The sequence below is a fragment of the Colias croceus genome, chromosome 10 (assembly GCF_905220415.1).
Source record: "Colias croceus chromosome 10, ilColCroc2.1".
In the NCBI taxonomy this organism is placed as follows: domain Eukaryota; kingdom Metazoa; phylum Arthropoda; class Insecta; order Lepidoptera; family Pieridae; genus Colias; species Colias croceus.
The window spans coordinates 3,494,855-3,627,483 of record NC_059546.1 but is presented as its reverse complement, the minus strand read 5'-3'; the positions used below and the strand labels follow the sequence as shown (position 1 = coordinate 3,627,483).

At 32.5% G+C, this 132,629-nt stretch overlaps 13 protein-coding genes across 19 annotated transcripts; 8 read left to right on the top strand and 5 right to left on the bottom strand.

Moving 5' to 3' along the window:
* Positions 1-23,288: 23,288 nt before the first annotated feature.
* On the bottom strand, positions 23,289-31,704 carry LOC123694897 (mannose-6-phosphate isomerase). The gene is made up of 7 exons (XM_045640509.1): positions 31,686-31,704; positions 27,945-28,269; positions 27,682-27,823; positions 26,934-27,107; positions 25,182-25,349; positions 24,665-24,867; positions 23,289-23,772 (listed from the first exon to the last, which is right to left on the bottom strand). The coding sequence occupies exons 2-7, from the start codon at positions 28,260-28,262 to the stop codon at positions 23,566-23,568; spliced, it is 1,212 nt and encodes a 403-aa protein (XP_045496465.1). The 5' UTR covers positions 28,263-28,269; positions 31,686-31,704; the 3' UTR covers positions 23,289-23,565.
* On the bottom strand, positions 31,246-32,216 carry LOC123695191. The gene is made up of 2 exons (XM_045640954.1): positions 32,089-32,216; positions 31,246-31,802 (listed from the first exon to the last, which is right to left on the bottom strand). The coding sequence occupies exons 1-2, from the start codon at positions 32,192-32,194 to the stop codon at positions 31,246-31,248; spliced, it is 663 nt and encodes a 220-aa protein (XP_045496910.1). The 5' UTR covers positions 32,195-32,216.
* A 13,584-nt stretch (positions 32,217-45,800) lies between these two features.
* On the top strand, positions 45,801-47,567 carry LOC123695190 (homeobox protein rough-like). The gene is made up of 4 exons (XM_045640953.1): positions 45,801-45,825; positions 46,235-46,355; positions 46,752-46,865; positions 47,294-47,567. Exons 1-4 carry the CDS (start codon positions 45,801-45,803, stop codon positions 47,394-47,396), a joined length of 363 nt encoding a protein of 120 aa, XP_045496909.1. The 3' UTR covers positions 47,397-47,567.
* Positions 47,568-48,251: 684 nt separating this feature from the next.
* LOC123695081 (heterogeneous nuclear ribonucleoprotein A1-like) lies at positions 48,252-52,911 on the bottom strand. Of its 2 annotated transcripts, none has more exons than XM_045640784.1 (8): positions 52,842-52,911; positions 52,599-52,685; positions 51,985-52,208; positions 51,013-51,257; positions 50,457-50,627; positions 49,751-49,948; positions 49,304-49,387; positions 48,252-48,904 (listed from the first exon to the last, which is right to left on the bottom strand). In XM_045640784.1, the coding sequence occupies exons 2-7, from the start codon at positions 52,626-52,628 to the stop codon at positions 49,317-49,319; spliced, it is 939 nt and encodes a 312-aa protein (XP_045496740.1). In that variant the 5' UTR covers positions 52,629-52,685; positions 52,842-52,911; the 3' UTR covers positions 48,252-48,904; positions 49,304-49,316. The 2 variants fall into 2 exon arrangements, with proteins under 2 accessions (XP_045496740.1, XP_045496741.1); XM_045640785.1 differs by having other exon boundaries at positions 52,855-52,880.
* Positions 52,912-55,073: 2,162 nt separating this feature from the next.
* Positions 55,074-58,064, top strand: LOC123695121. The gene is made up of 2 exons (XM_045640853.1): positions 55,074-55,680; positions 57,001-58,064. Exons 1-2 carry the CDS (start codon positions 55,243-55,245, stop codon positions 57,814-57,816), a joined length of 1,254 nt encoding a protein of 417 aa, XP_045496809.1. The 5' UTR covers positions 55,074-55,242; the 3' UTR covers positions 57,817-58,064.
* Positions 57,803-59,450, bottom strand: LOC123695122. Its single transcript, XM_045640854.1, has 2 exons — positions 58,950-59,450; positions 57,803-57,982 (listed from the first exon to the last, which is right to left on the bottom strand). The coding sequence occupies exons 1-2, from the start codon at positions 59,190-59,192 to the stop codon at positions 57,803-57,805; spliced, it is 423 nt and encodes a 140-aa protein (XP_045496810.1). The 5' UTR covers positions 59,193-59,450.
* Positions 59,451-59,516: 66 nt separating this feature from the next.
* On the top strand, positions 59,517-64,692 carry LOC123694896 (heterogeneous nuclear ribonucleoprotein 87F-like). 2 transcript variants are annotated; one of them, XM_045640508.1, is made up of 6 exons: positions 59,517-59,690; positions 59,918-60,141; positions 61,232-61,476; positions 61,724-61,858; positions 61,966-62,281; positions 62,535-64,692. In XM_045640508.1, exons 1-5 carry the CDS (start codon positions 59,661-59,663, stop codon positions 62,277-62,279), a joined length of 948 nt encoding a protein of 315 aa, XP_045496464.1. In that variant the 5' UTR covers positions 59,517-59,660; the 3' UTR covers positions 62,280-62,281; positions 62,535-64,692. The 2 variants fall into 2 exon arrangements, with proteins under 2 accessions (XP_045496464.1, XP_045496463.1); XM_045640507.1 differs by having other exon boundaries at positions 61,957-62,281.
* Positions 64,693-70,976: 6,284 nt separating this feature from the next.
* Positions 70,977-93,401, top strand: LOC123695189 (serine protease hepsin-like). The gene is made up of 15 exons (XM_045640952.1): positions 70,977-71,241; positions 77,106-77,235; positions 77,635-77,670; positions 77,978-78,140; positions 78,388-78,596; positions 78,895-79,055; positions 80,268-80,358; positions 81,244-81,364; positions 85,477-85,555; positions 86,566-86,683; positions 87,032-87,194; positions 90,625-90,830; positions 91,677-91,882; positions 92,265-92,325; positions 92,899-93,401. The coding sequence occupies exons 1-15, from the start codon at positions 71,143-71,145 to the stop codon at positions 93,018-93,020; spliced, it is 1,965 nt and encodes a 654-aa protein (XP_045496908.1). The 5' UTR covers positions 70,977-71,142; the 3' UTR covers positions 93,021-93,401.
* Positions 93,402-96,424: 3,023 nt separating this feature from the next.
* LOC123695188 (transmembrane protease serine 9-like) lies at positions 96,425-114,191 on the top strand. Its single transcript, XM_045640951.1, has 15 exons — positions 96,425-96,861; positions 96,999-97,077; positions 97,341-97,503; positions 98,061-98,266; positions 98,937-99,148; positions 99,594-99,651; positions 99,883-100,001; positions 100,750-100,800; positions 101,235-101,337; positions 102,175-102,337; positions 102,636-102,841; positions 103,608-103,813; positions 113,801-113,867; positions 113,949-113,993; positions 114,096-114,191. The coding sequence occupies exons 1-15, from the start codon at positions 96,796-96,798 to the stop codon at positions 114,167-114,169; spliced, it is 1,818 nt and encodes a 605-aa protein (XP_045496907.1). The 5' UTR covers positions 96,425-96,795; the 3' UTR covers positions 114,170-114,191.
* LOC123694800 (proclotting enzyme-like) lies at positions 104,660-107,518 on the top strand. Of its 2 annotated transcripts, XM_045640367.1 has the most exons (5): positions 104,660-105,272; positions 105,712-105,886; positions 106,430-106,626; positions 106,966-107,153; positions 107,286-107,518. In XM_045640367.1, exons 2-5 carry the CDS (start codon positions 105,789-105,791, stop codon positions 107,463-107,465), a joined length of 663 nt encoding a protein of 220 aa, XP_045496323.1. In that variant the 5' UTR covers positions 104,660-105,272; positions 105,712-105,788; the 3' UTR covers positions 107,466-107,518. The 2 variants fall into 2 exon arrangements, with proteins under 2 accessions (XP_045496323.1, XP_045496324.1); XM_045640368.1 differs by lacking the exon at positions 104,660-105,272 and having other exon boundaries at positions 105,696-105,886.
* Positions 107,515-111,149, bottom strand: LOC123694798 ((11Z)-hexadec-11-enoyl-CoA conjugase-like). The gene is made up of 6 exons (XM_045640362.1): positions 110,888-111,149; positions 110,550-110,680; positions 109,945-110,150; positions 108,697-108,882; positions 108,260-108,455; positions 107,515-108,085 (listed from the first exon to the last, which is right to left on the bottom strand). Exons 1-6 carry the CDS (start codon positions 111,102-111,104, stop codon positions 107,861-107,863), a joined length of 1,161 nt encoding a protein of 386 aa, XP_045496318.1. The 5' UTR covers positions 111,105-111,149; the 3' UTR covers positions 107,515-107,860.
* Positions 114,192-114,844: 653 nt separating the features above from the next.
* LOC123694799 (serine protease 44-like) lies at positions 114,845-118,071 on the top strand. 3 transcript variants are annotated; one of them, XM_045640363.1, is made up of 8 exons: positions 114,845-115,021; positions 115,093-115,120; positions 115,662-115,833; positions 116,719-116,927; positions 117,233-117,426; positions 117,660-117,717; positions 117,820-117,864; positions 117,967-118,071. In XM_045640363.1, the coding sequence occupies exons 1-8, from the start codon at positions 114,986-114,988 to the stop codon at positions 118,041-118,043; spliced, it is 819 nt and encodes a 272-aa protein (XP_045496319.1). In that variant the 5' UTR covers positions 114,845-114,985; the 3' UTR covers positions 118,044-118,071. The 3 variants fall into 3 exon arrangements, with proteins under 3 accessions (XP_045496319.1, XP_045496320.1, XP_045496322.1); XM_045640366.1 differs by having other exon boundaries at positions 114,938-115,021; positions 115,654-115,833; XM_045640364.1 differs by lacking the exon at positions 115,093-115,120 and having other exon boundaries at positions 114,910-115,021.
* A 3,479-nt stretch (positions 118,072-121,550) lies between these two features.
* LOC123695031 (tetraspanin-5) lies at positions 121,551-130,063 on the top strand. Of its 2 annotated transcripts, XM_045640718.1 has the most exons (9): positions 121,551-121,824; positions 122,182-122,302; positions 123,657-123,730; positions 124,039-124,113; positions 124,520-124,618; positions 125,224-125,403; positions 128,658-128,771; positions 129,184-129,300; positions 129,781-130,063. In XM_045640718.1, the coding sequence occupies exons 1-9, from the start codon at positions 121,735-121,737 to the stop codon at positions 129,847-129,849; spliced, it is 939 nt and encodes a 312-aa protein (XP_045496674.1). In that variant the 5' UTR covers positions 121,551-121,734; the 3' UTR covers positions 129,850-130,063. The 2 variants fall into 2 exon arrangements, with proteins under 2 accessions (XP_045496674.1, XP_045496672.1); XM_045640716.1 differs by lacking the exon at positions 128,658-128,771 and having other exon boundaries at positions 121,554-121,824.
* Positions 130,064-132,629: the final 2,566 nt, after the last annotated feature.

Sequence of the window (132,629 nt, the reverse complement as noted above, 5' to 3'; positions counted from 1 at the left end):
CTAATTTCGAACGCTTTCATTGTAGACTCTCTTTCAATTCTGCAATAATTCGAGCTTTGTGTAATTTTGTCTTCAGTGAAATATTTATTGTAGATCTTCGATTAGCATAGATTCTTACCGCCAAATTATTTCATAAGATCTTATCAATAGATCAATTGAAGTAGCTTCAAGCATGACGCATTGACATCACAATCGATTATGTGAGCGAATCGAATAATTTTTCGCTCGATTAACAAATGAATTTTGTAAACAGTCGATATTGTATTTGACCACAATTGAATGCAACACTCGTACTTTTCGTAACAAATGCAATTCAAGGTATACTCTCTACGTGACTTATATTTTAAAACCCCGAAAAAGATCAGACGACTAGAAAAGATCTCGTCAGTTATCAACATTGAACCCAAGCATAATACTTTTCGTTAGATACCTATAATTCTTTCAGTTTTAAAATATCCATCATAATTTATATAGCGTTGTCTCAAACTTAAATTTCATAATGTTTCAATTTCATAAGCTTATTTTGCAAAGTTTTGTGAAAGACATTTACTTACACAAATTCTCCATAATAAAAACCTCATATAAAATTCCTTTCCTTAGTAAAGCGAGTAAGTTTACATCCATAAAAACATTGTTTAAATTAAATTACATTTTCAATACATGTTCATATCTTCTCGGTAATAAGTAAAAGTTATTAATTGCGCCATATAAAATAATTTAATCAAGCAGTCCAATTTTATTATGTTTTTATTATGATAAAAACAAATGGAATTCAATGATGTAATGTTTGTTTGCTAAATCGCGATTATTCTTATCTTAGATTTCTCTGTTATGCATACAGTTTCCTTTCGCGGACTCATCACGTGCTCTTACCTTCTCCAATTTGAACATTAACGTTGAGAACTTGTTCTGTTACAGAGTAAATTTGAATAATAGTAGGAAGAATAAAATGCCTAACATTAAATTGACGTAGAAAATTGACTTGGCCGAGATACAAATATGTTATGTTTTTTACAGTTTTACACACATTTATAAACCTTGTAATAAAAAATAAAATTAAAATAGTATACTTATTTTTATACAAATAATAAAATTTCGTTGTAAAAGCACATCTGAACTAATTATTATTATTAGTTATTGATGTGTGCAGTGTGTATACAAGACTGGAATGAAAAACATCTGAAGAAACATCTCAACACTGAAGGATTTAATTGTCCTCAGTTAAAAATGCCCTTTAGGAATTAAAGCGCTATATGGATTAAAAAGTTAATAAGAAGTGATTATGAGATTATTAAATAAAATTCATATTAAAATTTAAAATATTACATTTATATAAATAACAACTAATTAACCCGCATGCAAACGAGATAGAGAGTGATTACTTTTTATTACACGTCCAAATCAATAAAATACAGTATTATGTAAAGTGTATGTTAGTATGTAAAACATAAAAGTGAACTGGATTATCAGAAAGCTGTCAATTAAAGTCTATTAACATTAAAAAGTGTAATGAAAACGAGAGCACCAATTCTCTAGTGATCATTAAGAAATACCGGTGCAATTAATCATGTCAAATATTTGTAATTTCATTGCAAATTAAATTGGGACTTAAAAGTTCAACTCGTGACATATATAGAAAAAATAATTGATCATTCTTTAAATATAGGCTGCGTGAAATTGCGAAATCATTTGAAACGTACCTAAATAATGTTTTAATTAATATTCTATTGCGCTTAGAACTAAATTATAATTAAACTTCGTTTGAAAGGCATATCTGAACTTATTATTTATTGATTTATACGAGACTGGAATAACATATTATATTTACTGAAGGACAAAAAGTGAGAAATGTCCTTAAGGAATTAAAGTGGATTGTACTTGTAGTGGATTTTAAGAAATTAAATTCATATACGAGATATAATTTAGAAATTTTTCTTTATTTTTGAAGGTTCATATTCATAAATCATAAATTACTGAAACATAAAACCGTGTCAATCGTCTGAACTCTAAACATGCCTCTATTTGTTGATTTTGTGCACGCCTTTTAGCTTCTTTCTTTGCATGTAAAAATACATTAGCGAACGAGTGTTACATGAATAAACATAATAAGCAATGAGTGTACGAAGATCTTCCATTCTCCAGTAACATCTGACCTTTTTAGTGCGTACTTGTTAAGTTGCTAACAATTATGCTTTAAAAAACCATTACTTTTACGCGCCAAGCCTTTATTTAAGCGGCCATTTATGTTTGTAGGTACGCGTAAACATGTGCATATTGTTTTTTTTATGTTTTAGAACATACGTTTGTAAATGTAGGTCGTATATTATATTAAACTTTACAGTATATTTATAAATATTTTACAGTACGTAACACTTTCAAAAATGTAAGCTTATATCTTATAATTAAGACAAACATTTTCATTTGATCAATAGTCCCATAGCACAGAATACTACCTAATACCTATAGTAGTTAACGCTACATAGTCAAATTTTATTATTTATTATTTCCCTGGCGAGCAAGTAAGAGATGATGAGAGTGTAACTGGAACCTACAATGAGGATTCATAAAAAATATCATATAGCAACCCATTTCCTTCATATTTGTATTTGAATAAAATTATTTAAAAATGATCTAAAAATCATAATCGTTTCGTAATTACGCTCGAATATTTTAGGATTATAGCACAAAGTCATAAAATAGATAGTTCAATGATATTGCAATTTCAAATTACGCAAATAAATTATCTGCTAAGTTATGGATATTTACCGAGGAGGATCTGTTACGAGAGATTATGCTCTAGATCACGACTATCATCGCAATGATTTGATTACATCGCTCAAATATAATTGGTTGTGAAACACTAGATTTAATTAATTTAGTGTTAATGTAACACGTGTAACACACACTGTTCTAAAATATAATATTAAACGTGCCCAAGTTTTAGATTGTGTATACCTACGTAGGTATTATTTCGGTATTAAAACTTGATTTGATCTGTAAGTTCAAATTCTAACATGCGTTCATTTGACTAGATTTCTTTTAGATACGCTATTGAATTGTCCAAATATAAAATTTATTATTAACCACCGGAAAGCAGTTCCTATAAAGACGAGACGGCAAGAATCTCTGTAGTTGCTTTGAAATAGTAATGCCATTAGTAATTTGGAAAAGTACCGATAAAATAAATAATTACTACTAATTTGGTATATAATTTCGTAACACTATTTAAAATATATACAGATTAAAATTATTGCAATTTAATTAAAAAAAAGATCGAATGCGTCCACTACATAAATCTGAACAAATCGCCACCAAAAACCTTGATACACATAATGAGCCAATTAAACGGAGACCAATGATCAGTTTTGCAGGCGTAAATCATTGTTCGCAATCTAACTCTTCCGAGCAGCCTTGGTTTGAATAAGTAATTTTAATTCAAATGGGTAACACACGATCAGTGCGGGAATGTGGACCGAGGTCGATCTCTTATAAGCCAGTTAAGCGTCGATTTGTCTTATCGATATGTCGAAATTTTCGGGATCGGACTTTACACTGCCATTAATCAATTCAATTAGTCTTGCAAATATGTTGTGCGTTTAATTATGAATATGTACTTTACACAATAATTGGTTAACATTTTAGGTCGTAAAACCATAAATTCGTAGGATAATGTTAGATATTTAAAATCTAATGTTTTCCGCTATTTACTTGGTAATTATTTTAGGCACGTACTATGAATTAACGTGATATAGAATTATAGTATTTTCGGCACCAACAGAACATTGTCTCAATCGTTGACTTATATTTTAAATATTTTTTATGGCTACTTAATAATTAATTCCTGGGTTATATGAGATTGATTCCAAATATTCTGTCTTTCGTATTTTAAAGATTCGTGAATACTGTTGTTAGTTTTTCGTAAAATTTGCAAGCAGCGGACAGAAACTCTTCAGAGAATATTTTGAATTTTTTTGAAATTTTACCAAATAATACCTATACATTTGTATTTCTAATATGTATAATTTTACTTATATTTCCAAATTATCGAGATTTACTAACGTTATAATTATCACCGGCATTGGCCTTGTTTCATAAGTAAAAGAATATTAAAAGCTGTTACAACTTACGCGTAAGCTTGGTCAGCTGAAATGTCAAGTGTGCTATAGTATCATGTGACTAAATAATTCAGTCTAAAGGTCCTCATAAATAATTGTGTTAATGGACTTTACCTAGTTTTTGAGGTTGATAAATCATATTTTTTTGAATAATAAAAGGGTTAGTATGTCTAAGCTGGTTCTAGATATGTAGCTGAATATGTAGCTCTATTAATATCTCTTTCAAGTCAAGAAAGAAATATAAATAAGTGCCATTTTTTAAAAGAATGAAGTTAACTCACACAATTGTATTTTTTTATATACATAGTAATTAGTTATCTAGTATCTACCAATATAATAGTGTAATATGAGTGCAAAAAATTGTGAAATATTCGTAAACATAAATAAGAAACACTGCCAATTCAAGACAAGGAATTACACGTTCTTGGGCAATGTATTGACAACTTCTATTAAATCTGATCCTATTATATTTTTATAGTAATAAATCTGAACGCAATGAGGATTTCCGTTGCAAGTTGCCCGCTCCAAAAATTGCTTCACACCAATGTTTCATACGTGTAATGAAATCATTAAGCTTAAACGTAAGCTAATTAAAGCTGACAGATATAATATGTCATGTTGTTTTGAACTTAGCGTCGTATGTTGTTTGAAATATTGTGTAAAATAATATGTTCATGGTATGGTATTAATAAAGTACCTACAACGAACAAGTTGTCTAACGCGTTGCTTGAAGATTACTGTCAGTGTAAATGATATGATGGAATTAATTAAGGTTAATAATCGCCGTTATTAATATGTTACTATCACTTTCAAAATCATTGCCAACTTCTTTTATACTACACATTGTTAGAACTGCATTTTAATGGTCGTACTATCTTTTTATGTGTGAAATAAATTTTCTTTATTCGTCTTTCCTCCTTCGAAGGCGCGAATTCGATCGTTTCATGAAATGAGCAAATCTACGATATGGCCACGACATATATACTCTCCAGGCCCAGACGTATGCCTTGAGTCTGCGAGTATATTTATGTGTGTTTGTGTAACTTGTAAGCCATCGTAGCTTTTTTTATCTTTGAATACTAAAATATATCAGTTTTTTTAGATGCATTTGCTCTACCACGAATTTGCCAGTGTTATTTTGTAACTAGCTATACCCCGCGGTTTCTATCATCAAGAGCTCATAATGGTTTATACCGCTTGACGAAAGCCTAAAGCCTCGGGCAATAAAAGCAAACAGTGAAAAATATTGAAATCGGACAAATTGTTCCTGAGATAAGCGCGTTCAAGCAAACAAACAAACAAACATTCCTTCATCTTTATAATATAGAAAATGTTTATTTGTAGATACATTTTATAATTGTATTAATTATATCGCCCACTTAGTTCTACCTATGTTAAAACAATGTTATTACCTAATAAATACACTAGTTAATTGAAAATGTGTTAACAAAGTGTAAAATTACTTAGTGATTATAATTAATATCACTGCAACAACGATTAAAATGTCACAATAAATAAAGTAACACGTTGTAAATAATGACAGAATGTTTTAGTCTTTTCTATTGTAAAAGTTTTTTTTTTAATTATAATAAAACAAATTTAATATTTATGAACAGGTTATGTAAAGGTTAATAAGTTTAGAGTTTAGACCATTTTATAACCCATTGTTAGTTGATTATACCTAGTTTAGTATTATATTATCTGTGATAATAGGTACTAAGATAGGTACGTACTAAAAAAAACTCCATAAGAAATTGACATCCAATAATTGTGTCTATTATTCCAATTGTGTTTCGCAACAAGAGCAATCTTGCTTTTAATTCTACAGTTCAGTAGCTACTAACGAGCGCCGAATTTGTGGTATGTCATCATTGTAGATTTTTCGTCTTATTGGATGATTTTGCTATAATCAGTTTGGGTAAGAGCATGTCCGAGTTTTGTAATTTTGTAATACAGATGTACAAATTCTTATTACGTAAGACTGTGTGTTTTACTTGAAATAATTTTCCTCACAAAATAAATATCTAGTATTGTGTGATGGAATGATATAATTATATAGGTCTTTATTCCAAGCTTTATAAAGTTCACAGCTTAGATGCTTAGATCCTTTGTTCGCACCATGTGCAATAAACTGTCCAAATAAATAAACATTTTGTAAACAGATGTAAAGAGTCTGTACGAGCATGGGTAAAGATTAAAAAATAGAGACGGTACTTAAGATATTATACATGTTTGGTTTTGTTTTAGCTCAAGTAGTTCATTGAAATGTTACATTTTTTTGGCTTAACCTTGCATTTTTTAGAGGACGCAATTTTATTTTTTGGATGTGTAGGGGGGTTCAATGTGAAGCTAAAACCAAGTTTGTGGAGTCGCCACCCTTGTCCCACGGCCGCCATCTTGAAAATAGTGGTTGAAATGGTTTTTACGATATATCTCTTAAACTATTTATCTGATAAAAAAAGTTTGTTGACATTATTTGTTGCAAATTAAATTTTCTACAATTTTGATCCAGTAACTTTTTGTCGTAGAACTATAAATAAAAAATTTATAAGCGAAAATGTTCAGAAATTAGAGCTATTTAAATGTTTCGATAAAATTGTTTTTTATCATTTTACGAAGAAATGATATCAGACCATTTTTGTAGATTGTTTTTCGAGGAACAACTTTTACATACATTTTTTCATTACGTCAATAGCTAAGGTTTTACAGCGCTCTGAAGTGAGTACTATTTTTCAGTACTCTTAACTATACATATATTGGCTATTGGCTCTTTTCCCATGCAGCACTGCAAGAACAGGAACATTTCAGCCCTGCTTTTCAACGTAAAAAAAAAATGCTTCCAGACTCTAACCTCCTGGATGGTGGGGAAAAGAGTCAATAATTAATTATTAATAATATTGCAAAATTAATTATTAAAAATATTATAATGACAAAAAAAAAACAATTACTGATGACAAATAATTATTAGTACACACATAATATATGTATAACGTATAGCTAAGAGTACTGAAAAATAGTACTAATTTCGGAGCGCTTTAAAACCTTAGCTATTGACTTTATGAAAAAATGTTGTATGTAAAAGTTGTTCCTCGAAAAAAAATCTACAAAAATGGTCTGATATCATTTCTTCGTAAAATGATAAAAAAAAAGTTTTATTGAAAAATATAAATATCTCTATTATCTGAACATTTTCACTTATAACTTTTTATTTATAGTTCTACGACAAAAAGTTGCTGGACCAAAATTGTAGAAAATTTAATTTGCAACAAATAATGTCAACAATTTTTTTTTTATCAGATAAAAAGTTTAAGAGATATATCGTATAAACCATATCTTCCGCTATTTTCAAGATGGCGGCCGTGGGACAAGGGTGGCGACCCCACAAACTTGGTGATAGCTTCACACTAACCCCCTCTACACATCAAAAAAATAAAATTGCGTCCTCTAAGAAATGCAACCCCAAATGTAACTTTTCAATGGACTAAAGTAATTATGGCAGACATTTGCATACGCGTGTAACATTTGACAATATTTGGGCATAGCCTGAATTCCCACCGAGAACACCGGAACCACGCGTATTGAACAAAATATATTTTAATGATTTATGAACGAAAACGGTAGTGTCGCAATCGATTATAAGATTGAATGCTTTAAATTTAAAATGTGCAACAAAATTGCATTTCGATACCTACTTAACTAAAACAATTAATTTTAAATGTTATATAACAAATTCAATGCCTGCGCAATTAAACTAGAAATAAATTGAATATTACAAAGTTTAAACATCAGTTACGTTAATGATTTTATGAACGCTTTAAAATATTATCGTAATGATTGTAATTATGAAGGCTTTACGAGGACTTAATAACAGAATGTGCCTTACTTTGACAGCGGTATTAGTAATTTTCAGGCTATTATAATGAATGTATGGTGTAACTGGTTACATTCCAAATGTATAGTACAAGAACAATTACATACGAGGCCTGAGGGTGTGGTGCACAGGACTTGAGAAAAACTAGAGTCGTGCCAATTCATTTTAAAACATATACGGATAAGGATAAGAACTATATTAGGTTATAGTTTTAATAATCAAGCTTGCCTTTATTTGTCACGTTGGCTACCAGTATATTGGTTGTTTATTTCGTAAGCGGATTTGCCTTTAATCTGGCCGTGTAATATACAGTATTATAATATTTCAGCTGATTGTAAATTAAGTACTTGGTATGCTGCAAAGAAACTGGTTTTGAACATCTATTTGATAACGTCAAAATATACTTACCTTTTTGTTTTATAAAATAGTTTTCCATGATTGTATTATTATTTATTTTATTCCTCAAATGAGTTAATAAAGTTTTTTAATATCAAATAAGTATTCATTTTTATTTTTAATAGGTTACCTCTAAGTTATCACAAACATAGAAAAATGTGATTTTGTTATGAATACTAATCTATCAATCTGCCTTTCCAACTCAACTCTAATGGACACTGAATTATATATATAGATTAAAATATTTTTTAGATAACACATAAAAATACTATCATGTAATGTCTTCGCAAATTAAATTATCATGCATAATTGCAGACTGTACACGGTAGATTAGTACGGTAGTAGAGTAGTTTATCGTCTACATCTAATGTAATCCTTTTTCATAAGAAAAACTGAAAAGCTCCATATTTTTTGGCAATTTACTATCATAAATTTATAAATAACGTTTCCATATTATTTATTACAAGTAATAAATATAGTAGATGGTAACATATTTTTTTAGATCCAATAACTTATACCTACATGACGTTTTCAAGGAAATAAACATGTCGTTAAAATCATAATATGCTTATTACTAAAATAAATAATGGTCCACTATCAATCTGAATGTATATTTCGATGCATAAATAATAATAAAATCAACAAATTTCCAATTCTTACATAACACGAAATCTCTGTTTCGCTTCCTTATAAGCATTTTGTGTCAAGTATATTTCATCTAATTGCTAATACCGTGACCCACAGCGAAAATCGTTCGCGCACTCGATAAAACTGTTTCGCAATTTGCACAAAAAGTTGTACCGTCGCTTTACGAATGCAATACAAAATAAACATCGACTGCCGCTTTGTAATTCAACACTCGAAAGAAATAACGGATGCAATCTTTCTATTCATCACTTTTTCTGATATACTTACGTTTGATTTCAAATAGATCATTTTGAAATTACTTAGCTTCACTTTGATTCTGGATTGCAACATGATGTTATAAATCATAAAACCTTTTTCCTGATATTCATATAATCCTGTGATATAATCAATCACGCATAAAGCAAAACTTTGACAATTAAAACAATGCAAGCTTCCACACATAAAATACTGTTACAGTAGTTTATGTTCAAATTAATTGTAGCTAAACTTAGCTAAATCATTAAATAAATTGGTTATTTCCAAGGCATTATTTGACGCTCGAAAGAGCTTTTCAATAATTACTTAAATACTCGTAGGAATAACTAATGCTGAATAATAATTTTCCGGGTATTTCGTCATTTTATTGAAACTCCATCTCACACCTACCTGATTACAATATCGTAGTCTTGCAAATTTAATATATTTAGCTACGCTAGGTATGTAATTATAGTGTTTCGTAAAGAAAATAGTAAGTTACAAGATGAGATTAACAAATGAGATGCCACCAAAAAGATAAGCGATGTGATGTAGGGCATTAACAAGTGCAGGTGGGTGTGTGTATAATGGTAATAACAGACTAATTTTAGAATGTAGGTAGGTACTATCATAATCGGATTAAAATAAATTCCAAGAAATGTTACTAAATTCACATGTAGATATTTTCAGAAAACAAATACGAGTATAATGTCCATAAAACATATTATGGATATTCAGATTTCAGTTACAACTTCCAAAACAGTAGGTATAGGTAGGCTGGTAGGGATAAGGGTGCAATTGAAATTTTGTCGGTAAATTAAGCAAATAAACTGTCGTGTGGACTTTTTTGTATGCGGTTAATTTATTTTTTTAAATCTTGACAAAGCAACTTCTTCGACATGTAGTAGACAGACAGAGTAGATGGATCATGTATCATGTAATCTGTTTTAAATCGTGAAACAATTTATATTGAAATTTCGTCCGGAAGTCTCCTTTAGATACATAGCGAACCATATTAACGGAGCGAATAAAATTCTATCGTCTGTTAATGCCTTAATATGAAATGTGGATCAATATGAATCTCGCAGTCATGTGACTCCGAAGGCCGCCGCTCGAACGGGGATGGATTCGCAATCCGCTCGCCGAATTCAATCGCCAGCTATTTTACGTGTTATGAGTTTACGTGCTACAATTAAATGCAATTATTTCAATTTATTACCCATCTAATGTCAATCTAGTTGTGCATACATTGCCTAATAATTACACAATACCATTTATCTAATCTTAATTTATGTATCCTGTTATCGTATAGAGACAGGACTATGAGTTACTAAATTCAGGTATTCAGGTAGTCAGAAAAAATCGCTGTGATTACGCTAAAATGTTTCAATTTTTTTTGCATCTCTGTCCTTGTATGCCATCTTATATTTTATGCACTTAAAGTAATATTTGCAAGTTATCGTAACTATATTTAATAGCAATCCATTAATCCTTAAAATCTGTAATATCATTTTTAAGTTCCTTATTCATTTATTGCAATCATTTAAGAAACTCGGCGAGAGGTACATCCGTTGTATAGAGGTCGCGCAAAAATCTTGTACGCAGCATTTTTAGTTAATTGCTTTGATAATGTAGGTATATTGCTATAACTCGACGATATACGATCGATAACGTATATCGTCGAGTTATACTCCTATAAAGGAGTGGCCAGATTTGTCTTTAATAATCTTAGGTCACGACGTGTGCGATATGTACATGCTTGATGAAAAACTTGGGTTTGCTTTGGCCCAAATGTAATTGATTATTGCAGCAATTATAGGATAAACTAGAACGAAAAGATTTTATTTTCTTAGCAAACAATTGTTGCTTTTTATTGCTTCTATTGAAGGGAGATAAATATTTTAAATCATAATAACCAAGTATAGAGTCAAATCCGATTCGATGGATGTTCCGACCTTAACCGATTTGCTTTAATTACTCTTTAGTCTTTACAATTTAAATCCATCATCATAAAATAATTCGGTTAAGAACAAAATATTTCATAAATATTCGGATGTTAAGTAATTAAAAATTATGCTCTATATTAAATGCTCTTGATTAAGTCATTTGTGTTGCATTCATTATCCTTATTGCAATAAAGAATTTATACAATAATTATCAATCGATCTACATACATAGAAACCACAAAAATAGGAATAAGTATGCGACGTATTATAGAATGTGTTAATTGGTAAGCTTAAAAGCACACATGGGATTTAAATGGTTTAAAGACGAATAATATTTATCTTTTAATTAGTAAGGAATATACTATGTATGTGAAAATATCGTAGCACAATATTTGACAGCATCAAACTGCCAATTTTAATGCTATTAGGTATTTTAGTATTTTACCGTTTTCAATGGTATTACCTATATTCTCTTGAATTTAAGGGGACGGGAAACGTTTCACTCAGCAATAGGTACCAAGTTAATCTGTTCAATTAGTCTCAATTTCAAACTATGTAAATTATGTTTCCTTTCTTATTGCAAATAATCAATAACGTTTGTAACGTTATATTGATTTAAAAAATATTTTATTACATATATATAGTAATAAAGAGCTTTGGCATATATGCACTATTCTTCCCTAAAACACACAGAAAAGGAAATTCATTAATGCTGATTTACACAGGGTCAGTAGACAAGTCAGTCGCGGCGCCAGAATTCGGCGACTGACTAACTGTTTACATAGACTTCAAGCCTCTGTACTGACTTCAAATCTGTTTACACAGGGTTTTTTTTCGGGTCAGCACTGATTTGCCTCGAATTTGTAGTCAGTTACTGACCCTGTGTAAATCAGCACTTATGTCAATAATAGATTACCTTGCCCCCTACTATTGGCAAAATACATGTCATAGGTATTACCAGTATTGTTAGCCAAACGTGAGTCAAACCGTGGCCACTTTATAATTGTAAAGCTGTCAAATATTAAGCCAACGTTAGCCACGGTCAGTACGCGTTGATTGTTTCGATAAGATATTCGCTTACATCGCCTCTGGGCTTGATTCATCGATGAAGTGATTGCAAAACTGAGTTGCACCTAATAACTCGTAATATTATACATAGGTACATTGTTCGTCCAGTCGAATTATGAACGTATAGAGATCCGTGAATTTTAATTATGTTCCTAGAAAAAGCCCATAGATTGTAGAGCTTTAAAAGCTCCCTTCATAATTTATAAACAAACCAAATGAAGAATATAAAAACATGAAATTTGTCTCTAAAATTATGACAATTTCACATGTTATTCTTAAATAACCAAATAAGTAGGATTGGGTGGTGTTACAGAATACAGATGGAAGGATCCGTTTAGAGCCGAAGGCCGATCCGCGTCTTGCTCTATCTAACTGAACGTGCTTGTACTAAAAATTATGATCTGCTCTTGATAAAATCAGTCTGTACAGAATGGAGGGAAGATTTGCAGTTCTTAAGTTTCATAATAACACATTTACAGTGGTAACATGTACAGAAGTTGCACAGTGAACACCAAATTGGTAATTTTACGATCAAAAGCTTTACATAATAATTAATAAGTACCTACCTTAAAGTCATCTTTACCGCATAGAGCCGAACATTCTCTTTATCCAATGTTAGTACTTATTTCATAAGCGACGCTCTGCTTTACATCGTGATGTACGTGAGCGGATGCTGTAATATATTTGAGCTTTGGATGTGGTAATGGTACTTCAGTGCCTTATACAATTCATTACATGCGATATACTTATTGTTGGTTTCGCCATCCTTAGATAAATGATAACAGACATTGCTCACTTTCGAAAATACATTCGTACGCATGTGATGTTATCAATTGATTTTTTGTTACTTACATTTTTTTTTGTCGAGCACTTTCCAAAAAGAAAAATGGTACTCTCATAATTTTGTAAGGATAAAAATATTTTTTTTAAAATTTTTCGCTCTGTATAATTAAACTGTATAAAAAATAAGTACCTAATAGTATCTTATAGTAAACGCGTAGCTTTTTAAATAAAATTGTATGTAATAAACTTTTAGTTAACTAGTAATGACATATTATTTTCATCCAATTATCTGATAAGTGATCGAAGCTGATGCTGTTGTTTATAAATAAAAATGTACGCGTAGGTAATTAGGAGCCGTTAAAATAAGCAAACATTAATTGCATAATATTCATTAACGGATATGACCTATTCCTTATACAGTAAGTACTTTATTACCTTGTCCACGGAGTATTTAAAGTGATTGAATTTTTGTCAATGTGTTTAATTAACTCTGATGATATAATGGTTAACTAAAATGTATTTTTTTGTATTTGAATACTTTTTATATCGCCACTAAACTTCGAAAATACTGTTTACATAGTCCTAATCAATCCTGGATAAATTCTAAAATATCTACCGAGATACCTACCTTCTTTTACATTAATTAAAATATATTAAAGCCATTTCACGTGGTGGTCATAAGCAAGCAACTAGAATGATATTGCAAAAGCTGTAGAGTGTAGATAAAGCTGTCATTATAATAACTGTGAATGAAAGCATTTCAAACAGTGGAGTGAACGCAAATTGCATAAGGCACTTGGAATGAATGGTGTGCAGTCCTCTCTTAACTTCTATGACAGTAAAATAACATGCTAGTGTATCTACGTAAAACAAATATAATATTACACGAACATATGATTAAGTTAAATGATTTAAGGCTCGAGCAAGTGTTTACTTTACTTGATAGTGACCATTCAATAGCTTTTGAACGAAACAAATTTTGCAACATCGGATTCAAAACATTAAACGAGTTGTTGCACATTTTTGTAAATGGCTCATAATTTATTTAAAAGCAAATATTGCAAAAGGACAATTTATCACCTAGATAAATTGCATGTCCTACGGCAACTTCAAGAACATTGATATGATAATTTACGACAATACAAATACGTGTAATCAAGAATAGAGTCGAAGAATAACGAAATATGCAGTTATGAAACAACATTTCAAACAAAATTATAAGCTAAACGGTAAATACTTATAAGGTAGTAAAATGCAGGAATTTCTATCTTATAATATTGTTTTTCGAATCGACAAAATTATTCAGTGGCTGTTTTCAAACGACTTTGAACTTAGGGCGGGAAGCTTTTCGTTGCCAACACACGTTGTTTGATTTTTTTGAATGAGAAGTCTTCTAGTCTTTCGAATGAAGCATTTCCATTTACCTATATACATAGATGTGAAAAATTAATCCAACAATTACATTCCCGATTAGAGTCGTTCATGAATCACCCCACATACCTATTTTATAACTAAACCTTACCTAGGTACCTACTATAGATTACAGGGTGCCTTTAGTTTCTGTGATCTGTGGTGCCTTTAATCTATAAGTTAGTTACCTGGTACTTACTTTACAATTTAGATGAATATTAGGCACTATGCAACGTTCTTACACAACCTTGCCACAAATTCCGTATTATCTAAATCTATAGTAATCTATTAGAAGTTCAACACTAAATCTGATTTACTTTAGAAATTCTGTGGTCCACACCAAGATATTGCTTATTTTCTGGTACTTGTGCTTCGAATATTAGTTTCAACCGCAATTCCTATTCTAAGTGATGAAATTGCAATAGTTTTAGCACTAGTGCCACTAGTATCGGCGAGGTGTCAATTGTTTTACTTAAGGTTGCATAATTTTAATGTAATATCGTACACCTGCACACTGAATAGAATGTTGATTGGATAAATATTTTCTTTACAAACAATAGTCGAGGAGTAGGTAGTTGGATAGAATACACTGCACTGAAGTACCTTATGGAGTACCTAGGCAGAGATCTGGGGTAGTAGATGAATGTAGGTAAGTAACATAAAACTAAAAATTAAAGTTCCCTTGTCATTGTCCGATGTTTGATTTAAAATACTTACGTTACGGTATTTTTATTAAAATTAAGATCAATAATAAAATAAATAACGAAATATTTTCGCTACTCCGCCTGCAAATCAATTAGGTTCTTAAACACATACATTCAAAATACATTCGTCAGTGAAGTTACCGAGTATCTACTGAGTAATTACTACGGTAATTATATTCATAATTTCCACCCATTCATTTTTTATTCATTATACAAATACTCATATGGTGGTAAAACTGGCTTATAATGATACCGTTTTCCGAATAAAGCAGGCAGTTGACCTTTCTTAACCAATTTTACGTAGGTACTAAATAAATACGTTACACTTGTATACGTAGTATATTATTATTAGTCTGTGGTTACACCAAGTTTAACCATACTTACGATGTTTATAAAGTACTTTATTTTGTATAAGTAGGTAGCCATTATTTTTTTTTTATACTTAGAGGTTGCATTAATATTAGATACATTAATTTGTCACCACCTTACACTTACAACCAGCCTTCGCTCTTTTCAGGACCTTTCCATAACACATAATGGACGAATTTTGTAACTGTTCCCTAAAATAGCAGTATCAATATCAGAAATAATCCGTCATCATTAGTTCAGATACCTACCTATAGTACGGGAGCTAGCAACGTTAAAAAAAAAGTCATTTTAGTATAGTTGGGTTTTTGATATACTGTTTCTCTTGCTATTTCGGTTAGAGTCCGGGCTGTCTGGCTGGCCGCAGTGGTTGCGTTTATTAGTGCGCATCTTATCTGCACAGGAAAATATCCCTAATTTAAAGTCATTTTTTAACGCGTAATTTTTAATCTTTTGCCTTTAGATAGATCCATCAGACATAATTTTTTTATTGCAAGACGTTTTTTTCGGTGTAAAATAGGTGCCATACGCAATTTTTATTTCAAAATAACTAAAATGTCATCGAAATAAGTGAAATTACATCAACATGAGTCCGCTTAAAAGGTAAGTAATAACTTTATTATTTATATTATATTATCCTTTTTTAATACTTATATTGAATAATTAGTAAAATAATATTTTTAATGGATGGTTTCTTATTTATTACACTTTTGGGTATAAATATGAATTTGATGATATTTGTATTTTCTAGTGTTTGATTTTACGCGAGTATTATACATTTTGAAATTAAAGACTTGGGAAAATAATACAATGAATAAATCGCGTTTAAAATCCGTTAAAAAGTCTTTAATTTCTTGATGATAGTTGGTTTTTATCAAGTTTACATTAACGTCCTATTTGAGGTTCGTTGGGAAAAAGGAGGCGATATGGTTGATTGTTGCAAAAAAACTGTAAATAGTAAAATTAATATTATATATAGTATAAGTAACACAGTGATTACTTATCCTTCACTGGGACTCATGTTGATGGAATTTCACTTATTTCGATGATATTTTAATTATTTTGAAATAAAAATTGCGTCTGGCACCTATTTAACAACGAAAAACACGTCTTGCAATAAAAAATGTATGTCTAATGGATCTATCTAAAGGCAAACGATTAAAAATTACGCGTTAAAAAATGACTTTAAATTAAGGATATTTTCCTGTGAAGATAAGATGCGCACTAATAAACGCAACCATTGCGGCCAGCCAGACAGCCCGGACTGTAACCGAAATAGCAAGAGGAACAGCATATCAAAGAACTAACTATACTAAAATGCTCACTTGTCAACGTTGCTACCTCCTAGAATACTACGTTCCCATTACTGAGACACAGGCCAAGTGCCGGTTGTTATACTATATTTGAAAAAAAAAAAAAAACAATTTGCTAAAGGGATTAAACGAATAAATTGCAAAACAAAGTCGCGGAAATATTTTTTCATCATTTAGAGTCATTTAATCTTCTTCCTCTCAAAGTTTTTTTAGATACTTCGGAATCTAACAGTCAGCTGCAGCATTATGTATTATTTAAGTCACGAAGCTCATTATTAAAACAAAGACAAAACAGATAAACGTAATACACGTGATATTGTAACTATTATTGCTTTTAACATAATAACAACTGTATAATATTCCGTAACAATATATTATTACAAAGTAAATTGTTCTAAACGTGTACGGCACGATTAAAACAAATTTGCTCCGGTTTCCTGAACATAAGCATTATTGAAGGTTTTGTTAACATTTTTTATATTTAAGGTAAGTAAATCCGAAATAGCAGAATGTTCAATTTTTAAAGAAAAGAGAGAGAACCAGTAATGAAACATCCATATTATAATATGCTGGCATAAATATATTAAAATAAAAAACATAATTGCCTGTGTTTTTATTCGCGGGTGAAACAGGGCACAACTAACTAGTTTATCTACAATCTTCATAATACATTTAAATCACCATATTAAGTCTTGAGGCAACTTTTTCTTTTTTATACTCTATGTACATATTATGTTTATACTTATTTGTTGAGCTTTCATTCATGGTATAAGGTAAAATAAGAGAAATAACGGAATTATATTCAATATATTTATTACGAAAAAAAAAACAAATAGATTCAATCACTTTAAATCTAAGATTTAATTTAAAGTTCATAAAGCCATAATAAAAGGATAAATTTGAATAAAATTGTGATTCGAAAAACATATTAATAAAAGAAGGCACAGTTGTCACAGCCACCTTTAAGATCTTAATACAGCATATTATTTACATCATTACTTGTTCTAAATACTCTGTTAATACTACAAACAAAACCTTAAAATTACTATATTCAAACAAATAACCCAAACCGTAAATTTGTAGATACTAATCGGGATTAGTATACATATTAATGGTATTGTCATGTAAGAATGGATATTCTTTCCTCCTTTTCTTCAGTTTCAATTTTATGTAAAACATATATTATTACATATATTTTTATAAAATATATGTAAGAAAATACTGAATTCAATTTCATAATCTCTTTTAAATAATAAGCCTCAATTTTCCTTTGGTTGAATAGTCCTGGGACATAATCACAGTTGACAGATATGTACTACGTACATACAGTTAGGAAACTAAGCCCCACCCCATGAAATTATGACGTATAGCTATAGGGCTGTTACTTTTTGATATTTAACCGATTTGAAAAATAAAAGAGAAGGTTATCAATTCGGCCTGTATATTTCTGTTTGCTTTTTTTCACAGTTGATTTTGTGGTAATTTGGAGATTAAAACCCGTTAAAATACAAAAATGGTGTAGCCTAAATATGAATTTACAAGAAGAAACAATCCGAATTAATACAGCTTGTAAAAGTAAATACGTTTTTATCAGTGCTATATTTCGAAATCTAGTTTTGTTATGGACGCCGAAGGCTATTTAATGTACCTAAATTATTTATAATGCTTGATATTTGTATTATACATATATTCAATAATTATTTTAAACCAGAATTTACAATACTAGTATATAGGTATACCTACTAAATTATTTTTAAAACGATAAATTAAATTAAATTAAAAAACACAAAATATGCAAAAAATAAATTAAAATTATTATTATAAACTCAAACTCAAACTCAAACATTCATTTATTCAATTAGACTACTATTTAGTAGCACTTTCGAATCGTCATTACATAATTATTTTAACATTTACCACCGATTCGGAAAGCAGTGATCTATGGAGAAGAATCGGCAAGAAACTCCATAGTTGCTCTTTTAAAATCATGTAAATATTACAATATATGAAACTTATATCTAACTACATAATATATCATAATATGCCAATGAACTGTCTTGTGGTTTTACGCGACAACCCTCCATGGGTTTTTATCGTCCATATATTCCTGAATATTGTAGTACGCTCTCTGAACTAATACATTTTTTATATAAGTTTTAAATTTAGAACTACTAAACTCTTTAATATTGTGAGGAATTCTATTGTAAAAGCGTATACCTTGACCCATAAATGAATTTTTAACTTTAGCTAATCGGAAAAATGGCATTTCAATTCTATTCCTGTTCCTTGTGCCATAATCGTGTCTATCTCCTACTCTTGTGTGTAAGTCGGAGCTTTTGTGTACATGCAAAATATTATTAAATATATACTGTGATGGTACAGTAAGGATACCAGTATTCTTAAAATGATCTCTTAGTGAATCCCGAGCACGTAAATTATATATACTTAGAGCGAATGGCTCTTTTCTGTAAGATAAATATAGTTTCTATATCTGCAGCCCTGCCCCACAGTAGAATTCCATAGGACATAATGCTATGAAAGTAGCTGAAATAAACCAGTCTAGCCGTATCTTCATCGGTGAGTTGCCTTATTTTTCGGACTGCATATGCAGCTGAACTGAGCTTACCTGCAGCGGTGTTGACATGGGCTCCCCACTGTAGTTTCTCGTCCAATGTTAACCCTAGAAATACAGTAGACTCAGTAGGATGCAATACCTCCCCGTTCAAGGTAATATCTCTGTTCAACTTTTTTACGTTAGGAAGTAAAAATTCAACACAAGTGGTTTTTTTGGCATTTAATAATAAATTATTGGCATTAAACCATTCAGATATGTGTAAAAGAGCACTGTTCACTTCGTCAACATTTGGGTCATGCCTATCCACATTAAAAATTAATGAGGTATCATCTGCAAACAGAACTATTTCACACCTATCCTGCAAATAATAGGGAAGATCATTGATATATACCAAGAACAAGAAGGGACCTAAAATTGACCCCTGTGGAACACCAATGTTAATTGACGCACCGCTAGAACGTTCTCCATTAACAACTACAGTCTGTATCCTATCATGCAGGTATGACGCTATGAGGTTCTGTGCTTTTCCTTTAATTCCATAGTGATTAAGTTTACGTAACAAAGTACAATGTTCAACGCAGTCAAATGCCTTGGAGAGGTCACAAAATATCCCCAGAGCATTTTTTGAGTTTTCCCATGCTTTATATATATGTGTTAGAAGTGCAACCCCAGCATCTGTGGTTGAGCGCCCCTTTGTGAAACCAAACTGTTTGTTGTGCAGTAAATCATTAGATGCAAAATGACTACTCAGTTGGTTTAATATTAACTTCTCGAATACCTTACTTAATGTTGGTAAAATAGAGATAGGTCTATAATTGTTACAGTCTTCTTGATCGCCCTTCTTAAATAGAGGTATAACTTTACTAAGCTTTAGTAAATTAGGAAATGTACCATAGTCACAACACTTATTAAATATAAAAGCTAAATTTTTCGCAATATTTTCTATGATATTATTAACTAAATTTACGGACATTCCCCAAAGATCACAAGTATTTTTTAGATTAAGCGTCTTAAAGGCAGTAACAATATCACTAGAAGTTACGTGTCGTAATTCAAATAATGTACTGCACCCCGCAACATGGTCCCTCAAAAAGGTTTCTGCAAGTGCTGAAGACGAATTTAAACTATTAGTAATAGTAACAGGGACACTACTGAAGAATTCTTCAAAAGCAAGCGCAACATCAGCACTTTTGTCAATAACCCTGTCATTATTTACAAGTTTTATAGTATTACTTGATTTGCTTTTACCCATTTCACCATTAATAATAGACCAAACTGTTTTAACTTTATTATCCGATTCGCGTATTTTATCTCTGATATACAATCGCTTCGCAGTAAAACAAACAATTTTAAAAGTTTTTGAGTAATTTCTAACATAACTAAGAAAAGATGGGTCTTTATTATATTGCTTCATACCATATAACTCATAAAGAACGATCCTACACCTATGTATGCTAGGTGTCGCCCATTTACTAAATGGTAAATCCTTGGTAATATTTAAAGATTTAACTTTAAATATTTTTTCAAATTCATTATGAACTAAATTGAAAAGATTTTTAAACATTTCACAAGGATTATTATTACAGGATTGATCATTCAGTACGGGCAGGTTTTTATTAATATTATCTCTAAATTTATTAATGCCTTTTTTACTTATAGGCCTAACATTAATTCTTTTAAATTCAGGTAAGCAATCCCATTCAAAAACTACTTTCTGGCCACAGTGATCCGAAGTGAGTGTATTGAGAATATTTTTCTCTAAACAGAAGCAGTCGCAGTATATATTATCAATACAGGTTGCAGAAGTAGGTGTAATTCGTGTGGGTTCATTAAAAAGTTTATACAGATTAAATGACTGAAACAAATTAACAATTCGTGTAGCCGTTTGTGTTTGTAAAAGTATATCAATATTAAAATCACCACATACTATAACTTTTTTTTTACTCCTACTTAAACGCTTTAATATTTCTTCCATGACTGTCTCAAACATATTATAGTCACTGGAAGGGGGTCTATAAACGCAAACAATAATGTAACGCTCCAGTTCAACACAGGACAGTTCAATGGTCCGTTCTACAGAAAGACTAACAATGTCAGTTCGTTCTTTACATTTTACACTATTGTGTACAAAAATAAGAGAACCTCCATGAATAGCATATGTCCTGAAGTATATACTTTTTAATGTATAATTATCAATATTTATTACCAACTGACATTGTTTAAGCCAATGTTCTGTTACACAAAAAACCTTAATTCTATTATGATTTAAAAATAATTCTATTTCTAATAATTTGCTAGCCAAGCCTTGAATGTTTTGATGTACAATAGAAAAAGTCTGCTTAGCTGTTGTCTTATATACTAGTTTAAATCTAGCTTAGGGCTAGATTTTCTGTCAACACAAGGTTGGTGTATATAATTATTATTACTACTACATAAAATTATAGTAGATCCAGGGTCTGATAACAAACATGTACCAGACTGGTTAAAATTATATGCTATTAACATAGCAAGTTCTCGCTTATATCTAGATGGCAGATACACTGTATTCTTTGTCAAAGTAAAAGATTTAATACACAAATTAATGTCAAAGTAAAGAAATGCATCACGATGATGATTTGTTACATTATACAATTTTAAATTCATATTATGAATTAATCTATTTTGTTCTTGTGTCAAACCAGGTAGGTACGGCAATGTACACAACATAAATTTACATTTAGTCTGACTACTAATTTCCAACATTTTTTGAAATCCTACATCAATATCCTTATTTTTTATATTTAAACTATCTCCATATAGTATAATTACAATATTATTCTTATTAAAGCTAAAATGATCAAGTGATTTGATTATATAATTAAATGAACTGTTAGGAGTGCAAATATTAGTGACTTTAAGCCCTAAATTGTTGAGCATAGCGCCAAAACCCTGACCAATACTATCTGACAACACAATAATTTCCTGCTCGGAAAGGTGTTTAGTTTTACTAGTTGAAATTGTTGTCACGGGTTTAACACTATGTATGTCTGTGCAGTCAAGCTTATGGGGGGACGTTTGCTCATTGTCACTTTTTGAACACTGACATACATATTTATTGGTCAGCGACTCAAAGCGATCCATATTTTCATTACTCAACTTAATTAAGTCATCTGCCTGTTGTATATGCTCGTTTATTTGCATTTGGGCAGCAGAATACTTCTGGTTGACATCATTTAACATTTGACTTAAAGAGTCTATCTTCTCCTTTACGAGCATAGAACCTCTACCTTTTTGTTTTAGGAAGAAAAAGAAAATAGTGTGACAGGCTTAGTGCTTGACAAAGTGGAGACGCCACGTATCGATAAAAATACAATAATTAGAATATCTATCTTTTTCTTCCCTAATATTTACGTAATTATGCACATAAATTTAAACAAGATTTTTTTAAGGTTTCCTTTTTTTATATTTTCGTGCTCTTCTAGATTGCGTAAAAATAAATGCGGCCTTTAAACAGACTGGACTCCTAATAGTGACTATTTGTAGCTATCATTTTGGTAGAAAATATGTCAACTTAATTTAAAACTCATGCTGCCATATCTATAGAAATTAAAAAATAGTCTCTTTTTAACTTGTAGTCAGATACGGTATTTACAAATATATTTATTGAAAGGGCTACAAACTGAAACAATCGATATTTATTTAATGTGAATTGACATCACTTTAAACTTTTTTCCATACTATATTCAAAATCTATGGATGTGTCACCCGCTACTATCGATCCCCCTCAATACCCTCGAAAACACGCTTGATGGGGGGGGGGGGAGCCATTTCGAACATTTTGTATGAAGTTTCCTTACTGTATGTATCTGTATATTGTGACATAATACTGAAATGGAAATAGTTTTTCCTATTTTACACTCAATTTATGGAAAAACTGTTTTTCAATTTGTTTGTCAAATGAATACTGAACGAATAACGGAAATAAAAATTAAAACAAAAGACATTACAAATTAATTGAAAGAGAAATAGGTTAGTGTGATCATCTCTTCCATCTTTAAAACCTCTATATTACAATTCGGGTTAAAAGTTCACAAAGCGATTTAACTAACAACAAAAACACTGCACAATAATACAAAAAAAAGTATAAATTTCATCTATTAAACATTACAAATAGCTTGATAAGCTTCAATATGGTCTCCGTCAGAGGGCGTGAGCGTCAGTTGACGGCTTGCCTTCAAGAAGATAACAACTCCTGCGCGAGCTTGTATGGGCTCAGTGTCACAAGCTTCGCCTTTACCTGATATAATAATTATAATACTTGGACTGGGACGCACAATTGTGTTGTATGAATCACCGCTTTCCACCTGTGAATATAAATAATAATGTCAGTGATCACTGCTTAGTGATAAGGCCGCCAATTGTACTACATCTTTCTAGTACCATAATATTTTATTTTTATTGTTTCCTATTATTTAATGATTGTATTTCAAAAAATTGTAATAAATAAAAAAATAATAATAGCATTATAATAAAACATAAATATGTACGACTAGCTTCTGCCCGCGACTCCGTCCGCGCGGATGTCGGTCTTCGCGTGGATGGTTATTTCTCCATTTTGAGTACCTCTGTCAATAACATCTTATAAATATCTATTGGACCCAATTCCCAAATACGGCTAGGCCTATAATAATACGCAACGTGTGTTCGCGGTTCTACGGAACAACGTCTATGGATAAAACTGAAAAAATTAAGATTAATTTTTTTCTACGTATTTTTCCAGGATAAAAAGTATCCTATTTTACGCCCAGGATAATAAGATATAATTATACCAAGTTTCATCGAAATCGAACCGCTAGTTTTCACGTGATGCCTTCACATACAGACAGACAGACAGACAGACAGACAGACAAAAATTTTTTTAATCACATATTTGGGTTTGGTATCGATCCAGTAATACCCCTGCTATATATTTTTCAAAATGTTCAATGTACAGAATGTATAGATGTGTCATGCAATTTAATAAACAGAAATGTCTTATCGTCTTGCAATCTTCATTATTCGCTACTTCTGATTTACAACATAGTTAAACGTAAAAAATTAAACAATGTTTACAATATTACGTATAGTAATTTTTATAGCTCATGAATATTCAGAACACTTGAAGTTAAATTTAAATTTTTTCTTATACAAGATTTTACACATCAATTTTATTAACCGGTCATAATTTACGCATAACAAAAAAAAGAGAAATCATACCCTTATTTTAACTACAGCAAAATCTTGTACCGGTGGTCGCCAAATACAACTATTTGGATCTTCAATTTGCGGTACAAATAGTAGTTCACTTGGTTGATAACTAGTGTAGTCAAGCATGTTGATGAGGGTCGGTACATCAATGTGTTTTGGTGTTAACCCAGCTCGTACCACATTATCCGAACAAGCCATGCATTCTACACAATCTGAAAATAAAAATAAATTGGGCTATGTTTTTTATCAGCAAAGGATCTATATATCATTTATTTTTGACAAATTGCTTATCAGCCAAAATTATAACAATTCATTAGTACCTAAGTTATAAGTATTTAGAATTTTTCGATTTAAGTTACAGTGTGAACAAAATAGCATTGATTTTATTTATGATCATTCAAAATATTACTTCAATTATATAATATGTAAGATATAAAAAAGGATGGAAAATATAATTATGTCAGCCAAATAATACATGTGCCGATATTGAATTGTTTCTTGTGATAAATGTAAGTCATTTACAAACCTCCGCTCAAATAAGCATGTGGCAAGTTAGGGCCCAAAAATATAGCCTGTCCGGGCCGCAGCTGTATATAGTTCATGAAGTATGGCGCCCAGCAACCTACGTCACCAGGATAATCTGTGTGTAACCTCTTGAGAAGTGGATACAGAAGTTTGGTTTGTAATGATTCATCTGTAAGAAAAAGTAATATTCATCTTCACTTCTACACTAATATTATAAAGAGGAAAACTTTGTTTGTTTGAGTGTAATGAATAGGCTCATAAACTACTGGACCGATTTTGATGAAATTTGGCACAGACAATCTTAAGACCCTGGGAAAGAACATGGGCTTACGGGCGGACCACTAGTTGTCAATAAATTTATAAAAAAAAATCCAAATCTACTTGAATGTATAGTTAAAAAATTATTAAAAATTCCTCATAAATTACGCCACACCATTTACAACACGTTAGTCAAACCTCACCTAATGTATTTAATAGAAGTATGGGGTAGCGCTTACAAAAATAAATTAGCGCCACTACAAATTTTACAAAATAAAATTATTAAAACCATTTTTAAATATCCTTTTTTAACTTCTACAAATAAAATCTACGACGATACTAAAATAATGAATTTAAAACAATTATACTTTTATAATACGTGTATGTTCATCCACAAAGCGCTACATAAAAACATAAATACAAATATAATATTCTCAACATCAAATCGCCACTATCCTAATAGACGAGCTAGCTATCTTGCCCTCCCGAAGATCCGAACGAATTATGGAAGGCGAACGGCAACATACGAGGGAGCACGTTTCTATAACGGATTGCCAAGCAAATTAAAAAGTGTAAACTCATTCATTGTATTCAAAAAACAATTAGCGAAACACATCCTGGAAGACCACACGCTCAAACTTTGAATGCAATGAATGAGTACCTAACCTAAACTTATGTTTATAGTATGTAACTTACTCTAAATTTTTATCTAACGAATGATATTTTTTATAAATACCTATGTTTAAAATTTAAGTTTCTCATGTAAGTGACTTTATGTCTTAATGGGAATAAATGTCTTTAAACCTTTTTTTTTTTTTTTTAATTTTGGCTATAAATTGGTAGAAAACATGTGTACTTACATATTGTATGGCGTAATTTCACTTTACATTACATTCTGCTACATTGTAATAACTGATAAGTAATGAATTCAATAAAGTTCAATAATATTATACCTATGCTATGAATTATATTTTTAAAACGTTTTTGTTTAAAACAAATAAATTATTAGATCTCTAGCTTTCCGCCCGCGGCTTCGCCCGCGCAGTCAAAGAAAAACCTGCATAGTACCCGATTCCGTGGGATTTCCGGGATAAAATCTATCCTATAAATAAATAATAAAGCCTTTATTTCCGAAAAAAGTTGACATATATAAACATAAAATTACTTAAAACTAAAAACGAAATTTCACTATAAAATATCTCTAATTTCGGTATGCCTTACGGCAAAGGCCTCCTCCAACTCTTTCCATTGTGCTCTGTCTGCGGCCACTCTTGTCCAAAAGGGCCCTGCGGTCATTTTTAATTCGTCCTCCCATCAAATCTATCCTATATCCCGGAGTAAAAAGTAGCCTATGTCCTTTCTCGGGTATCAAAATATCTCTATACCAAATGTCATGTAAATTGGTTCAGTAATTAAGGTGTGATTGAGTAACAGACAGACATTTATAGTATGGATTGACTGTTTTACAGTCTTGTTACTTATTTTGTAAACTTACCTTCATTCTCCAATCTATTCAGAAAACTATCAAGTGCACTAGCTATTTTACTCTTATCACTAGTCATCAATGATTGGAAGACATCTTTCAGTGATGAAGTACTGTCACCATCAGCACTTTGAACAAGAGCATTCACACTGGCTTCTGATAGAATTTCTTTTAGTTCTGGCAATTCTGCAAAAGATTTTTTACATTTGAAGAGTGTACTTTTTAAACAGAAAATTTTCTGTTGTTTCAATCAACTTAGTTTTAATGCTGTGCAAAATGTTTGTTAATTATATTTTTTTTTTCAGTAATCATTTTTCTAATCTTCTATAATATAAAAATGAATCGCAAAATGTGTTGGTAAGCGCATAACTCAAAAACAGCTGAACCGATTTCTTTAATTCTTTTTTTATTATATTCCTTGAAGTACGAGGATGGTTCTTATGTAGAGAAAACGTGAATATGTACCACGGGCGAAGCCGGGGCGGACCGCTAGTAAATAAATAATTTTATCACTTTATAACAGAACTATTTCAATTGTTTAACTTTTATTATCATAAACTATGTGAGAAACAGCTTGATATTGCTGTTAGGATAATGATTATGCTAATGCATTGAAAACAATCACATTATTCTTAGATTCCAAACTTTAGTTTTTAATAAGACTAAAAAGTTATGTTTAATAAATTTTTATACTGTGTTTTAATTATTATACACATATAAATTGACAATTATTGAACCATTAAGGTTATTAAAAACTTACTGCTAATATACTCCTTTATTTGTGAAACAGGCCGGAACCCACAGAGTGCCTCAAATGGTGTTAGAGCAATAGCAAGCTCTGGTTTATGATTAGGGTCCTTGTATAAGTCAGGAAAGTTCTTATGAAGTTCCTCAGCATGAGCCTGGATTATAAGAAGGTTTTATATTATGTAAAATCTATTTTTTCAAGTTTAATACAGCTTATTTGAAATTTTGAATTATATTTAAAACTACAAAAGTGTTAAAAAAGATTAAATTAATTACCTTGGAAGGATGTGCCTGTATAGACAGTGCTTTTCTCACAGACAAAATCTTAAGTAAAAATGGTACAGATACATCAAACTTCTTTCTAACGTCTGGTCCAATTGCATCCAAGTTGTTTTTTAAATATTCCGATAAGTAAACATCTCTTTCTATGATAAGGGATGGCCCATTGGGATGCGTACCCATCCATAGTTCCGCATAAGGCTTGGTAGGATCAATAGTAATAGAGGGATCTGCATTTGCTACTAGTTTTGCTACTGTGCTGTCCAAACCCAATTTGCCCCAATCATAGTTCTGAATTTTGCACTGGAGTTCCATTATCAAACTGTTAAATGCAATAACATACAAATCAATTATTTGTTAATGTAGGGTTTAAAGTTCATTTATAAATGACCGATTATTATCGGTATTAATATAGGTAGTTGAATACAATAAACTAAATTCTTCACTTTGTCATTAATATTTGTTAAAATTTCTTCTATTTATATCTATTTCTAGTTAACAATAAAAGTTATCCGTTTAGTGAAAATAATAGACAAAACTCACATAAATTTAACGTTATAGTGCGGCAAGTAAATATCTGTCGTATTTTACAAACAAAACGAACGCACGAATGGGAACGCTTTTCACATTTTTTAAATGAGGCTCCAATTGTTCAAATTAGTCAGTACTTGACTATCTATTAAAATGTACTGATATTTATTGATCCTTGATATCTTTATCTCTAACAATATACAGTCGATTTTATCATCAAACATTACCTAACATTGACCTAACATTACGAAGACCGTGTAGGTATCGGATAGCCGATAGGTTATGTAAACGTCACTGTCAAGTGTCACATTTCTCAGTGCTGCCACAACAGTTAAAAAAATTCCCTATTATATTATTGGTTATAGGAATTTTATTCACATGCGATTGGCATTTGATACGGCTGGCTGCTCCTTCTTAAAAAACTTGTGAACGGAAAATAATACAAAAATATTGGATAGTTTTTTAATTCAAGATAAAACTTTTGTAACCTAACATAATTGCAAGTACTTTTCACATTTAAAGTAAAGGTTATTATTAAAATCAAGAATATTATTAATTATTTTACATTAATAATAAATTATTATGTTACCTTTCACGCTCTTTTCTGCTATATTCATAATACCCCGTAATTCAGGGAATTTTTAAGAGTTTGGCAACATTATGCCATATGTCATAAATAATTTGATGACGCTATCTGTCACAATCACAGATAATAAATTAACGCCATTATTTACTTGCCAAGTTTTGTTGTGTCCCTTAAGACACATAAAACTGAAAATAGAATAAATTCGATTACTCAGGCGGGTCACGAGTGGCTGAGTTGGTTAGGCCAGGGGGGGGACACTTAGAACAAACTGACATTTATTAAAGAAAGCCACGCGATCTATACTTTGGCGAGTAAAAACTTATTTAAATAAGTTTATATTAAATCCCCAAAAGATGGCATCGCACTTTCCGAAGTTTTTGCAAAGTGAATAAAGATATTTAAATAAATGGAAATTATTCTTTAAACATTGTTTTATTTTAATAGATCGAATGCATGTCTTACTTTTTTTCAAATTCCAATAAATAATTTTGCGATTTCAATCGCTTCATATGGTATCAAATTAATAAACTTGCAACATCTTCTGAAAGCTTCTCAGTGTTGTCCTATATGAAATCAATGCAGTAAAATAAGGCAAATGAAAACCTTTCTTTATTCAAAGTTTAAATGAATTAGAACAATAATCTCAGATTTTTAATTCAGTACCTATCTTATCTAGAACTATAATTATTCAGGAAAATATTTTACATAAAAAAATAGTGCGTCTAACTAAATAAAATACTGAAAACGTCTTATTTAATTTACATGAAAAGTGTTAAATATGATTTATTAATTGGTAACATTGACTAACTTTTTTTTTGTAATTTGTATTTGATAATTCTGTCATAAAATGGCGGCGACTATACGTGAACGGTGAAGTTTATTTACGTTAAAATTACTTAATTAGTTCATTTTGTTGATAATCGTGTGAAGTTTATAGTTCTCGTGAAAGTGTGGTGAAAGTGCGTTGAATCGAGCCCTACGTTCAGGCTTTCAAAACGTTTTACTGAAAATTATGTGCACGGACAGTTTTGTTTTAGATAAGTACTTAAAAATATGTAATATTACAATATGTGAAAGCATTTAAAAAATAAAGAACTAATTTCTTTTATTGTCGTTTTCTTCATTATCCTTAGTAAGTACTTCAATTTGTTTTAAGAAATTTGACTGAATTATACCTATTTAGAACTTCCAAATATCTCATTTTTAAAGACTCCGTATTTATATTCATATAATGAAACTAATATAAATACTAATTATATAAGCTAATTATCTTGTAATTATTACAACTGAAAAGTTTTTTTTTAAATCACCTAAATCTTTAAAAACCATCCATTTTGTAATCATTTAGATCTTAGTCTTATTTCTAAAATGTTGAAAATAAATGATAATAAATCAGTTGTAGGTATTCTCTGAAACAATATCGCTCTCCTATTTCAATAACGACGCAAATATAATATGTGAGCATTTATTCCAGGCACATTATTTTTGCCTGAAATGATTATTCAAATTAAATTGCGTCGTTATTTATAGAAGAGTAGTGATAAAAAAATATACCTACTACCTATGTATATTAACGTATATATGTATGTAGGTATATGGAATTAGTTCTAACCCCAAAATCCAGAGGGCTCATTGTCGCCAGTCAAAGTCAAATAGGTTGGCCTTCATATGCTTCAAGAGGGCTCTCTATGCCCTATTATACATTATACTCTTTGGGTTAGGCATCCGCCTCGGACTGGCGCGAAGGATGCGGGTTCGAGTCCCGCCTCGTGATCGAATTTTTTCTATTCTTTATAAATTTATATTTATAAAGCATTTGAATGCTATAAAAACCAAAAAATATAAATTCAAGGAAAAGTCGTGTTCCATCGTTACAATATTGTATTCACTGAAAAGTGCTTCATATTGGTTGAGATGGTTGTTAAATCATCTCAATAGATGGCGCGCGGTGTGTCCCTTAAGACACATAAAACTGAAAGGATAGAATAAATTCGATTACTCAGGCGGGTCACGAGTGGCTGAGTTGGTTAGGCATCCGCCCCGGAATGGCGCGAAGGATGCGGGTTCGAGTCCCGCCTCGTGATCGAATTTTTTCTATTCTTTATAAATTTATAAGTTTTGATAAATAAAATTAATAATTATGAGATACATATAATTACTATTAATTGGTTATTGTAGCTATTAAGATGTTTCAAAACCCTTTCGCTTTAAAAATTCATTAACATCATTATTTAAACTGTGTAACGTAAATTCTGAATCTTTTTCACCAGCATTAATTTTCGCATTCTCATAAAAGTTGTTATTTATTGAAACTTGTAATGTATTGGGGTTTTTACTTGGAATGGCCACTCCAGATAATCCACGATTTATTATTTCAACATTAATAGAATCATCATTTGGTTCACAAATGCTCGGATCGTTTATGTTAGCCTCAGGATGTAAACCAAGGTTGTTTTGTCGGGCATTTTTACTGGTGGGACTTAATTTCATTTCTTTTTCTTTTAGATCCAAATAAGGATATTTTTTCATAATAACTAGCTGTTCATATTGTCGTAAATCTTCGTCACTTAATATGTATTTAACTGGAATTTTGGGGCTAATGTGATCATAAATATTTTTACCCAAATCTTGTGTAGTATCTTTGATTTTTCGGATCACGTTTTCTATGTTGGACGCCATTTTCTTGCTTCTATCCATTATGTTCCCATGATTTTGATGAATGTGCCAAATATTCGTGTCTAAAATGTGTATCAAATTTGATGAACCGACTCTAAAATACGTACCTATATACTACCTACCTATATTTTATAATGTTACCTAATCATTAAAATATAGGTCATATTATGATAGGACTAGGTTTCATAATGGTTTCATACTTAATACCTAGTAGACATCGAACCCATTATCCTAGGTATTTAATGATTTAAATACTCAGGCAATAAAAAAAAAGTCGTAGGTAAAAACTAATTTTTGGAAGCAATATTAAGGAAAGCAAAAGTATTTCCTAATCATAATCATTCTTACCATTTGCATATCTCCGATATGATTTCCTATGCAGAGGAAATGTATAGTTAAATGTTAGACATAAAAATAACGAGATAATTATTAACACAATAGTATTCCGTAGCATATTGTAATTTATTACTAGTTAGGTCAGGTATTCACCAAGATTAGGTACGTGTGCCTCTTTGTAATATTTGCATTTGACAATTTTATTTATGTTTGTTATGACTTATGTTTGAACGTTCAATGTGCGTTCAAAAGTTACGAATGTAGGTACCTACATACTCAATACATACTACATAACCATTACCATACACCAAGAAGCTTATATCTTATACACTGGAGATTTCGGTATGAACATTTGACGTGTAACAAGAAAATTGTTGTGTTTTATCACTTTCACACCTAACTTGGTATTGCCACTGTTAATACGAAGTTTTCCCAAGGCTACTATGTATGCCGTAATATTCTGTGCAAAAGGTTAGTTTTTGTACATGAGTTTGTTGATAAATTGTCAACAACGTCATTCAGAAGCATTGTTGGATGAGACAATTATTATTTATGCTAAATAAAATAAGTATCTGGACCAATTATTAAAAAGCGATACTCCCTGATTATGGGTAGTTACCATAATAAAATTGTAGCAACTCTCACTTTGACAATATGGCATAACCGCATAAGTGTCAAAAAAATTGCGTCGCTTCGAATATTTATGTTAATATTGTTGCGTCAATAAACAAAATTAACAAGTAAGGTAACCATGATGACGAGTTTTTATGGATAGTGAAGAGAATATATTGTAATAACAATATTATGATGAAATTTAGAACACCATTTTCAAGATTTTTACTAGTAATGAAACAACACTCGACATCGGTATTGCACTCACATGCAGTTATAAGATTGTTCGTTTTTACATTGAAATCTATACTTTTTTAACTTACCTCATATTTTTTGTTTTAGGTATTTCAGCTTTCCAAAAAGTAAAATAAGAAGAAATATATGTGCCCATCAAGGATAAAATTACTGAGGATTACGACACAGAAAAAAATACCTTTTGAAAAATAAACTTTGTAAAGTTAGCTGAAATTCGTGCAAGGCGTTTATTATAAACAGTTTTTCTTTGATGATTTTGGCTTGAAATTGACCCGTCGAAGCAACGCGATTAAAAAGAAGATCTGAGTAGCTTACAAATTGGTAAACAGCATCTGATGCAAAACACAACTTTCCTCTATTTACAAAGGATGTTAATGCTATATATCGGTTCATATCCAGGCTTTGTAGCCAAGAGTTATTTAAAACTATCATTCTATACCAATTAAAATTGTATGTATCTATAAAGTATGGCCAGTAATATTATAATATAATTAATACTGTTAAAAATATATGTCGTTATTATTTATAGACCATGATTTTTAGTTTTTTCTATTTCGAAAAATCCTGAATATACAAACCAGTGTGCTCACCAACAGAAAGAGACAAAAAACAACACTGACGTCATTCAAGGTTATATTTTCTTGTGACAAGTCAATGGTCATAGTGCAATCTCCAGTGTATTAAATATAAGCTTCTTGCCATACACATACATAATACATATTATAGTTTGTACTTATTTAAATTTTATAAATTTATTTAACTACCTAGGTACCTACATGTGTACGATCTGATCCCACACCTAAGCTTTCGCTTGTGTTATGGAAAACAGATGGCTGATAAACATACATAGGTAGGTATACAGGGTGTCCCAAAAAGTAGTGATGAACGGAAGCTGGGAGGTAGAGGACCTAGAGAGCTATCCGAATCACCCCCATGTAAGTTATGCGATTTTTCGTATTTTCGGAGATATGACGTTTTTTTCAATTTTTCACCTATCGCCGAGTACGATGATATTTTAACTCATGGTGACGTCATTTAAAAGACAACTTTTTTGGTGATGTCACACTTACATTGAGCAACAGCGGGGTTATTTTAAAAATTTCTGGTTATTAAACACCTTTTTATTGGTTTTAATTTGTTTTTGTTAATCATCGTGTTAATTCAATTTTTGCACTTACCACATTTAGATTTCAATTTTTCGATTGAAGCCTTCTGAATAATAAATTGAAATTTTCAGGGTAGCTACCTGATAGATAGAGCAAGTTTTTAAAAGCCAAACGAGAACCTTTTTTATGTGATTTTATTTTTTTACGGGCCTTATTAAATTGAAAAAAAACGTCATAACTCCGAAAATACGAAAAATCGCATAACATACATGGGGGTGATTCGGATAGCCCTCGAGGTCCTCTACCTCCCAGCTTCCGTTCATCACTACTTTTTAGGACACCCTGTAAAATCCATACTAATATTACTATAAATGCGAAAGTAACTCTGTCTGTCTGTCTGTTACTCAATCACGCCTTAACTACTGAACCAATTTGCATGAAATTTGGTATAGAGATATTTTGATACCCGAGAAAGGACATAGGATAGGTTTTATCCCGGAAATCCCACGGGAACGGGAACCATGCGGGTTTTTCTTTGACTGCGCGGGCGATGCTGCGGGTGGAAAGCTATAAAGCAGCTAGTTATCTAAGTAAGTAATAAATAAATACTTATTACTTACTTAGATAACTAGCTGCTCCGCGCGGTTTCACCCCCGTGACTCCACTTCTGTTGGCCGTGACGATATACCTATAGCCTATAGGTAACCTTCCTCGATAAATGAGCTATCTAACACTGAAAGAATTTTTCAAATCGGACCAGTAGTTCCCGAGATTAGCACGTTCAAACAAACAAACAAACATACAAACAAACTCTTCAGCTTTATAATATTAGTATAGATATAACACCCAGACACAGAGCAAACGTCTATGTTCATCACACAAATATTTGCTTCCGGGTGGGAATCGAACCCACGACCCGAAAATAATTACTCAATAATTAGGTATACCCTAAGGGTCCTACCTAAGAACGTCAGCGGTGACAAAAAGTTCCAAAACAATATCTAGTCTGTAACGAAATTAACGAAATTTCTCTACACCCTGAAATTTCTCAAATAAAAATAAAAATGTTCCGGTGATAAACTTAGTTCACAAAGATGCTGTCAAGTTCCCGCCTTTTGGGTTGGAACAAAACGCCAAAAGGGCCTCTCATTGGTTGCGTTTCACCCTTTCCACTTATTTCGTGTCTGTAAGGGTAGAGGGCGGGGCTTCACTACAAGGGATAGCGCACCTGACATATTTATTGCACGTGCTTTCTGTGTCGGGATAACACGTGAATGATAGCTTTATATTTTAAAGTCGATGCGTATAAAAATATCCGTGTCAGTGTTAGAATAATTTAAGCCTAGAAATAAAAAAAGTAGAGACTCTCTTATTAGCTTCAATTTTAAATAATTCTAATAATATTCGATCAAATGAACGAAAATTTGAAAGATTCAAACATGAGTGATGAAAAGGAGATCCAAAAAGACACCTCAATTCAGGCGCCAAGGCCGTCATCTCCGAGGAAATTTTTCGCGCGTATTTATGGACACTTAGAAGATACCAGTGTTGCACAGGAACGTCCGCAGCGTACAGAGAGTGAATCCTCGTCGGATTTGGAGATAGGGGACGTGGAGCCTAACCAGGGGAATAGATTCCAGCAGCTGTGGCCAGCGTCTCCGTTGCCAGTGTGCCCACGTCCTATATTGCTACCCCACCATCAGCTGGCGTTTGGGGCGGGCTTGGCGGCATTTCGTAAGTATTTAAAATTAGGATTCTGGATTCATATTAAAAGTACCTATGTTGATAATCTATGGTCAATTTAGCTTCTGACGAGATTAAGAATATGCAGGGTGGGTATATTTTTGTTCGAAATATCAATAATCGGGCAAAAACGCATTTTATACAGTTTACCTATTCCTTTAACCCTTCCCCGCTTAACGAAAACGACTTAATATTTACCGAAAGTATTGAGGTAAAAATATTTCCTAATTTATGTACCCTTATTTTTTTTTCGCTTAGATAGGTACGTAGGTAGTTAATCTCATTGATGTTTGTCAATTATTATGAATGATGCGGCCAATTTTCGCTGGATAATACATTCACGACTCATTTCGATTCTACTTAAATTCATACACAAAAATATCAATTTAAAAATACTAATTTATAATCCTTTTTGTGTACCTACTTATACATAGGTATAAGTACTCAAAAAGAACTAAGCACGTCACACACGGTGAAGATACTATAATATTTTATTACAAATGACCCACAAAATTTCGGGTCATTTGTAACAGGATGGCGGTTCTACAGGGGTCTTAGGTACGCAATGACAAAAAGAAAAATGATGGTCAGAACGCTGACCGGATACCTTAAGATACTATAACGTTTTATATTAGAGTATCTTCACCGTGTGTGACGTAGAGATAGATAGATAGTAGAGAGATCTATATAGGTAGTAGAGAGTTAATAAGTTATAGGTCTTTAAGACACAGAAACAGAAATCAGACGTATTCCTTAGAACTTTTAATATTTTTTAAAAGGATGTGACCTACTGCTTCTTTGCTGCTTTGCTTTTAAATTCAGTATTTTTTTTCTGTAAATGCGTCAAACAAAATTTTTATACAAGTTGACCAACTAACAGACCACATCTATTATTATCTATCTATTATTTGTTATTTAAAAATTATTTTTAAGGACCTTGCTATCCATATTTTGTAACCGGATAAGATATACGGCTAAGATATACGGCTAAGATATACGGCTAAGATATACGGTATGAAGACGATATGTGGTGAAGTGACTTTTTTGTAAAAAAAAAAACGTATCTAAAATTATTGTAAAATTGACATACTGTCTCTCTTCTGTCTCTTCTGTCGATCCGTTACAAAGACTCCACGAAGTAAAATAATTTGTAGACCCCGCAAGCGAAGCCCTTGATAAGTATACAATTTTTCATATGAATTAGAATAATGTACTAGATCTAGAGTACCTACCAATATTTTGGTTTTGTGTAAAGTATTCCAACAATAAAAGATATAGAATATTTAGAATTTCAAATCGAATGATTCACTTTTTCGTTCATGTACATTGAGTTTAAAACTTAATGATCTAAGAGTTTAAAGATGAATTAGATAGCCGATAGGTAGGTTACCCGAATATAGTGAGTTTTATATTATTATATAAAGAAAGAAAAAACCGTCCAAGTGTGAATCGGGCTCACCCACCAAGAGCTCCGAACAAACCTTTTTATTTATTATGTTGTTACTTAAAAATTTACCTTTTTAGCGATTTTTCCTTTATCTGTGCTATAAGACCTTGCTTTAGGTACCAAATTTCACGACCCTGTTTTCACGGAAAGTACCTACCCTGTAGGTTTTGATTCCCTTGCAAGTAGACTTTGAGAGTTTCAGAATATGGGATTTTAATAGCTATATCTTCTGATTGTGTTGATATAGAAGTTTAATTTTATTTACAATATTTTCAGCTTGATATCTCCACGCGTTCCTGAGAAAAAGGGTCTAGACAGACAGACAGACGGACAGCAAAGTTAGGATTTATTTATTTATTATTTCTGTATATATTATTTCTTTGAGGATTAAATTGTTAGGATTAAAAAAACCAATAAGATAGCTAATAGGCTACTTTTTACCGCAGCTAAAGGTCTCGTATCCCATCACCCATGGGAAGATCCATTATGACACAGACTAATAATATAGGTACTACGTAGGTATACAAATTATGATGAGCATTTGAATCACTCGCACATTTAAAAATTCTAGGAAGTATAGTGCGTCTATTATATAAAAATATTGTACAGCACTTTTTTGAGCCCACCTGTTCGGTTGATTTGCGGAGACATATCTACCTTACGCACTTATACACTTATCTATATTTAGAAAAAACATTTGATTCCTTTTTAATGTAAGTACCTATAATTTTATGATCTACAATTTTGGCACGCAGTAATTTTATGACAAAACTTACAGTTTCGGTGAAAATAGCCAAAATCCCAATTTTGTGACCTCGATTTGAAATATTATGCACACCTCACAACGCGAAGCATGTGACTGTGTCAACTGTCAAGTTCACAAATTAAAAATTGTTGAAATACTCGAAATTAGATGTAAGTAGGTAGTCCGAGAAAATTAGTGAAATAAGTAGAAATAAATCGTGTAGTTTTGAAAATCACAACAGTTATTCCTTGACATGTCCAGATGATGATATCGAAAGTCCTCGGGTGGGGGGCGAGCTAAAGGTGTAGAGTAGAGGGGGTTTAAAAGACCTTTTTTTATATTTTTGCTCAAAGTCTAAAAGTTGCACCAATAGCACCTACTCCTAGGAAAATATTCTATATACGATTTCCTTTAAATAATTGTGTTCTATTAGTTTTTTGTACGGTTCCTTTTCCTTCCTTCCTTCCTTCCTTGTGTGGATGTTTTTGACGATGTATCGTGCAGCTACTGATCAGCTTGATCTTTAGAGACATCGATACTCAGTTTTTATCAAATCCAGCAAAAAATCCAAATCAGATCTTTGCAGCTCTCTGAAAACAACTCTCATTATCTTAAAGTAGATAATATATTTTTTTTTAAGTTTCAGTTAACATTTTTTTACAGATTTTCAAGTTGTAACCGTTCCTCATCCTATTTTTATTTTTCCATTTTTTCTTTACCGCTTGCCCGATAATATAGAAAACTACCTAACTACTACCTACTACATGAAGCCGATTTTTTTTTAATTTCTCACTTAAAATTTAATTTAAATTTCCTCTTCTTTCTTATTATTATTTTTTTATATCGCACTTGTAGAATAATATTCCGCATAACTTTCAAACTTAGAATACCTACATATTTTATAAACTGAAGTAGAAGCGGCATACGTGTAAAAAATAAAAATACGTTTAGAAAAAGATTGTTTAATGCTTCCTACTGTACACTACCTACTAAAAATATGGCCTGTTACATTTTTTTTTCCTAAAAATAGAATAAAAAAGCGTGCATTTTTGAATTTTTCCAAACTTTTTTAATTGCTTTTTAAACAATTTTGCCGAACTTCAGCCGGGTGGGACTTTTGTAACTATATATTTATTGATTGACTGGATCAAGGGTATTGGAAATTTATTGGAATTGAAAATATCGCTTCAAAACTTCAAATCGTAGCGTAAGTTACAAATAGGTCTAGGCAATTTTTGAAGTAGCTATTTTTTATTTATTTTTTCTCCATTAGAACTTATATTGTGTAAATACTAAAGTTTAACAGTCGCATTAGTCGCATAAATGTTTAAAAAAATACCACCTGACTCTTCTAGAAACAAGTAGGTAGTTTAATGTATTTATAGAGGGCGCAGTTATTTTCTTTTAAAGTTGCTAGCCATTTATCCCATGGCCAAAAAAATATCGTTGAAACAGTATGATTAAAAAAACTGTTTTATTAAATGAGGCTGTATCACCTGATAATAATTTAAAACTAAGGAGAGTCCCTCATGTTTATCTGTCATTAATGATACCTACTACAGTCGGATTTATTATTTTTTCTTCATTCTATCTTAAACTATCTATCATTTCACAAATTATTAATTGCGAGCAAAGTAGTAGGTAATATGAAAGGTTCCGAGGTTCTGGACAGAAACGATGGTAGAGCAGCATGTTTAACAATTCACAAGGAGCTATTACTTCGTATAAGAAGTTTAGTTGTAGGAACGTGGTTCAGAAATCCTTATTGGCTTACCCACCGTGAAAAAAATCGTTTAATATGAACAATATAAAATACAAAATATAAAGTAAAACTATATTTTTAACTTCAAAGAGAAGATGTTCTATGATAAAAATAAGTAAGTATATTTGTAAGACGGACATCCCGATCCACAAAGAGACTGGAATGGAAGGGGTATCTGTGAAATCGTGAAAATAAAATATCACTAGAAAAATACTTTGAAAAACATAATAGAGCGAGATGTAGATAAAACCTCTCCGCTCTTAATCCCCGCTCGCTGGACGTTCTTTATGAATATTTGAGGAAAATATCTATTCAATGTGTCCCGTACAATAATGCTTATTTCACAGTGGGAAATAAGATATTCTTATTTGCATATATAAGCGTTTAAGAGTGGCGGCTTAGCGATTTAAATCTTCCATTGAAGTCCGATAGATATTATATACTTCATTCGAGATCTTTCTATGATAGGTAAGTTATTGACCACTTTCCTAAGGTTTTTAGAAGATAACTAAACAAACTGTCGAATATAGCCAATGGACTCAATTTATTAGTTAGAGCACACCTACGGCGATAGAAGTCAGGGTTTAGTAGGAATCCTGTTCAAATGGAAAATTCTAAACGAGAAGAAAAATGGGTAGGTAGGTATCTACTTGTAAAATCATCGTCAAGTAAACTAAAGTGAAAAAATAAAAAAATACAATCGAATTTTATTCACCGTCAATCTTATTAGAATGACAATTGTCGTTAGAATCTTTTTGCCTGAAAATAGAATCATAATGGTTAGTCGCGTCGTTTAAAAGTGTCTCGAGAGTTTATGTTTGCAGATGCGGAAGGTACTCGGAGCCTGCGAGGCCTGATGCGATTACCACACCACGAATGGCTGGCCGGCTATACCGACGAGCTGTGTCCTCATTCTGAATCACCCTTGTGTGAAAATTGCCGGCAATTCTGCTACACCGCGATAAAATCCATTGTTCAACTCTTATAACTATTACGGAACAACGGTCCGTGAAACTGAATAATGAAAATTATGTCTGGCGAAAATTATGTGAAAACATAAATGAAACATTTTCTTTGTGTAGGATCTCTTTTAATTGTTTCGTTAATTATTAGAATGATAATAGACGTCGAATTTATTTGGTGAGCTTTAGTTTATGGACTTAGTTACCTACTACTGAAAACGTTACCTACCTATAATATTTAAACCTTATGTAGGTGGATATATATTTTCAAAATCAATCTACAACAGGAATTTGATCAATCGTGATTTAAATGATACACAAATCCTCGTACTAATAATAAAATTATAAAAGTATACCTACGTACTTACCAAATTGCAATTTATATATTTTCGTTGATATTATGTACCTACAGCCTGTTAGTAAATCTGACGTAATTTATTTAAGTAAATTAAAAACAAAATGTGTGCGTGTACTGGTGTACACACGTAAGAAGTGAAACTTCTTTATGACCTTATTTTTCAAAAAATAATTTACTATAATATGCAACTTTACAGAAATAAGTACGTCGAATCACGCGTGGTAGGAATAAGAAAAAGATGGCGCGTAACGGAAAAATGTCACGCGTAACGAAAAAATGTTACACAAAATTTTTTTCCAACCGCGATAAAGAAGTTTCACTTCAGAAAACGTAACTACCTTCCCATAAAGAGTAATCTCTTCATTTTTTATGTAATTACATACATAATATATTCTTTAAATTTGCTCCCAATTTAAATTACAATATAATTTCGGCCAACCAACACAAAATACTGCAATAAAAATTAAACTGATCGGTTGAGTCGTGTGGGAGAGCGCACGTGCGCCGTGCTCGCTCCTTTGGAAACATAACATTGTGATTTGTATTAGCTTAGTGCTAAGCCGCAATCCGTAAATTGTATCGCACTCGTTTACATCGTATTTAAGCAGATTGCCATATCGTAGTGCTCACTCGAATATAACTTATGTTACGATTATCAAATAAGTAAACATAATAAATAACATAATTGACTATCGGTACATCGAAGTATTGAGAAGCTTGTACGAACACGCCACCATGTCAGTCCGAGTACAAGATCAGTGTACAAAGGCAATCCCATTGCAGCGCGGTGTAAGACAAGGCGATGTGATCTCGCCCAAACTTTTTACCGCTGCTTTGGAAGATGCCTTCAAACTGTTGGAATGGAAAGGACTTGGCATCAATATTAATGGCGAGTACATCTCTCATCTTCGATTTGCCGATGATATCGTAGTCATGGCAGAATCCATGGAAGACCTTAATGCAATGCTCGATGACCTCTACAGAGTTTCACAACAAGTGGGCCTTAGCATGAACATGGACAAGACGAAAATCATGTCGAATGTCCACGTTGTGCCCACTCCAGTCTCTGTTGGAAACTCTACTCTCGAAGTTGTTGACGAATATGTCTACCTAGGACAAACCGTCCAATTAGGCAGGTCCAACTTCGGGAAGGAGGTCAATCGTCGAATCCGACTCGGATGGGCAGCGTTCGGGAAGTTAAAGAACATCTTTTCGTCCAAAATCCCTCAGTGCCTGAAGACTAAAGTCTTCGAGCAGTGTGTGTTACCAGTGATGACCTACGGAACAGAGACGTGGCCTCTAACCCTGGGCCTTGTGCACAAGCTCAGCGTCGCCCAACGTGCTATGGAAAGGGCTATGCGGAGTTTCCCTACGAGATCGAATCAGAAATGAGGAAATCCGTAGGAGAACCGGAGTCACCGACATAGCTCGCCGGATTAGTACGTTGAAGTGGCAATGGGCGGGGCACATAGCCCGTAGAACCGATGGCCGTTGGGGCAGAAAGGTTCTGGAATGGAGGCCACGAACTGGACGACGAAGCGTGGGACGACCTCCCACAAGATGGACGGACGACCTGGTCCGAGTGGCAGGGAGCCGCTGGATGCAGGCCGCCGGTGACCGGTCGTACTGGAAATCCTTGAGGGAGGCCTTTGTCCAGCAGTGGACGTCCCACGGCTGAAACGACGAAACATAAGGAATTATAATCAGTACCTATCTTTTGCTTTCTTGTTAGCCTTGAATTTGCTTATTTCTGAATTTATGACAGCGCATGCCCTCGCACTTATGGAAACGTTACATTTTGAATTATGAGCTACGCTGAAATTCGAAATATTTATCGCACTCGTTCACGGCATGCCTTTCTTGTTCTGGAATTTGTGTACAGTTGATTTTGAGACCTAAAAAGCCATTAGTAGAAAGGTAGAGCAATTTCCAGTTCTAATCTTGGTTTTAATTCGCACATACAATACAGGAACTTTGTAATTCATAGATATCAATTCAATGAATACTACATGCCAATACATACCTATTGATGCCAATATACATTCAAATCGTAGACTATCAGCTTCAATTGAAAATTAATGAAGCAACCGTTCTTCGCAATATCAATTTCTTTGCAATCCTATTGAAAATAATAAAAAATAAATAGAGGGAAATCAGGTGTTCTTTAATCTCCACGAGGAATGGTCGAATAAATTTGTAATTAGGGGATCTGTAATGAATATTAAAGGGAGCAACCCCCTAATATCTTCGTTCTATTATTGTATTGTTAGTATTGTTTATTAATCACGATTTTTATAGCATCACAAAACAAACATTTAGAGGGTGCGATATAATAGAAATCTCAAACGCATAATCGCCAAGTTCTTTTAATTTTGTGTCCAAAAAAAATTTTGAATCGTATAATTAGGTTATCCCTATGAACAGACAAGTTAAACAATAGCTTATTTTAAGTTAATTACTAATTAGTTATTGCTTACTATACCTAAAAAAAATATAATACCGGTTAATTACTAAATATTTTTTATGTACGCCATAAAGTGTAAGCAACGATTTTATGACTTCAGAATTATTTGTCCAGGAACATACGCAGACACCTTTCGATGGTACAAATATGATCTAATTTTATTTTTTTTAAATCAAAACGTCATCATTATCACGTCACGCCGCGGCCGGGGCCGATGGAGTGCGTGATGATTTAAAGCGACAGCACTCGGCAGATTATACCCCTATTGTGGCTCAATTACACACAAGTGGTGAGACACCACAGCTGACAGTTCTCAGAGTGAACATTTTAAATAGCTTTATTAGTTGTTACTTTACCACACACGATTTTGACACTGGAATAAAAATCGTTAATTAGCTTTGTTTTAAATTGAGATCTTGTTTATTTTTCAGCAATCAGTGCATTCATTCCTTCATTAATTCACTGCAAAAAGGCTCTTGTTATAATTAACTGGCAACTTCCCCCGGCTTTATTTGGATTGATCCGGGATACATTTAACCCGGAATTTTATTACTTACTTTATTTATGTATGTCCTATGGAAGGAATATAAAACGTTAAATACCCACACATTTTTATTGTGCTTTTATTTCCTCTTATAAGATTATTTATTCGAAATACATATTTCGTTTCTTTTGTTTGCTACCATTAAGCGAATGGGCGGTTATATTCATTCATACAATAAGATAACTGAGCAGTTCCTCACGCACAATCCCTATTTACTAACGACATGGAACATGCTATTTCCTTGTTTTTTGTAATAAATTGAGACGCATTTTTGGAAACAATTTCCTTAGATTCTTATACTGTTTACTTGACTGTGTACCTACCTAGTATATGTATACTGTATAGGTATGTAGGTAATTCCTATTGTTACGTTTTAGCTGTTTACGGTAAACGGTTACCTACGTGCGGTTTTTGTTAACGGTAGCGTTTTAGCTGTTTTAGAGTCAAATGTTTTCTTATTCATTACATAAATCACTTATGGCAGTGGCCCGTTCCTATAGAATATAAGTAGTAGATTTTAGGACTATTTGCCATTGGATAACTCAATTAAATCAAATAAATAAAGGCTCTACTATTCGCCACACTTAATATTTTGGTCACTTCATAACTTCATCCATTTTTTCTACGAATGGACACTACCTACTATACTCACTATTCAATAAATTCATTGAGGTTAAAATGAGCTCATATAAAGTAACGTGCAAAACTCGTATTGTAAAGTGCGTTGAATCGTAAATCATTGCAAATGAGCCGGCAGACGCGCACGAGGCTTCACCGGTTGCGACAGTTGCACGATAGAGATTTCCGTATAAAATGTAGTGGCCGGTTAACTTCCTTTTATAATTTATAATCTAGTCCCTAAAGTAATTATTGGTGGTGGTGACAAAACAATAAAAACTTATAAGGCAGATTCTTGCGGTGATGCTATTTAAAATTGTTTTATTTAAGATACTTGGGTATCTTAGATTTTATTATTGGGTTGGATACTGGTATTTTTTTCCCAACATTAGAAGCCGCATCTTGATTTTCTAATTACATAGATATTTATTTTTCCATCGAAAAATATAGACACTCATAGTAGGTAGTAGGTACACTCCACTAAAGAGATATTCCATTTCCAATATATTTAATTTAATCACAAAATCACTTTCATAAATGTATACTAATACTAGCGGTCCGCCCCGGCTTCGCCCGTGGTACATATGAAAAATAGATGTTGGCCGATTCTCAGACTTACCCGATATGCACAGAAAATTTCATGAGAATCGGTCCAGCCTTTTTGGAGGAGTATGGTAACTAACATAGTCTGTGCTAACATTGTGACACGGGAATTTTATATATAAGAAGAAGAAGAAAGACTATAAAGCTCAAGAGTTGGTTTGTTTGAACGCGCTAATCTCGGGATCTACTGGTCAGATTTGAACAGATTTGAAAAATTCTTTCGGTTTTAGATAGTTATTTTATCAAGGAGGTCTATAGGCTATAGGTATATCATCGCGCTACGACAAACGACTTTAGTCGAGCCACGGGGGTGAAACTGCGCGGAGCAGCTAGTCATAAATATTAAAATAGATTACCTATAATTATGAATAAGTATAATAGAAATCAAAATATGCTTATAATATTGCCCTTTTAACGGGGAAATTTTAGTATCGTATTTCATTATTAACGGTTATATCCATGAATCACCACAAGGCTTCAAAATATTTCCGGCATCCGGGACAATATGGTGCGAATCGGAGCTCTTACAAGTATTTTTTTATTACAAAATCACTTCCCACTGATTGCAGGAACCACAAAGAAACCTTAGTATTGTCGTTTGCGATTAACTTATGCTTTTTAGTTTTAACCCTTTGGTCTTTGCCACATGTTAGTTAAATGCTTTAATGGTAATCTGTGGTTTTATGTAAAAGTTTAATATGATTATTGTTCTGACGTTGTAACTTGTAGGTAATTTCAGATGAATCGATAACTTACCTATTATCAATTCATCTGAAATAACCTATACCTATACCTATGATAGACCAGTTAGTCACGAAAAAAATTGACCATTGATCGATGCTTAGTGAAATAGAAATTAGGAAGAAGTTGCGAGTGGAAAACTAGCACCTCATGTGCAATTTACCTACTTCAAAAATATTTTTTTTTTCTAAATTTTAGTAGCGCGTAGAAGACGAAAAGAGAGTCGACCACGGCGGCAACGGACCACCTTCTCAGCACATCAAACGCTTCGACTAGAACTAGAGTACGCTAGAGGCGAATATGTTGCTCGTGCGAGACGGTAAATAATATTTTAATTATCACTACATAAGTACATAGTACAAAACAAAGTCGCTTTCTCTGTCCCTATGTCCCTTTGTATGTTTAAATCTTTAAAACTACGCAACGGATTTTAATGCGGTTTTTTTTAATAGATAGAGTGATTCAAGAGGAAGGTTTTAGTATATAATTTATTAGGTTTTAGACAAAGCGGGCGAAGCCGCGGGCGGTAAGCTAGTATAGCATATTTTAGGAATATTTGATACCATACTAATAGTATTTTAAGGCAGAGATAAAATCAAGCAGTACTTAATCTTAATTATTTGGAAAAGTCAAAGAAGAAAAGTATTTTGGTGATATAGAAAATAGAGATCTGTTTAACGCAATATTTCACTACCTGATTATTTATTTATTACAGCTGTGAATTAGCGTCGGCATTATCACTCAGTGAAACGCAAGTCAAAATCTGGTTTCAAAACAGAAGAGCTAAAGATAAGAGAATTGAAAAGGCTCATCTTGATCAACAATACAGGTATGTAAAAGCTATTGATACAAGTGTTTTGAGTTAAATAATTATTGAAAAAAGACATGTGGCACTCGGGGACTGCCGCGGTAAAGCTATTGCATATCATGCCTTCAAGCCACACCTCCGCGCCCGTCGGAGTGGGGAGCGTGAGGTTTTTCGTTACTAAATTTCTGGATTCGGTCCCCGCGCTCAAGGCCCGCGATAGAAGCTATGCAATAGCTTAAAACATATCTGTGATACTAAGGTTAAAATAGATTAAACAGTTAGTAATTACTCTATATTTCAATATAAAAAAAGCGTCCTACGAAACCTAAAAAAAAAACCATAGGTATACTAATACAGATTATTTTCAAACGAAAATACAAGTAGGAGTACAAGTAGTTTCTGCCAGAAATTATATTTTCTTTAGATCTCAAACTTTTTTATACTTTCAGACAATTAGCAGCAGCATCAGGTTTCTTTCCCACAATGCTACCATCGTACCCGCCTCCACCGTGCCCGTGTTTGCCAGTGCAACCGCCACACAACGATAAATAATTTTACTAAATACATAATATATATGTATGTTTATAAACAAGCAAAACTTCCGTTGCTATATGAAAAATTGTTTATGAAACACGTCCAATGTTCTAACAAGAGCATTTTTTGTGAAGGAACATAATTGACGTACTAAAAAAACCACTCACAATCTCATATCTATATATCTCAATGTTCAAATTAACACCTTATTTCGTTACAGTAATGTTCAAAGTCTATTGTTATGCTTGTTAATAAAGTCTGCCTGATAAACGCATAAACAGAGTTTTGCTTCAGACAATTTTTGAGTCTAGTCGTTTATTGTATCAGTATGAAACAGAAGATTCGAGTGCAGAAATTATATATGTTTTTCATTCAAAAATCTTGATTCAAATAATGGTTTCACCGTTATTTTATTTTTATTATTAATTACAATTAAATAAGATAATTAAAAATCAGCTCTTAGGCTAGATTCTAGTCTACCCAGGGCAACGATCTCCATACGATTAGTAGGTATTAATTTTAATCGCGTTTTTTTTATTCTATCCTACCCGTGCAAAGTCAATCAAGAAAACTCAAATGCAATCATGCATGCAATCTAAAATTTTGAAGGAAATCTATCTTATTAGTCATTTCTTTTGGATTTTCTTTCCAAGAATGTTACTTATGTGTTTATTTATATTTAAGATTATAACTGTAAATAGGTATACTAGTCAAAGTTTAAGTATATGCTTTAAGAACTCATAGAGAAGTACTTTTGTTTTGTATTCAATAGAACCTACTTAATATGTTATGATTGATAATGTAAGAAAATTATTGTCTATAGGTATTTAAATCTAAGAATATGTAAATGGAGTTAAAAATAAAACAATTGAATTTATTGCGTACGTTTATTTCCATCAAAATATTAACTTACCATGGCCTTTTCCACGTTCGGTGGCTCACGCGTAGAAGAGTCCATGGAACATAGTTTTATATTTATTTTAATAATGCACACAACACCAAACAATCAGAGTTCCTTAATCTACATAATTTCTTATTATAACGTGAAATAAAATTTAAAACATCCGCGTAACAATAAATCGTATTTAAAAGGAATCCACTTTTCTTATAATATATTAACCTAACATCAAAACACATACCATAGACAATATCTCAAGATGACTTAATAAATTCCATATCGAAAGAGACAAAAATACGTTTAAATATCTTGAAATAAGTCAGTTTGGAATGTCAAAAATGGACACTATCTTATATTAGAATCTGTATTATATATCTTACTACCTAGGAACGTATGCACAGTTCTTACAGAGAAAAAAAAACGTAAGATCGACTTCATGTCAAACTTAAATAATAATTGGACAGTGTAATTGAAGCTTGTAAAAACTGTGATTTGTGTGCTGTGAAAGTATCCTCACTTATGCACAAACCTTAACCTGCCTAAAATTGCAGATCCTCTCGGCCCTGACACCATGTTGTTTGGCCTACACTAACCTCCTGCCTAGTTTCATCTAAGCGCAACTTGATACCTAAGTGTTAAAAATATTGCATTATACACCTGTACAACACCTGAACATAAGGCTTTATGTAATTAAATAAGATAAGAAAATATATTCAAAACGGGGAAAATATTTTTGCAAAGAAAACATCGGTATTGACTTTAACCATAGACTAAGAGATAGGTAAGATTGTAAATTGAGCAAAAATTGTAAATATTATCTTGCTTCCATGCTTCCACACTTCCTAACTTTAATTGAAATAAAATTAACCCGAAATACATATAAACAATAAAAATTGGAGAGCGGTTCATTATTCGGAAATCCGAAGGATATGCATCATATAATTTTGGGAAATTGATTTTTAGAATGTAATAATTTTGGTAAATTCGTTTTTAGAATGTAAATTGTATGTTTAAAATGTTTACTTACAAGACTGTGTAGTTTAAAATCTGCGTGGATTGCCAGTCGGCGCGTTACCGAAGTTAGCACCGCCACCGCTTGTGTTGTAACCACCTATTTCAAAACAATATTTTATTTATTTCGAATGAAAACTATCTATATATTTTGTAAACAATAACCTTTATAATAATATGTTTATATGTATATAATAAAGTCTTATTAATTAAACTACTAAACATAAAGAATAAATGAACGATTTTTTAATGAGTTTTCTTTTGTATCTTTGCATCAAAATTTCATACAGATCTGCTGACTGCTGTTGATACATACGAACTTTCGCGTTTATAATCATGTACACTTACATAAAAATAAAGCAAAAAAAAAAAATAGCACATAGGCTACTTTTATCCAGAGACCACGGGAGCGAAGCCGCAAAATCCAGCTAGTTATAAATTCAAGAAAAAAAAGTAAACTCACCACCGCCATACGGCTGCTGTCTCTGCGCGTTGAAGTTGGGCCGCATGGGGCCACCGCCAAAATCCTGCTGGTATCCACTGCCGAAGTTGTCGCCCCCTTGGTTCCAACCACCACCCTGGTTCCCGTAGCCCTGGTTCCAACTGCCACCCGAGTTTTCCCACGGATTTGACTGGTTGTTCCAACCGCCTTGGTTGTATCCTGTTTTGAAAAGGGATAGTGATATTTTACTAATTGTATTACTTTATCAACAAAAAAGAAAGTTTTAGATTGCTGTGGTTAAAACAATTAAATTTTTTGCACAAGAGCTTTCAATCTTAGTGTAATACCTGAAGTTCATTGAAAATTTTTTCTTCTTAACAATACATTTTAAGAATCTTTCATTCTAGAAATTTCAGATATAATTAAATAATTCAACACAGTTTTCTTAGTATAAAAAAAAAAAACTTAATGCAATCCTACACCAGAGGTGCTTGCTTCTGTTTCCAAAATCCAAATTAGAAATGAGATATTTCTACAGTGATGAGTGAACTAGTAGTCTATGTAACGTAACTATCTTCAGACACAAAAACCATACAACAAAATCGTACAATTTCGATGTGACAGACAAACAGACACTTTCGCAATTATAATATTAGTAAGGAAGTATAAAGTAAGGACAAGCAAGAATTAGTAAGGATAAGGATGAACAAAAATTAATGATTCTCACCAGAATTGCCCCACTCCTGGTTGCCTTGCCGGTTGCCCCAACCGCCGCGACCCCCACGCCGGCTACCACCACTGCCCCGGTCACCCCCACCACCTCCCACACCAATCTCCGACTTTGATAACGCCTTTTTCACGTCTATTCTGTGCCCTTTAACTTTGTGATTTTGTTGTACTGAAAAACAATGTTTAATTTAGTATTGTGATTGTGTTTACGGCAGCCGTTTTGTAGAATGATCTCTCACACTAAGTATCCCAATGAAAAGAAATTGATTAAAAATAATAACACTAAGGGTGCTTTACGAGGATGTGTAGCGAGGACAAATTCCTTTGTAATTAACCAATAGTATCGATTCAAAAGCTAAATGCTTCAAACTTCAAACAAAATCAAGCAAAATGATTGGTTCTTAAATAGTGAACAAGTCTCGTATAATAATAGAATATTTTGCTTTAGTTATATTGCAAAAAATTTTAGTTTTAATGAATTTGTATTTTATTTTTATTAACTTTAAAACAAGCCACAGAGTCACCTCATTCAATCGTAAAAAAATGTTACTCACAGCATATTCTATCTACAGGGTCATAATCGTCAAACTCAACAAATCCAAAGCCTCTTTTCTTGCCAGTGTCCTTCTCAGTTACAAGAATTACGGACAGAATGCTGCCATATGAACTAAAGTACTCTTTTAAATCCTCCTCCTCAATATCTTGCTTCAGTCCACCGACAAACAACTTTTTTACCGTAGCACTTGCATCTGGTCTGTTAATTTCCTCTCTGGGAACTGCTCGCTTTGGTTCCACGATTCTGAAATATTCAAATATAAATAGACAATGGAAAAAAATCTATTTACGTCGTATGTAAAAAAATCTATGTACGTAGTAGCCATGACATGAGAGAGTAGACTTGATAAATCATAGGCTACAATTATAAAACAAAGTCATCTTATATGTCTGTTCACGAGATACTAAAAAACTACTGTACTAAAAGCTACAATGGAAAGCTATAATTATTATGTTTCTTTTAAGAATAAGTATGTTTTTACTGTTTTTAAGTATCATAAAATATTTAATATGTTACAGTACGCGTCACGTAAAAAAAACGCTGGATGAAAGTGATGGGGTGTGTTTGCACATGGATCGAGTTTTGCACGAAAGCTATGCGCCGATTATTTTATTTTTGAACTAGGCTCGCAAATCGTGGTTTCGCAATAACCTATTTGTTATTCTTATAACCACCTCATAACACCAAATAGACCGATAAATCGCCAATGCGCAGCCATCCATCAGCGTTCTTTTTACTTGACGCGACCTGTATATTATATTATAAGTATATATTTTACCTCACATACAAAATACCAAGTCAGTAAGCAAGGCTAAATAAACAATATCTTCTGTTATGGAATATTTTGTTTATTTGTGATACAAAATGGACTTGTTATCATGTTTATCATCAATAATTAAATTCTCTTTTAAAAACAGACCACCAGACCATAATAACAATAAACAAAATTAGTTATTTAAACAATATTTACCTTCCATCAATTTTATGTGGCCTGTTCTTCTGTGCATCATCCACCATGTGAGCATGAGAGTATGTGATGAAACCAAACCCACGAGACCTCTTTGTTTGGGGATCCTTCATCACCACCACATCAACTATCTCCCCCCATTGCTCATAAAATTCCTTCAATGATGAATCTGTTGTTCTGTAATCTAAGCCTCCTATAAAAAGCTTTCTGGTATGCTCTGGCTCTTCCTGAAATATAAATCATAAAATTTTTATGTTAAACTATTAAGTTTAATATTGCCATTGCTTCTATCATAAATCAATCTGAAATCTGAATTATGAATCAATGAGCAATTACATTTGATAATTATAAATTAGACACTATATGTTTTAAGTTTATTAAATTAATATTTAAGAGATATTTACGTAGAAAAGATTATAATTTTCCAATATTTTTGTTCCTTATATGTGTTTCCTCACATTGGGTTTAATAGCAGTGGTAATTATTGCCAAGTAATTTTCATGAGATTTTTTATCTACCTATCACATAATAACTAGCAAAACAACAGGTAAAACATTATACCTACATATTTTACTTAGAGATACTAATCAAAATTAAAGGCAATATAAAATACTTACAAAATCATCACCACCGCCGCGAGGTTTCATTTTGAGTTGTAGTAAAATTGATATCTGCCCAGAAAAGTTCTGTAACTTTGTATCCACCTAAAATGCAATGAGAATTGTATATTTAATATTTGTATTTGATTCTAGATAGCTATGATATGTAATTACTGAAAGTATCAATTCGTTTCAAGTAAAAGATATGAAAAGTATGTTCTATTTTCACATATTTTTATAGTTAAATTTATATGAAAATACCCTGTGAAAATACCGAAAGACCGAATCACCGAATCCTGAAACAGTAAACGTAATCTATTGCAAGTGACACTGACATGAAATAAAATTGTCTTGACGTTGACAATTAATGACAAATGACTGCGTTCAATCGAATGTTCGTCGTTGGTTCGTCACAGTTCGTCGTAATCACAAATCAAGGTCGTAATTAACCAAAGCCAACATTGAAGACAATCAATTCAAAATTCAGTCAAGACTCAAGACAATCAATTCACAATAATTCCAAAAGTTTTCAAACTTCGGTCAAGTGAATGGTATTGAATTGAATTGAATCACATTGAATTATCGGATCTCTTATTTCAAAAACTGTTTGATATCATTTAATAGAGTAAGATCCCAGACATTTTATCCCAGAGCCGTAAGACACAAATTATTTTCTAAAACAAAAAACATATAACTTTCGGTTACTATGATGGGTTCACAGCTTTTTCACAGCTGTAGTCCGTGCATCAGACGCTTTCCATGAGTCAAAATTTTTATCAGACACTAGGTATAGAGCTCTAATAATTAATGAACTTAATTTTTAAATGTCTGATTTATAATAACCTTAAGATAACTATTACAATGTTATATTTAATCAAGCAGACAAATTGCATTGAAAAAAAAACCCTGACCATGCCACTGATGAACTGCATCAGTGGCATTAGCAATTTGCCTCTTAAAAAAAAATCGCAATGTGAACCACATACTAAAGAACGGTACATCAAATTCTGGTAGAATTTAATAATATACTTTATGTTTGAGGTAAAAAGTTTATTTTATCTAAACATTATGTTTCTTTACATTCCCTTAAACACCATCTACGCAAAGGCGAAACCACCTCAAACGAAACGCTAAAGTATACCTAAAAAAAACGCCGACGATTTTGAAAACACTATCTACATTATTTTGTAGATGTAGTTGTGTTAAGGTCTATTTTTTATATTTATTTCACTTGCTGACGACGAAAAAACGATTTGTTTAAAATTAATTAAAAATAATTGTTGTTTAAATGCACTTTAAATGCGCTCAGCTTGTAGGCGTATTATTTTAATGACCACTCGTGCCTCGTGAATGCATTTTTTGTGTGTTTGACTGTGCATTTTTGTATATAAATGGAGATACAAGCAAAGCTAAAACAGGGCAGTGTTTTAATCACCGATTTGTAAAAATGAATCTGGGTTCTGGTTTGGTCATAATCCTCGATATTACTTGCTCTTTCATCCTCGCAAAATTGCAAACAGTTAAAAATTGCGATCGGTGGGTAACAATATTTGCTTGCAAAATAACGCATTATTTTTCTATTGACTAGGTATTTTCAACTTTTCCCACACTATTTTAGAGCATGTCGATGCAAAATGAGGCTACCATATTTTTTTTTTAATCTAACTTATCATATCGAATGACATAGTATACTACGGATAAACCATGGATCAACACTTTTCAACATTAGGTACAATATTTACGGTGAATGGTGATATTATCCACATTGTATTTTCTAGGGTTTGATTTTACGCGAGTATTATGCATTTAGAAATTAAATGACTCCCCGTGACTCACGGGGAGACATAACGTCGGGAAAATAATATAATGAATACATATTATATCGCGTTTAAAATCCGTTAAAAAGTCTTTAATTTCTAAATTATCCGCAGTGTGAAATTATATTGTACTAGCTACCGCCCACGACTTTGTACGTGCATTCCCGTTTTTCCCCGTTCCCGCATGAATTTCGGGAAATCCTTTCTTAGCGAATGCCTACGTCCATGCCTACGTCTTAACATCTACCTGCATGCCAAATTTCAGCCCGATCCGTCCAGTGGTTCGGGCTGTGCGTTGATAGATCACTATATCAGTCACCTTTGAGTTTTATATATAATATAGATTATCCTTATTAAAGTAGGTAATCACTATTCACTACATAGTATAAAGATAGTATAAAACAAAGTCGCTTTCTCTGTCCCTATGTCCCTTTGTATGCTTAAATCTTTATAACTACCTACGCAACGGATTTTGATGCGGTTTCTTTTAAAAGATAGAGTGATTCAAGAGGAAGGATTATAATATATAATTTATTAGGTTTTAGACAAAGCGGGCCAAGCCGCGGGCGGTAAGCTAGTGTGATAATAATAAGAAGCAGATATTTATATTTTTCTTAGATATTTTTATTTTTATCTGTTACCTTCATTCATTTCGTTCATTCATAATAGCATCTACAGACGCTCCGATTTGGTTGGTGCCAACCATATTGGAACCGACATGGCAACCATTCCGACATTGCTACAGATTGTCCGACGGTTGGCCTTCCAGCTGTCAGTTGACCATAGAGTTAATATAATATATGCAGTTGACTTTGTTATGAAGTAGTGAACGGACGTCTTGCCTCATGCCACCGGTATTATCGAAAAATGCTAAAATAGCGTTGGTTGCAGCAACCATTGTTGCTACAGCACCGCTGCAAAAGGAACAAAGGAAAAAACGAAGAGAATGGGCTAAATTCTACTATAGAAATAGAGAAAATTACAGTCATATGCGGCTCCTTAAGGAATTGGATGATGAAGATTTCCGAACATATCTTCGAATGACTCCAGAATCATTCGATGAAATATTAAATCTTTTGAAAAGATATATAGCGAAAACCGATACAGTTATGAGGCAAGCTGTAACTGCCGAAGAAAGATTAGTGGCAACTTTAAAATATCTCGCGTCAGGAAGAGAATATAATGATCTTAAATTAAGCACATGTATATCACCACAACTACTGTCTGAGATAATACCAGAGACCTGCGAAGCTATCATTAGAGTACTCAAAGATTACCTAAAGGTATGTATTCAATAAAACAACTTTAATATATAAAAAATAGTTTATTTATTTTTCTAAAGTAATAGTATACATAGTATAAAACAAAGTGTCTTTCTCTGTCCCTATGTCCCTTTGTATGCTTATATATTTAAAACTACGCAACGGATTTTGACGTGGTTTTTTTTCAAACTCAAATTCTTCTTCTTCTTCTTCTCTTAAATAATGGCTCCTAAAACTCAAACTCAAACATTTATTTATTCAATTAGACTTCTTCGAGAAGCACTTTTGAAACGTCATATTTTTAACATTTACTACCGATTCGGAAAGCAGCATCTATGGAGAAGAACCGGCAAGAAACTCCATAGTTGCTCTTTTTATAGATAGAGCGATTCAGGGGAAGGTTTTAGTACATAATTTATTAGGTTTTAGACAAAGGCGGGCGGAAAGCTAGTAAAAATTAAAATGGAAAAGTACGAATATCACTGAAAAATTACTTTTTAAAAATCAAATATTTTTTTAACTCCTTCCCCTTTCCTCTGACTACCTGTTGTTGATTGCTGCTTATGTAATTAATTAATGAATTGGAATCTAATTGTTGCTGGTATGATGATGGTGGAAGCTGAGGTAATGTTGATGACGTTGGTGGCTGACTGAGTTGAAGTGATTGTGATGTATGTGAGTACTTATGTGATGGTGATGGCTGACGATGCTGTGGGGATGGTGATGGTGATGGTGCAAATGGTGACGGCTGGTGATGCTGAGGTGATGGTGATGGTGATGGTGCAAATGGTGACGGCTGGTGATGCTGAGGTGATGGTGATGGTGATGGTGCATATGGTGACGGCTGGTGATGCTGTGGTGATGGTGTTGGTGATGGTGCAAATGGTGACGGCTGGTGATGCTGTGGTGATGGTGTTGGTGATGGTGCAAATGGTGTCGGTTGGTGATGCTGTGGTGATGGTGATGGTGATGGTGCATATGGTGACGGCTGGTGATGCTGAGGTGATGGTGTTGGTGATGGTGCATATGTTTGTGGCACCTGCTGCTGGTACGCGTACCCCTGACCTAAATATTGTACTGATCTTCTTTTAATATTTATTGAGGTTTCAAAAGTAAGCACTCCTAGTTTTGCATAGAACAATGTTTCTCCTATTAATTTTTCGGCGAGGCATCTTTGTACTTTTGGGAGCTCCTTGAGCTGAGAACTCACGGAGTTCCCGAAAGCATCAGCTGATGTGCCGTCACCAGATATTAATATTTTAGCAGACTCTAGTAATTCGGACTGTTTCTTTAAAATGTCATTTTGCTTTCTTCTCGTAACGCGTTCTCTTTTTGTTGCAGGTTCCTGAAACAGAAAATGACTGGTTACAAATAGCTAAAGACTTTGAAATAAAATGGCAATTTAATCATTGCTTGGGTGCTATTGACGGCAAACATGTTATTATCGAGAAGCCGCCAAAATCGGGTACACTGTACTATAATTATAAGGGAACTTTTAGCATAGTCCTGCTTGGTATTGTGAATGCAAATTACGAGTTTATTTATGTAAATATAGGTTCTAATGGCAGTATTTCTGATGGTGGAGTATTCAAACATACAACTTTTCATGAAAAAATGAAATCGAACCAACTAAATTTACCATCACCTTCTATTTTACCGCAATCAAATGTTATCGCCCCATATTGTTTTGTGGCAGATAATGCATTTGCCATTAATGAAAATCTTTTAAAACCATATCCAAGAAGAAATTTGACACATGATCAAAGAATTTTCAATTATAGACTCTCCAGAGCAAGAAGAATTGTAGAAAATGCATTTGGTATTTTAGCTGAACGTTTTAGAGTATTAAAAAGACCAATTCAAATTAATGTTCATAATGTACCCAAAGTTGTAATGGCTTCATGCACACTGCACAATTATTTAAGAAAAAAGTCATCAAACTATATAACAAGAAATTGTGTTGATACCGAGGATACTGAAACATGTACTTTTCGGCCAGGAGACTGGAGATTAAATGACAACTTAGTAGGCCTTAACAGAACAGAAAGGCAACGTACTGCAGATGGTAATTCTGTTAGACAAATATTCACTGAATATTTTAACAATCAGGGCCGGGTACATTTTCAAGAAAGAATGATTAATACTATGAATATTTAAAGCTTACCTCATCATTATGTGACTGGGAAGAATCCGTCTCCATATTATCAATAACCTCTGTCGTCGGCGTGATTTTTTCATCCAAGAATAAGAGGTGTTCATAGTACCATAGTGATGGCGTATGCACCTCATCGTTTCCAGCGCCACTAGTCTTGCTAGCTTCCACCTAAAATATGTAAAATATCCAAATTTATTGTTTACTGAAACCCATAGTTGTTTTATTTCTTCAATAAAGTACTTAGAATATATTATAATGATTTTTTTACTTGTTAAGTATTGTCAAAACATGTTTTGATTTACCACTATGTATACTTGCTAGTCTTGCTACATCAAGACATGTTTTGATATTGCGCAGCCGTATATCACTTCATATTTCTCTTGTTATTTAGACTGTAGAAGCCAGTCTAGGGAATGGGCGAAATCCTTTAGCAATCATGTCATCCATACTAATATTATAAATGCTAAAGTAACTCTGTCTGTCTGCCTATTACTCAATCACGCCTAAACTACTGAACCAATTTTCATGAAATTTGGTATGGAGATATTTTGATACCCGAGAAAGGACATAGGCTACTTTTTACCCCGGGAAATAGGATAGATTTTATCCCGGAAATCCCACGGGAACGGGAACTATGCGGGTTTTTCTTTGACTGAAGAGTTCTTTCTTGAAGAGTTTGTTTGTTTGTTTGTTTGAACGCGCTAATCTCGGGAACTACTGGTCCGATTTGAAAAATTCTTTCGGTGTTAGAAAGTTCATTTATCGAGGAAGGCTATAGGCTATATATCATCACGCTAAGACCAACAGGAGCTGAGCCACGCGGGTGAAACCGCGGGGCTCAGCTAGTTCATAATAAAACGCAATAAAAATAACTACGTTAAAAACAACCGACTTGAAAAACGGAGAAGTAAAAAATAAAAAAGATTTGATATTATTAATTACCTACTACATATTATTTAGATGTGCTATTTATTAAATAGGTTTGATATTTATTAAATACTTTTTAGTGAATCAAAGTTTCTACATTTCATTTATATGTCATCGAGATCAGACAAAAATGCTCATAAATTAAAAACATATAAAACACATTATTTATTTATATACATAACAGGATATTTGACTTGAATTTGCTTACCTTTTTTCGCTCCCTCCTATAGGATGTACGCATATTATCTAACTTATTTTTTAATGTTTTTAATGTAGCCCCACTGTCAATTTTTTTTAATAGTTCTAACATAATAATATATGCTTGATTTCGGGCATCTCTGTTTGCGTAATCTTTATTAGTTAAATCCCATAAACAGGGAAAGTCTTTATATACTTCCAGTAATTTTATTATAATATCACGTTCGGTGACTGTAACTCCCTCGGCGTTCATGTTGACACACCGGCGGCGTTGCGAATGCGAATGAGTCAATTACCTATATTACTCTATGGAATGAGCCGATTTGGTCGGAACAAAGCTTACAAACGTTCCAATTTGGTTGGGTCGGATAGGAAGTTGGTTTGGTTGGTATCGCTGGCGCATCCGACCACGTCAAACCAATATTAATAATAATTATGTCGGACCGACCGCTCTCTACACTTTCCGATTTGGTCGTGGTCGGATGGTTGGCACCAACCAAATCGGAGCGTCTGTAGATGCTTTAATCAATCACTGTTGACGTTTCAACTTCCAACAAAGTCACCTACTCGGTCAGTCTCAGTCGGTCTTTTTGGCGTGGCTTCGGTCGGGGTTGGTCGTGTTCTGGGAAGATTTGTAATTCTAGTCCGTGTACGCCACGTTCAAAAGAAAATTTTAAATAATATTATTAATTAAATAAGCAGTTTATTTATTAAAGCAAAAATGCGGCCACAAAATGGTGACGACGGTTTTGTAAGTATTATTTTATTTCATATTTTTGTGATGAATCATCTTATTATTGAGAATGCTAGTTAATTTAGATCTTCGTTTATTTATTTGAATAATTTGTTAAATTATGTTTCACTTTTATATTGGTTAAGTATTTTATCATTTATTTTTGCTATAAATAATTATTAGGTATCTTATTTTTGTATGCGACCACGCCATCCGCCATTTTGTTGACCGTGTTCTACTTACAGGATGAGCCCGAGGTTCACCGAAAAATCTTCATCGGTGGGTTAAACTACCGAACAACAGATGAATCTCTTAAATCACATTTTGAAAAATGGGGAGAAATCGTGGACGTTGTTGTTATGAAAGATCCAAAAACGAAGAGATCACGCGGCTTCGGTTTCATCACTTATTCCAAAGCACACATGGTAGATGACGCTCAAAACAACAGGCCCCATCGTATTGATGGACGGTGAGTTTATCAATATTTTACTTTACTACTGCAGTCCAGCTATATAAAAGCTTATAAATCGCTTTTATATCGTTTTTTACTGCAAATATAATATGACAACACTTGGTGAATGTCTTGTGTATTCGGTATACGTGGCATTTTCTGTGAGGTCAACAAACTTTTAATATGTGTCGTTATGTATGGCGTTTTATTTTCCTATATATATATTTTTATTATTGATGATTATCATTTTTAGTTAAATACTTATAAATGGGTTTTAATAGAAAATTCCGTGCCTCGTGGGTTCAAGTAACCTAATTAGCCAAAGTGAGGTAAAAGGCTTATTACACTACCCGATATGAAGGGCCCTGCATCTAGGGTGGGCGTGTACCCTAGTTAGTGTGGCGCTTATTACACTTCTCTGCGAATTGGGCCCTAACTCAGTTTATACGCGAATGTCTAGAGAGATAAACGTATTGTTGCATTTTATATTATGCCGCCGTCAGTATCGAAACTTCAAAAAGTTGCTGTAGCAGTGGCAACCGTTGTCGCAATAACAAATATTAAAAAAAGAAGAGAAAGATCTGGGTGAAAGAGTATTTGCGGTTACGTGAAAAGCTTTCAGATATGCAAATACTAAGCGTGCTTGAACCGGGAGTTTTAATGAATTAATTAGAGTAGGTGCAGAACAATTCGAACACTTGTTGAGTTTTAAAACAATTGATTTAAACAATTTATTTATTTGTTAACATGGCGGTGTGGTCACAAACATTTGGAACTTCCCTTTTAAGTTATATAAACCTGTAGTAGGGAAGTTTGGTGACACCTTACATACAAAAGCAGCCACTCCACGCACTAGTCGCGCGGCAACTGAGCTCCCTAACCGCCCTAAACGTTATTACATTACCCAATCTGCAGGGCGCTTAGGGAGCTAGGCAGATCGGGCAGACCCGATCGCCCTAAATCGGGACACTAACTCCCTAAGTCTTATTACACCACTCTTAGTTAGGGTTAGGGTCCCTAAAAATTGGGTGGTCTAATAAGCCTTTTAGCCTGTGGGGTTTTTCTAGACATTTTGTGTGTGTATTTCAATAAGTTTATTTCTTTTTAGTTTTGTGGAAACAAAGCGAGCAGTTGCAAGACAAGATATTAAGAATCCAGAAGCTGGTGCAACTGTAAAGAAATTGTTTATTGGCGGTATTAAGGATGATCATGATGAAGAACAATTAAGACAGTATTTCTCTAATTATGGTGAAGTGAAAAATGTCAGTATAGTCACAGATAAGGCAACTGGCAAAAAGAGGGGCTTTGGATTTGTTGAGTTTGATGATTATGACCCTGTAGACAAAATTTGCTGTAAGTTTAAACTTTTATTTTTTATTCTTAATATTTGTGCCACAGCTTTGCCCCAGAATGGAACATTTGTGTCCAAACTGGCTTCCTCTGACTGTGGAAAGTAAAGAATTGATTAAAGCTATACCTGACTATTATTTTTCATAATAGATCTGGTACGCAAATCAACTTACATTTTTTTAATAATTATCGTATGGTTTTTTTAATGCAACTTATAACAGTGTTTAATTGAAATGTGTATTATTTTTAGTAAATGCCCCACACAAAGTAAATGGTAAACAATTGGATGTTAAAAAGGCATTGCCAAAGGATGGCTCTGATCAAAGAGGTGGAAGACAGGGTGGTGGCCCTGGTAGAAATGACAACTGGGGTGGTAATGGTGGAGGTAAATTGAGTTTTTATTTTGTATAATTGCTAAAATTTTATCAATCATTTGCTTTAATTAAATTTAAAGTTATTACAGCAAATATTAAATTACAAAAGACATTTCAGGTGGATATGGAAACAACCAAGGAGGTTGGAACAATTCTAACCCATGGGATAACAACCAGGGTGGTTGGGGAGGTGGCAACCAAGGGGGTGGTGGGTATGGGGGTGGAAATCAAAGAGGAGGATGGGGTAACCAAGAGTTTGGTAACTATGGTAATCAAGGATATAGCGGTGGGCCGACAAGGAACCAGCAGTATGGTGGGAACAACAGGTCGACTCCATACAACATGAACCAGGGAGGCGGTGGTGGCGGCAGCGGCGGCGGCTACGGAGGTGGCAACTACGGAGGCCAGGGAGGCCGCGGAGGGAGATTCTAAATGTATGTATACAACACATCCTTCATTAACATTCACAACAAACTTAAATTAACACATCAATAATTAGATGTCTCTTTACTCAAGTCTTTATATTTAACACTGCTATTAGGTGTATCTAAACGTTTTTAGGTTTTACTACATAGCATTAATGGTTTAGGGCTAGATAGCTCAAGTTAGATAGTTCAATGATTAATGCTATGAAGGAACTTAGTGTTTACATGTACATGATTTATTAAAGGTTTTTTCAATCTCTAGGTTACGTGCTAAGTACACTAGTAGTGCAGAGTATATCGTGCTAGTGTAGGCGCTCCGGAGCTCGATAGTTACACCTCATGGTCTACACTCGAGACCACCTAGGAGAAGGCGTCAGGAAAATTAGATGATAGATAGATCGTAACATTATCTTTTAGAAGGAATATTTTATTAATTATTTTTACTATGTACTGATATGTAAGTTCGCTATTTATTGTGGTACTTAGGTACTTATCGTGACATACTGTTAAGGACACGTATACTTTGTGAAATAAAATACATTTACTTTTTCATAAATAAGTACAATTTAGGATTTAATGTTTGGAGTTGTGTAGAAGCTAGACGAGAAAGGACAGTGTTAGTTGACTTTAGATGGATAAATCATCATGATTAATTTATTTTCCTGACTCAGTATTAAGTTCTCAAATAGATGTTGTAAGTGTTTAGGTTATAGAAATGGACTTATAGGATAATTTGATGTAAAATAAATTTTAATACAAAATCTGTAGGGTTGTTTCTTTAGATCTGTAAATAGACCTTTTATTAAATCATTGTTAGAAATTAAGTTCGTATTATATCTCAGACACTAGAAGGTTTAAATGCTAGAAAAATAATAGGATACTGCAATTAAAAAATGATAAGAATTATATTCAAGTGGAGTATGTAGCTTCAAACCATCTAGTAGTTTTATCATAAACAGATACCTTATATAAATATTAAGTAGATACTACATACATACATAGATGTTTCAATAAATTAATCACATTGCGTGGTGTTTAGTCATTTTACCCTAAAAATAAACTGTTTATGCATGTTAGTTACAGATATCAAATATTTTTCTAAGAAAGTGGATTACACATAACTACTTATGTCTTCATTAAAAGATCGATTAACAATTTATCTTGACTTTCTATTATTATAGCATTTAAATTATTGTATACATACCTGTATTTCTTTTTGCTTTATTTTCTACATCTCCATCACATACCTCTGGTTTAGCCAAAATGGTTGTTTTTGTACCTACTATACCAGGCTGTGATATTCTTCAACGACATGCAAACTTTCTGTTTAGAAAAAATATTTAGACATGCATTGAACATTGTACCTAGGTAATTTAACATTCATAAGAGTAATTTCGCCTGTAAATTTTGCGTCACAACTTTGATAGGACATAGGTACCTAGTTTGAGTTGGTATTGAATAAAGAAGTACCTACCGGTTAACAGGTTAGTTGAATGCATATAAGATACAAATTATTACCTATCTTCTTTACTATTTATTAGTAATAATATGGCACGGTCTGCCAAATGGATTGTTAAATCGACCTACATACCTATTTATCTGACGCGGTAGGTATGTATAGATGCAAATAATGCCTATGTATGGGAATCCTTCATCCTTGATTCATAAGTACCTATAGACTACAGACCCAACCTGTATCGATGAGTACTATCTGAAAATAGGTTATAGTTCGTACAGTTGAGTCATCACATGAAACACGTTGTGAGACGTACATAGGTGTGTCAAATATTTTAGCTAGCTACCTACCTACATTTTTCAATAGCTGGAAACCTAGTTTCCTTTTTAGCAACAACATAGTTACCAATGTGGAAATCATTCATCGAGATCTATAGAGCTTTGAGTTTTATACCTACCTACGTTACTTCTCGCTATTTGCAATATTACACCAAATACCTACACAGTGCCTAGAAAAGAGAACGAATCTGTCATGTTTATCTATGATTGCCTACGCAAATCAAAAGTAGGTAGGTATGCGCAGCAAAAAGCTATTAGCAAATATTCCGAAAATATTAATGGGCAATTGACATACATAATGTATGTACCTAGTTAATAATTTGTGGTAGGTACCTAATTCTTTAGTAAGCGGAGTAGTGATGTTCAAAACATTTGATAGTAGCAGGTGTAAACTAGGTAGGTACATGAATTAAAACATGACCTAAAATACCATCGTATCACACAACTTTCACTAGGTATGTATTTTTTTTCTCTATATTTTATGATTTATTTACATATGGCATCGGGAAACTGAGCATCGAGTCGCATTTGCATTCTGGTAAGTTTCTGTAAAATTTATTTTTTTAATTTACATATATTTTTTTTAAAGAATGATTTATTTCACCAATAAATGATGAATAATAAGATGTCGTTGTTTTATTTAATTTCCCTAACTGCTATGATCTATCAGTGTGTTGATATTTAACTGATCTTTCCTTTTAGTTTTTTGGAACATTCTTGCAAAGCAGACACCTATTGACTTGCACCATAGGTACACCGTACACGCACATATTATGCTCCAGTTGTAGTAACATTTTCTTCATTCAGATTTAATAGAAACCTTGTGGTTACTATCTAGACATTAATTATTAGGTATTATAATCAAATCGTAGGAAAGCCAAACTGTGTATAGAATAAATTTTTAAAATAATACTTGGGGCGTGATCTTTACATTCATATTACCTAGGTACTAGAGATCTGTGTCTGAACAAAAATTGGATAGTGGGTGCTAGCCAAACTTATTTTCTATACATGTTATATTATTAGCACTCGACATTTTGCCAATAATTACTCCTTTATTTATATTGAAAAAGAGGAGAGCAATCCAATTAACTGTAGGTACCTATATTTCAATTTTCAATTTATTTAAATTTCTTATTACCTACAATTTATTACAATAGACAATTTGTAAAAGTATATATAGAAATATAAATAATTTATACAAGCCAGTTTCCCTAGCTAGGTTACTGGGCAATCTGTACCTAACTGAATTGTAAACGGTCACCTTAGTGCTTAAGTAGGTACCTGCCTGATTCTCTAAGTGTTGCTGGTGGAAGAATATTTTTCCACCAAAATGGTAGATCAACTGTTGCCCATAACTATGAATATAGGTAAGGCTCTATCCTCTCTAATAATACTATGTACATGCTATGTACATACCACGTACATACTCACCTATTTAATTTTTCCAAGTTTTTTCCCTAGCAATACAGTAGGTAGACAAGTTTAAAGTAAACAGCCTCAATAATATCCAGCTGTATCTGTTAAAACTAGGGATGTAACGATACCGATACCGGTACCGATATATCGGCCGATATAAATCGGCAAGCCGATATATCGGTATCGCCGATTATAAAACAACCGATATCGAAATCAAACAATTCAAAAAACCGCGCCCAATGAACGGTGCGACCATTTTTGTTTCTTTTTTAAAAAGCGATTCGCTTCTGCCTGCGTTGTTTATTAGTCTAACCTAACCTAACCTGTTTTCTTTTGAAAAAACCATTCGCTTCTGGTATTCGCCGGCGGTAGCGCGGCACTAACTTAAATGACAATAAACAAGTTCTTAAAATATTCTGAATTTTTTAATGTTTTATGGACTCTCTAACATATTTTATACGATCTGGCCAAATGTCGATGACCAAATCGTGAAACGTTGACGATTTAACGCTGATCAAACTATGTTGGCCATTTCATGAATTGAGCAAATCTACGATATGGCCACGACATGTGTATTACTTTAAAGTTTAACTGACTTTGTAAAATAATAATACTAAAATAAATGTTTTTCTTGTTTTTTGTTTTGGAATTTTTATTTAAAAGAATACGATTTACAGTTGAGTCTCTGTTAAATGTTGTTAACTTTTATGCATAATTCACTATTTATTTTTCTACCAAGCCATCGATATCGGTATCGTATCGGCAAAATCGTATCGTTACATCACTAGTTAAAACCTACTATTATAGGTCTACCAGAATCTGATGGCATATTTACCTATATTTAAGAAATAAAAGATTTTCATGTGGCAACTTATTTGACAACTATCAAATTATTTATCTTTTTTGCAGTTGATGAATAATTTTTAGGATTTTGTCTAAAAAATCTTCGAAAATGTCGAAAAAGCCGCTGCGATCACAAGCAAGATGTGTTGTTTATAATGTGTATAGAAAAACATTCAATGAAGAAGGGTCAAACACATCACAATTTTCAATTTTGAAGATTTTATTGGTAAATTGGACTTACCCGTTTTGATACTTTAAATTAAAAAATATTATATGTAGGTAACTATAATATTGTTTGTAGTGTGTAGTAGTTGTGATTAGAATATAATTTTATGAAAACTTATTACAGGAGTTTCCAATACGGCTATTCTTCTAGTCCAAGCTGTCCAACTCAATTTTATAATGTTTGTATCTGTTAATACTTACGAAAATAAACATTGTTTTATTTTATTTTTATTTTATTTTATAAAAAATTATAAGCAGTTTTGATCTACATTATCATTATATCGATATTTTCACATGGCATACTGGTAATGAATATACAAATATAGGTATGTGTAAATAATAATATGTATTACCTGTATAAAAGTAATATGTATAATTGTACCTATATTATACATGTAAGTATGTACCTACATAATATTAAGTGGATATCTCATTATTAAATACAGTATTGTCCACTTATGTAATGTGACTAATGATATTGAGAACAAAATAAAAAATAAGCAGTATCAAGATCGTTCAGTCCATTTTCCCTAGGGTTGCACACTCAAAATTTTGATTTCCCTAAATGCCATCAGATTCTGGTTTACCTATAAATAATACCTAATTAGTACCTACCAAAGTTTTACACTTGTTTTACATTTCATAGATTTATAAGAAGCTCAAATGTATCAGTCAATACCTATATTATAATATTATATAAGTACCTACAACAAATAAGACTGACATGCGAAGAGACTGAACAGCAGTTATTTTAAAGAAGAGAATTAGGCACCTATTCAGGCATTAATAATTACTTACCCCCATTGAAATATCTAACGGATTTTTTTCATACAAAGAGCAAATAAAGAAATAGGTACCTTATAAGCTGTTTTTTACATGTTTTTTACACATTGTAAGTATAATTATTCAGGGTAGTAATGTACTAGGTAGGTAGTATATCTAATATAACGTACCTGTAGCCCCTGTAGGTACCTCCTTTTTTTTTTTTTTTTTTTTAGTGGGGAAATCTTGCATAGATACCCACGGCCTCCGGGGAAGAGGCCGTGGGTTATGTCGGATTCCTACCGACCAAAACCCCACTGTGTTCCGTCAAGCCGCATCAGCGACAGGGCCACGGGTATGTGTAGAATTCATCCGTGACCCCATCAGCGGCAGCCCGTCGCCGGGCCCAAACACGTACCTTCTAGTTGTAAGGTACAATTTTACAAAGTCTTCGATCGATACTATAGAATATATTAAGTATATTCTAACGTCGCGTCGGCGTCGTGTGAGTGCGGCAGCAGCAGGTGCACGCGGCACGCCGCGCCGCGCCGGTTGAACGCCAACACGACCTCTGCCAGCGACGTCAGTGATAATACTAGCAACCCTAATTCCTACGTACCTAATACTCCATTGACATATTGTAGGGTGCTGGGAAGTTGATAAAACAAAACCCAATCGTCCAAGGTGAATTCACTTAATTTTATCAATACTCTTATATATGTATATACATTATTTAAGAATAATATAGGTAAAGTTCCTCCTAGCTGTCCCGGCAAACTTTGTTCTGCCTTGCACTTATCACAGGGTTATAGATGTTCGATTCTCAGATCTACTCGATAGACGATATGCACACAAAAATTCATGAAAATCGGTCGAGCCGTTACGGAAGAGACGACATGCAGAATCTTAATGACAGCGTTCATCTTAATTAAAACATCTTTTTCTTTGGTGGCTACTCCTTAATAAATAGGTAGGTATTTCACGTGTATTTCACGGTGGTAAGAATTTCACAGAAGCACAGAGCTACAAACATTACAAGGATCAATATTGGCACGTGGCGAAATATTGAACTGATGCCGAAAAAGATACAAATTCGTTTTCGAACAAACGACTTCTTCAAAATCAACGACTTATCAAAATACAAAGAATGATGTTTTTAAGGTGAATCTGGTGTTGCTGAAATAGTTACAATTAAATAATTATAAGTACTGTAAATCATTTATTATAATATGTCTGATTAGTTTGTAAATAGATAACTAATTATATTATATTAATAATAGAAACATGTAGTTATGTACCTAATCTCAATCAATAGTTACAACTATAGGGGCATCTGCAAACCACTCGGTCTGTCTGAGGCCGAGATTCATAGATCGCACTTTAACTTTACTTTGATGGAAAGATCTACTTTCACCCAAAAATATGTTTCTAAGGCCGAGATTCATAGATCGCACTTTAACTTTACTTTGATGGAAAGATCTACTTTCAACCAAAAATATATTTCTTAGTCGTGTCAAGCTCATCTTTACTTTCCAGAAACTATACTTTACTTAGTAAAGGCTAAGGAGCCGATAATCATGACTTTGGTCTCAAAGTAAACTTTACATGACTAAGCGTATAAATTATGTAGGCCTTCATTTTAAACCAATTTCCTAGAACAGAAACACATTTTAATATGGTTGGGTTATAGATCGAAACGTCATGTCGAGTAACATTTTTTTGTTGATGTGTTGATCGTTGCATTGTTTCGTTTGTCTTTTAACATTATTATAATATTTTTCTGACGAATTTTGCGGTGTCTACCGGTTTTTGATATTTCTACTATAATCTTCCTACATAATGGTTTTTTTTGTAAACATTTCATTTTTCATATAAAATAATAATGTTATTATTATATAATATGTTTTTTTATGGAAATATAACTTAATTTAATAATAATAAAAACATAAATTATGCGTATAAAGTAACAGTTACACGTCTTACCCTGTACTTTACTTTGGGACCGTACTTTTCTAAGGAAAGTCAAGCAATTCTCTCTGAAATTAAATATGTTGAAAGTAAACTTCGGTCATACAAAGTTTACTTTGTGAAGACTCTTTTGCTCTAAAGTAAAGTCACGACTGTGAATCTGGGCCTTAGTCGTGTCAAGCTCATCTTTACTTTCCAGAAACTATACTTTACTTAGTAAAGGCTGGAGCCGATAATCATGACTTTGGTCTCAAAGTAAACTTTACAAATGACTATGCGTATAAATCATGTAAGCCTTCATTTTAAACCAATTTCCTAGAATAGAAACACATTTTAATATGGTTGGGTTATAGATTGAAACGTCATGTTGACATTTTTTTGTTGATTGTTGATCGTTGCATCGTTTCGTTTGTCCTTTAACATTATTATATTTTTCTGACGAATTTTGCTGTGTCTACCGGTTTTTGATATTTCTACTATAATCTTCCTAAATAATGGTTTTTTTTCTAAACATTTAATTTTTGATATAAAATAATAATGTTATTAGTTAAGTATTTTAAATCTTTTTTATGGAAATATAACTTAATTTAATAATATGTTCTCAAAAACATAAATTATGCGTAACTATAACGTAACAGTTACACGTCTTACCCTGTACTTTACTTTGGGGCCGTACTTTTCTTAGGAAAGTCAAGCAATTTGTCTCTGAAATTAAATATGTTGAAAGTAAACTTCGGTCATACAAAGTTTACTTTGTGAAGACTCTTTTGCTCTAAAGTAAAGTCACGATTGTGAATCTGGGCCTCGCAAGTTTTGGATAGCAATAGCATAAGTATCCCATATGGCCATGTATGAGAAGCAATAAACTATTACCCTATATTGATGAGGGTTATTATTGGCAAGTGTTTCTAACGTTACTTGCGAGGTGCTTAACTGCCTGTCGGGCTTTCCGGAAACGCTACAGAATCAGATTTCACTTTCATTATACGTCAAGGAAATACCAAATGGCATGTTTTTATTTTTTCTTCTAGGTATCTTGGATTCAGAAATTGCAGTCATATACAAAACTGAAAATTGTGATTAGATAATAGTAGTATAATGAGTATAATAGGTAAATAACGAAGGGTAGGTTTGTGTAAAATAAATAATACAATAAAAAATAGGTACAATTTGGTACCTACACCTTAGTAATGGATAATATAACCGAATTTCTTGATTTTATCACATAATGTACCTATTACAATAAAAGAGTTACAATTTATAAAAAATCTTTAAATAGGTATCACTCCCTAAGGCTAAATAGGTACCTACCAAGTTGTGCCTTTATGTTATAACCTGCCTATCAATAAATCATCATTGACGGCATGATTAAAAACTAATTAGGTAAGTAGGTACCTACTTAATTAGGCAATTGAAATACATATAGTAATTAGTTAAGTATAATATAATGTTAATTATAATATGACGGAGGAGAATTAATATTTGAAATACGATTAGGTACCCTGATCCTAAGATCAGGATTAAGATTTCGATGGTTTGTCAAAAAGATAAATTTGAGTAGCATTAAAATAGATCATAGATGTTAACGTCTTTACTTCCTTGTGAGTAATGAAGATCAGCGCTAGCTAGGTGGGGCTGCACCTCCACACAAAGTTTTGGCGCGAAGAGAAAGTCCGCGAAGTGGTGGCCGGGGACTCCAACCCGCGGCGGATTCCGCGGCCGCGGCCGACGGCGATAGTCGGCCAGCCAACGTTTGCGAAATAATGCCATTGAATCGAGACCGAATTCGGCAGTAACCAAGCGGAGATGCCGCACAAATAAATAGTGCCGAAATTATCGCGCCCGACAACGGATCAACAATGTGCGAATGGAGATCAGTGGCTATATTTTATGTGCTCCTTGTGTGCTATGTCTCCAGAGCCAGGGAAATAACGGTTGAACACACCCTCGACAACCACGTGAGTAAATCTTAACCTATTATCGGTCATTTGTAGGTGCATTGACTCTCATGCACTCTTACTTTCCACTGAGCGCATTCACTTCTCAACCCGATACTACTCAATGTTAATTGATTTATTGCACTACGCTTTATTTACATTCATTAGTAAACGAAAAGCTGATAATTAATAGTTTAAGAATAATTAATGAGCAATTTGATAATTTAAAAAAAAATATATAAACACATATCGAGTACATGTACAATAAGTACTAGGTCCTGGGTCTAAATTATACCACACAAATCGCAAGGGTGCATAAATAGGTACCTACTTTCGTCATCAAGAACAATTTTTGATGATGAAGCTGAAATGTTTGTAAAAGTTTTCCTAAACCTTAAACAAAGCACAAGACAGTGCTCCATAGCAGTGCTCCAAGTATTTTAAAAGCCCAGCTTTAATACCTTCACTGTTCTCTAGCTTCATACTTACTTAATAATAATATAAGTAGGTATACATTGAGTTAGTATATTGCTTCCATTAACAATGTTTGCGTTACATCAATGTTAAAATGCGACTGCTGGTCGTGGCAATGAAAATGATAAGACTTACCTAGTTGTAGGTATATATATGATAAAGGTACCCGCATATGGTATTTTAATAAAGCTACCTATTTTAAATGTAGTAATGTAGTAATTCAATCGCACAAAAGAGCCATGATAAAAAATGAAGATGGAAATAAATGTTCTCTACTTCAGGACATCCTCTCGGGTCTCTATTAATTGGTGTATTTTACAAATATGTTTTACAGTATCGTAGGCTGAATTTAAATAGGTACCCATTTAAAAATGACTATGTTTTTATGACGACAGCTCATTAATTGCATGAACAATTAACACGGATGTGATCTACTTTCGCTTGCGGCTCGTTACGTCACTTATGTAAAAACTGGCAATTTTTTTCTTTAATTCCTTATAAGGTTCGGATTTTATTACATCTTAACGTTACGTGAATTTCGATGTTGGGTTTTTTCAGAGATGTTGACATAAAGCTCTGTCTCTTCTTTGGTAGGTTTTATGGTTCAAAACCAAAACCTTCTGTTAACTATCTAGAATTATTACAGCGATACAAACATACTAGTTAGATACTACTACTTTCAACCTTATTCTACTTATTAAATCTTGGACAAGCTTACTTATATCTTATATCCTAGTCCATTTGTTCCATAAATTAGCAAGCATTTCCTATTGTATTATCATCTGTTCTAATTAAATCCATTTATCGAGGACTTCTAAGGCTTTGTTATTGTATAAATTGTTTACAATCGCCTTGCTCTAGATAAGTACGGTTTCAATTAACGTATACAGTATAGTTGTTCTGGCCAGTAATAATCTGAGAACATAAAAGGAATTCGAATTACATGGAACCGCTACATAAATGGTTAGAATTTTAAATACCTATTTATACACAACTAAGTAAACACGCATAGTATTGTAGTTGTATAACGAAGTCACGCTCGTATCTGAAAATTACCACACCCCTTTCACACTCGACAACGGCTGAAGTTGTAACATATTTATTACTTTTTATTTCCTATCTAGGTACGTAACGGAAATAATGAACTTGATGTTTTAAAGGAATCTATTTAGTATCACTTAACATGAAAATATCTGCGCGAGTAAGTTATTTTCTTGTAGGTATTCTCTTCTAGTCATCGTACTTACCTAGTACTGAAATAATTACTATCCATTATTTTTTTAATACCAAAATATGTACATAATATCGATAATCGAACTATACTTACAATGTAATAATTCTGCTAAAGTAGGTATAGGTAGTAGAAAAGACTTCCCGCAAATAAATTAAAATGACAATCCGCAGGCGCAACAATTTCATCATAATATTATATTATACATTTATACGTGTATCAATTATGAAGTTACATAACTTTTCGCTTGAATAATTCTTATACATTTAAATTTACGTAATTCTTATATATCCGGTTCCGACATTTTGTTCTACATTATTTTATGAATGGTTTTACACGCAAGAATAACATGTGGAATATAAAGACTTTGTAGTTTGTAATTATGCACAGATCAGTATAATCACATTATTGAGATTTATTTATAGCTATCTCATAATCTACCTACGACATTTATTTTTAATGCTTCTATTTAAAAATATACACCTATAAATGGGAATAGGATTAAGAAAAAAAAACATGTTTGGATTGATTTTATAGATCTATTGTAAGTATTTAAAAGTATAATTTGGGAGAAATTATTAAAGCAGAATGGTTTATTTATTTTATTTATTCATACTTTATTGCTCTGAAGAAACTAAACTAGGAAATTAATCTATTTATAAATTAAAACAAATGGCGGTCTTATTGCTAAATAGCGATTTCTTCCAGACAACCAGACGTACGGATGGAAGTTAGTTATGGTTGTATCGTAGCATTAAGTAATCTGAAACTATATCACTACTCCACACTATTATAATGAGCTTTTTTGGTTTGAAAATACTTCGCATGTTTTCCCTAAGCTGAGGCTATAAAATAACAACATGTTTGCGCTGGCGCTACAGCTGATTCACTTTCTTACTTTTGATAAACTGTCGTGGATAACAAAAACAAGAGTACAATAACAATTACCTTGTGAAAGGCACGATTACACTTTGGAAAGTAGATAAGAGACCTTAAGATTTGGCATTAAGTAGGTGTGAATAAAAAACGAGTGAAATGGAACGTTATTTCTTTTGTAGAAAGCTAATTGGACCTCAATTATAATGTAATCTCTTTGATGTACTGTTACTGGTTAAAGTATAGGAATATAATATTAAACATCTAATTGTAGTGTTTGAGTATCATTGCATACATAAAAGTAACAGTAGCATAACTACTAATAGCTTTCATTGCATATTATATTTTAATGATTTCAACCATTGCTTTTGCGTATTTTCTTGAACTATGTTACGTCAAACCATAGATTTGCTAATACATTCTTAATTCTTTTCTTATTATAATATAATATAAATCTCGTGTCACAATGTTTGTCCTCAATGGACTCCTAAACCACTTAACCGATTATAATAAAATTCGCACACCATGTGCAGTTCGATCCAACTTGAGAGATAGGATAGTTTAAACATGTAGGTACCACGGGCGAAGCCGGGGCGGACCACTAGTATCTAATATACGGTTTCTGTCCTAATTAATAATATTATATGAAAAACTTATTTTAAATTCAAATTTAAGCATACATATTATGTAAAACAAATTTTAACATACATAATTTTAACTAGTTTTCTACACTAATCTTCTTATAAGTACATATAAAAATGAATCGCAAAATGTGTTGGTAAGCGCATAACTATCGAGAACGAGTGGACCGATTTCGATAATTCTTTTTTTATTATATTCCTTGAAGTACGAGGATGGTTCTTATGTAGAGAAAACGTAAATGTACCTCGGGCGAAGCCGGGGCGGACCGCTAGTAATATTATAAAGAGGAAAACTTTGTTTGTTTGTTTGTTTGATTGTAATGAATAGGCTCATAAACTACTGGACCGATTTTGATGAAATTTGACACAGACAATTTTTAGACCCTGAGAAAGAACATAGGCTACTTTTTATTGTGAAATATGTACCACGGGCGAAGCCGGGGCGGACCGCTAGTATATAATAAAGTGTATTTTCGGTGTCCAAGTCTAAGGCAATAGAATGGTATTGAACTTAACGTAAAAATAAGTGCAGTGATTGGAACCAAGGTTTAAAAACATAACAGTTGAGTGCTAACAATAAACTAGACCCCAGTGATCTTGTAAATGGTCTACAAGTTAGTTTTCTTCGTAACCTTACTTGCCTTGACCATTTGACATTGACTGAAATAGGTAACTAAAACGTGTAATTTCAAGTTGATTATCTATTATCGATCTGCTATGATTTGTTATAAAAAAATGTGTAAATCAATTAAGAACCCAGTTCTTATTTCTACTATATTCTAGAACTTTTTGATCATTGAAGATTCAGCTCTATCTATAGATCCTATTACTATAAAGTTGTTAGCTGAATACTGTGGTTGAACGCGCTATATATGCAAGAGAAGAAGATGTAGGTATACCTACTATAACTATTGTCAAAAGGAACGACGCATCAAAGAAAATTACTCAAGCTTTAAGCTGATAATACGAGTTAGGTATACCTGTAAACTTCTAAAAAATATATATGATCTGGTTTCGAGTACCTAATTACCTATATTATATCATGGATATTATAATAGTCTGTCTTATTTTATCTGAAAGTTTATAACGACATAATATTATGTAGGTAGGTACTATTTAGCTCTACCATCTAGCTTTTATATAGCCAAGTTTTTCAAAAGTTAATAAATTTATCATATTTACAAAATCTACTTTATCCCCATTTTCTATCATTATTTTAGATAATAGTTAACTCAGCTAATTCTTAAACAATAAGTGCTAATGCATAATTCATACGCAATGTTTATGCACACAAAACTATTTGATCTAAATATATTTCAAGTCACGTTAGTGGGTCGACTACCATAACAGTGTATCACGTATGTATTGATATAAGCGTCGATATAAACAGTCACAACCTTAGCCTCGATAGTTTGTGACATAACCTATTACCTAACAGAGAAGAAGATGCTTTCGTCAGCGTTACGTGGCGTTGGGAAAGTTAGTACAAATGCTGGCGAGTTACTCTTAGTTTCATTCGTTTTATGATCATTAGCTTGGATTAAATCAACGATTTATTGCTTGGTAAATGTAGATACATTCATTGAAAGATAATTACAGATATTATGATGCTAATGTTTTATAGACTGCAGTCTACACTCAACAGGTTTGATACATAGATAAACACCTATGGCAATGATTTGCTTTTACAACTTTTTATTTATACGATAAAGAATGAGCATATTGTGTTTATCACTAAACATAAATAATAGTGGCTTCTGTGTTCTGGATAACTTTTTAAAAGCTGTACGAGTAGGTTCTATAATTTATCCGACAGCTTTTGATGGTATATAATATAGAGCTTTTCAGAGACCACTGCAGAGAGACATACATCATACATATATAACCGACATCTGACAAACAATAGGTATAGAGTAAATTAATAGAAAATCATCATCCTCATTATGAAAAGAAACAAAAGAAGGAAAAGCATCTAGTTATCCTTTGCACGTGAAGCTTAGCATTTCAGAAAGGTAGTTTCTCCTAATTATAATACACTTATCCAAGAAGATTACAATCTCTTTCGGGTACAAAGGCTAACCCAAAATGCGCCTTAAACTTGGCCTGCAACACCGGAACGTCAGTATCAGTAAGATTGAGAAAGCAACATTGACATTAGTAGGCAATTAAGACCGAGTTCATTGCGCAATTCGCTCGCTGTTCGCGTGCTCAGCCACCAGCCGTGAAAGTAAATTCACATAGTTATGTGTGCTAAACAAAACTTATGTAAGCTGTAAACGCTTCCGACGGAACATACCATTAAATCATTGACGTAACATGCAGTTAACCAAATTACCTCAATTTTTGGTAAACGCCAAAATCACAGGCCAAAATGTTGTTATGATCGATGTCCGGAAACAAAAATTAATTGTTATCAATTTTCTATAGGAATTGCGTAGTTATTGCCCGATATTTATTCTACTGCTGCTTAATCTATATTTGCTAATAATTTAAAACTGAAAAGTTTGTTTGAACATGTTTATCTCAGAAACTAGGTACCAGACCCATTTCAGAATTCTGGTAAATCGATTCGACCGACGTGTTAATTAACTACCTATGTAACTATATAAATGTTATGTATAAGTATACACACATGATTATAACCGATTCCTTACTGGCTTTAGGTGTCATCAGGCAACAGGACGCAAAGATTTCTATTTGACTCGATTTTCGGATTAGAAGTACCACTACTAGATGAGCAGAGCGTGGAAGATGATGAAGATGAATCTACCCAGGTCAGGAACTGTTCATGTGGTACGTAGAACTATCCTACCTTCTATTCACGTTTTATTTTCTCTTCTCTCACTGTATTCGTAGAAAAGTTGTGGTATCTGGTAGAACATATTATAGCTAAGTCGTAGTTTTTGAGTACAAATTTTCGTTTAGTAGTAAAGTTTGTACATAAATAAGGTTTTTACTTTTAGGGTTGTATTTTATTTCTCGTCTCGATATGTCTTTAGTTTTTGTATTTCTTTGTAAATATATAGATAGGTGCCTATTATTCACCAAAATAATTTATTAGTAGGTAGTTGAAAAGTATAAAGACTAGATAGCGTAGTACGATCATACTTAAAAACTTATTTCAAAGCACTAAATCACATCATATCATTCTTTATTTCTATCTAATTATTTCTTCTCACCTTCATATTTTAGAATGTGGCAGAGCAAATCCACTTCCACGTAAAATCGGTAAGTATTTTCACTCACTGTTGCATGATATTTTCATTGCTTTATTACATTATCTAGTTTTATGGCAAATTTCACTTTTTATTTCTTAACTTATCTAATATAATTATATGATACACTATCTTTAAAAGCTTTTCATTTAAAGCTCTTACGATACTGAAGATATTAACAAGCAAGTAACAGGCTTTCTTTCCGTGTTTTTGCAACTTCCTCTGCAATGCAATATGGAAGTCACCATGAAGTAGTCGGTCATTGCTCCAACCTAGCATGAGCATAGAACCTGTAACCAATACAACTTTCACTTTTCCAGATTGTGGCGGGCCGAATCAGGAAAATCGTATAGTGGGCGGTTTTCCGGCGGGCCTCAATCGGTATCCTTGGATGGTCCGGCTGGTGTATGATGGACAGTTCCACTGTGGAGGCTCTCTTGTCACCAAGGAGTATGTGCTCACTGCCGCACATTGTGTCAGAAAGTGAGTAATACGTAAATCTAACTGAGACGACATGAGCTTTTTTAATAGCTTTTAATGTTTTTAGTATGATACTCGTGCGAATTTTATGTTCAATGTTATTGAAGACTTAGTATGTAGTTTTCTGCTTTATTTATTTCGTGTATGCTGCGAATATAAAAGTTACGTCCATGCACACGTAAAATAATTTGTCTTCCACCAACGCAAAAATCGCTAAACTGAACTTTAATTACTAGCTTTCAATTTTCAGATTAAAACGATCGAAAATTAGAATAATACTCGGCGACCACGACCAAACTCTCACCACGGAGAGCGCGGCCATCATGCGCGCAGTCACAGCGATCATTCGACACCGAAGCTTTGACGCCGATTCTTATAACAACGACATTGCCTTGCTGAAATTGCGGAAACCTGTCAGCTTTTCGAAGATCATCAAACCCGTTTGCTTGCCTCCAGCGAGTAAGTAAAATATTAAAAAACGTGAATTGTCTCTAACGATTTTATTGTTGCGTTTTGTTAGTATCCAATAAAATATAGGTATTATGATTTTACTGTAGTTATGTGAAAATCGGAATGAAAATCATTTAATTTATTACCAAAAGATAAAAACAAGGTAACAAACAGAAGAGACGACAATTCTCATAATAATGAGCTTTATTCTGGGCTAAATAAAGATCAGGAAAGATCGTAATTTTTTGTTTATTTATTTTTGCAAGAGAGATATGCTATATAAATAATTGCAAATATAAATTTACAGGTATAGAACCAGCAGGCAAAGAAGGAATAGTCGTAGGCTGGGGTCGAACATCAGAAGGCGGTCAGCTTCCCGCCATCGTACAAGAGGTGCGGGTACCCATCCTGTCTCTACAACAGTGCCGCGGTATGAAGTATCGAGCTTCACGTATTACTAATAACATGGTGAGATTTATTATCCTAACCTACCTATCCTATCCTACTAATATTATAAATGAGGATGGATGTGTATGTTTGTTACTATTTCACGCAAATACTACTGAACCGATTACAAAGGAATTTAGCACACATGTAGAGGGTAACTTGGATTAACACGTATACTGGATAGGTTTTATCCCGGAACTATGCGGGTTTATCTTTGAAAACGCGGGCGGAAAGCTAGTTATTGCATAATATTTGTTGTAGGTATTTTGAATTTATGATTGAACTTATCATTACGATAACTGATTTCCAGGAAAACCTGTAATCGAAAACCCTATCCGAGGAAGTACTTAGATATTTTGACAATTATTTTTGGTCCGTATGAAGTGGTCATATTTTTATATAAAATAAGATATTAATTTACATGGATGTACAATCCATGTAAATTAATATCTTACAAACAAGTTTGTGATAAAGTTGAATTTTATATCCGGTTACCAAAATGTAGTAAAGATCCAATTTTTCGATAGGAATAGGTATCTATATTATGTATTTTAAAATAATATTATGGACATGATTATTACTGATTGAATTGGAAGAATTCGACTATATCACACAGATCTAACATTGAGACAAGCAATTAATTAATTTATTGCTCTTTAAAACATTAGAATGTCGTGTGATGTGTCTGTGTCTGGCACAAAGAAAACAGAAGTAACTGCAGTTGATGCAATCACATTTACGTTATCCTTACGAATTATTTTAGCAAATACAAGTTAATGATATTCGAACCTTGTTGTAACTTCTGCACATAATTTTTGTACTACATAGTATAAAACAAAGTCGCTTTCTCTGTCCCTATGTCCCTTTGTATGCTTAAATCTTTAAAACTACGCAACGGATTTTGATGAGGTTTTTTTTTAATACTTAGATAGAGTGATTCAAGAGGAAGGTTTTAGTAAATAATTTATTAGGTTTTAGACAAAGCAGGCGAAGCCGCGGGCGGTAAGCTAGTCACTAATAAAATATTTGATTATCATACGCTACATTCAGCATTTTTGTACAAAATCAATCCGGCTGATCTGGGAAGAGCCGCTTGCATCTTTGAGAAATGACCTACTTATATATTAATTTGTATCTAATATAGAACGATTTTAATATATTGCATAAAACTACAACCTATCTATATCAAATGTAGATTATATTGTTATAATATACATCATAATATTGTTTCAGCTTTGCGCGGGTCGAGCATCAACAGACTCCTGCCAAGGCGACAGTGGCGGTCCGTTGTTGGTACAGCAGGGAGATAGATACCAGATTGTTGGTAAGTACTATCAGTAATTATTATACAATTTATTTGATAATTATTAAGCTTTGAGAAGTAGTAAGTTGCATTAAGAATACTGTTTAGGTTTTATAAAATGAAAAACATAACCCACGCATTAAAAAAAGAGTGCCTACGTCCATCTTAAAAACTCGGTAACACATCTTCGAAAATAGATGCATATGGGCTCGCTTAACAATCGATCCCATGCTCTAATCTTATAAAAAATATGTAGTAGTTGTAGTCTGTACCATTTTATTAGTGAAATTCACGTTTAAATTAACGTTACAATACCAAGGCTAATCAGCAGTTACGATTGAGATGTAAATCGCATTGGTTGAATCTATACATATAATAAATCTGTAGAAGGGTCAATTCTGTACATTGAAAATATTGAAAAAATAAATAGCAGGGGGTGTTACTGGATCGATACCAAACCCAAATATGTGATTAAAAAATTTTTTGTCTGTCTGTCTGTCTGTATGTGAAGGCATCACGTGAAAACTAGCGGTTCGATTTCGATGAAACTTGGTATAATTATACCTTATTATCCTGGGCGTAAAATAGGATACTTTTTATCCTGAAAAAATACGTAGAAAAAAATTAATCTTAATTTTTCAGTTTTATCCATAGACGTTGTTCCGTAGAACCGCGAACACACGTTGCGTATTATTATAGGCCTAGCCGTATTTGGGAATTGGGTCCAATAGATATTTATAAGATTTTATTGTCAGAGGTACCTACTCAAAATGGAGAAATAAACCATCCACGCGAAGACCGACATCCGCGCGGACGGAGTCGCGGGCGGAAGCTAGTGGTAAATAAGAATGTAGGTTAATCAAGGTACTCATTAATATAACGGAAGATCTAACATTTTTTTTTCAGGTATAGTATCATGGGGTGTTGGCTGCGGTCGACCCGGGTATCCCGGAGTCTATACCCGGATATCGCGCTATCTTCCCTGGCTGAAGGCCAACTTAAGAGATACATGTCTTTGTGCTAATTAGTAGATATTAATTTTATGTTTTTTTTGTAAATAGCTTTCAAATTAAAAGTGTTTCTGATTTTATCTTAAGTATAAGGATATGAAAAAATGTATTATATACTTTAAGTACCGCCTTTGTATTTTTTTACATCGTGTAAAAATATCGAATCTAGTGCTTTTTGTAAAATAATAGTTTTAGTATCTACTTGAATAGATAAAAATCAGTAATTTAAAATATAAAAATCACGATCTTACGTAGAGCACTTTTTGCTTATTTTTAAGTTTAACTATTTTGTTAACCGATTTTAAAAAAAACGCCTCAAAAATACAGTTTTTAATTTCAATTTAGAATAATTATTTTGACAACAATTTGTTAAATCGATGTTTAATAACCAATATTATTTTTGCTTCTATTTTACCTTTATTTTATTTAACTATTAACTAAATAATATTTAGTAATAAGTAATAATTTAATGAATAAGTGTGTGTCAGGCCGGTGGTGCAGATTACCAATAGATAGTAAGTCAACTGTAGAACTACCTACGTGTTCATTGTTATAGTTTAGCAATATTTGTTTTTTATATTAGTTTTAATTTTTATTAGAATATTTGTTTAAGTTACACATTAATCAAATTTAAATTCATATTTTATAATTATTTTATGCATCTTCTGGTATAGCATATAAAGTAATTCAGTTTTGTATACGTGTTAAAAATATTATTATTGAAAATCTAAGGAATTTCTCGATAAAATTACAATTTATTTCCATTTAATATCATAAAATAATAAATTTATATTTAACAATTATCCTATATGGATAATTATTTTATAAAAAGTAATTGTATTTAATTTTAAATATATTTTATTACGTTATTAATTATATTATATTTTAAGAACGCTCTTTAGGCTGTACCTGTGATCTACGTCACGATAAATTGTTTGTTGTGCTAATAGAGTATAAAATACTAATTTTTTAAGATTAATTTATTTTTGTTGTCAAAAATAACTTTTAAGATATATGTTAATTTAACTTAAAGTGTTAACTTGTTATTTTTTCTAGTATTTAACATTTAATTAACTTATTTGTAAATAAATAAAGCTTTTTCAGATTTAAAATGTCTTTTAGTATCATTTAACTACCATCTTCCAAAGATTACGTTTTTTTTAAGGATGCTATATAAAAGGATTAAGTAGATATGATTTATACCGACTAAAGTTAGACAACAGTTACAGTTTTTCTGCATCATGCATTGGAATATTTTAGAAGTGAAACTTCTTTAGGCGCGTTGAGAGTAATATTTCAGGGTCGCAATACCGTCACGTCACTGAGTAAAGCGACGATTTTGGTATATTTGAAACTTGTCAAAGAAGTTTCACTTCCGACACGTGTGCTAGGCACACACGCTCTTTTTTTATAAACCTTATTATTTTGTGTAAACTACAACACAGGAAAATCAGCAAAAGAATGAAAACGTATCATCGTAAATAACATTAAAGCGCAAAACCATACCTATGTTAATCATATTTAAAAATATTGCTTAGAAAAAAAATTGTGCAAAACACTTTACTTTCGAATTGGGAACATCATCTATTACTTTCATTTAATATTTAATGGAGACATTTATTCAATATTCACTTTGAGATAATAATATAATTGATTTCGATTTTTATGAGGAGAAAAATATTATGTAGGTACCTAGTACCTACTGTATTATTACTTCTTTAATGATAATGAGAAATAAACATGAATACATGAATGATTTTCGAGTTTATTTTATGGTAGATAAACTGTCTTAATGGTAAGAGATACGACCTTGGTTATATAAATTAACTTGGGGAAATTTTTAAGCAAAATATCCCTACAATCCATGTCTTTCAAATTATCGTGTGGGGTATTGAAACAAAGCTTTTTAAAAATCAATTACAAAAGAAATGTGTTTTTATTTTGAGAATTTCTTCTAGTACGGGGTACTAGATATTTTTTAAACATTTTCCTGTTTTGTAAAGTGCTGATGGAAACTTCCCCGATTAATTCTTAGGGTCAACTCACACCAAAAGAGCGGCGGCGAAGCGCGGCGAAGCGGAGCGCAGTTTCCGTGTCATATGAATTTTAACTTTATTTTCATTACTTTAATACTTATTATCGCATGAGAAGCTCGAACGAGTCGCGCGGATGCCCGCGGCGCCGCTGGAATTCCGTGGAATTCCATTGAAACTATCTTTGAATGGAATAATTATCGGACCAAAGAAGCAAACCTTTTAGTCCAAGATCCCAGAGCCGTAAGACACAACTTATTTTTTTAGTTTAGTTTGGTCATTGCAATTTATCTGACTGATTAAATATAACATTATAATAGTATAACATACATATCAAAAAATCAGATATTCTAAAATAAATTAAGTTCATTTATTAGAGCTTTTTTTAGTTTTGGCTCAGGTGGCGCAGGTGCCATCCGTAGAGCTCCACTAACATTGACATTAAAAAGTACACTAGAGACTACTGTGAACCGAAACTTATATGCTTTAGAAAAGTGTTGTCAAGAAAAGTTGTGTCTTACGGCTCTGGGATCTTATACTCTATTTGGATGTGGTACTAAAAGCGCTTGATTATCTATTAAATTAAAAATGCAGCTGAAATATAAAACGGTCTAGAATACAAATATCAAATATACTATTTTTGAATTTGACACACTATGAAGGTAGATCATATATTACGGAAAAGTAGGGAGAAAGGAAGGAGGTAGATAAATAAGTTATCGTATTAATTTCAGTAGATAACGGGGAAATGCTAGTAAGAGAGAAGATTATTTACTAAAAATTAAATATATTCATAGAATGGTTCGCTCCAATGATGTGCGCATCCGATAACATAATAAAGACAGTGTCGGTTCTGGGGCAGAAAGAGAGCCAGAATTCATAACGTAAAGATAGCACAGAGCACTTTATTGTTTGATTACAAAAGATATAATATGTTCATAGATGTTAATGTCGTAGGTAAACACAGCAGACATTAACCTTACATCATTTTAGGAATAAGGTTTGATAAATATGGTAAATAAGAACTTTCGGCTCTACCAGCCGGCTTGGCTCTAACGGCTCTACCGGCTCGGCGATGAAAAGGTATTGAAAAGTGAAAAAACATTTATTCATACACACATTATTAGCTTACTAAATAAATCATACAGAATAGTTATTTTCAGATATATAACAACATTATTTTAACCGCTCAATAAAGGGCAGAAGCATACCTCATACTTGTCTTCACGTTTGTACAAGTACATATTTTTCACTATCTTTTTTAGGTAAATAGGATCGTTTATACAAATATAAGCTTTCAATTCGTTCAATAATTATGTTTAATATATCTTTTGTTAATAGGAAGATCACATAAACATCTGCTTCAGCGTGAGCTGTACGATTTGTTAAGTGGCAGCAATCGAGAGTTTTGCTTGGAAAGTGTCACTTTCGCTCGCCTCTCGACCACAAGGATGTATGGAGGAGGCGTTTGTTGATTTTATTATTGCTGAACTATTGAAAATAAATATGCGGAATGCATTGAAAAGTGAAATAAGTTATCGTATTAATTTTAATATAGTTATTGGATTATATTATATTTAATATAGTTATTGAATTCAGTTAAATTAACGACTAAATAAATTGACTCTACATTTTATAGAAATTTCGTGGCTTTTTCATTGGTGTTGAGTAAATTAACAAGTATAAAAAGTAACTAACAAAAAATAAACAAATTGTAGTTACTGAAATAACGTTTCTGTAAAGTGTAGGGACATTGTGTAGAAACTGCGAAAACTCTGCTGATCATATAGATGAGATGAGATAACACGTACGATTTTCTATTTTTTTCAAAGGGCCCAAATAGCTGGAAAGTTTTAATGACGAAACAAAAGGACAAGGAAATATTTAAAGCATAGTATTTACATTTAACAGTTGTTTTCTATTTGTATTCTAATAGACAATCAAGTGGGGTGTGTGCAGTATCCAAATCACGTCCTCGATGTGACCGTAAGTCAGTGTGGGTCCGGTAGCGAGCGCGCGCGACAAGTTCAAACGATGCGCATATTATCTTGCGCGAAATTATAAATTTGAATTTTTATTTAATTTTTTTTTTAATTTTATAATCTATGCGTGATGACCAGCATGGTGAAGTGCATCGTTTTGTTGTTCGTCATTGCAACTTTCACTAGTTCAGAGGTTAGTGTGATTCTGTTGTGTTTTATAAACGCTAATTGTTTATTTGTGACTTCGATTTTTATTTATTTTTTGTTTATCCTGAATCAAAATAAATATCATTTTTTATAAAATAATCAAGAACTCTACAAAATCCGTCTCCTGAGTTGAAGAATTATTGCCTCTCTATTAATGGTATTTTTGCGCTTCGTCGATATATTGTCCGAGATATATTTATTTTTATTCAATCGATCTAATGCTTTAATCAACTAAATAAACCTTTAATATCAAAAGGGGTTACTTAATAAAATAAAAAAATAAATAAACAACATGCCAATGATTACAAACAAGTTAGCGCGGCAAAACAAACCACCAAGAATAAATTAACGCACAAACAATTTTCAGATTTCCATCAATAAATTACCTAAATTATGTGGCTTGATTAATACCAAAGTTCGGGGTATTCAAATATCAATCTTGGTGCCTTTGGCCTTTAATTCAAGAAATTCTAGTTTCACAAACAACATAAAACATAGAAGAGAAGTTTTTTTGTAATTTGGAAAATGCTTGATTGACCAAATATTGGCGATGACTCAGTAGGTATTATTTTTCAACTGCCATTCTCTGTAACGGTTTAAATTTTAAAATTAATTACGATAAAGCTTTTATCTTTAATACTAAACTTTTTTCTTTAACCTACTGAGTCATCATAGTATTTAAATCGATCAAGCATTCGTGATACTTTTATCACTATTATCACTATGTATGAAGCTATCACTTACCTATTAATATTTTCAACATTACACAACACACACACAACATACACAACAGTAGGTATCTACTTTCTGCGTCTGTAGTGACGGTCCAAGTTTAAAGCATTTTATTGACTGTACTGACTTCGTGTTGTAGTACAAATCTTATTTCCGTTTTCTTCGTATTCCTATTTCGTTTATGTTTGGCTATGTTCAGGGGTAAGGCTCAATGGTTACCGTATTAAGAATACAATCAGTTATTCAGCTCTATATTTATTGTAGGCTGGTGATTCCTTGCGGAAGTCTCGCGGAATATATTCCAAGAACTTCTTCGGAGGAGTATGGGGAAACCGTCCACCGCTGTTGGAGGCAAACCAGCTCAGAACTACATGTACCTGTAGTGAGTATCTAATCTAAAGCTAGGTTTATTGACGTACACAAAATTCTATCGACACCTTATAATTCATATACTAGTAAGGGCTGTGTATACAGATTACAAGAATAGTAGAGGAAGGCAATTACCACATTGTGCGGTGTGCTAAACCTTTGTAGGCACTGACCTTATCCTATTTACATTTTATGGGTTATTTTATTAGTTCAATTTATGCTCCTCATAAAACTACCTAATTTGAAATATTATCATCTTTAACAGGGTATTTAGATATTTTGCACGTCTTGAATTTAGATTTTGTGCGTATGAGAAAAAAAGCGTACGAAAGTATTAAAAAATCACATAATATGATTCCAGAATGCGGCGAAAGAAATGAAGTATCCCGTATCGTTGGTGGTACTGAAGCAAGCATCAACGAATTCCCGTGGATGGCAAAATTAACGTACTTCAAGCGTTTCTACTGTGGTGGCATGTTGATCAACGATCGATATGTACTCACTGCTGCTCATTGTGTTAAAGGGTAAATCATTATTTACTATTTTTAATTAATATACTGAACTTTACTATTTAAATTTATATTACGATAGAAAACGAAGCTTAGTTTGAACGTGTAGATCTGGAGAGGAGTGATTTGGCAAACAAGTTTTCTTTGGGGTACCTCAGGGATGCGTTTAGGACATTCTTGTATTTGTGATTGTGATTGTTTATAAAAATTTGTACATTTTTAGAGTAGTTTCTACTGACGATGATGAAATTTTCTCATAATTATGAAAAAAAAAATGTTTAAGAGGAAAAGTCAGGTAGTTAGGCCATGAGACCTAATATTATGAGTACGTTTTTTCATAATTAATAATCAACTTAAGTTGCATATAAGGTTAAAGTTACTAAGAATAAATAAATAATATATGGAAGGGAATTTCTGTCTTCTGATTTTACAGTTGGTAATGAAACCGCTAGTGAAATTGGATACACAAAAAATACTTTTGTGAAGTAAAATTACTTATTTGCAAGTTCAACAAAAGGTCACATCGTGGTGAAAATGTTGCAACTTTCGCTTTATAAACTAGTAATCTACTACAATCGAATATATACTAATATTATAAAGCTGTAGTTTGTTTGTTTGAACGCGCTTATCTCGGGAACTACTGGTCCGATTTGAAAAATTATTTCGGTGTTAGATAGCTCATTTATCGAGGAAGGCTTATATATCATACTATAGCTATATATACGACCAACGGGAGATGAGTCACGGGGGTGAAACCGCGCGGAGCAGCTAGTGTTTGATAAAAGGAAAGCATAGAGTACCTATATAAGTTAGACGTGTTATTTTTTATTAAATTACTAGGTGGGTATATACTTCAAATTTATAGAAGCACATGAGTGTTATGATCCAAAGGTTGTATCACGCGTGCACATTAGTTACTATAATTATTATTATAGGTACTTATGACCTAGGTATATTCAGGTATTTTGCTTAAAAACAATGACCTAAAGGACATCCAAAATACTTTGTTTACCATCATTCTTTGCAAAACCAGTTCGTGAATAACATTGTTGGTACGTACAAAACAAACACTTAAGTTTAGTATCGGAAAGTGCATTCTTGTGTGTATTCAATTTGCTTGACCGAGATAAACGTCAATTTGGCGACATGGGGCTCTAATTAAACCCAAGATATGCAATAAAACACAACCTTTTTAATTTCTGCAATGATATTTTCCTCAGCAGCTTTTTTCGAAACAAATAATCGCAAGGGAAGCTAATTATTTCAACGGAATTTCACTTTCTTTAATTTAATCTGGTTGTTACCTTTTGTTTTCAATTAATTACATTTTTGAGTTAAGATAAAATCGAAGGGTAGACTACAATGTTGCGTGTAGATCAAACATTGATATCTTTATTATTTGATCTCTCTAATCTTTATATCTCTGAAGAAGAGGCATTTGTACAACATTTTTACTATAACTCTGAATCTAAATAATATGGTTACAAAATTTATACGATCTGATAAATAAATAGAGAAAATCTAAGATGCTATCTATACTATACTTTCATCCATTTTACAGAAAACATGCCTAATATGGCATTTTATTGAAATTTTTGGATTAAACCTGAAACTATACCTCTATCATAGAATTTTTATTTTTGATGACCTTAAATTCTTATTTCATTATTAATTATTGTCGCAATAACGGCAATACCCAATCAAATTTCCACGAAATATTTGTTAAAAGTTAATATAATTAAGGTTAATGGTAGATAATTGGGTGACTAAAGTATTTTTAAAACTATAACAATTGACACACTATAATAATAGGGTTAATGATGAATAACTGAAGCGTGTAAGAATTATACCTTTATTTATCTGATAGAAATATTGTGAGGTACCTCTTCTTTGGTTAGTACGTAACAGTATACTTGAGTTAAAAAGCGACAGAGAAGAAAATGTAATGTACTTATAAAATTATAATGTAGTGTAGGTTTTTATTAGGTAGTGTTAAATGCATTTTTTAATGTTGTGCAATGATTATAATATAATGACGTTTCAAACAAAGACATAAAATTTGAACAATAAAAATCGCGTAAACAACACAGGTAATAGGTATTTGGCCCTTGTCCTTTAGTTGTGCGTCATGACTAAATTAATGCAATAAATTTTTCAATATTTAACGAAACCATTAACAAGCTACGACGTAGAACTAAATAAGTTTTTATAAACATTCAATAAATATCTAATGTGCGTCTTAATTGCAGATGGAATCGTAAATCATTAAAATACGGGTCCGACAACCTGAGAATTGGAAAACAAGCCCAAAATATCTTAGTCCGAATTAGTAAATTCAAATATATGGTATCAGTGCGTTCACCTTAAACCGGCTAAGAGCCAGGCTTCAAACTTAGAGTTCAACATCCTCTATAAATGTCCACTTTGGCAGTATTTGTGAACCTTTTAGTGTTTTTTTTTGCGGTTTTCACCTTGATTGTTTGATTTGGTCACGCAAAATCGTTAGCGAATGATCGCGTTCGAAAAATGTGCGCTCCTTTTTCATTTGCTGCAATTAAAACATTAAGATTTACAGCTTACTATCCATAATAAATTCTGTACCATCAATGTAAAGATCGAAGATAATACAAGTCAATAAAATCGTAACGAAACGGTACGCGTCGGTGGCCAAAAAATAAATAAATAAAAAAACCATATTGAAGTAAAAGCAAAAACGGTAAGCAAAAACAGTGATAAGTTTCTGAATACAATAAGAGAAAGTGTAAGAGGACTTTAATAGAGCACTAGTCCATGGTTGTCTTTAACCTAAAATATTCCGTGTAACTTTCGCCCCGCGTCACTAATTTGGCCAGTAATGACATAATGAGTTATTCGATGATGCCTCAAAATGATAAAGTTCACTCACGTAACTAGTTAATTAACGATACTCACAATATTGTAATACCTTCTGTCTGATGTGGTAGGTAGGGTCGTAATTATTGGTAATTAAAACTTCGTCAATTGAAGGTTTTTTAATAAAATTTTACATGTGGACAAAATCAATATGGTGAAGAAAAACGTCTTCATTTTTAGAATACATTACTGTCCTATTGAATAAATCAGTTTGAATAAATCAGAATTGAAATAATTTAAATGAACTAATAGTTAGTAGTTAGTTTAGTTTTTAGTTTAAATGAGATTTAATGATATGATCATAGTTAATATAGAGCAAAAAAAGCTCTTAAATTTTTGCTCTATATTATTATGGGATGATGATAGGAGTTCATATATTTAAGCACGATGGAAATATGTGTGGGCTATATTTCCATCATCATTCGTTGAAAAAATCAACCAGCGAATAGGGGAACACCGTAGTATTAAGGATCATATTTTAAGCTCTACCTAGGCTCTACCTAATAAACTCTATTATATTTAAATATATAAATAATTTTGGTTATATTTTCAGTTTCATGTGGTTCATGATAAAAGTCACATTTGGAGAACATAACCGCTGCAACACGACCATACGTCCAGAGACAAGATTCGTGATCCGAGTGATTGCTAACAAGTTCAGTCTGACTAACTTCGACAATGATATAGCATTGCTTCGCCTTAACGAAAGAGTTCCTATGTCCGCTACTATTAAGCCGATCTGCTTGCCGACTAATCCAGGTATTAATTTAAATATACATACTACATAACTTTTAATTATCTTTCAAGTTTCAATACTTAAGGATTAGGTAGAAAGTTATTCATATAAAATGTTATGTTGTCCTATTTTTATGTAATATAATAAAGGAAAGGTGGAATTTTAATCTATCAGATTAAATAGTTTGAAAACTTCAGAATTTTTAAAATTTACATAATATGCTTTGATGTCGACCGTTAGAGGACGTAAGTAGCATACTAATTTTGGATACATGAATTTCAATGGTTAACAATGTAACAATAACACACGTACTCCTAGATAAGTTTTCTTCGCCATGACCGTGACCCAACTCAGGTCATTATCAATAACAAGGCCATGGAGGAATTAGGAAAGTGTTTAAATAAATATGCTTAGTGAAAGGTCACGTGAGATAAATCCGGTATCGAAAATGGCTTGGACATGATTTGATATTGATATTGCTGATTTTATTAGTAGTAGATAGAAATTAATAAAAATATGGCCACCCGTCGATTCTTATTTCGATTATTCGATTCTTCACTCTTTGTATTTTCAACAGCACGGAAACATTTCGAGTTAACAGAATCACTGAATGAATTATGTAGGTAATTTTTAATTTTCTATTCTGTATACTGATTTTAATATCCGGCTTCGTTTCAAGCCGCCTCATAATTTGGTATTGACTATTGAGATATTTAAATAGCTTTAACTTGGATAAGGCTCGTATCGATATAGAATAATAATTGATATATACGTCTATTCCTATTTCGAAATGTTGGTATAATCTTAGACACGATATAGATCTTAGGTAATCTATATACATGTTAAATTATTATATTTTTATTCAACAGATAACCTATACGTGGGAGTTAAAGCAGTAGCCTCCGGGTGGGGAACTCTCACTGAAGAGGGCAAGGTCTCATGTACTCTGCAGGAAGTGGAAGTACCTGTAATTAGTAACAAGGATTGTAAGAACACTAAGTATACGTCCAGTATGATAACGAATAATATGTTGTGTGCTGGATATCCTAGGACCGGACAAAAGGACTCTTGCCAGGTAAGAATTACGTAAAGTTTTTTTAGTAGAATACTTCTAAAATATTTTTTTTGCGATATGTAAATTACGTTTACATTACGTTTCAATAAAAAAATAAAAATAGTCAAATATGAATAGGTAATAATAGAACAAACAGGCCCATGACATAATTTTTTTGCTTTTTTTAAAAGTAACAATTTCGTAATTTTGTAATTACAAAAGAAAATAAAAACGCTCTGTGTCACTTTGTTACAAATTTCGTAAATGAAAATTATTTTAAAACTTTTGAAAAATTAGCTTGCTCTGTCGTTAAAGAAGTTAGTTGTTCTAATTGTCTCTAAGGTAGAGAATATTATGCAAAATTTTAATACCCTTCTTAACTCAAACATATTATTTTCTCCAGGGAGACAGCGGTGGACCCCTCATCACAGAAAGGAAGAACGACAAACGCTACGAGCTTATAGGTAAAGCTTTTTTTATATCAAACAAAAACATATACGCCTTTCACTTATATCAAGTTTAATGCTGTGTTTTATGTTGAAGCTAAGTGCATAAACATTTCAACTTTAACTACTTAAGTGTGTTTATTTTGAAACCTCTTTGCTTGGTTGAAGTTATTTGTGTTTGCAAATAAATATATTATAAAATCCTACTTTTAAATGATAACTCAGTTTTATAGTTATATGCACACATATTACACTTATAAAGTATCGTCTTATGTGCAATTTGCAATAGGATCGGAGTTAAATATCTAGGCAGTAATGCCTAGAAATTTAACTCAGACGCGTAACGTAACTTAATTCGTTAAATTTATCAATATTTTATGTATTAAAATGTTGATTAATCAGTGTTTTATTTTCTGTTATTAAATCACTTTACTTTTTGTTTTTTCCTATCTTAACTTGTTTGTATAATTTTATTCCTGAAGAATATGTTCAAAAGATATGATCATATAACACGCATTTGTGTCCTTTAATCATTAAAAATAATTTCCTCACCCTTACAAAAGTGTTTAAATCTGTTTTTTTTTATTTCAGGTGTTGTATCATGGGGTAACGGCTGTGCTAGGGTTGGCTATCCCGGAGTTTACACCAGGGTTACCAATTATTTAGACTGGATAAAAGAGAACACTAAAGATGGCTGCTATTGCTCCGAATAATACTCCTGCACCATTAATACAATTATTTTATTTATCATACTTATTTGATATTCTTTAAGCATGAACAGGGTCAGTAAACTTATTTTGACTCTAGTTTCGTAATATTTATTGACATTGTGATATGTTTTTATGGTATTTATTATGAGACAAAATTATTAATATCAAAATGTGTTTGACTTCAAGAACGTTTACGTATTATTAATAAATATAATATGTCGTAGTATATAGTCAGTCATTCGTTAATTAAAGAACTCATTCGTTAATTAAAGAACAAATTAAATTGAAATAAGAACTCCATAGTAGAAATTATAACAATCTTTTGATATTTGTGTTGAATAGTTGCATTTTAATAACCAAAAATTTATAGATATAAATCATATTATTGTATGTAATATTATTTTGGTCAATAACTTATTTAAGTACCTACTATATACATTGCCATAATATATTAAATAAGTCATAGATTATTTTGTAATTATTTTTTAATAAATAAAAAATGATCTCCAATGTGGTTTTATTTCGAGACTTGAATACAAACCGTAATTCCACATTTTTCCTTTCACCGATATGAATACTTACAAGTATTTTAACCATTTTCTACTTTAAATCTTAATAGATAGAGTACATAACATCTTTGCAAAAATGCATTGAACTTTTCTTGTCGGTGTAAAACCATTGGAGTCATAAAATTAATATTCTATTACTATTAAAGTCCATTGTTAAATATTGAAATTGAATCTAATGCATCTTTACTACATTGTCCATACGAAAGCTGTGAGAAAAAATTATTATTTCAAATTCTCTACCTACAACCAATACCTTTTTTGCAAAAGTTTTTGGAGAGCACTCTCTTATCGATACTTACTCTAACATTTCCATTAAAAAGTTATATCTCCATGTCTATTTTTTTTAACCACATGATAACGACAAAAAAATAATTTTAATGGCTAGGCGAAAGAAAATGTGGACAGTGTGGTGGACAGCTTTCAAGTTTCGCTCAGTAGTAAAAATAGGACAGCTTCCTTATTTTTTTGTATTTTAGAACGGAGACCCCTTAAAAATTGTACTATACAAATTTACAGTCTTCTTTTTCGTAGTTCAGAAATTGTAAAGTTCCTGGTTATTAAAAACGAGCAAATTAACACTTTGCGAATCTTGATAATATTGATAAACTTGGATCAACAAAAAGGAAATGCATGTAGGTACTTGTATAAATCATCAAGCATGCAGGAAGTAATCTCTTTAATTCCTGATATAATTTAAGTTATAGCAGTAGAATGCTGTAGCTGTGTGTGCGAAATTTGTATTTTGTGTTTTACTAGCTTTCCGCCTGCGGCTTCGCCCGCGTTTTCAAAGAAAAACCCGCATAGTTCCCGTTCCCGTGGGATTTCCGGGATAAAACCTAGCCTATGTTACTCGTGGATAATAGCTTTCGAATGGTGAAAATTTTTAAAATCGATCCAGTAGTTTATGAGCCTATTCATTACAATCAAACAAACAAACAAAGTTTTCCTCTTTATAATATTATATAGTATAGATATGAAATCCATACTAAGATTATAAATGCGAAAGTAACTCTGTCTGTCTGTCTGTTACTCAATCACGCCCAAACTACTGAACCAATTTGCATGAAATTTGGTATGGAGATATTTTGATACGGATATTTTTTTCCGAGAAAGGACATAGGCTAGCTTTTATTGCGAAATATGTACCACGGGCGAAGCCGGGGCGGACCACTAGTAAAGTTTATAAATAATTAGATAGAATATCACACTATTCCGTTTATGTATATTACAGATCTATTCAATTTAAGATTGTGTGTTCAATTCTATCTTTTGAACATTCCTGGGTTTCTTTTATTATTAATTATCATGAAATTGCTCAGGTTATTTAATATTATGTTGTTAGGTTCACGAAATTCGAATATTGTTTGGAATTAAATCGCGGAAATATAACAGTGATGATTGTTTGTTAAAAAGGTTCCGAACTTAAAGAACCAATTTGAAAAAAAAAATTACTTGCAAAGACACTTCTGTGCAAGAAAGCCACATTATTTCTGAGTGACATAGACGTTTTTTTCCCCTGGATCAAACCGGGTGGAGCCGTGAGCGGAGATCTTGCGCCTAGAGTAAAAGCACGCAAAATCTCGTCACGCCGCGCTCTACCTCGTCTAAATGACGATAGTATTGTGATAATGCATTAAGTATATTCTTAAATTTAAATAAAAAGTTGTCTGTATAAAGATTTATTAATAATAAACATTATTAACAAAGTTTCCTTATTGTATAAATTATTATTAAAAAAAACGTGTGGCACTCGGGGACTGCCGCGGTAAAGCTATTGCATGCTATGCCTTCAAGCCACACCTCCGCCCGTTGGAGTGGGGGAGCGTGAGGTTTTTTCGTTACGGAATTTCTCGATTCGGTCCCCGCGCTCAAGGCCCGCGATAGAAGCTATGCAATAGCTTAATATATTTTTGGAATAATTTAATCAGTGTTCTAAATAATATTTTTTTAATACAATAAAAGTTATTATTGGGTTTAACCTTTTAACATGACGTCTATAAATTTTCAAATTAAGTTAATATTGATACTTAAAAGAACAATAAATTTATTTTAATAGAAAGGTGTTAAGTAGTTATTTATTACAGTAATTTATACAAAGATACCGGTCTAACGTCTCATTAAAACCGTTATGACAAGTCTAGAGTTTGTATGTGACGCTTCAAATATTATATTTGGGTATTCATATTTATTATTTATAGTTTTATTACTATTTGTATTTATTTATGATAATCGATACGTAAAAAGATGATAAAAATACAACTGTAGGTAACCCAGGCTTTATAAGTCTTTATCACCTGTCCGTATAGCATCTATCTTTTTTTTTATTGACAAAAGCTACCGTATATTTTCACAGATAATATAACACTTATAATGTAGAATCAAGTGAAATAAAATCTTTAAATCCTATCTTGTTTTATTTATTTACTTGCATGGAGTTTCCTAGTAGGTATAACAAACTATCTGCGCTCCGCGGTTTCTTTTTCTGTTGGTCTTAGCGTGATGATATATAGCCTTCCTCAATAAATGGGCTATCCAATTATTCCAACACCGAAAGAATTTTTCAAATCGGAGCAGTAGTTCTTGAGATTAGCGCGTTCAAACAAACAAACTCTACAGCTTTATAATATTAGTATAGATAAGCATCAATGAATGTAAATGATGCACATATAATTATTTTACTTTTTATTATAATTTTCTTAGCAAATAGCAATCATATGCTTCTCAAACTTAACACTAAGAAATATTTGAGGCATGATTCATGAATATGTAAAGGATCTCTGAGTTCGAACTCAAAGTCGATCTTTTACCGAGAGGTGTAGAGCATAAATTAGTCTTAATAATGAAACAAGAGGTCAACGATCCACACGGTCATTGCCAAATAAATACACCTCTTCGTCGAATAGGCAACTAAAATGTCGCTCCCAAAAGCTGCTTCTAATCTAAACGCTAAGCTCGGTTATCTCTGCTTGTAACAATACAACTTATAAAATCGAGTTTAAAAGGCTTTAAGATTGTGTTCGGAGTGGCAATAAGTCTCGTGTTTTAGTGCCAAGCTACATTTTAGGGTGCCCAATATTCATAAGTACATCGGGCTGGAGGTTTTGAGTTAGTGTATCAATAACAGTGAACCCAGCGCTTGTATGATTGTATTGGATGCTTTTATGGTTATAAAAATTAATTAGAATTCTGTGTAATTCGAATGGTGTATAATGATGTGGTTAAGTGTGTTCTTAGTTTTGTGTGCTCTTTTCAGTACCGGAAAATCGTTTAGTAAGGTAATATTATAATTATCGTTTAAACTGAAGTGTTTACATCTTATGACTCAAAAGTCTTTAGAGTAATGCAATGATAAATAACATTTCTAAACATATGAACAATTAAAAAGGTTATTATTATGTTAATTTTTGTTCAGGAGGCTTTTCGAGTTAACGAAGATACAAAAGTTTATGACCGATTGGCTGAAAAACAGCTTCCACCATGTAAAGATTGCAGTAAGTAATTTAATTTATAATAATAATTCTTTATACGCAAATATATCTCATTACAAAATATTATATACATCATTTTCTGTCGATTTTCAATTGTTAAAATGTTGCCCATAATGACTAGGTACTTGAATTTGTAGATTTCGATTGGTACGTTTTTGAGAGGAAACAGGTGACATATTCCTTCTTCTAATACCCCTTTTTTGATAAATCATACTTCATAAAAATTTTAAGATATGTAATGTATAAATGAATTTAACATTAATAAGGTTGTGGAGAAAGAAATGAAGAGCCACGAGTGGTTGGGGGCACAGGATCCAGCGTGAATGCCTTCCCTTGGATAGCCCGTCTAATTTACCACAATTCCTTTGGATGTGGAGCGTCTCTTATCAATGATAAATATGTGGTATCAGCTGCACATTGTGTTAAGGGGTGAGTAGAGAAACAAGCAGAAATGTTATAATATCTATATTGAAGTACATACTACTTAAACACAATTTTTCTATTTGGGATTTACTACGAATTCAAGAAATGATTAGCTCACTCAAACCTGCATTGATAGTTAATTTTCTCACATCCGTTTTTATTAAATATATCCAAACACAATATAGGACAATTTATTTAAATACTCTCTTTCCGTTCGGATTGTTCTCAAAATATATATCCAGTTCGTAATCAATTCGGTTTTCCTTATTCCGCTCTATAAAGTTTCTCGGCATAATTTTTTAAACATTGACATATTCATAAGTTTAGAATACTCACTAATAAAGAATGTTTGTTTGTTGTTGTTATCATTAAATTAAGGGTAAATTGTGTATGTATGTATATTATTACATGACGGGTAAATATTGTATATGAAACATGAATTATTAGAATATTCTTAGAACTTGGTTGGTAGGTGAAACATGGTAGATAACTTGGACGATAATCCTAGTAAAATAATATCTAAGGTATTGCATACTCCATAATCTCATATAAAACCTTTGCAGCTTCATGTGGTTCATGTTCCGAGTGAAGTTCGGCGAGCACAACCGATGTAATTCGAAAACAATGCCTGAAATGCGCTACGTCGTTAAGATAATCGCACATAACTTCACACTTACAGAGCTATCGAATGATATAACTCTGTTGCGGCTGAATGCGCCTGTGGAGTACTCTCATGCTATCAGGCCGGTCTGCATACCACCTATGGAAAGTGAGTATAATTTTACCAGTGTATATAGGCTGGAAAACTTCTAAAAAAGCTTCCTATGAGGAATAAACATTTTAGATAAACTCTAAACCACCAGCGGAGGCCTACATCATAACGACTATCTGTATGCCAAATTTCAGCTGGGTCGGTTCAGTAGTTTGGGCTGTGCCTTAATCATCAGGCATGCATATTATATTCGAGTTGAATATAAAAATAAAATTAGAAGTGTTTATTTTATCATGAGCACGTATGATATCAATGGCAAAAATAAAACCAAAAATGTGTCATCTCTTAAATAAGGATCAATCGTCAAATTGCTACTTACATCCTGAATTTCTAAACAGATAAAATTATGCCTTTAACAATCTTGTGATTTTCTGCTACAAGTGAAGTCCCATGTCCCCTAGTGGGGTAAGGGGCAGATTCATTATTTACATCATTTCACTGATCGATTTTCTTTAGAGACAAGTAGGTGATCAGCCTTCTGTGTCCTACCAGACATTTTTTTCTTCGTCTCCACCGGGAATCGAACCCAGGACCCTTCGGTGCTACGCTCACGCGTCAACCACTGTACCAAGGAGGCGGATTTTCTGCTACAGGATATCTATATTATATTCTACTATATTCTGTTCATACTACAAATAGGAATTACATAATTCTATCATGTTTCAAGGTAAATCAAACTCCTACACCGGTGTACAAGCTACAGTCGCTGGCTGGGGCGCGATGGGTGAAACAGGCAACTGGTCGTGCTCCCTCCTGGAGGCACAACTGCCCATCCTCAGTAATGAGGAGTGCAAGAGTACCAACTATAATAAGACGAAGATTAAGGACGTTATGATGTGCGCTGGTTTCCCTGCAACTGCTCATAAGGATGCTTGTACTGTTAGTATATTAGTAAATTGTAGTTATAAATTATAATACGTAATAGTAATAGATATCATATAACTTATTTATTATAGAGACTACAACGACACTACTGACAAAGTGATTATAGAATATTTTAATAATTAATTTAATTAATTATTAGCTGCCCCGGGAGACATTGTTCTATCCTTTCCTCTCTAAAAGAACCCCGTGTGTGCGTTAACATCATGTTAATATAAACGTTAAAAAATTTGCCGAATTGTTCAAGCCGTTTTCAAGTTTTAAACGCTGAGCACATTTTTATTTATATAGATTATTGCGATCTATGAAAGCTTTTATCAAAAGCTTTCGATCCCAAACTTCAATCTGTAGCGCACTGTAAACAGTAAAATATTATAAAAAAAACGAGAAAAAAACTATCTCTTATAAACAGTATGTTAATAATAGATATTTATATTTTCAGGGCGATAGTGGTGGGCCGCTGATTGCAGAAAATAAGGATCACGCTTATGAACTTATCGGTAAGTGTGGAAATTTTTATTTGTCTTTACATTAGTCTATAATGATTACTTAAATTGAAAATAAAACTGTTAGAATGTTTTTATGAATTTTGGAATAAATTCTTTGTAGAGTTAAGAATATTTGCAGTGCGCACACTGAGTTAGTATGTTAGTACATATTAACTCAATGAGTGCGCAATAGATTTTTTTTTTTCAATCAGAAATATCTACTTTAAATGTTTCTCCTTTTAGGTATTGTATCATGGGGCTACGGCTGCGCCCGAATAGGCTTTCCCGGTGTTTATACGAGAGTGACGCATTATTTAGACTGGATTAAAGACAATACTGATGATGCCTGTTACTGTGACTTCTGAAGAATTGCAAAAGATTTTTGGAGTTATAAAATTAAAATACGCTTTATTGCACATTCAAAAAGTGCAACATTAATAAAATGTGAATTCATTATCATTTCGTTTTATTATATTGCTTTTAAACCCATATTTTATTACAGATCGAGATGTTTTGATTGTATGCTATATTTCATAGTGATTTAGGATTTAGGTTTAACCTTTGCCATAAAACTTGGTATAAAGGTGGTAAATTAAAAATGTTCGTCTTTTTGGGGTACAAAAAGATTTTCTCATAATGTCAAATTCGAACAGCTATAATTCAATAAATTCACGACTCTAATGATTTTAGGTCCATGCATATTTATTTTTATTTCGTCCTTTGAATTTCATTTATGAACAAACCTCCATAAGTCCATACACATTACACAATAAGTAAAATAGGAAATATTACACAAGAAACTTTTTGGAATTATCATTTTTGCTAAATAATAAAGAAAGAAAGAAACATTTACATTTACATAATAAACTTAGCCCAAAATTTAAGTTGACCATAAAAATAATGACATTTGTAATATTGTGTACCGGTTCTAAGTTACAGAGGAACACAGGTAAATCGTATAGGCTATCTAATAATAGACCAGATGCCTAGCTTTACGTTGTGGTTTGAGGAGCAACGCCCTCATTCTTGTGAGAAGCCTTCTCGTAAGGGGACTTCTATCCTGATTCTATTGTAAGAGGTCAAAGTTTGTAACAAGTTAAAAGTTTTAAGATGTGGGAAAGTAGGATTGTGATACTGTTAATTATGTGTATTGGTGCTATGGTAAGTGCTTTTTTTATGGAGAACATATTAGGCTATTAGGAATTAAGATTCTGTCGAGGATCTTAATAAATGTCAATTGATATTTGATACTTGTTGGAAGTTTTAGAGATGCAAATAGTAGAGCTGGATATTCATTAATGAACTTCATATTGTAAATAAATGCTATTATTTAATAACTATCTACTTCGATAATAATTATATATCGATGCTTTATATCGATAAATAATTAGTTAATAAATAATTAATTATATAGATAAATAATTGAATAACCATCGGGTTATTCAATGTTTTATCGTATTTCAATTATATTCGTTTTTTGGTTTAGAGCTTCAAATTGTACGATTGAGTAAATTTAAAAGATACGCAACGATATAACAAAATATTTCACCGACTTTGAATGTATGTTATTTGATTTGTATAGAGCTTTTTTATAGGGAGAGGAAGCTAATGTCACTGCTGCTACTACCAGCACAGAACAAACTACTGTTGCAATAGATGAATCGATTTATGAGGAAGAGTTGCACAAATGTAACTGCCGTAAGTACCAAAAATATCGTTATAAGATTATCTTAAAAATATTTAGATTTTTTTAGATATTTAAAACTACCAAAAAATGCGAATGTGTATTTACCATTTAGTATTTTAACTTAAGAAAATTCGATCCTGCGATAGAGTCTATCCTAGAGAAAATAGATATTCATTTTTTAAAAAGTTCTAAATTATTTGTCTATTATAAATATATCAATTTATGTTTGTTAGGATATTTCATGTACCTATTTGAGACAAAATAGTAAAAGAAGAACGAGAGTTAACCCAACTACTTAATCGCGTTTAAGTTTTTATAATGTACTAGAGTTGAGCTAGTTACCATTTATATAATCACGTCTATCACTAATCGGCATAAGAAATGCACGGACCGTGACTTAGCAGATTTTATGTCCTAATGATTTACAAGTCCAACGAATCAATTTACTTTCACACCTATCGAATTAGATTTGACGTGATTCGACACGGTTTTAGATGCGTTTCATGTTTTTTGTTATTATTTTTATGTAAATACATTCTTACCTCAACCGTTAATAATTTTAAGGATGAGTCATTCATGCATTTAACATTTTTTTTAAGTGTTGGCATATAGAAACTAAATTTTTCTTCTACTTTATAGAGAAAAATTACTTGGTACAATGATACTTTTTATTATTGTTATATGTTTGCAATTCAAATAATATAATAAATTCGGCACATTATTTTTCCAAAGGCTGTGACAATAGAACGAAAATTACTCTGAAAATTAAAGTAGATGTAGATCTACTTAGATCCTACAATGTATATCTCCTTTTTCACCATTAGCACTAAACTAATACTGCATTTAAGGCTGCGGTGAACGAAATGAAGCTTCCCGAATTGTTGGCGGGGTAGAGTCAGCAGTCAATGCATTCCCTTGGGTAGTTAGATTGACGTATTTCAAAAAATTCTACTGTGGAGGCATGCTTATCAACGACCGATATGTGATGACTGCCGGCCATTGTGTTAAAAGGTTAGTTACTTTCTTCAATTCTTCAAATTGTATTTCATGACTTAAAAGAATGAATACTGCTCTTAAATATTTCTAAAGATTTTTACTTATTTCTGCGACAGAACTGGTTTTATAGCTGAATAATTACACTATAATGAGTTTAACCTATAAAGCATTTATTAAATTTATTTTAAACATAAAATAATATTTTGTCGTCGTATTTTTATAAGCGTGACAATAATAAATCTTATTTGTGTTTGTCAACTTTTGATTCTATACCTTATTGGCGCGGGTTATACTTGATGTTTTATCGTTTTAGCCTCATGTGGTTTATGATGAAGGTGACCTTTGGGGAGCATAACCGATGCAACAAAACTGAACGGCCAATAACACGCTATGTGGTTAACATCAGAGCACATAACTTTAGCTATGTCGACTTTAGGAATGATATTGCTCTCTTGAAGTTGAATGAGAGGGTAGAAATTACAGATACTGTTAAGCCTATCTGCTTACCGCATAATGATGGTATGTATTACATAGAAGTCATGCTAGAAGTTTAATCCCTCATATTTGTATTTCAGGCAATTCATAGAGGTAAATTTGTAACGTTTTCTAGAACTCCTTCAGTATAGTAGTGTCAAGTCATATTTACTGTATATGTAGATATTTAACTTATCGGTAAATAAAAAAAATAATTTAGATACAAATCCTTATTTCTTAGATCTAATTCACATGAGGAAAACTCAATGGATAAATATGAGCACCTATTTTTGTTCTTAGAGTCACAATATAAATCAGAGCAAGGACAGAATAGGCTTTACAATTTTGTGATAAGACACTCGTCAGAGCGTTATTAAAATACCATAATGATAAAGATTTTTAGCTCAATTTCTACTATTATACCTACTCACATCAGTCAAACAGCAGTGTCCCGAATAATTACTCATTCCTACAGATTTCAAATTTAAATGTACGATATAAATTTTGACATCTATTTAGATAACTTCTTGATATTATGTTCTAGCTAGCTTGTTTATTAGTTAAAGGGATAAGTAATGTATGAAAATTATAAGCTAAAATTTTTGATAGCATTAATTAAATTATTCAACACTAGTTAAAATACATCACGAAAGTCGTTAAATATTGAATGAATTATAGTAGATATTTACATCAATTCTTTTTTAAACAATTCTTTAGGCTTTAAGTTTTAACTTTACATACATGAACAGCAGCTCGTAACTTAAACCATAAACTATATTATGCAATTTTTTATTTAATTATTTTCTAACAGATAACACATACGTTGGTGTAAAAGCAATAGCTGCTGGTTGGGGATCGTTGGGAGAATCCAAAAACCATTCTTGTAATTTGTTAGAAGTTGAATTGCCGGTCTTAAGCAATGAGGAGTGCAGAAATACTAAATATGAGAGCGCCATGATAAGTGATAAGATGCTTTGTGCTGGATATCCTGGTGAAGGGAAGCGGGATACGTGTCAGGTAACGATTATTTCATACTAGCTGTGCCCCACGGTTTCACCCGCATTGCTCCGCTCCTGTTGGTCTTAGAGTGATGATATATTATTATAGCCTATAAGCTTCTTCGAGAAATGGGCTATCTAACACCGTCATTCAAATTGGACCAGTAGTTCCTGAGATTAGCGCGTTCAAACAAACAAACAAACTGTTCAGCTTTATAATATTAGTTTAGATTTGCTTAAATATATAAGGAATAGATAACAGAGTTCCGTAGATACCCATAATTTCGAGTTCGCAGTATGTGTATTAGAAAAAGTGGTGCTTTTTGAGGCTTCGCGAAGTTTTCTATAATATATTGTATATTGTAACATAGTCCAAACTTAAATATTTAAAATTATTGTCATATTCTCCGTAACAAATATATTGATTTAATAATTGTAGAGCTGTTTGTAAGAGCGAGTCTTTTCACGAGTATATGTCGATAACTCTTCCAAATGCAGTATTATTACAATTTTATGATATTACGTTATATTTAATATAATTATTTTTCATTTACAGGGCGATAGTGGTGGTCCCTTGACAGCTGAAAGAAAAGATAAGCAATACGAGTTATTAGGTAACCGAATCACATTGTATTTTTTTTAATAGTTTTAGGTATGTTTGCTATATTACATAGATACTGTTTTTTTTCAGGAATCGTTTCGTGGGGAATTGGATGTGGAAGGAAGGGATATCCAGGCGTATACACTAGAGTGACCAAGTATTTGCATTGGATCAAACACCATTCGCGCCGCGGTTGTTTCTGTAGAGATTGATAGGGTTTTTCAAAGGAGATGTTTCATTTATAGCTCATTCTTGGTAGAAAGAAAGAAAAAGTATGCTGAAAATGACAGCCTTGGCAGTAGTTGGTTGAAGCCGATTAAAAAAGCAAATACGGCACATTATATGGAATTAATTCTTAGTATCATTAATGAATATTTTGACTCAAAGCTAGTTTTGCAATTACAGGCATAATTTACTGTTAAGTATACATCGATAAAAACTAAAATTAATGTCTGCTCCATATGCTGAAACATCTCTATTTAAAACTATTAATATATTGTTTTCTCACCCGTATTCCTAATCATGTTAAAATACATTTATCCGAAATATTCTTACGTGATCAATATTGTCATTATGGTTTAATTAAAGAGCCCGCATATAATTTAAAATTGACTTTTTTTTTTAAATACCTTGGCTATGTTTTAAGAGTAGTTAATATAGTCCAACAGATATTCGAGGAAACGTCTAAACATGCATATTTTATCTTTATTGTGTTTGTTCTATTTTATACAGTTCTCGGTAAGATTTTTCTTCTTTTTAATTCAAGACTACAATTCCATTGTTTACAAGTAATTACGAAATGTATTTTCTTTTCAGAACTGTTTTCTTTTTAGTAATATTCTCAACTATTTAGGATTTCGTCCGCCTTGCTATTGTCGTACGTATATCTTTTTTATGTTTTTATTGATATTTTTATTGCGAATTAATTCGTGGGTATCTCATCATCATCATCATCATCATCATCAGCCCATATACGTTCCCACTGCTGGGACACGGGCCTCCTATGAGGGTACAGGCCATAATCCACCGCGCTGGCCAAGTGCGTGTTGGCGGATGACACATGTCGTCGAACTTTTTAATTCTTCGACATGTCGGTTTCCTCACGATGTTTTCCTTCACCGTTCGAGCAGTGGTGATGTTACAACATGTATCTGTATATCATGTATGTACATACGTGGGTATCTAGTTTCATGAATTTATTACAATGAATTTATTACATTGACGATTCGAAATATACTTTTACTCTTTTTGTGTGTTTGTGTAAAAAAAATATATTTATTTTTAGATTTTAAATGAAATTATGAATTTTTTTTAAGGATGTGGAATTGTAAACAGTGGTCATTATAGCCTGTTTGATAAAATCAGAGGCGTAGACCCCATTCCGCCATACACGATGCCATGGCTGGTGTTTATTCATGCCAATGATTCTATTATACCAGGAACTTTAATTTCTAATAGACACGTTATTACAGCTGCATCTAGGGTTTATGAGTAAGTTTTTCAGATTTTTATTTTTGTTACATAATATGATAATTATTTTTTTTCAAATCATACCCATTTTCCGTTTCGGTTACGAGTGAAATTTATAAATTATTAGAAAAATGATTACTGATAAAAAAAATAAAAATGATTATGCGTTTATAGTCCAATTTTTTGACTAAAAACGCATTAGTTAGTTTTGTTCAGAATGTTCATGGAATTGTATAAACCATGAATAATCAAGAACAATGCAGTTGGTATGTAGCTGTTTTATGTCGTTTAGATATTGTAATATTAAATTGATTTATGACTTTTAAAAAACGACTAATACTATTACGACTGCCTCCTTGGTACATAGAATTATGTCTGAGAATAAAAGATTCGGGTGACAGAACACAGAAGGCTGATCACCAGGCACCAGGTGTACTTATCATCTACCCCATATGCCAAGGGACAGTTCAATTCACATTATTATAATACTTAATCAGTGTAACGGATCAAATTTGCCATTACGTATTTCTATTTATCTTTTAAATCTGTACTTATTGTTTTCAGTTTATCACCATCAACCGTTTTCGTACAGATTGGATCCAACAACTTCTGTAGCAATAATGGGTTAAATTTTACCGTTGAAGCTATAAGGATTCCTGGTGGTTATACTCCTGGTGGAGATAACGATTTGGCTTTGTTGAGACTAGCCAATGAAGTTTCATTTAATCAATATATATCTCCGATTTGTTTGCCATTCAGCTGTATGTATTTATGTTTATGTTTTTTTTACTAGTAGAGCTATTAAACTTATCACGCATCATCCGAAATTGTTCGTTTGGACCGAGATCTGCCATTTGTCAACTCTGATTTAGATAATATTATATGCTTTTGCGTTTCATCTATCCTAGAAGGTATTATGGGAAGCCTATATTTGTGTTAAAATATATGAATTCTAATGTTGATGAAAATTAAATTTCAAAATTCAGATATAATGAATGTTGTTTACTGTGTATTTGATCATAGATAATTAACATACGTTCTGGTATAGAATGGTATATTTAAAAGCTGTGCTATATGCTTTATTTGTTCTATTTTTCTAGGGAGAGACTACACTAGAAGAACAGCAACAGTATCAACATTACCTATTTACGATTCAGGATCCCGATGTATCGCCCGGCCAACCACATTTTCGTTACTAGAAAGATCGACTTGTTCATATCAAGCTAACTTTACTATGGATAAAGGCTGCGTAGAACCAACTGGACCTTTATATACCACTTTATCTGATGTAAGTATAGAGAAGAAATGAAGATCTTACATTATTGACACTTCAATATTCTTATAAAAAATTAAATGCTCTGGATGGATCAGAAGATATATAACATCTTAACTATTCTTATTAGACCACTTTTGCTTTTAGGAAGATGTAGGTGCCCCAGTGATGACACGCCGACCTGGTATTCCACACTTAAGACCGTTCCGACTGATTGGGGTGCTGTCTTCTGCGTCTAATAGCTCAGAACCATCAATTTATACAAAAATTAACGATCACAGGTCGTTTATATATCAAAATACACAAGGAGATTGTATGTGTGTGTAAATTGTATCAGAACGGTTAATTCATTATTTAAAATAAAACGGGTGTTATATTGATTTAATGTTTTATTTAACTCCTTGACATGTTGTTCAGGTTATAATGGATATAATTGATTGAAGAAATGGAGTAGAGTACATTAGCATGATATTTACAAAAACTGTAGTAAATAGAAGAATTGCGTCATGTGAAGTTTTATTCTACAACAACATAATATTATAATTTATAATTAGCTATATCACAGAGACTTATGCTTATTTCATTTACTTCATATACATTTCAAACATGCATTTTTAATGTGGTATAGAATTATTCATTCCCTAATTATAGAATAGAGTCATACACAATAATACAAGCATTGTTCAATTAAAAGCGTAGTAACGTAGAAACAGCTGTAAAGTTTAGGCCTTAGCAGATCTTCTCTTAAACGTTGTTCGTTGAAGCACTTCTGTCTCGCATAGAGGTAATCCTTCTTCATCAAGTTCAGTGTTGGGAGGAGGGTATGTGACGTTGTATGTAATGTTCAGAGGGTGGACAATACCCGTGGCTGTCACTGAGGACTTGGCTTCATCGTTACCGAGGTCGAAGTGGGTACCGTCGCCTGTGCTCTTGATACGATTCACGACCTGTACCACAATAATTTAGATACAATAGACATTGTGTTTTATCATACATACATGTTCATACAGATAACATTTAATAAACACAAAAGATGTGAAAGTAAAGAAACAGAGCATCTTTTTAGAATGCACGACAGAAAAAATAATTTTGTTTTTTTTTTTAGCCTTAGTCTTACTTACCATTTCTTGTGACGCTGTCTTTAGATCGTAAGCTAAGCCCAGTTTAGCGAAGAAATCTATGAACGCAGTAGATAGGTTTATAAAGTAAGGCAATTCAGCCGCTTTATAATCCCAAGGGAAGGCGTGGTGGTAGTTGTGCCAACCTTCACCGTACGAGAATAAAGACACGAACCATGACTCAACAGGTTGAAGTTTTCTGCAAATAGAGAAGTAGTTTAAATAAAAAAATACATTGCTGTTATCATTGCATGGAAATTTAACAACTTCTTATTTAAAATGTATCAAATTTATTACGGTATTTTAAACGCATCCTTGACGTCATCGCTTTGCAATACTTACGACATTCTTTAGATAATCGAGTCGCGCTCTCTACATTGTTAGCCTAACTTTGTTAACACAAAGACAGGTTAATTAAGCGTAAAATGTATTTTACATACTTGTCATACGGCCTCGTGCCATATAGATGAGCAGCACTGTTGACAAGCCAAGTGCCATTTAGTTGGACCACATAACGCGCGAAAAAGCATACAAGTAGCGAAGTTAGGAAAGGCTCTCCGAAGAAATAGTACGGTACTCCCACAGGTATTAGTAGAGAGCTGACAACGAATATGTAGAAATAATACCTGTAATAATTAAAAAAAAAACATTTAAAGAAATCAAATGTATAAAAAACAAAAGATTCAATGGAATCAATTGAGTTATTCGTTGAGGTTGGTCAATTAACATAGCAATAATTAGTAGGTACCTATATATAAAACATTACGACACTGTGATGGGACAACAAAGATTACAAGAGAAGTATGTTAAAATTGTTGATTACGATTTTTCTCTTTGCATTTCTTCGATCTATTAGCTTACTTCTAAGTTGGATTACAAAACATTTCACACCATACTTTTAATTGCTTTAAATTATGCTCTACACTTTTGGCAATGTATCATTATTGAGATATCGAATCAAATATTCAAAATTTTAACATCGGTTTAGATTTAGTTGCTCCGTTTTTTACTTGAGTACCTTATAGTAGCGGTCAATAACGTCGCCACTGCCTCATGCATTTAGGTGAAATAATTATGCTATTGTGATGTTTTTTTTCCATGTTAACTGACCTAATAAACTTTGTAATCAATATGTAAATAACTTTTTTATTCCTTTCTTATCCGGTAATAACATAACTATATTCGTAAATGCTAATCAGAAATGTTTTTGAATCGAACAAGTTTAATAATAAGTATTTTGGGAATTTGATGAGGTTCCTAAAAAGGTTTAAATTGTTCTAGTGACTAGTCTATTACATTATTAGTCTAGACAAATTGCATAGATATCATTTACATTATCTCAGTTGGAACATTAAAATTAATCAGTAACTTTGCAATTTGCATTTATTCTAATTCGGTTCAGTGATAGTATAGGTATTTGACAATACAATATTGATTATAAAATAGCGTCAAATCATCATAAACTGATGACAGTAGAGACGAAAAACAGATTTTTATTTACATCGCTATTCCTTACGATCTTCAATCCTTTTCACTTTGGCACACGGGGTTTAATCAATCTATGTTTCAAATTTGCTCTGCTCTGATTTTTCGTGAAAAAGCGTTAGATAAAAATCTTTTCTAAATTTTACGCTTATTACGATATTTCATAGCTTTCTTTTATAACATCTATTATATCTACTACTTACTTTCTTTGAAGCGTAATGAGTTTATCAGCTTTTATGTCACTCATATCGATTCTTTTGCCCAGTTCCTTTATGTATGGATGTTTCTTGGTCAATAACCATCCAATATGAGAGAAGAAGAAGCCTCTTTTAGAATTGTGAGGGTCACCATCCGTGTCTGAGTACCGGTGGTGGAGACGATGATCACGGATCCAGGTGTAGAGGGTATTCTAGAAGAAATAGTTTACTTTACAAAGGCAGAGCAATTTAGACTCGAAGTATTAATAATAGTGAAATAAGTATTTTATGAATGGACATAGCGAGATTGAGAGTTCAAAACTGTTATAGTAAAGTCTACACAATTTCGAAAAATTAAAAAATTTGGACAGCATTATTCATATTTTTTTCATAAAAATAAATGCTATGAACCGAAAACATTTTTGGATGTGGTAAGATCAGATAAAGCATCAAGATTTCAGGATAACTGTTATAAGTGACTGCATGTCGATGACGTCATGTGCTCTACTTTACATTTAAATATTACTTTACATTTTACATTCTTCTTCAAAATAGACTGGAAAGCTATAAGTAAAAAAGCTAAGGCTATAAGTAAAAATAAATAAACTCACTTGTCCTGATGCGGTCTGCAATACTATGAGTAATGCTTTTAGAGGTGTCTTCGCCTTGTAACATTTGTGAGTGAAAAGTCTGTGAGCTCCCGCTGTTATGCCGAAGCCAAGCAATGTCATAACGGTAACGACTGAAAAGAGCAAGTTTAATTATATTACGAAATTATTTATATTTACATATATTTTTAAGAACAGTTTGTAGTTTACTCAATTATGGGTTCATAATAAACCATACAATAACTTTATTTGAAACAAGAATACATGTTTTCATTCTACCGTAAAATATTTAATAATTGTGACCGTTAATTATTATGAATAATAATTACTATAGTACTTACACCATACGTATGTTTTTAGGGAAATTCCTCCAGTAAAAAATATGTAAACTCCCCAAAAGCCCAATAGATGTAACACTGAGAAAAATACGATATTTTGCCACACGATTTCATATTTGTAATTATAGTCTGTTCCTATGTCTTTACTTGTTAAATGTTTGTTGTTAATATTACTATTAAATTTTTCATAATCACATTTGTTTTCACTTAAGCCCGCCATTTCAGTAACACTTAATTGATTCCTAATCACACACTGGTATACAATACTTTAAGACGATTCTTTAATAAATAATATTTTCAAGGGATTTGTTACAGTGAATTAAAGGATTCTGACAAATTACAAAACGTCCAATTCCCTACGTTACTGTGCTCGTAGGTACTACTAGAGGTAGAGTCGAATCATTTTGGCCAACAAAGATTAACTGTAAGGTATTATCTATTTATCAATTTTATTATGGGATGAATTCATAATTCGAAACAATTTTGGTAGGTTGATTAAAAATATCCGTCCAAAAATTCCTAATTCTTCAAGCAATCCCTAAGGAAATTAAAAATATAAAAAACGACGTGTGGCACTCGGGGAATGCCGCGGTAAAGCTATTGCATGCTATGCCTTCAAGCGTGTGGCTTGTGGCTCCGCCCGTAGGAGTGGAGAGCGTGAGGTTTTTTTCGTTACGGATTTTCTCGATTCGGTCCCCGCGCTCAAGGCCTGCGATAGAAGCTATGCAATAGCTTTAAAGAGGTTGACGAAAGTAGAACACACCTAAGTTAAAATTCACAGAATAAAGACATGTGTAATATGTGTGACATTTTTGTGAATTTTAATTTTCAGTAAATCTTAAATAAATATTTTCTTTACAATTGACTACAACACACGAATCAGTATTGTGAAAACTGAACTTAAAATAAAATTACGTTGATCCCCTTTGTATGTTAATTATTCTATTGTAATCTAAGCGATACTAGATGATGTTTTGGACCAATGAATAATTGAAACAAATAGATTCAAGGTTTCTTTATTTTAGGATTATTTTTAGATACAAGCTCTTTTTAACATAGACATCCTCTTTTTTTAAATCTTCATACTAGTTATTTAAATGACGCACGAGTGATTTTTGATAACTATTTTAATTAAGTTTTCTTACTAGCCATTTTATTGCGCAAACTTTCAGTTGATGGTAATAGCTATGACGTGGTTTCTTTCGATTCACAAGGAAAATTTATGTACATGTATAAAATGAAGTATTTATTAATTTTTATTTTCCTTACAATAGGAAATGTAAGTCAATTTATTCTGGTCATCTGATTTATACACAGGATGTCATGATCATAGATTTTAATTTCTTAGAAATAATATTTTCGGTTTTTTTTTCAGATATGCGCTTCCAAAGTAAACCGATCATGTGGTAAGGTTTAATTTAACTTTTGTGATACTATAGATGAATTAAGCACCCTAAATGCTAACAGTGACGTGAATACTACATACATATTACGTAGCTAATATTACTAAAATATTCGATAGTCTTTAAGTTGTTTGAAACGTAGGGCAACTTTAAAATACATTTTTTATGATATACCTACATAAAAGGTCACATCTTGTTATACTGGCAGAACTTTAGTTCTACTAAGGAGTATAGTTTCCATATAGAAAATTGAATGAAGCTTATAGGTACAACAATGCAAATTTATTGTGATCTATTGTAGAGTGTGGAATAGCAGGAAAGAACCGGCGAATCGTTGGTGGCTCCACAGTACAACCACATCAATATCCTTGGCTGGTATCTCTCATGTTGGGACCAAAACTGCATTGTGGAGGAGCTATTATCACTGATCAACATATCTTGACAGCTGGACATTGTATTACATTTGGGTAAGGACAAGTACAAGGAAAGACGTAATCTTCGTAAAGGCTGCAAACAACTGTAGAAATTTCGGGCCAATCTTCTTCTCTGTTAGATTTCTTTTAATTCAAGATAACACAAGCATTTGACCATCGCTTCGCCTGATGGAAAACGACAAGCGTGGTCTAGGATGGAGCATGCTGACCTAATAAATGCCTATATGTATCCTGACTAAGAACACGTTTGTTTATCCGGTTATTAATTTTATTTTTAGCGTCAGCTTCCACGATTTAACAGTGAACATTGGCATGCATGATCGCCTAGGCTCCTCTTTTAGTACACTTAGACTAAAGAATGGAGTTAAACATCCTGTCTTCACTTCTAATGCAGTTCGGGACATTAATGATATAGCTGTTCTTACACTGGAGAAAAAGTTGAAGTTTTCAGAAAAAGTCCGACCGATTTGTTTGCCTTCTGAAGGTACCTTAACATGTTAAAGATTTAAGATAGCTTCCTAATTGTTATAAAATTAACTTTGATTATATGCTTATGTTATCAATATGACGCATATGCCTTATTTTTTAGATTTAGACTTCAAAAATATGCCCCTGACTGTAGCGGGTTGGGGAAAAACCAGACAAGGGGCACTGACGTCATCACGATATTTGTTAGAAACCAAAGTCAAATTGGTTGATGGGGAAAAGTGCAGCAAATCCGCTATATATAAGGATAATCTTGTAAAAGATACTATGATGTGTGCTTATAGTTTAGGAAAGGATGCATGTCAAGTAAGCTGGATTTAGATTCGCTATATAGCCTTTCAATTATATTGATATGAGATGCCTTTTTTTTTTAAAGTGGGGAAATCTTCGAAAGATACCCACGGCCCCCGGGGAAGGAGCCGTGGGTTATGTCGGATTCTTACCGACTAAAACCCCACTGTGTTCCGTCGAGCCGCGCAGTTAACCGGGGCCGCGGGTACTCTTTTGAAATCGTCCACGACTGATATGAGATGCCTGTATTAAGTATAGGTAGCTACTATATTAAATGTTATCTTTTATGTAATGTATTTCAGGGTGATAGTGGTGGTCCGCTTTTTTCAACGCATAGCAAAACCCATAACAAAAAATGGTATCACGTAGGTAAGAAATCAATATAACCATCAATTAGGAAATATTGCGATTTGAAAGTTAATAATAATTAATCATTATTGAAATTTAAAGGAATCGTGTCTTGGGGAATAGATTGTGCGAAACCAGATTATCCAGGTATTACTTAGATATTTTACAGATTTTATAATTTGTACCATATATATATTATACGAACTTATATTATGCGTGTAAGTAATACCTACTATACTTATTTTTCAGGAGTTTATACCATTGTCTCAAAATATGTTTCATGGATTAAACAAGAGACTAAGGACGGAATGTATTGTATCTAAAAATAAAACGAAATCATAATATTTTTAAGTAGAAATTGATCAACAGATATTTAACACGTTGCATATAGGTACTATTTTTGTGTTAAATGGTTGGTCGTAAATTAGATCTAATTTACACGTGTAAAATTCGTTTGTTCATAAATTAATCTAGTAATTACCTACTTATCTGGTAACGCTTGTTAAATTACTAATACGTAAGTATTAATACGTATGAAAATTAATGTCGTTGTCTTGATTTATGATCCCGATTTCCTGCGAATTTAGTTTTTTTTTATGATTAATGGCTTTCCATAAATGAAGCTTGCATTTATTTTTTAGAACGTTTCCTTAAATTAAACTTTAATGTTAATATCATTTGTCATTTTAAGCTTAATTTAGTTTTGATAGAAAACGCACATTTATATGCTAGTAATTAAGTGTAAGAATAAATCTCTGTTATGCTTGCTCATACCGTGAAATGAGACGATAAGAAAATTCCTACAGATGTTGTATTTGTAAAATATATAATCGATTTTCATATTTTATTTATGTAACTAAGTATAATAAATGATAAAATAATTTTGCTGTTTTATTTTGATGCATTTAAATTTCAGACATGTGTTGTTAAATAGATGCACATACCTACGTATGTGCTTATGATTACAAAGATGCGATAGGCTGTAATAAATTTTACAGCGTCCAGCGTATTAAATTTACAAGGACATTATCGCGTGAATAATTTCTTTGGTTGAAGCGTTTGGAGCACAAATAAGCAAGTGTCAGTGCTAGAAAACAGTCCTGTGTCAGAATCTAGAAAAAAGTGTTGTAAACTGGACAATGCTGTGTTTTATGTTATTCTTTGTCGTGATTAAGGTATGTTAAGGAGCGCCTAGTTTAAAATTTAAATGTTTAAAGTCTCTAAGTACAACGGTTTTTATGTTTAGGTGGCGCATATATCTGGACTCGATTGTCGTAAGTGACTATTGGATAGTTTTAATTAGTCATTAATTTTAATAAATTCTACGGCAAAAATTATTTTAAATAGTTATTGCGAATCAATTTTTGAATACACAGAATTGTTTTGGTTGGATGATGAACTTGGATACCTACTGATATGAAACTTTGTTTTTGTACATGAACTGTGAACTGTTCTATTCATTGAAACTTTACGGTATTTCAATTATTACAAAAGGCTTTTGTTGTGCTTCGCATCTACGTCTCTATAAGTACCTATAGTAGGTATAAAGCGGTCCCCGTCCATAGAAAAGACTATCACGACCGAAATTTTTATACATAGGTATGTAAGGGGCAGATAGAGATTTCGAGTTTCACTAATCGATTTTACTATCAATAATTCTGGGAAACCTATATTATACGTACTACACATTGCATTCTGTATGCTAAAATGTTTGTAGAGCTATTTCATAAAGACGAAAAGCATGGAAATTTTTGCGTCTTTTCTTACATAGATTAAGATACAAATACATATGAATTTTAACACATAGTTTATTAGATTGTGGTAGGCCAGCTGACACCATAGTGTCTATGAGGATAGTCGGCGGGCGGAGGGCGGAACCTCACTCTTATCCATGGACTGTGGCCATTTTGAAGAACAACCGCATGCACTGTGGAGGGGCCATGATCACAGACAAACATGTGCTTAGTGCAGGACACTGTTTCAAGTGGTGAGTAACCAAAAGCAACTTAATTTTTACAAAGAGAACAAAATAATAATTTTGTGCCAGGTCGTACTTAGTCTGTAGGTAGAGCATCAATTTAAAATTACTTAAATAATTATTGATTACTAATAATACAGTGCAATGTGCATTGATAAAGAATCATGCAAGTTATCATACAACATTTAGGTACTTATTATAGAAAAGTAGGTAACTACACTACAAATAGGTAGACCATACATTATGATACCTTTATGAAATAACATAAGTTAGGTCGGTTTATTCTAGTAAATAACGGATTTATAGCAATAAATACATTGTACGCATACCTAATAAAAATAAATTGTAACAATGTTCTAAAATTTTCCACGATAAGACGTTTTGTTAACACACCTACGTATTTTATGGGTCGGTATATTAAGCAATTTACCTTTGGCCTATATGTAGGTACAATTTACATATATATTTAGGAAAAATCCACAAGCTTAACTTAATTGGTGCCTAGTTAAAAAGTCACATTTTGTAACTTGTGCCTATTATTAAAAAATTAAAATTACTATCTATAAATTGGTGAGCACAGATTTAAGGACCTACAAAAATAGTTACAGAGTACGAAATGTTTATATATATTTAATTTTGGTCCTTAAATATATCATTATCTAAATGGTGTCATGAAGTCACAAAAAATCTTTACGTCCAAATATTCTTTAAGTCCAAGTGTAGACTATAGCGGCCAGAATACCTATGGATACTATAATTTTTATTCCGTTTATCTTATTGATGTTGGGGTTACAGTTACTCATTAGGCATTTATTCATTAGCAAAAGAAAAAAAAAATCTTCTAAGACTCTACACTTATATCGTATCCAATCTTAACTATACCTAATATTTCAGGGACAATATAAGCGAAATGTTGGTTCTAATTGGCCTGGACAACTTAGATGATATGATGAATGTGGAGAAAAGGAATATATCCGCTGTTAAAATTCACGAAAGGTTTACATCAACTGCTGTACGAGATGAAAATGATATAGCGGTAGCTACACTCGACGCACCTGTTCAATTTAGTGATACAATAGTGCCAATTTGTCTGCCAAAGCCAGGTATATTTAGTCACTAGACAGTACTTAACTAATGTAAACGCCAAACTTTTTCATGATATAAAATTGCTGAAGTTGTAGCAAAAAAAATATTTTTTGGTGCTAGAGCTGTGTAGTAGCTTGTTTTTATTTAAAATTGCTTCTCTTAAAATACAATTTCCACCCTGACTTGAGCGGCTCAAGCGGCTCTCCTCTACACTACGAGGCTCAAGTTGAGCCTCGTAGTGTAGAGGAGAAAGCTAAGAAAATAAAACTGAATTAACTTTCTATTCCTATCTACAAATGTTAAAACACGCATAATATTTCAGGACAAGATTTCTCAAACAGAGTGGGAACCATAGTTGGTTGGGGTCGAGTTGGGGTTGAGAAAACTTCCTCAAAAGTGCTACTAAAAGCGAGTCTGAGAATATTAACCGATGAAGAATGTATGAAGTCGAAGTTATCACAGCACCTCAAGCCTACTATGATGTGCGCTTTCTCTAAGGGAAAGGATGGATGCCAGGTAGGTACCTACGTGGACTATTAATGAACTAGGTATTATCCATTATGGTGATAAAGAATCAATTTAATTTGAATTATTATGACCAACTATTTTATTTATAGTTTAGCAATATAAATTTTCATTGTAACTACATTGTAGGTACCTAAATTTTAATGTCTTTAGGTACTCTACAAGTCTGCAGCTTAGATAACAATTTGTAATATTCGCAATTTATTAATTTTAATTTATTGCAGGGTGACAGCGGTGGTCCATTATTAGTTTTTGAACCGGACGGACATTATGTACAAGCTGGTACGTATTATAAATTAGGATAGACAAGAGATATTCTTTAAAATAATATGAAAAACAAAATTTGTCATAGAATACTATTTTACAACTTCAATTTGATTACAGGAGTCGTGTCTTGGGGAATAGGTTGTGCGGATTCACGGTATCCCGGTTGGTAACTTTTTACGATAGAAATTATTAAGTACAAAATAGAAATGATACATTATGTATAACGGCTGTATGCTAAAATAAAACTAAGTATTATATTTTCAGGTGTGTACACAAAAATCAGCAACTATATTGATTGGATTCGTCGACATTCTTCAGATGGTAAAACGTGTAAAAATTAGGAAATAAAATATTTATTTAAATTGCAAATGTATTTTATTGTAAAATCCTCTATCGTGGTTCAAGCATCAATTACAGAGGTGGCGTCAGACGTGGCCGCTGTGACTCACGGTGATAAGTGCCTCGCCACTAACAACCGAAAATTTTGAAAAAAGAACAATAAATGCGATAAATACTTATACTTATTATGTACCTATCCTATTCTTTAGAATTAATTCCATATTCTTTAAGTAATTTTTAAACGTAATACGTGTAACGAATATCTTGAAATTGATATTTTTGGTTTTATGGCATTCAAATGCTTTATAAATATAAATTTATAAAGAATAGAAAAAATTCGATCACGAGGCGGGACTCGATCCCGCATCCTTTGGCGCGAAAGGATGCGGATTCGAGTCCCACCTCGTGATCGAATTTTGACGTGATAACGTCTTTAAAATCGTTTTAGGGCTCTTTCAATTTATGCGTTTCGTATCGGACATCGATATTTAAAAAAAATCAATATTGGCATTGATATATCCCGGAAAAATCATCGATATGTCGATATACCTATCGGAAAAATTTTAAAAAAATATTGTGGTTTTAAAATAACAGTGTATTTAGCTAGCCTAGCGCAATAATATCAATTGTAATTTTTATACAAAATGTAAATTATTTATTAGACAAAACAACATACTTAGTTACCTACATATCAGACACAAAAAAGCGATCTTCTAACTTTTAATAAATCAGGCAAACCAGTATTTGTCTAAGAGTCCATGGCTTAACTGGTGTCAAATAAATTTAAAACAGCACTAGCACAGACGCACTAGTATACAAACGCACGGCAGTCAGATACGCTTTCAATTTAAGCGTTTGGTAACGGACTGCTACCGTACTGCAACGGCACGGCAGCGGGTAATAACTAGCGGCACGGAAAACGTGCGGCAGCGGTCCGGTACGAAACGCATAAATTGAAAGAGCCCTTAGTCGGGTGACATGTTCAGAAACTTGTGTCACACCAAAACCTCACGGGCGCGATCGCAGGTATAACGAGAGAGAGACGGACCGATCTCTCGTCTCATCTCATCAGACGTTATCACGTAAACATCTCGATCGTAGACCTACTTTACAATCAACCAATTTTTTTTCTATTCTTTATAAATTTATATTTATAACGAATATCTTTTTTCATATCACTTCATAATTTATATAACTCCGCCTTCGGTACACCATATGAACACAGATATTATGAAGTTGACCTGAACCATTGTTACTTTGTACATGGTAAACACACAAGATGTGATAGAGGAAAATTTACGTGTAGGACCTTAGGCCGTATTCAGAAAGAAAGCTGGAAACTTATAAGCGCTTACCGGTGCTTGTCAGCAAGTTGTCCGCGCTGGTTCGTTTTCAACAAGCGCTGGTCAGCGCTGGGCGTTGCCATATAAAATTTGTCTTTGTCTGCTTCAACCTGCTTCCTTTGTGTAGAACGAACCAGCGCTGACAAACGCCGGAAAGCGCTTTTAAGTTTCCAGTTTGCTTACTGAATACGGCCTTATAGAGCATTAAGTTGGCTCTAAAGTCTAAGTGTGGGACCAAACGACATTTGCAAATCTTTTTTCCATACGCGCTCGACATATCGCTACTTTAGGAAACTAAGACAAAACGCAAATAACTGTAATTTATTATATTTAAATAAAATTAACCTTTTCAATAATAGAAATGTAATTATTACATTTCTATGTACAGTTTGTAAATTTGCCAGTAGGTTTATAAATTCAAAAATCGAAAAAATCATTTATTAATTGCTTCACACTTGCTTCATGATCATGCTTAACTTATTCATGATTATGATCCAATTATGATCAGCTTAGACCACTAGACCCTAATGATCTAAGTTGATCAAGAAGTTGATCAGCGTCAACTGTTTTTTTATCTGTTGTCCATACATATTCATTTTATAGTCTGTAGGTTCATTCAGGCTGACATTTGTTTTTCTGTCAGTCGAGACATTGGTCGAGACCAAGAAGCTTATATCCTCTAATACACTGGAGATTGCACTATGACCATTAACTTGAAACAAGAAACTATGACATTCAATGACGTCAGTCATGTTATTTGTCTCTTTCTGTCGAGTGACCACGCTGGTTTGTAAATTCAGGATTTTTCAAAATAGAAAAAACTAAAAATCATGGTCTATAAATAATAACGACATATATTTTTAACAGTATTTATATTATAATATTATGGTCATACTTTATAGGTAGGTATATACAATTTTAATTGGTATAGAATGATAGTTATAAATAACTTTTGGCTACAAAGCTTGGATATGAACCGATATATAGCATTAACATCCTTTGTAAATAGAGGAAAGTTGTGTTTTGCATCAGATGCTGTTTACCAAATTGTTAGCTACTCAGATCTTCTTTTTAAACGCGTTGCTTCGACGGGTCAATTTCAAGCCAGAATCATCAAAGAAAAACTGTTTATAGCAGCCTTGCACAAATTTCAGCTAACTTTACAAAGTTTATTTTTCAAAAGGTATTTTTTTCTGGGTCGTAATCCTCAGTAACCTTGATGGGCACATATATTTCTTTTTATTTTACTTTTTGGAAAGCTGAAATACGTAAAACAAAAAAATATGAGGTAAGTTAAAAAAGTATAAATTTCAATGTAAAAACGAACAATCTTATAACTACATGTGAGTGCAATACCAGTAACAATCTTTAAAATGGTGTTCTAAATTTTCATCATAATATTGTTATTACAATATATTCTCTTCGCTATCCATAAAAACTCGTCATCATGGTTACCTTACTTGTTAAATCTGTTTATTGAAAACTTGTTGAAAAATGATAAAGTATTAGGGAAATAACAAATTTAACATGACTGCTTACTAAAATGATGCTAAATTAGACAATTTTGGCCATTGAAATGATTCTAAACAGGTAAATGCAGGAGTATTGAGGAATATTGTAAATAACGTAAATATACACTTGCCTGTGAAATTCCGTGCCAGAATTTGGTGTCCAAACACTTCTGCAATTTTGCACAATACAATGCATTCTTTATATTTGGAAAATATTCATTAAATAAGCAACAATATTAACTTAAATATTCGAAGCGACGCAATTTTTTTGACACACATGCCATATTGACAAAGTGAGAGTTGCTACAATTTTATTATGGTGACTACCCATAATCAGGGAGTATCGCTTTTTAATAATTGGTTCAGATACTTAGTTTATTTAGCATAAATAATAATTGTCTCATCCAACAATGCTTCTGAATGACGTTGTTGGCAATTTATCAACAAACTCATGTACAAAAACTAACCTTTTGCACAGAATATTACAGCATACATAGTAGCCTTGGGAAAACTTCGTATTAACAGTGGCAATACCAAGTTAGGTGTGAAAGTGATAAAAAACATGAACTGGGCAATATTTTCTTGTTACACGTCAATGTTCATACCGAAATCTCCAGTGTATTAGATATATGCTTCTTGGTCGAGACTAAAACAATTCGATCGGTCTTTGTGTTATTCATTGGCCTAAATTGTTTTTATTTATTTTAAAATTTAAATTATTCCATGTTAAAAACTTATCAAACCACAATTGATTTAATCAAATGTAGTCGTACACAGTGTCGTTATAGGCACTTAGTGTTAAGTTTTCGTTTAGTTAAGTTGTAAATGAATCTTCTAAAATGCCTGGCATTAGAAAATATCGACGTGACACGACCGAAGTCAGCTGTTGTCTTAAATATGTTATATTTGGAGTCAATGTTCTTTTCTGGGTGAGTATTGGATACACACTTAAAAATACAATAGTTATTTATAATAGAGAAGGTTTCTTTCACACTTGCATTCACATTTTATGTTATTTCATTGTATTTATTTCAAGGCTAAATTTAAATGCGTTAGGTCGACGATTAAAGATTTTCAGATTTATCTTAGTTAATGATTGCATAGTCAATTAATTGTAAATAAGCAATTTGCATAGGACTGAGAAAAATGTTTGTGCATACAGTTTATATTTATTGTGAGCAATAAAAAAAATAGAAGCTTTCTGTGACAATTTAGATGGAAAATCTGTGTGACCATAATTTTTATTGTGATAATAATTTTTATGTTTTGTGTTTATAAAATTACAGTTTATCGGATTGGTTGTATTAGCAGTGGGTGTGTGGGCATGGACTGAAAAAGACACATTTAATAATCTCTCAAGACTTACAAATATTGCTCTGGATCCAGCATTTATTTTCATATGTGTTGGTAAGAACATTAAATAGCATTAGCATATATTATAAATAGATAATTATCCTACTAATATTATAAACTAACTTACTGCCCGCGGCTTCGCCCGCTTTGTCTAAAACCTTATAAATTATATACTAAAACCTTCCTCTTGAATCACTCTATCTATTAAAAAAAACACATCAAAATCCGTTGCGTAGTTTTAAAGATTTAAGCATACAAAGGGACATAGGGACAGAGAAAGCGACTTTGTTTTATACTATGTAGTGTTGTGAAAGTTTGTGAGGATGAATGGATGTTTGTTACTCTTTTACGCAAATACTACTGAGCCAATTACAATTAAATTAAATTTGGTATGTTTGTAGCTGAAGACCCAGAATAAGACATAGGTTTATTCAACCTGGAAATCACACAGGAACGGGAACTTTGCGAGTTTTGCTTTCTCATTTTCTCATTCATAGAAGTGTTACAAATAATTGATGTCCAAAGTTAAAGGTCAATAAAAGTATTTTGTAACATACAATAGAAATTATTGAATGAATTATTAAAATCTGGAGTAGAATTAATGAATAGTCAATTTAAACTTGATATGTATTGATATTTGATATCCAATGTAGGCTAGGAAATGTTAAAAAAAGTTCTTGAATATTAATTTAGGGGTCATGTGTTTATGTTTTTTTAAATACCAAGTTAAACAGACTCATTTCTAAAATGGTCGAATGTATTAAGGTCAATTCACTCACAATAGTGTGCCATTGAATTTTGTGGAAAATTGTTAGTGGAAACAAAACATTGAAGCAAGGACATCATTAGTCAATTGTATTGTCTTATTGGGAAATAACTATATAATGTTAAAAATTCTCCACTCGGTTTCAATTGCAATTGTGAAATTCTGTATATATATTAATGTAACTGAAAATGATTTGGTAACTAAATTAATGTCAGATTTAAAATTAAATTAGTTTTCATTAAAATAAAATTCAAAATCAAATTAAAAAAAATATTTTAGGGAGCATTAAAGCGTCACACGCGAAAGTGAATTTGTGCTTTTTTTAACTTAATTTTAATGAGGACAATGTCGATAATAGTTTGACAATGAAAAGTGCTGTATCGGCCATATCGGCGCTGGCCCTAAACCTCATTGAATCGAAATTTAATTCTTATTGATAGAGAATTAAGAGACTAATTAAAAATTAAATCTAAACTACTGTATTTAAATACTATTCTGTAACCTTGATTCACAAGTATATGAAAATATAGTGCTAAGGTGTTAAGCCTGATTTTGCCTATTATAGATCAACTAGTCAATTTATTTATGGTTACACCTTGAGATCTCAAATCTGATCTTAAAACAAAAATTTCATCTGTATAGGTACAATAACATTCATTATTGGATTCACTGGTTGTGTTGGAGCGTTGCGAGAGAATACATGCCTGTTAGCTTGTGTGAGTACTAGTTTGTAACTTTTTACGGAGTAATTAAATATAAATAGTGCCATTAACATGTTTGTCTTGTTGTTGTTTACATAATTGTGTACATGGTAATTGGTATTGTAAAAACACTCTAATTAGTGAGGTATGACTTTTAATCATATAATAGACTATTACAATAAATTGTTTTGTATAACATGTATAGATTTGGTCAAGTACCAATTAACATGTTTTTTGTGAATCAATTTTTATGTACTATTTCAAAATGTTAAAGTAAATACAATTTGAATTTCAATTGGTAAAGAAAATTTCTTCTTTTGCAGTATGCAGTGTTCCTCGCGTTGCTATTGCTAGCTGAAATGACGGCTGGGATCCTATTTTTCGTATTTAAAGACTGGGTATGTTACACAGTGTTTATTTACATATATTGACTGTGAATAGTAATAATTAGCAAGAAATCTGATGAAAAGACTAATACTTTTCTATTGCAAAAATTATAAGCTCTTTAGCCTCATTAAGACGCCATGACGACGTCGCTTGTCGACATATACAAGGAGTTACTATTGAAAATGAAAACATAGGGTAACTAACTCGCGGGGACGGTTTGGCAACGTCGCCAATTTACTATTTTAGATATAAACTACTTGAATACATAGCCGGCAACGTCGCTCGAGCGTCTTAATGAGCTGCCTCATTAGCACCATGTACTACAACAATATACAGCATAACCATTTTGAGACTTTAATAATATGGTCATAGGTAAAAGAAGAAACTTACAATTTTACCAATTTAATTGTTTTGCAGATTAAATTGCAAGCTACAACAGGCTTCCAAACGTTCATCACCCACTATAGAGAAGATCCTGATCAACAGAACTTGATAGATTGGATTCAGGAAGACTGGGTTTGTTTTATTTTATACTAGCGGTCCGCCCCGGCTTCGCCCGTGGTACATATTAACGTTTTCTCTACATAAGAACCATCCTCGTACTTCAAGGAATATAATAAAAAAAGAATTATCGAAATCGGTTCAGCCGTTCTCGAGTTATGGAATTACAACGAAAAGTGGCATTGATTTTTATATATTAGATAGATACAATTTAAAGAATGCCATAAATAAAAATACTTAAAAAAAAACAATTCTTCTTTCTGTTGAATACATTGTAAAGTTTTAAATCCTTACGCAGAACTTTGTTAATGCATATTGCGTTTGTACAATATAACAATAATTTATATATAAATTATTTTTATAAATTCAAATTTTTACCTATAAACAAATAACTGTAAAATTCGATATAAATTAAATGAACAAGGAACATAATAATTTTTTAAGTGAAACATCTATAGGCGCGTTGAGAGAAAAATTTCAAGGTCGCGTTATGGCAAAACTGTCACCGTTGAAGTTTCACTTCTGACAGGTGTGCTTGGCACACACACTCTTTTATTAAATAAGTTATTTTAATTCAATTATTAAATACCATGAACTAATTGAAAAATATACACCCATAGTTACAATGCTGCGGTGTAGAAGGGCCCAGGGATTGGGATCGTAACGCGTACTTTAACTGTTCGAGCGGCGCCGTAGGCTCGAGGGAGGCGTGTGGTGTGCCCTTTAGTTGCTGCCGTAACAAGCCGCAAGACATTATACGCAACAAGCAGTGCGGTTATGACGTCAGGAAGCCTACTTATGTGAGTATATTAATAAGGAAAACATTGTTAATATGTACTATGTACTAGAGAGGACATCGCTACTACACTATTTGTACCACGAGTTAGAGTCAATTGTCTCAAACCTATTTTTTTTGTTACATTGATTGGTTTTAATCCATAAGATTATTCATATTTTTTTAATAAGATAAAGAATATTTATTTGTTAAATTGATTGGTTTTAATTTATAAGTAGGTAATAAGAGGCAGAATATCTACAAAGTGACTCTATGACTCACAAGCCGCCCCGCGCCGCCGCGGCCGCGCGCCGCGCACAGATTTTGTTCGTAGTGTCCTCTCTATACGTAGTAATAATACCTCAATGGACGAAACCGACATGTCGAATGTCGTCGAGTTCGACATGTGACACCCGCACTTGGCCAGCGTGGTGGATTATGGCCTGAACCCTCATAAGAGGATGATGATGGGTTGATGAAGTAGAAAGTTAGATATTATAGGGAACAAGCAGTCTGGCTATGACGTCATGAAACTTAGTTATGTGAGTGTGATTTTAAATGCCATAGGTTGGTGATGTAGAAAGTAAGATTATACCGAACAAGCATTGCGGTTATGGCGTCAGGAAGCCTACTTAAGTGAGTATTGAGTGTTGTGGAAAGTTTAGAGGTGCGGAGTTGATGACGTCATCGGTCGTTATGCTACACGAGTATATTGCTTCCTCAAGAATAACTAGTGGCTGTACGTAAGTTTAGATTGTACTTTATGTTATACTAGCTTTCCGCCGGCGGCTCCGCCCGCGGTTTCAAAGAAAAACTCGCATAGTTCCCGTTCCCGTGGAATTTCCTATCCTATATTACTCGTGGATAATGTAGCTTTCAAATGGTGAAAGAATTTAAAAAATCGGTCCAGTAGTTTATGAGCCTATTCATTACAAACAAACAAACAAAGTTTTCCTCTTTATAATATTAGTGTAGATAGTTATTATTAAGTCTTTCACTTCACCAAAGTGTTAAGCAGTGTGATTATAACACATATTTCGATTATGCATGAAGTCCAATACATAAGATTTCATCTGTGGTAATTTGATATATGCAAAGCAAACAGAATTTCTCCTATCTATGTGAGATATACTGATTTTCAGCAGTATTCAAATAAAGCAATCTTGTTGAATGTAATAATTATGTAAGGGTGTATCGGTTCATAACTGGTCGATAACTTGGTACTATTATTTAATAACTAGCTTCCGCCCGCGACTCCGTCCGCGTGGAATAATTAAGAAAATTAAGATTTTTTTTCTACGTATTTTTCCGGGATCAAACGTATCCTATTTTATGCCCAGGTTAATAAGGTATAATTATACCAAGTTTCATCGAAATCGAACCGTTAGTTTTTACGTAATGCCTTCACATACAGACAGAAAGACAGACAGACAAAAAATTTTTAATCACATATTTGGGTTTGGTATCGATCCAGTAACACCCTCTATTACTTTTTCCTGCTATTTATTTTTTCAATATTTTCAATGTACAGAATTGACCCTTCTACAGATTATATGTCTATATACAAAAAACACTATACAGGGTGTCCCGTAAGTAGTGGACCAACGGGTTATGGGGAGTAGAGGGACTTATTATCTAACAAAAATACTACAATTTATTGTCCTAAACCATATAGTTTTTGATTTATGCTTTATTTTCAAAATTTTATAAAAATATCATCCACGTAAGCTTAATATGAACTTTTACCATTTCTGTTTTTATTTTATTCTTATTTTTTTGTTCAAGGTTGTTAAGAATACATAAGTCTTCCTAATTAAAATGATACTCAAGCATAATTAACAACAACAACAAAATTAGACCAAAAAGTAGGTAAAATTTTACGTTTTAAAAATTTACGGACTGAAGTTTGAACAAAGCTGGTGTAAAAAAAATGTATGGTGACCCTGTGGAACTTTGTTTTAAAAACTTCTACATCTCATACAAATTACAAAAAGGTATAATTGTGTGGTATAAAGTATTTAAAAAAATGTTAAATTGGCGTACAACATTCAAATTAGAAATTATCAGGTAGTCAACTCATTAAGTTATTCCGAGAATTATTGCCTTTATTCACATGGAGTGTACGTATTAAGCATTTTTCTTCAAAAAACCAAAGTCGAGCAACATCCAAATCACAAGCAAAATCAGTGTCCAATTCAATCGCACTTCAACAAAGAATAATATCGTAATGACGGATTCATTCTAAACACGCGTGTAGTTCCGAGCTATAAGCAAGTCACTGAAATAGTTGAACGTCAAAGAAAATAATAGTGGGTTCAAGTATCGTCTATGATTGGCCAGAAACAATACAAAATAATTCCAGCGCGCGCCCATAAAGGCAATGATTCTCGGAATAACTTAATGAGTTGACTACCTGATAATTTCTAATTTCAATCATCATCATCATCATCATCAGCCCATATACGTTCCCACTGCTGGGACACGGGCCTCCTATGAGGGTACAGGCCATAATCCACCACGCTGGCCAAGTGCGGGTTGGCGGATGACACATGTCGTCGAACTTTTTAATTCTTCGACATGTCGGTTTCCTCACGATGTTTTCCTTCACCGTTCGAGCAGTGGTGATGTTACAACATGCGCAGATAAATTGAAAAAACAATTTATTTCCTGCGCGCTCGCCTGGTCTCGAACCACGGACTTATCGATTCGAAGTCCGAGGTCTCACCACTGAGCCACCACTGCTCTAATTTCAATGTTGAACGCCAATTTAACATTTTTTTAAATACTTTATACCACACAATTATACCTTTTTGTAATTTGTATGAGATGTAGAAGTTTTTAAAACAAAGTTCCACAGGGTCACCATACATTTTTTTTACACCAGCTTTGTTTAAACTTCAGTCCGTAAATTTTTAAAACGTAAAATTTTACCTACTTTTTGGTCTAATTTTGTTGTTGTTGTTAATTATGCTTGAGTATCATTTTAATTAGGAAGACTTATGTATTCTTAACAACCTTGAACAAAAAAATAAGAATAAAATAAAAACAGAAATGGTAAAAGTTCATATTAAGCTTACGTGGGTGATATTTTTATCAAATTTTGAAAATAAAGCATAAATCAAAAACTATATGGTTTAGGACAATAAATTTTAGTATTTTTGTTAGATAATAAGTCCCTCTACTCCCCATAACCCGTTGGTCCACTACTTACGGGACACCCTGTATATAATTGTGAAATCTTAGTAGTACTAACATCCCACTTCTGATAACTTCAAATAGCAATTAACTGAACGCGTGATACACGAGCGCGGTTGTCTGGTCGCGGGCGAGGATTGGCTTCAACGGCATTTCGCGCCAGTCGCAGCCGCAGTGCTCGGACCTTTATCTTTACAGGTTTCAATGATGATACGCTTTGTATGCGATGTAGATACTCTTGGATGGAAATTTTGTGTCATTTGTATGTGTTTTTCTTCTTCTTTCATGATTTACGGCCGGATCCTAAATTGATGACTTGATGTTAAGAACGTCATAAACCATACTTTATGCTGCTGAAGTATTTTCTTGTATGTGACAAAAGCTTTATCAGTCCATAGGTAAAATCAAATCAGTTCTCAATTCAGAAACAGGCCTGAAGTTATTGAAGTTTTTCCATGCAGGAGTATTTTTATAAGTTTTGTTACGCGTAATTCACATTTGCTGCTGTATATGACCGCAAAATTGTACACTATGAGCTTTATCAGAGTCAACACTAGATTGCGTCATTTTTGTTTCACATTCGCTTACAGTTTCTTTTTTTTTGTTATAGAGTTTTGACATAGCTAAGATAATATATGACAAGGGCTGTTTAGAAGCCGCTGAAGAATGGTTTGACCACAATCTGTTGATAGTTGCAACATCCGCTGTTTGTACCGCTTTTGCACAAGTAAGTTTATTTTTCAGTTTTTATTTCATCGAGTTTGAGCACGATAGTTTGAGTTTTGTTTTATACCACAAATTAGGTTTTTGTATTTATTACTTGCTTGTAGTGTAGGTTAGTATTTATTATTTAGAAAATGTTTATAAGTATCATAGTAATTTTGGTTAAGGGTGCTTTTCCACCAGAGATGTGCGAGGAAAAGTAGCGAGGGATGGAACGTCTCACATCTCTGCAGGTGGAAACGCAACCTTAACGTAGAATATAAATCTTAGTCAAATTACTCATATTATTATCTCCCTACAATGGTTATTAACACAGTAAATTATTTCCTAGGTAAATCGTTATATTTTTGGAATGTTTACAGATAGTTTTGCCGATTTCTGACAGAGTTAGTATTTTTAAAAGTGAATAGAAATGTATGTTTAGACTTTCGGGTTAGGAATAAACTGCGTCTGTAGCATCTAACTTTGAATTTTTTTTTCCAAGATTCTGGGCATATGTTTCGCTCAAAACCTCCGCGCTGACATATTCGCGCAGAAGTCGAAGTGGCACTGACAATCAGCCTCTCCTGCCGCCGTGTGACGTCACACGCGCCACACCCGCGACCTCTACCTGCCGCTCTACTCGTCCCACTGTTAGACAATTGTCGTAGTTCTCTTCTAGTTGCATAGATGGCGCTGATATCAATAGCTTGAAGTTTTGTAAGGTTATCTGTGGCGGCGTAATTTGGCGGGAATGTTTGTTGTTATAATTTTTGAAATGTTTTTTTTGTCGTTGTTGATAATACTATTTTACATCACAGATTGATACTCGATATAACACTTTTCCTAAATAATTGCCTGAGGGCCCAAATAATTTTACAAATCTTCAACATCTTATTGTTACAAAATTAAGCTTTCGATTTCATCTTGCTCTCCGTACTTGCATCTCCTACCTTGGCGACTCTTTACTATCCCTGTATGTATAAGCAAATGTTGAATGTTGTTAGAATTTATCCAAGGTGATAGACATGACTTTAATGTTGTACAGATCTCGTTGATCGTGCATAATGTATGTGTTCAAATATTGTCCAAGTAAGTCTATAGTCTACGGAAGCTGTGAGATGAATTTAGAGGCATTGAGATATACATATGGAGACGACACCGCTTACATCACTTATGTTCCGCTCACCATAAGCCATATGGCTTAACTGCAAGCTCATTTTTTATTTGTTTTAAAGTGAAACGCATCAAATATGCCTTCGTGTGTTACGATATTTACAAATAATACAAATAATACGGAAAAGTGCAAAGGAATAACTTTCATCGGTAAGTACCTAACTAGATAATAATTTTTAAAACTTAGAGCAAGAAAATGGCGCACAGATTTTGTTCGTGGTGTCTCCTCCATACGTAGTAATATTATCTCAATGTTTAGAGGAAATTTTATATACAAAGCTAGTATTGGCGTTATGAAGTTAGGTATATTGATTAGGAGATTGTATTCTGTTGGCTGTTAATTGGATTTTGTATCAAGCATTTACTGTTTATGTGTGAGTGTCTTTTTGTTTTGTGATGCGATTGTCATTGTCAATTGAAGGTTGATTTTTGTATTGTTTTTCAATGTTATATTGATATTATTCAGGCTAACAACTGCAACTTTAGTATTAATTACGAGAAACGTCATTTTATTGAGACATGCAAAATAAAATGTTGCCTTTATAGTTATTGAAAGTTCAATCGTGTCACATGACAAAAAACATTTCGCTTGAATGCCTTTTTATATAAAGTTATTCATTAAATATGCTAAGGATAAAATTGTTGAAAGTGTGGACATAAGCGGTATTTTGGTCGCGTGCCGAGCGTCAGGAGACTAAAAGTTGACAATAAATATTCATATAATATTTTTACATAATAAATGATATTATAAGAAGTATTATTTACTAGTAGATTTAGTTATTAGGAATACTCACTCACATTTATTTTTATTGTTCTAAACTATTTATTAGGCATTGTGGTTCGCACAATTTAAATATATTTTGCCGTTTATGATGTATTGATAATTTTACACTTTTTTACATATTTTATGGTTAGCTCTTTGGTATTTATAAGTATTAGGTATTATTAGGTTATATTTGTGCCTGTAAAATGTAATCTTTTGCCAATATTGATATATTTAAAGATAATTTAGTTAGTTTTTTCATACTAAACAATTCATAATGTATAATGATTTGTTTTATTAATAATTGTCACAAGAAATGCACAAACATACATATTCCATCCAGTTCACGTAACAAATACACAAGACAATAATTTTCTTTGATCTCGTTAAAAAGCTGCGTCTTAGAAACGAATCTCACACTGCCTTATACAATTGATATACAGTAGTCGTACATGCTTTAATGCACTAATAAGTATTGGAATTTGCACCTTAATACGAATCTCTTAAGGATGTAAATTGTGGAATGATATATTTCAAACAAACACGTTATATTTATGGTTATTTTAACATCGCCTAATTTGCATTAAAACTTCAAAATGATGCCATAGTAAAAAATCACAGAACAAAAGGCTGTACTAGTCTCATATAAAAGGATTTAAACATTATTGGGATATACGTGGGCTCGTTCTTTAAGGTTTAAAGACATTTATTCCCATTAAGACATTAAGTCACTTACATGAGAAACTTAAATTTTAAACATAGGTATATACGTGGGCTCGTTCTTTCAACATTATGGAAATATTTAGAAAAATAAGCCTAAAAGTATCGTACCTATAACATAATTTTAGAGCCCGTCCATGCTGCCTTTTTTATGTATAAACGTTTAAAGGACACTTAAATGGTCTGTTCATATGTTATGTGAACAGACCTACCTAATACATATAAAGGTAGGCAAATTATTTCAACTTTTATGAGGAATAATTAAGGATCAAGTTACTCATATGTGTGAAGAATTGAAGATGTGCAAGAATTAGTAGGTACAACGTATCAGCGTTTGTTTGAAATGTATAAAGGTATAAAATAATGTGTACTTATATTACGTCTTGTGTTCAATTATTTGTGCTTTTATAACTTCACAAGACGCATTTCACACTTAATTGTTTCAGGCTGTATTTTGACTCATAAAGGAATTAATTCGAGAGTCACATCACTATAATACGATTTCACTTCGGACTGTGGTTAACTATTTAAAATGTAGTTTTGACTGTTTGTTCTATTATATTTGCATTTAATTGTAATCTATTCCATAAGGTATAGTGCGCTTAATTGTAGGTATTGCCTTAAAATTTGTTCCTCGCTAACATTATGATATGGAATTACTTAAGGACACTGTTTGCACTTGTTCTGTTGAATAT

Coding starts and splice junctions, on each gene's coding strand:
- LOC123694897 (XM_045640509.1), bottom strand. CDS start 28,262: ATGGAACTCCAGTGCAAAATTCAGAACTATGATTGGGGCAAATTGGGT. Junction 27,108..27,681: donor AATAAAGGAGTATATTAGCA/GTAAGTTTTTAA, acceptor AATCTTTTGCAG/AATTGCCAGAACTAAAAGAA. Junction 23,773..24,664: donor TTGCTGTAGTTAAAATAAGG/GTATGATTTCTC, acceptor TTATATTCACAG/GTGGAAAGCGGTGATTCATA.
- LOC123695191 (XM_045640954.1), bottom strand. CDS start 32,194: ATGCTACGGAATACTATTGTGTTAATAATTATCTCGTTATTTTTATGT. Junction 31,803..32,088: donor ATATCGGAGATATGCAAATG/GTAAGAATGATT, acceptor TACACATTTTAG/ACACGAATATTTGGCACATT.
- LOC123695190 (XM_045640953.1), top strand. CDS start 45,801: ATGGTGCGAATCGGAGCTCTTACAA. Junction 45,826..46,234: donor GCGAATCGGAGCTCTTACAA/GTATTTTTTTAT, acceptor TCTAAATTTTAG/TAGCGCGTAGAAGACGAAAA. Junction 46,866..47,293: donor CATCTTGATCAACAATACAG/GTATGTAAAAGC, acceptor TTATACTTTCAG/ACAATTAGCAGCAGCATCAG.
- LOC123695081 (XM_045640784.1), bottom strand. CDS start 52,628: ATGAAACCTCGCGGCGGTGGTGATGATTTT. Junction 50,628..51,012: donor CCCTGTAGATAGAATATGCT/GTGAGTAACATT, acceptor ATTGTTTTTCAG/TACAACAAAATCACAAAGTT. Junction 49,949..50,456: donor CCAGGAGTGGGGCAATTCTG/GTGAGAATCATT, acceptor TTTTCAAAACAG/GATACAACCAAGGCGGTTGG.
- LOC123695121 (XM_045640853.1), top strand. CDS start 55,243: ATGCCACCGGTATTATCGAAAAATGCTAAAATAGCGTTGGTTGCAGCA. Junction 55,681..57,000: donor TACTCAAAGATTACCTAAAG/GTATGTATTCAA, acceptor TTTTTGTTGCAG/GTTCCTGAAACAGAAAATGA.
- LOC123695122 (XM_045640854.1), bottom strand. CDS start 59,192: ATGAACGCCGAGGGAGTTACAGTCACCGAACGTGATATTATAATAAAA. Junction 57,983..58,949: donor ATAGGAGGGAGCGAAAAAAG/GTAAGCAAATTC, acceptor TACATATTTTAG/GTGGAAGCTAGCAAGACTAG.
- LOC123694896 (XM_045640507.1), top strand. CDS start 59,661: ATGCGGCCACAAAATGGTGACGACGGTTTT. Junction 60,142..61,231: donor CCCCATCGTATTGATGGACG/GTGAGTTTATCA, acceptor ATTTCTTTTTAG/TTTTGTGGAAACAAAGCGAG. Junction 61,477..61,723: donor CCCTGTAGACAAAATTTGCT/GTAAGTTTAAAC, acceptor TATTATTTTTAG/TAAATGCCCCACACAAAGTA.
- LOC123695189 (XM_045640952.1), top strand. CDS start 71,143: ATGTGCGAATGGAGATCAGTGGCTATATTTTATGTGCTCCTTGTGTGC. Junction 80,359..81,243: donor AGATAGATACCAGATTGTTG/GTAAGTACTATC, acceptor TTTTTTTTTCAG/GTATAGTATCATGGGGTGTT. Junction 92,326..92,898: donor CAAACGCTACGAGCTTATAG/GTAAAGCTTTTT, acceptor TTTTTATTTCAG/GTGTTGTATCATGGGGTAAC.
- LOC123695188 (XM_045640951.1), top strand. CDS start 96,796: ATGATGTGGTTAAGTGTGTTCTTAGTTTTGTGTGCTCTTTTCAGTACC. Junction 102,842..103,607: donor CTGCTTACCGCATAATGATG/GTATGTATTACA, acceptor ATTTTCTAACAG/ATAACACATACGTTGGTGTA. Junction 113,868..113,948: donor CAAAAAATGGTATCACGTAG/GTAAGAAATCAA, acceptor TGAAATTTAAAG/GAATCGTGTCTTGGGGAATA.
- LOC123694800 (XM_045640367.1), top strand. CDS start 105,789: ATGCCATGGCTGGTGTTTATTCATGCCAATGATTCTATTATACCAGGA. Junction 105,887..106,429: donor GCTGCATCTAGGGTTTATGA/GTAAGTTTTTCA, acceptor TATTGTTTTCAG/TTTATCACCATCAACCGTTT. Junction 106,627..106,965: donor GATTTGTTTGCCATTCAGCT/GTATGTATTTAT, acceptor CTATTTTTCTAG/GGAGAGACTACACTAGAAGA.
- LOC123694798 (XM_045640362.1), bottom strand. CDS start 111,104: ATGGCGGGCTTAAGTGAAAACAAATGTGATTATGAAAAATTTAATAGT. Junction 110,151..110,549: donor TGCAGACCGCATCAGGACAA/GTGAGTTTATTT, acceptor TATTTCTTCTAG/AATACCCTCTACACCTGGAT. Junction 108,456..108,696: donor GGCACGAGGCCGTATGACAA/GTATGTAAAATA, acceptor CTCTATTTGCAG/AAAACTTCAACCTGTTGAGT.
- LOC123694799 (XM_045640363.1), top strand. CDS start 114,986: ATGCTGTGTTTTATGTTATTCTTTGTCGTGATTAAG. Junction 117,427..117,659: donor AGGGAAAGGATGGATGCCAG/GTAGGTACCTAC, acceptor AATTTATTGCAG/GGTGACAGCGGTGGTCCATT. Junction 117,865..117,966: donor TGCGGATTCACGGTATCCCG/GTTGGTAACTTT, acceptor TTATATTTTCAG/GTGTGTACACAAAAATCAGC.
- LOC123695031 (XM_045640718.1), top strand. CDS start 121,735: ATGCCTGGCATTAGAAAATATCGACGTGACACGACCGAAGTCAGCTGT. Junction 123,731..124,038: donor ATACATGCCTGTTAGCTTGT/GTGAGTACTAGT, acceptor CTTCTTTTGCAG/TATGCAGTGTTCCTCGCGTT. Junction 129,301..129,780: donor TTTGTACCGCTTTTGCACAA/GTAAGTTTATTT, acceptor TTTTTTTCCAAG/ATTCTGGGCATATGTTTCGC.